At 48.2% G+C, this 141,374-nt stretch overlaps 5 protein-coding genes and 1 long non-coding RNA gene across 17 annotated transcripts in view; 1 reads left to right on the plus strand and 5 right to left on the minus strand.

Moving 5' to 3' along the window:
- CDC6 (cell division cycle 6) lies at positions 15,085–32,245 on the minus strand. Of its 2 annotated transcripts, none has more exons than XM_003131471.4 (13): positions 29,821–32,245; positions 29,358–29,449; positions 28,907–29,097; positions 27,243–27,524; positions 26,919–27,118; positions 26,490–26,665; positions 25,733–25,839; positions 24,240–24,379; positions 23,028–23,128; positions 21,547–21,611; positions 17,559–17,761; positions 16,963–17,103; positions 15,085–15,906 (listed from the first exon to the last, which is right to left on the minus strand). In XM_003131471.4, the coding sequence occupies exons 3-13, from the start codon at positions 29,082–29,084 to the stop codon at positions 15,817–15,819; spliced, it is 1,683 nt and encodes a 560-aa protein (XP_003131519.1). In that variant the 5' UTR covers positions 29,085–29,097; positions 29,358–29,449; positions 29,821–32,245; the 3' UTR covers positions 15,085–15,816. The 2 variants fall into 2 exon arrangements, with proteins under 2 accessions (XP_003131519.1, XP_020922681.1); XM_021067022.1 differs by having other exon boundaries at positions 15,594–15,906; positions 29,892–32,245.
- On the minus strand, positions 32,938–78,445 carry WIPF2 (WAS/WASL interacting protein family member 2). 5 transcript variants are annotated; one of them, XM_005653907.3, is made up of 9 exons: positions 78,275–78,445; positions 64,730–64,773; positions 57,117–57,248; positions 49,281–49,413; positions 48,469–48,585; positions 47,475–48,131; positions 39,624–39,833; positions 38,264–38,365; positions 32,938–37,820 (listed from the first exon to the last, which is right to left on the minus strand). In XM_005653907.3, the coding sequence occupies exons 3-9, from the start codon at positions 57,177–57,179 to the stop codon at positions 37,780–37,782; spliced, it is 1,323 nt and encodes a 440-aa protein (XP_005653964.1). In that variant the 5' UTR covers positions 57,180–57,248; positions 64,730–64,773; positions 78,275–78,445; the 3' UTR covers positions 32,938–37,779.
- Positions 94,732–109,645, minus strand: RAPGEFL1 (Rap guanine nucleotide exchange factor like 1). 4 transcript variants are annotated; one of them, XM_003131487.5, is made up of 15 exons: positions 108,731–109,645; positions 105,691–105,769; positions 104,635–104,770; positions 104,312–104,409; positions 101,794–101,906; positions 101,366–101,533; positions 100,294–100,391; positions 100,050–100,172; positions 99,351–99,529; positions 99,181–99,271; positions 98,559–98,609; positions 98,153–98,240; positions 97,627–97,691; positions 97,190–97,244; positions 94,732–96,919 (listed from the first exon to the last, which is right to left on the minus strand). In XM_003131487.5, exons 1-15 carry the CDS (start codon positions 109,248–109,250, stop codon positions 96,795–96,797), a joined length of 1,989 nt encoding a protein of 662 aa, XP_003131535.2. In that variant the 5' UTR covers positions 109,251–109,645; the 3' UTR covers positions 94,732–96,794. The 4 variants fall into 4 exon arrangements, 2 of the variants coding, with proteins under 2 accessions (XP_003131535.2, XP_013834960.1); XM_013979506.2 differs by having other exon boundaries at positions 100,294–100,406; XR_002337116.1 differs by having other exon boundaries at positions 97,190–99,271.
- LOC102163646 lies at positions 99,046–104,155 on the plus strand. 3 transcript variants are annotated; one of them, XR_002337118.1, is made up of 4 exons: positions 99,046–99,132; positions 99,930–100,086; positions 102,214–102,280; positions 103,910–104,155. It is a non-coding gene; the product is annotated as an uncharacterized LOC102163646 (long non-coding RNA). The 3 variants fall into 3 exon arrangements; XR_002337117.1 differs by having other exon boundaries at positions 99,063–99,187; XR_297648.3 differs by lacking the exon at positions 99,046–99,132 and adding an exon at positions 99,157–99,286.
- CASC3 (cancer susceptibility 3) lies at positions 113,031–135,377 on the minus strand. Its single transcript, XM_021067024.1, is given in 15 exon segments — positions 113,031–114,756; positions 115,729–115,792; positions 115,979–116,101; positions 116,721–116,935; positions 117,191–117,289; positions 117,532–117,646; positions 118,184–118,248; positions 120,343–121,028; positions 121,198–121,374; positions 121,913–122,064; positions 122,154–122,312; positions 133,616–133,653; positions 134,670–134,697; positions 135,074–135,099; positions 135,102–135,377. Coding segments are annotated over 14 exon segments (2,109 nt in total). The 5' UTR covers positions 135,304–135,377; the 3' UTR covers positions 113,031–114,756; positions 115,729–115,768.
- The window catches only part of MSL1 (male specific lethal 1 homolog), a 12,947-nt gene continuing 9,987 nt past the window's right edge, over positions 138,415–141,374 (minus strand). For both annotated transcript variants that reach the window (XM_003358056.4, XM_005653908.3), the window contains one exon: positions 138,415–141,016. In XM_003358056.4, the coding sequence (XP_003358104.2) occupies positions 140,926–141,016 (91 nt within the window). In that variant the 3' untranslated portion in view covers positions 138,415–140,925. The remainder of the gene's footprint in view (positions 141,017–141,374) is intronic.

Raw genomic sequence — 141,374 nt, forward strand, 5'->3', positions numbered from 1 at the left:
TAGAGAGGCGGCAACGTAATATGGAAGTGAATACAGTGACTCCGCCCCTAGCTGTCAAGCCCCTAGACTCCCATAATTATAATCTTCCTCGAGGAACCCCTTGGAACTGAGAGCTGTGTGACCTTGAACAAGTCTCTTTCTTTTCTCTGAATCTTAATTTTCTTACCGGCAAAAAAAGGAGTGCCAGAGCAGGTAGACGGCCCTCAGGCACACCTCCTCGCCTCTCCCGCCAAATAACCTCTCCGGCTCGAGTGGGTCGGAGGACCTTCGGCCCAACCGTACCCCTCAGCGATCCCTAGTTCCCTTACCCCCAATGGACAGCGGCTCGTGGATCTTTCAAGAGCCGAGTAGGGGGCGCCCAGGAGCACTCGTACATGCAAGGGACTCAGTCTCCAGCTTCTTTTTCCTGGCCCAGGCTGAGGAGCCAGGAAAGCTCGCGTTCTTGTTCTAGCGGGGCAGGATCTGAATCATTCTCTCTGCGGAGACCTCAACCCCCAGCAGAGCCACAATTCCCCTCCCAGCCTGTGGCTCCATTTGGAAGGACCATCTCCCCATCTACTGGGGTGGGGGGCGGGGAGGAGGAAGAGGAATCAGTAGGGAACACCCCTCCCCTTTCCTGGTCGGAGAAGTGGCCACAAGTGCCCCCCACAGGACTTCCCACTGGAAGGGGAAGTGCCACACTCTCAGGCGTCCACCCCAGTGAGGAGGCTCTCAGCCTGACCCGACTGGCAGAGCTCTCAAACCCATCGGCCCGACGGCCCCTGCTTTACAGACAAGGGACCCGAGGCTGGGAGTGGACACGGGTGTAGCCCACGATCGCACCGGCACCGGCTGCACGGCCCTGCCTAGGATTGAGGTATCTGACTGTCTCTCTCCAGCTTTAGGCCCTCGGCCTTGGTTAGGTAGGACAAGCAGTGTCGGCGAGACGCTCTGCCCTGAGGTCCCGGCGCAGAAGAGCGCCCCAGGGCGGCGCTTCCCCAGGCCTCTTCCCGCCTGCTGGGCCCGGCCGTCTCCCGCTCCCGTCTGGATTTCCATCCGCCGGTGCGAACCGCCCGCCCAGCCCCGCCCGCCCTGTCCCGTCCAGATCCATCCGCAAACATGCGCTCAGCGGGCAGGAATGCGCCAATGGCTCCCAGATGTGGACTCCGATGCTTAACCCCTTCCCCCCCAACACCCCCCTCCCCCGGCCTTCTAGCTTGAGTCCAGCCAGCAGCAGGGGGCGCCAGCCAGATGAGGGACCAGCCTGGGAGGGGACTCAGTGTCAGCTCCCGCCCCCCCAACCCCACCCCGCACAGGCTCCTCCTGGCCTAGATTCTACCTGTCTTCTTTCCAGCGGAGGCTAGAGGGGAAGGATCACCACGGCCACAAAAATGCAAGTGTGCATAAACACGTCTACTGCCTCGCACGAAGAAGGGTGGCCTTCACATACACCTGCCACACGGGGTCAGGTACACTCGTGCACACGGAGACGCAGGTGTACACATGCACTCCCAGGACACCCAGCTGTGCTGGGCCCACTACAGAGTCCCCACCCCCCACCCTCCAGAGACCCTCATGCAGGAGGGGAGAAGAGTGCAGGAGGCAGCCTCCTGCCTGGCAGAGGGAGAAAAGCCACTCACTCTTTGGAAAAGACACTCCTTCCTGGGGCCTCCTGCAGGCAGAAGGAGATGGGCCGGGGGAGGAGCCTGAGCTGCTGGTTTCCCAAGGCAGGGATCCCTCTCCAAACCAGAGGAAATCTGAGAAAGCCCTGATAGGTGCAGGGCGAGGACAGCCCCCAGCAGACAAAGAAGATACAAAATAGCTGTGACACACATACACACACACACACACACACACACACACACACACCCCAGGAGGGCCCACACTTCCAGCAAAACAAGGCCTCCCTTTCACAGCCGGTGGGGAACTCCTGCAGAATAGCATCCTTGGTAACCAGTACAGCGGATGACAAACTTTGCCCCTCTGCGACCACCTGCACGCAGGTGGGGTGTGGAGATGTCTGCCGGAACCTGAACCAATCCCAGCTGACTCCTCTCCTCCTCTCCAGTGGCCCAGCTCATCCCCAAAGGAGCGCCTCCCATAAGCCCCCTGATGGCCCCACTCATCTGATTCTCACAGTCCTGAAGGGTTATCCGGGGCAGGGCTCCTGCTTCCCTTGTACAAACGAGGAAACTGAGGCTCCAAAACTGAGGCTTGCTCAAGGTCATACAATCTTGTTGATGGCAGAGCTAAGATTCGAACCCACAATCCTGGGAGTTCCCTGGTGGCTAGGCAGGTTAAGGATCTGGTGTTGTCACGGCTGTGGCTTGGGTCACTGTTCTGGCTCAGGTTCAGTCCCTGGCCCAGGAACTTCTGCCTGCCGGGGGCGGGGCCAAAAACAAAAACAAACCCAAACCACAATCCCCGCCCTCCTCACCCCTCCCCAGTTACTCTAAACCAAATGTATTTCCATGCGGCACCCTGCTCCCTCATCCTTTCCCCTCTCAACAGAGCATATGGAAGAAACACCAGCCTTGCCCAGCTCCGCAGAGTTGTAGGCGGTGGGTGCCAGGGCATGCCAGAGAGAGATCAGAGAAGAGACACTGGGGGCTACACACAGAGCCCCCTAACCCCACCCCTAAGCACGGTGCCCACCTGCCCAACAGGCACAGCCAGTGACTCAGCTGCATCCGGGGGAGATGCCAGGGCAGTGACTCACCTACCGAGAAGAGCTGAGCCTGGCACCTTGCCAGCCCCAGGACAGAAGTGACTTAGTCACCGAGACTGTGATACCCAGCAGGCACAGCCCAGGGACTGGGGACAGAGGCAGGCTGTGTCCTCCATGATTCTAGGCATCCAGGCCAAGAACAGGCATCCTGGGGCAAGCCGTTGGTGTACCCACCCCCACCCCCTCCCCCCTGCCTACCCCCACCTGGCTAGTTCCTGCTCCAGAGCAGACAAGTTCAGCGAGAGACCCCTGGGCTGCCCTGCCCCCACCCCCACAGCCTGCCCCTTGCCGATCATTCACCACCCACTCTCCCACCGGCCCCGCCTCCTGCTGCCACCCAAGTTGTACCCAGGCTGAGTCTCCTCTAACATGTCTTGGCAGCACCTCCTGCCCCCACAGCCCCTCTCACCGTCCCCCACAGACACACAGGCACTCATACACACTTCTGCCAGCCCTGCTTCTGCCAGCAGCTGCTGAAGTTGTTGAGCGGGAGGGGGATTGGGAGGGTGGGGTGCTGGGATTGAGTTACCAGAGGCTGATGGGGTGGGCTGTCACCCAATCCCTTCCTCAGCCAGTGCCCCTGGGGCGGGGGAGACAACCTCCCTCACCCACCTGCTCCACTCCCACCTCGGGCTCACAGTGCCCTTTAAACCCCTCCACCCCCACTCCACCCGAGCTAGAAAATGAATGTCCTCGGGTATTTGTCAGGCTAAGACCAGCCCAGTATATGAGAGAGAGAGACTGAGAGAAAAGACAAGAGACAGACAGGAAGAATCATCCCCTGTGCCCAGGTGACAACCACTAGGTGTGTACGTCTCTGTTGAGTAACTTCCCAAGTCCTCGGAGAGTTGATGGGGCTCAAAGGGAGCCGCCAGGCTGAACGACCTCAATCCATTTGCACTATTGATTTCTCATACACTGCAGCCGGCCCGATGGGGGGGTAATAAATCAGCCCCCCAGAGACAGAGCAACTGAGTGCAGAGAGGGGGAGGGGCCCCACGCCACAAATTGTGGCACTGAAACGGGCTGGGTGCGGGGGTGGGAGGTGGGCAGGCAGCAGAGCATTAGGAGGCGCTGAGTGGCAGAGACAGGGTGGTGGGGAGCCGGGGCTGGAGTAAAGCCTGTCTGGGACCCCTCCTTCCAGCTGGATCTGAAACCAATCCGAAGAAAGAAGGTGGTGGACAGAAGCGCCATGTTTGGCTACACAGGCAGGGCCCTGAACAACTCCCAGGGATGCCATTCACAGCTCGGTCTATGGAGTGGCACCCACTGTGGCTGTGCCACATGGTGGCCTTGGGGATGAGGCTGGATTCTGAGGGACCACATTTCTCCACTGAGCCTTCTCCCCACCCATATCTCAACCAGCTGCCCCTGCTTCCAGGCCTCAGAAAGGCTCTCTGCTGTGATCAGAAGCCAAAGGTGGAGCTCCCGTTATGGCTCAGCAGTAACGAACCTGACTAGTATCCATGAGGCCTCGCTCAGTGGGTTAAGGGTCAGGTGTTGCCACAAGCTGTGGCTCAGATCCGGTGTTGCTGTGGCTATGGTGTAGGCCGGCAGCTGTAGCTCCGATTTGACCCCTAGCCAGGGAACCTCCATATGCTGCGGGTGCAACCCTAAAAAGACCAAAAAAAAAAAAAAAAAGAAGCCAGAGGTAATCTCCCAGCTCCTCTGCCCTCCCCCCTTCCTTTGTTGAGGGGGGTTGGCACATAACCACCATGACCTTGGCATGCCAGGCCAGGGGCTTGGAGTGGGCTCTGGAGAGTCTGGACACTTGCCTCCTAGTCCTGGGTCTGTCCCTCACTCCTCCTGGGGCTGCAGGCACATCCCTGGCCCCCTCTGGGTCTCTGAAATGGAGTTAGACTGGATGCCCCTTCTGGAAGCAGTCTCCAAGCGCCTCGCTCGCCAGCCTGGGACACAGTTGGAACCTGCCCAGCACCTCGATTCACACCAGTGGCCACAGGCCACCTAAACAAACCCCAACCCTGACCTCCTTCCAGGCGGGACACAGACTCTCTCCACATGGTGGAGACTCGTAAACAAACCAAGCTGGGGTTTACCGGAGACCCAGCGCAAACAAGCCTCGAGGGAAACAGAGCAGGAGCCCAGGTCCTTCTTGCTGCTGGAGGGGAGGGGCACAACCAGGTCGGGGAAGGAGGTGATGAGAGAAAAAATGGTGCCAGGGCCTGGGCTGAGCACCCTCAATGACTGAGGGTCCTAGAGCAAGTCGCATGCTCGGTCGCCCCCCTCTGTAAGGGAGAGGGACTGTCCAGCTGCCTGTCAAGCCCCCTCTGGTTCTGAGTCTCGTTGGACAGAAAGAGCCCCAAGGGGTCCCTAGGATGCCCCCTGCTGAGCCCAGGCATCTATCTGGCCCAGGACCCTCTCGGCAAGGCTGGCCCTCTGCCCACCACACCTCTGCCTCCTCGCTCTGTCTGCGGCCCCTCTGGCCCCTGCTCACGCCCCTGCTGGCCTGCTTACCCTCACCTTGGCCAGCCCCTCTGCCTGCCCCGTGCTTTTCTGCACGTCCCTCCTGCCAGGGGACAGACCAACTAAAAATAGTCCCTGCAGCCTTTCTCGCCCACAGCTGCCCAAAGAGCAGGAAATGAGGGGGGCAGGGAGGCCCACGGCCTGCTCTCCCCCCAGACTCCCAGCTCCAAGCCATGTCCAGCACTCCAGCCCGGGGCCTGTGCCAACTTGGCCACCTCAGGGGCATCCCACACCCCTTCCCTTAGGTGGAGGCCTTGCCCATAAGCGCCTACAATCAGAGAGCTGTCCTTACCCCACGGGACGAGGAGAGAGGAGGCAAGCGGTCTAGAGGGAAACCTTCCCAATTTCTGACAAATCAGTGCCAACCACACTGTGGGCACCGAAGGGCAGGGCCTGGCTCTGCTGACTGGTCTTTTGAGGGCAGAGGGAATTGGTGTGGGGAAGTCTGCGCTGGTTTTCTTCATCCTGGCCCCACTGGAGGGAAGGCGAAATAGTACCCTAGCCTCGAGGATGCTAATTCCCCTCCCTGCTCCCCAAAATGTGTGGGTGCAGACAGAGGGGTTTCGGGAGCCACTCCCCAGATACCCTGGGGCGGGGGGAGCTGAAGAGGATAGGAGATCTTGGCTCCGGAGTTCCCGTCATGGTGCAGTGGAAATGTATCTGACTAGGAACCATGAGGTTGTGGGTTCGATCCCTGGCCTTGCTCAGTGGGTTAAGGATCTGGCGTTGCCATGAGCTGTGGTGTAGATCGCAGACATGGCTTGGATCTGGTGTGGCTGTGGCTGTGGCTGTAGTGTAGGCCAGCAGCTGGAGCTCCAATTGGACCCTTAGCCTGCCTGGGAATCTCCATATGCCTCGGGTGCGGCCCTAAAAAGAAAAAAAAAAAAAAAAAAAATCTCAGCTCCCACATGGAAAGACAGAAACCTGGAGGCAAGAACAACGGGCCATGCCTGCCAGGCTGGGCATATGTCCCCCTAATCTGAGTCAGAGGCTGGGAGGGAGGAGCTGGGGTGCTGGGGTGTCAGGGCTAGGGTGCCCCCACCCCTCTCCCACCTGGGATTCCTGACCCCTCCCAGCCCTGGGAGCAGGAGGCAGGAAACCAGCTTAGCGACTCTCTCACTCTCGACTCTCCTGGAGGCCTGCAGGGCGGCCCGGCACCACAAGGCAGGCGGGAAACCCAGGCGTCCTGGCGCCCGGCCCAGAGAGTGAATGAGAGAAATACTTTGGAGGGAAGGCCATGGCCCAGAGTGAGGCAGACACGGGGTGCCCCCAGCAGCTCCCAGATGTGACCCTTCTGGAGGAACTGGCCAGAGGGGCTGGACAGGGAAAAGTGAACCTGTTTCTGAACAAGAAGAGAGCTGTGGAGCCCTGGATGGGGAGGGGGCCGGCCAGCCTGGCCCTCACCTGCCATCCTGGCCTCCCTCCCAGGCAGAGTCGGAAATGCTGAAGGGAAGGGCACACAACGTATGAAAGGGGTCCTGGGGTTCCCCCCTCCCTTCTCTCCAGACCCCAGCCTGTTCGTTCCGGAGCTTTCCTCTGGCACCCCTTCCCTGGGGCTGAGCCAAGCCAGGAGTCAGCAGGCCCAAGGTGGTGCCTGGGAGGCCTGAGCCGTGCCAGGGGCAGCCCTCATACCATCCTCCCACTGGCTTCCCGCCCGCCTGCTCTCAGCCGCCGCACATATCTCAGCTGTCGAATCCGATTAGGGCTCCAGTCCAGTGAGCCGGACAAGGAGGCCACTGGGCAGGGGAGAGACAGGGACAAGGACGCTGAGCAGGAATGGCAGGAGGAGGGTGGAGACAGGGCTCAGGGGAGAAGGTGTGGAGCCCCAGAGGAAGAAAAGCCTGGTGGCCCGCTCTCTGGCAATAGTTCCACCCCGGCATTAGGGGAATTCTGCAGCCCCTGGGGCAAAAGCCCTGCTTGGTTCTTCCATCCCTCAGATGGGCAAGGATGGGGGAAGGAAACCAAAGGCGGAGAGATGACCTAGATTAGAAAGAGAATCCCATCCCAGAACCTCCCCCCACCCCCACCATTACTCCTGTTTGCACTGGGCTGCAGGCTACAGGGTCCCATGGCTGCATGCCTAGCAGGCAAGCGGGGCTTCTTTCTGAGAGTCATTTTTATAAATGAGGAACCTGGAGGCTCAGAGACCCGGATAAATGCACAGAGTTAAGTGACTGAGCTGAATCTCAGATTCAGGCCTCTGCTTCTCAGTCCACCATTCACACTCAGGATTCACTCCCTCCCCTGGGTCCAGAGCAAAGTCTGCCGTCATTCCACTATCCACCCTCTCCTCCAAAACCAACCCTTAGGGGATCTGGGGCGTCATGGGGACATACAGAGCACACCCCATACCTAGCCAGAGTTACCGGATGGGGACGTGCCACCCAGCCACCACACAGAGGGTTAGGGGGGTTCCCTTAAAGCGGGACCTCTGTCTTCCATCATGCTCCTCCTCTACTACGCCTAGAGGCAACACACACACGCACACACGGGGTTACTCAGACAAGTCATACCCCCCTCCTGCACACCCACCAGACCAGAACGAGATGCCTTAGATCTTCAGAGAACAGGGCGCCTGTCAGCCCCCAACTAGAGGGACAAACAAGTCCCTGTAAACAAGGTTGTAGGTACCATGCAACCCCCTCCCCCTGAGAGAGCCTGCAGGAGGGCAGACGCTTGGGGTAACACCAGGAGCCCGAGGCTCTGAAAGCCAAGGAGCCCAGGGAGCTGGCACGGCTGGCGGTCTCCCTGATCTGGTCCACACCCCCTTCCCCAGCCATCTGGACTGAGTCTGTTCTGGCCTGGGCCACACTCTGCAATCACCCCGCTTCAACCTACACAGCCACCTCTACCCTAAGCTTATAGATCATACAACCATATGGTGTACACACACACACACACACACACACACACCACACACACGGTGAATATGGGGAGCTGCTTTTCAGTAGGTATTAAGGTGTTGGCAGGGATGGGGGCTCTAACTCAAAGAACTTTCCCCAGAGGAAAAGGTCACCAAAAAACACTCACAACCTCTACTCCCCTCCCGCAAAGCCTTTGGCCCCTCAAATGTGCCATGAGCCTGGAAGGGGACTCTGGTTCCACAAGGTGAGTGGGAGTGGGGGGCAAAGTCCTGAGCGCTTAGGCTGCGGGGGGCGGTGCAGAGAGGAAGCAAGAGAGAAACCCCCCAGGGAGTCTGGGGTGCCGGCCGGCTCCCTCCGCTGTCACCCCAGCGCTGCCAGTTCTCCCTTCGAGGTGAGGTGGGGGAAGGGGCAGCAGGCAATACTGCAAAGGAGGGTGCAGGGGCTGGGGCCTGGGCAGATCCCCCCCCCACTTTCCATTCTTAGCCAGAGAATGGGGGGTGCCTCGAGGGGAGGGCAGCAGGGGCGCCGGAGGCTCTAAGCTTTCAGACACCCCACTGTTCCCAGGCTCCCACCTCCCAGGACTACGGCGAGCGGTGGGGGAGGAGGGATGGGGAAAGCCTGAACTGCCGGGAGGGAACCGACCAGATCAGAAGCGGGGAAGCCGGGCAGAAGGCAGCCGAGGGAGAATCGGGCAGGGGTGTTTGTGGTCCTACCTGCTCAGGTGCGTGCCGGCGGGGGGCGATGGGGTTCCCAGGAGAACCGGGGAAGCCCTCTCAGCTCGATTCAGGATTCCCCCTGCTTCTGGGTTAGGCTGCTGCAAGAGGCACGGGTTCCCGTTGGGTCCTAAAGCCCACTCTCCAAACAGTAGGCTCTCCCCACCCTCTTCCACCAGCCCTTGACTGGGTCAGCGGGTGCAGAGCTGAACTGATGGGGCAGAAAGAACTTACTGGAAGAAAGACAGGGTCTGAGTCATGGGATGGGGACAGCACGGGTCCCCAGGTTCAAATACACAGCACATAGATGATTATAGCTGATGATATTATGGGGGGTGGGGAGAGAGGACATTTCTTCTGCCTGCCCTGAACAGATGGATTTGGGTTTTGGTACTGAAGGTGGGTTTAAGATCACTTTTCTTTCTTTCTTTTTTTTTAGGGCTGTACCCACAGCATATGGCAGTTCCTAGGCTAGGGGTCAAATTGGAGCTGCAGCTGCTGGCCTACACCACAGGCACAGCAACACCAGATCTGAGCTGAGTCTGTGACCTACACCACAGCTCATGGCAACACAGGATCCTTAACCCACTGAGCAGAGCCAGGGATCAAACCTGTATCCTCAAGGATACTAGTTGGGTCTGTAACTCCTGAGCCACAATGGGAACTCCCACATTGCTTTCCTAACCACTCCTAAGTAGCCTAACTGCTGAGAATTTGAGGAAGGGGGCATCCTTGTGGACAGGAGCTCACTTCTACCCTCCTGCTTATACATGGAACGCAGTCTCCCCATCTCTCCCGACTCTCCCTAAAGGCCTGGGAGGCCACACCAGGAAGGAAAAACCTCATCACCAGCAAGTAAGAAGGGCAACATGGCTTGGATGGCAGTTGGAAACTGGTAGGTTTTTGTTTGTTTGGCTGCACCAGGCGGGATGCAGAAGTTCCCAGGCCAGGGATCAAACCCAAACCACAGCTGCGACCCAAGCCACAGCAGTAACAATGCCAGATCCTTAACTCACTGAGCCACAAGAGAGCTCCAGTAGTTTTATATCCTTAGACTGAGGCCTGGGTATCTGGGAGTGGACAGAGATGCACAGGTGAGCATAAGCAGGTGAGGCTGGGCGACTCTGGGGGATTCGTCCATTTGCAGAAATGGCAAGTGTCAGTGGAAGAACCTCGGGGTCAGCCAGCCCCTAAGAGGATCCTGAAACTTTACCAGGATGAATAAGTTAAAGAAAGAGAATATTTTCTGAGGTGCCATTTAGGATAAATGTAGGGGGGCGGAGGGTCACTGGGCACAATTTGATCCGCTTCGAGGTCACAGACCCAGTTGAGGATGGCCCACCTTCTAGAAAGAAAGGGAGAACTCGGGGCTGGTGGGCCAGGTGGGCCCCGGGAGAGGTGGCCAGGAAGGCTGCAGAGGGCTGGGTGGAGAGTATTTTGCAAGGAAAGTTGCACATATCTCCGGCAGCAGAGCAGGGAAAATGTCACGGGGTGAAGGGCCAGGGAAGTCAGAGACAGGATGGAGGCAGCTCTGCCTCCACCTCACCCCCTGTCTGGCAGGAACTGGGGGAAGGAGTTGGGTGGTGGGTGAGTGCAGAGGGCCCCAGGGTGGAGTCCCCGGGGTGAACTCGGGTCAAGCCTTTCACCCTAACGTGCCTGGGTTCTCTCCCAGCTGTTAAACAGGGCCCTCCGTTCTTCCCAGGCAGTTAATGAATGTTTACAGAAGAGCTTGGAGATCTTCAGATCTCAGCTGGGCCCCCACTACAGTTAGCTGCATAAGGGCTGAGTGTCATCTGGGGAGGGGAGGAGCAGGGGAAGAGGGAAACACGCCACCCTCCTACAACCTCGGGATGAAGCCGCGCTCAGAGAGCGGCGCAAGCCTCGGCTGCCACAGGATATCCTCGTGCGCAGGGATGGAGGTCAAGCACCCCCGTCCCTCTACCCACTGCCAAGGGCTGGCCCGCAGCTCGCTGTGGGCAGAACCCAGACTCCAGCTGGTCTTCATTAAATCCAGCTTTCTTCACCCCCCACCAGGAACCCACAGCTTCTCCGGTGGTGGCGGTGGCGGGGACCAGGCTAGAGGGGACGCCCTAGCCCCACCTTGCAGCTGACTCTGGGGTGGGGGGCACCGCCACCACAGGCCAAATTACCAGCTGAAACTAAGGTTGATGCAAGAGTCCTTTTTCCCACCGGGAGCAAGAAGAGAGGAAAGAAAGGAGTGTGGGGGTGAGAGGGTGGAGGTGGGGGAATTTAGGGCAAACAGCAGGCGGTGAAGTCAACTGGATCCAGGCCCAGAAACCCCCACACCCTGGGGCCACGTCTTACTCTAGCTTTGCTTTCGGCTTGAGTCTAGGCTGGGCCCCAAACTAGGGAAGGCCCTGGCTGCCCCTTTCCCCCGCCTCCCTACCCCCACCCTTATTAAATACACATTTTATCTCTCAGCATCTTCATTATCTTAACTGAAGGAGACAAGCGGTGGATGGCGGCAGCTGAGAGCGTCAGGAGAGGGGGGCGGGTGTGGGGAGCAGGCGCACCCTTGTTAGAAAGTGCTGATCTGGCTCTTTCAGGCAGTGTGGGAAACAGAGGAGGGATCAAAGGAGCGAGGCTGATTCAGAACTCAATTAGAGCTTTTTAAAAAAGGAGCTGGCTCTGTCCTTTCGCCAGTCTTCAGACAGCCTTTAGCCAGGCTCCTTGCACCCAATTAGCTTCTACTGCCAGCGCCTTGGGGCTGGGGTTGAAAATCAAGGGGAGGCCAGAGGGCATATGCCTTCTCCCCCTACAGAACCACCTCTTCTGAGAAGAGGGAGACCTGCCGCTCTTGGAGCTGAAAGGAGGGCCTTTAGCGAGCGAGCACCTGATCCTTTGGGGAGGAGGAACCCGAGATCACTTCTTTCCCCCCAAAGTTAAAAAAGTGGGGCATCCAAGGTGGGTCCTCCCTAATCCCTTGCCCACCAGAGGCAGAGCTTCTGGCCCATCTCTAGGGGTACCAGGGTACCAACTCCAGACAGGTGCCCTCTCCCCAGCCCCTAGGTGGGACTCTCTCCCCAGAGCCAAGGCTTCCTGGGAGCGCCGTGGGCCGTGGACGTGGCCTCAAGGGAACCGCATCCGAGGGAGCCGTTGGAATGCCTCTGTGAGGCCGATAAACACTGTGCCGACACATGTTGTGGGACTGAGCACCCATCTTTCACAGGGGCCCACTCCTCCTCGATACAAAAGCACCAGCGGTGTCCACTTCCAGATTAGAACTGTCTGAAAGAGGGAGGGAGAGGTGGCCTCTTACTCGGTCATATGTCTGATACTTAACAACTGTTTCTTGACTACCTCCCAGGTTCCAGGCACTGTCCTAAGTGCTGGGGACAGATACAAAGGTAAAAAACTCTCCATCTGGCAGGGAGTTCCCATTGTGGCTCAGCGGTAGGAACCCGACTGGTATCCATGGGGACGCAGGTTTGATCCCTGGCCTCGCTCAGTGGGTTAAGGATCCAGTGTTGCCGTGAGCTGTGGTGTAGTTCGCAGATTTGGCTCAGATCCTGAGTTGCTGTGGCTGTGGTGTAGGCTGGCGGCTGCTGCTCTGATGTAACCCTTAGCCTGGGAACTTCCATGTGCTGCGGGTGCAGCCCTAAAAAGCAAAACAACAACAACAACAAAAAACACAAAAAATACAAAGCTCGGAGTTCCCATCGTGGCGCAGTGGTTAACGAATCCGACCAGGAACCATGAGGTTGCGGGTTCGGTCCCTGCCCTTGCTCAGTGGGTTAACGATCCGGCGTTGCCGTGAGCTGTAGGTTGCAGACGCGGCTCGGATCCCGCGTTGCTGTGGCTCTGGCGTAAGCCGGTGGCTAGGTGGCTACAGCTCCGATTCCACCCCTAGCCTGGGGACCTCTATATGCCGCGGGAGCGGCCCAAGAAATAGCAAAAAGACAAAAAAAAAAAAAAAAATACAAAGCTCCACCTTGGCGGTCTCTTTTGGTCTCCCTCAGCAGTCAAGGTAACACCTCCCCACGGCCGGGCCCACCGCAAGAAGTTCCGGGGCCAGGGATAGAACCTGTGCCACAGCAGTGACAACACTGGTCTACAGATATTTTTAAAAAGCCCCAGGTCATGTATCTCCTTCCTACTTCCCAGTTCTTATGGGTGTCTCTTAAAAAGGCACTTAATAAAGGCAGGGAGCAATGAAGGGGCAGGAAGACCTCTGCACACTGACTTTCTATGTCTCCGGGTAGCTTGCCAGTTATCCAGCCACAGGAAGGTCTTCACTGAGCCAGAAATGGCAGGAGCAGCTCTGGGGTTGAAACTCACACCGATTTTATTGTGTCTATGTGCCTTCCGTGGCAATACCCACCAACACCCTATGCAAGCTTAATCTGTTTCTTCTGTGAAGAAAAGTAAATAAATAAACCAGGTTAAAGACACACACACACACACACACACACACACATACACACACACCACCTTCAAGAGGAATGTAGGTCAGCATCTCTGCCACTACTCCATGTGAAACAGCCTATGCTTCTGGCAAAAACGAGTAACCACAAGCCCAGCCCAGCCCCCTTAAAAAAAAAAAAAAAAAATCCCACCACCTTCCCAGAGCTCTCAGCTTCAGCAGGAAGAGAACTTTCTTCCTTCTCTCAGTCTGCTCCCTGGCTGTCTGGTTACACTTAAGACTTCACTGACAAACATACATCAGCTTTTGCTCCCACAAGGGCAGCGGAAGCCAAGCAGGGACTCTAAGTCTGCTTCACGCATCATTGACAGAACCAAGCCTGTTCCAATTGCTGAAGTCTTAAGAGCAGCAATGACCTAGAAATTGACAGTGGGGGGAGAACTGAAGGAAGGGAAACTAACAAACCAGTGGAAAACCCTATTTCCAAATACCAGGGGAGAGGGAGAGAAAGGAGGTAGAGGGGAAAGAAATTTGGCCCCTTTGCATCTGCAAATGCGATCTTGGCTCAGAGCCATGGAGGATACATAGCAGCCCCACTGCGAGTCAAGCCATGTTCCTGACTCCAGCCCTACAGTTAAGAGGAAGGCGCCAAGCCTCAAATACAGCGAGGTGGGGAGGCCGCTCCTTTTTGGGCTGGATCCTACTGTGGACACAGAACAGACAGCAGCTGCCCACAGTGTGGAAACAAACTGTAAAGCAGTCACGTCTCTTAAGGCTGCAGCATCCAATAAAATGTAATTTAAATCAAGTCTCGCATCTGTTCTCAATCCCATTCAGTCTCTGCTTTCCATCAGCCTTCGGACAATCTCTGCAATTATGCTTGTTAACTCTTAGAGCCCCAGACACTTTCCAAGCTTCTAGGTATTGAGCTGTGTTCTCTGCTCGCAAATTACTCTCAGAGGGAACGATGCTCTAATAAAGGAAGGTGAGGGTGAGACACGCAGACTCCTGTCTCTGGACTACGCTCTGCTATGCACCCACCAGTGGGTGGTGTTCATTTCAGAGGCTCTCCCCATGTGCCCTTCTATCCCATACCACCTGCTGCAGCCCAGATCACATTGCAAGGACACCGTGGGCAGCATGAATGAAACAGTGGCCAACAGATCACTTGTGCACGTATCAAGTTCTTAAACTCCAGCCATGTCAGAAGGGCTCAGAGAACAGCACAGACCTGGTCACTGGCTCTCAGACCATTCCTATCGCACATGGTTTGCATTCCAAGCGTTTGCTTGAGTTATAAAAGCACAGCAATCTCCCAAACGAATCAAACATAAGCCTTTTCCCCCTTCCTTCAAAACTACCCCGGCCCCAAGGCTGCACTTCCGAGGCAGTCAGTGTTATAATAGCGCCCTCTGGCGTCCCCGCCACAAACTGCCATTCGATGCCACTGGACATTGAATGCGGCAAACCCAGAAAAGGAGGGGAGGCTTGAGTAACCACATGGATTAATTTACCTCATAACACTGGGAAAATGAGGTTTAGATTAAAATCCCACCCCAAACTAAGGTGTCTTGGAATAAGTGGCTTCATCTGAGGGCAGCCAGGACTGTGGGACAGTCAGGGGGTTGAGGAATATTTTCATAGTGTCTTTGTTTTATTTTTTTTCTTTCTTCTTTCTTTTTATAGCTGCACCTAAGGCACAGGGAAGTTTCCAGGATAGGGGTTGAAATGGAGCTGCAGCTACCAGCCCACGCCGCAGCTCAAGGCAAGGCTTGATCCTTAACGCACTGAGCCAGGTCAGGGATAAAACCCACAACCTCACGGACAGTATGTCAGGCCCTTAACCCACTGAGCCACAACGGGAATTCCTCCCATTGCTTTCTGAATGTTCGAGTTCTCTTGAAATGTGATTGCTTAGAAAGACAAAGAACACAACTTGAAAATAAATATATTCACAATCCAAAGAGTCCCACTCTCCTTACCACCCCCACAACCTTGGGAATGCCTGAGAAACTCCATGAGGCTTTAAAATGTCACAATGTGGAAGTATCTGCAACAAGAACACAGTATACTTCAAAAAGAGATACTCTCATCCAAGTGTCCTGCGAATCTCCATGTGGACTTGCTTACTTTCCTGGATCATCCTTCTTCTTCTGGTCCAAAAGTTCTTTAAAATACACCAATGTGTGAGCAAACTAAGAAATAAATATACAAACTTTCCATGACATAAATCTGTATACTGGCAAGTACATTGGTTAGAGACACATTAGAGGTAGTAGTGAATATAGTTAAAAAGGGCCTACTCTGCAGTCTTTTGTTTTGGCCTCGTCCATGGCACGTGGAAGCTGCCAGGCCAGGGATCGAACCCGTGCCTCGGCAGCAACCCGAGCCACTACAGTGACAACGCCAGATATGTAACCGGCTGTGCCACAGGGAACTCCTACATGGTAGTTTTTTTTAATGCACAAACATAATAGTAAGACCCAAAGATAGAATTCTGTGGTAATATTCACAAATCTGTAGATTAAATTTTATCAGTTTTAAATAAAAAGGTCACGTTTGCTTTCAGACCTGAGTGTATAAGGTACTAAATTGAAGATGCCATCTCTCTCTCAGTGCCAGCTGGATACTTTCAGGTTGGGTGTTAGTGTAAAAGAAAAGACGTCAAGGCAATCCAGTAGCTAAGATCTTTCCAACTAAAGCTTTGTCTTTGACGGCATGCTCTATTTCCTTCTCTTCAATCTTCAGGGAAACCTGGAAAGAAGAGAAACAGACTTTCCAAGGTGGAGAACTCACGAAAGCAAAGGTTTTACCCCACAAACTTCTACCATGTTAAACTTTTCTCACAAGAGGCAAGATAAAGGTTTTTTTCAATGGCTTAAAAAAAAAAAAAAATCACATTCATACCATATAGCCCTATCTTCACATACCTTAAACCCTACCTAACCAAACATTTATCTAATTGTGGCCATTTTTAAAAATTGAATCATAGTTGATTTACAATGTTGTGTTAATTCCTGCTGTACCACAAAGAGATTCAGTTATACAAATACGCACCTTCTTTTGTAAAGCCATTCTTTTCCATTATGGTTTGTCATAGGACATTGACTATAGCTCTCTGCGCTATAGAGCAAGGCCTTGCTTATTCCCTCCATGTATAGAGCAGCTTACATCTGCTAACCCCGACCTCCACTCCATCTCTCTCCCTACTCCCTCCCCCTTGGCAAATTGTGGTCATTTTTTTGGCTGCCCCACAGCATATGGAGCTCCTAGGCCAGGGATCAGATTTGTAGCCACCCGCGGGACCTAAGCCACAGCTATGGTAATGCCAGATCCCCAACCCACTCTGCTGGGCCGGGGCTGGGGATCGAACCCATGTCCCAGTGTCTCCCAAGACGTCGTTGATCCCATTGAACCACAGTGGGAGCGCCAAACTGGGGTCATTTTAAAATTTTTACTTTAGCAAAAGATAAGCTCTCCAAAGCAGGATGTTAAAAAAGTAATGTCATAAAGAAGCAGTTCAGGGAGTTCCCACTGTGGTGCAGTGGAAACGAATCCAACTAGTATCCATGAAGATGCAGGTTCGATCCCTGGCCTTGCTCAGTGGGTTTAAGGATCCGGTGTTTTTCAGCGAGCTCTGGTGGAGGTCACAGACGTGGCTTGGATCTGGCGTGGCTGTGGCTGTGGTGTAGGCCAGCAGCTACAGCTCCAATCGGACCCCTAGCTTGGGAACTTCCATATGCCATGGGTGAGGCCCTAAAAAGACAAAAAAAAAAAAAAAAAAAAAGAAGAAGAAGCAGTCTGTTGTACCTTTGTGAAGCGGGTTTCCTTGCTTTTCTTTAATCCAAAAATGCCCCTGGCCTCTAAGAGCCCTGATAGTGACAAACACTCGGACTGGTCCACAGCTGCCACCTGCTGTTTTCGACAGACGTTACTGTAGGCTTCATATAACTGGGAGGAAACAAGGGAGAACAAACATTGCTTAAAAGTTATCTTGTCTTAAAAAAAAAAAGTTATCTTGTAACCTTGTAATCTTAAAAATGTGGGGCTGGGCTGCAAAACCGTTAACTGAATAGCCAAATTCTCCCCCTTCTCAATAAAATCCTTGAAAAGGCCTTCTGGAGAGATACTGCCAAAAACCTATACGGTAAAGCAGGAAAGGGGCTTTCTAAGTTTCACAGGGAGAGGCAGAAATAAAGGGGAGAAGATTAATGGTAAAGTCCCCACCACGGCCCAAGGGAAATAACGTCAGCTGCCTTTCCTATGATACCGTACTTATTCTTACTGCTAAAAATCCATTTTTAATTCACATCAGCTGGAGTCTGATAGGTCTTTTGGAAAATAGCTGCTCTGCAAGCAGAGTGTCACCTCCACCCCGGCTCCATCTGCTGAGATGCCCAACTAACCTTCCCCAGAGTGACCTCTTTAGTTTTCAAATGCCTGGTCAAGAGCAGCAAGGAGCAGACCAAGATCTTCTGCTGAAGCGGGAAGCAATCTTGCGCTCCTTCTTGGCTCAAGGCCATTCTGTTTCCATCGACTTCCGAAAGGACTTGTGATATGTGAATAACACCAACCCGCTTGGGAACCAGTGACTCAGAGGGTGATTTACCTACGAAGCAAATAAATCAAGCTTCCTTAGATTTTTCAAACATCGTGGGTACTGAGTTTTAGGGGAAGGAAATTCAAGAGCAGTCACATGGCAGCAAAGCAGAGGTTCCAATTCTGTAAGTGGAAGCTGAAGGATGAGAGTCAGGGCAATCCTCAGAAAGATGCCAAGATGTAACATGCCTTGGAAAGCAGTGTTATCCTGTATCTGGGCACAATGGGGAGCTCTTTTATCCTGCGGAATGCAATTTCATGTCGGAGAGACAAGATCCACCTCCTGAGAGAATAAGGACCAGGCGTGCTCGGGATGGCGCAGTGGAAACGAATCTGACTAGGAACCATGGGGTTGTGGGTCAGATCCCTGGCCTCGCTCAGTGGGTCAAGGATCCAGCGTTGCCGTGAGCTGTGGCATAGGTCGCAGACACAGCTTGGAGCTGGCTGTGGCTGAGGTGTAGGCCAGCAGCCGTAGCTCCAATTCAACCCCTTGCCTGGGAACCTCCACATGCCATGGGTGCAGCCCTGGAAAAAAAACAAAAAACAAAAAAACAGACAGAGAACTACTGCGCCCTGCCTTGGAAGGGTCCTAGTTTCGCAAAAGCACAGAAGGAGAGACCCTTGAAGCAGAGATGAATGGACCTGGTAGTTTTAAAAGGCTGGAAAAATAACCTCATCTTTTGAATCGAAGGAGTGGTGAAATGTGGGACAATCCTAAGTCCTGCGAGATAGCCTCCTCTCAATGACCTTTGAGGTTTGGTTCATTTGCTCGAGCTGATCTACAGAAGAGCCACACTCGAGAAAATGTCATTGGACACCTCAGGAGATAGCATCATCTCAGAGGCCGGAGGCTGGGAAACTGCCAACAAGCTGTGGAGGACAGTGGCCTCATTGTTTGGAGACGCAGGAATTGCAAGACGGAGGAGGGACATGCTCTGTAACAACCTTTGCCTAAAGTTACTTCCTGAAACCAAGTCAGTTGTCCCACAGCAGTTCGCTTTGATCTCATTATCACAAGCGGCTGCAGAGGACAAACCGCAGGGAGAAACTGAAGTTCAGTGATCAAGAAGCAGAATCTTAAAAGGAATTGGGAGGGAGTCCCCACTGCGGGTCCACAGGTTAAGAACCCGATTAGTATCCATGAGGATGTGGGTTGAATCCCTGGCCTCCCTCAGTGGGTTAAGGACTCAACACAGCCTCAAGGTAAGGTGTAGACCGCAGCTATGTCTTGGATCCCGAGTTGCTATGGCTGTGGTGTGGGCCGGCGGCTGCAGCTCTGATGCAACCTCTAGCCTAGGAATTGGGAAGTCTGTTCTTCTCGCCCTGTACCCTTTGGCTGAGTCACTTCTCTCTCTCCTTTTTTTTTTTTCCCAAGAGCTGCACCCATGGCATATGGAGGTTCCCAGCCTGGCAGATGAATCAGAGCTCTAGCTGCTGGCCTACACCACAGCCACACCAAAGCCAGATCCAAGCCATGTCTGCAACCTACACCCACTGAACGAGGCCAGGGATCGAACTGCGTCCTCATGGATGCTAGGCAAATTCATTTCTGCTGAGCTATGACGGACGGGAACTCCAGCTGAGTCCCTTCTAAAATGATCCCAACAAGTGGGTACCTATTCGGTTTTGAGTACTTTCAACACGGGGGAACCCACTCTGTGTCAAAGCCTAGTTAATGCTATTTATTGGGAAGTGTCTTCCTCCTGTTTTTTTTTTTTGGTTTTTTTGGGCCACACCCACCTCATGTGGCTGTTTCTGGGCCAGGGATTGAACCCTCCCCGTAGTAGTGACAACACTGGATCCTTAACTTGATGAGCTACCAGGGAACTCCAGAAAGCATCTATTTATTTATTTATTCATTTATGTATTTCTTTTTTTTTTTTTTAAGGCCACACCCACAGCATGTGGAGGTTCCCAGGCTAGGGGTCTAATCGCAGCTACAGCTGCTGGCCTACACCGCAGCCATAGCCATGCGGGATCCAAGCCGCATCTGCAACCTACACCACAGCTCGGGGCAACGCTGGATTCTTAACCCACTGAGCTAGGCCAGGCATCGAACACGCAATCTTTTGGTTCCTAGCTGGATTCAGTTCCTTTGTGCCACGACGGGAACTCCGAAAAGTGTCTTTTTAGATTTAGTGGAAGTCAGTCTCCTTTTACCGTTCTAGAGCCATTAAACGCTAACCACACCTACCAGAGGTCAAAAGACAGCCTAACAATTAGGGCCTGAATGCACAACCTCTTTTAGCTCTATGTATGCCCGCCACGCCCACAGAGGTGACCGACAAGCCTAAATGTTTTTTTTTTAAGTTTTTAAATTACTCAATGAGTTTATTACATTTATAGTTGTACAAAGATCATCACAATCCAATTTTATAGGATTTCCATCCCACAACCCCAGAGCATCCCCCTATCCCCTGAACCATAAGTTTTTCAAACTCTGTGAGTCAGTACTGATAAGCCTAAATGTTATTGGGAGGGGACAAAAGGAAATGATGTGAAAAGTTGAAGAGAAACCAGTTATCTGGTCTGTGTAATGGCAAATATTACTTACCATCAGCCTAAGCACTAAGTTTGGCTACTTACGAAACATTTTTATTAAATTAAAAAAAGAGGAGTTCCGGTCCTGGCCCAGTGGTTAACAAATCCAACTAGGAACCATGAGGTTGCGGGTTCGGTCCCTGCCCTTGCTCAGTGGGTTGAGGATCTGGCATTGCCGTGAGCTGTGGTGTAGGTTGCAGACGCGGCTCGGATCCCGTGTTGCTGTGGCTCTGGCGTAGGCCGGCGGCTACAGCCTCGATTCGACCCCTGGCCTGGGAACCTCCATGTGCCGCGGGAGCGGTCCAAGAAATGGCAAAAAGACAAAAAAAAAAAGAAAGTGTTTTCTGTGGAACTGTAATGCTAGAAACAATTTTAGTAACCCTCAAGCAGTGCAGGAGTGAAAGAAGGAACCATCAAATCAGACCGTCCTGTTTGTAAAGATTAACAGTGAATGTTAACCACAAGCTATGGAGTTCATGGCTGTCTGACATCTGCTGTAGCTAAGATGAGGGAAAGGAAAATCAACATTGTCATTTTTGTCAAAGGCTGCAGTTTACTGTAGCAATACCATCTTTGAACCTCTACCCTCTTAGGCTTCTTTTTTAATCTTTTTTTTTTTTAAGGGCCACACCTACGGCAATGTGGAGGTTCCCAGGCTATGGGTCGAATCCGCGCTATAGCTGCCAGCCTACACCATAACCACAGCAACGCAGGATCCAAGCTGCATCTGTGACCTGCACCACAGCTCACGGCAATGCCGGATCCTTAACTCATTGAGCGAGACCAGGGATCAAACCTGCATCTTCATGGATGCTAGTCTGCTAGCCTGGATTCATTTCCACTGCACCACGAGAACTCCTTAGATTTATTTAAGGGCTTGAGCTACCCCAGGGTGAACTCAATTCTGGCCCCATCTAACTCTTATCATGTACTGGGCTTTGCTTTCACGTACATTGAGACCTAACGTGAACTTGACAGAGGTACCCAGAGAGGGTAGTTTTCATTCCTAGAGTTTGGAAAGAAAACCGACTCTGTCCCAGCCCTTCACGTACTCGTTTCCAGTAATGATGGATTATAGCTCTGGCAGGCAAGACTGAAATGAAGTAGACGAGGCTGATGAAAAACACAGACACATGTACACAAATCTGCTGTGAGCGTGGACTGAACTCTGCTCATTGCATCGTTCTGCCTCTTTACACAGCAAAGTTAAGCTTCCAGTCATGAAGGAAGACGGAAAGGAGATAAACTACTTACATTCAGACAGTGGTTTGAGGAGAGTCTGGCTTTTGACATCTGACTCTACAATTTCAATAGCTCTCCTAGAAACAAAAATTCTAAAATTAATTTAGGCTGAGCCAAACCAAACACCAAACCAGTCACCAAGCTCAAAAACAGGCACGTTAACAAAAACATGTTTTATATAAATATATATAATATATAAACATATATGTGTGTGTAAAAAATATATATATATTTCCCCTCCCATTTTTGGCCACCCCCGACAGCAGGTGGGAGTTCCCAGGCCAGGGATCAGATCTGAGCTGCAGTTGCAACCTATGCTGCAACTGTAGCAATACTGGCTCCTTTCACCCACTGTGCCAGGCCGGGGATCAAACCTGTATCCTGGCACTACGGAGACACCAGAGACGCTGCCGATCTTCTTGCACCACAGTGGGAACTCCCGTTTTATGTTTTTAGAGCCCCCAAAGAAAAATGGGTTATGTCTCAGCTCAAGGGGACTTCATCGCCTTGAAATAATTCATGGACCAGGGAATCCGAGAAACTTGAAACTACACAGGTTCCTCTTACAGGGGCCAATAACATTTTGGTCAAGGACGTAATGTCACGGGTAGGAGAGGATTGGTAGTGGGTGATTGACTCAAGTGAGCCAGAACCACCCATACACACCAGACCTAAAAGGAGAGCCCTCAGTTCTATATACATGGCTGTGCGCAGGCAAGAGCACACCAGCCTACACGACTATTGCTCGTAGCTGCAGTCTTTAGCCAAGGAGTTTGCTGACTAGGGGAAACTTTCAAATCCAGGATGACACCATCGAGCAATAGCAAGAGCTCACTCTCCCACTGCTCTCTCCAAAGTACTTTGCCCACAGGAAGCCATAAGCCAGACCTGGATCTTCTGCCTGGCAGTAGGGGGAGGTTGGACCAGCGGGCCAGCACAGCAAGTATCATTTTAATGGACCCAGTGTCCCTACTGGGAGGGAAGAAATTTCATCAGTCAGCACAGAGGCTTTCCCCAGCAGGAGGGGCAGGGGGATGGGGAGGGAGGGAGAGGTCTGGAGAACAAGTGTGGGGGACCACCAACTGTGGGGGACCACCAACTGGAGGAAGGGGTGCTCACACAAGCCAAGGAAGGAGGGGGAAAAAGTCTAAAGGCAAAGATGGTTCAGGTCCATAAATAAACCTGCTTGAGACCGGCTAATGGAAAAGTAAACTGGAGTCTTTTTTAATACAAATGTAATTAACCAATCTATAATCACCACAGGGAGTGCCAGCAACATCTCATTTGTTTCTCCCTCTGTAGGTAATGGACTGATAATGTTTCAGACATTAACACGGTGGAAATGCAGAGCTCCCCACTGAGAAACAAGTCCTCCTTTCTGGGCGTAAAAAGTGGCAGAATGGAGCCTCTTAAGCCACATTCACTTGAGTTACATGAGACAATTAGCAGCACTTCTTTTTTTAATAAAGGCGGCCCAAAGCGCCATAACTCACCTGCAAACATCTAGCGCTTTGCGAACATCTCCCGAAACAGCGGAGACCTTGCGGGCACAGAACTGAACGGCGGCGCTGTCTAGGACCTGATCTTTAGACGCCTTTGGACGAGATAGAGAAGCTGACAGTTTGAACTATAAGAGTCCCCCCTCTACAGTTTAGGTCCCAGACATTAAGTATTTTCACACTTAGGTCTAAACGTCATTGACCAGCCTTTAGGGTCTAAGAGATGACTTTTCTGCTTAGCAGTAAATGAAGATTTTGTATATTTAAACATTGTGTAGCAATGTGGTAGAGGTTCGCGAAGGGGAAAAAAAAGGCAACTGAAACCTAAATTAGCAAAACTAAACTAAAATCCTATCTATGTGGGCATTTCCGAAAGAGAAAGTGTTTTCATGGGCCCTGTTTTTAAAGGCCCATGGAGAAATATTTGGGTGATTCCTCTAACCCTAATTTTTATTCCAACACTGACGCATCCAATAAATGGAGCCTTGGGTGGAAATTCACATAAAAATGTTCTCACTAAAGTTCCCACTGTGGCTCAGTGAGTTAAGAACTTGACATAGTGTCCATAAGGATGCAGGTTCCATCCCTGGCCTTGCTCAGTGGGTTAAGGACCTGGCATTGCTGTGGCTGTGGTGTAGGCCGGCAGCTGCAGCTCCAATTCCACTCCTAGCCTGGGAACTTCCATATGCCGTAGGTGTGGCCCTAAAAAGATAATGGGTGTGTATATATGTATAACTGAATCGCTTTGTTGTAAAGCAGAAATTATCACAAACATGAATCAATAAAGCTTTATTTATTTATTTATTTATTTATTTGCTTCTTAGGGCCACACCCACAGCATATGGAAGTTCCCAGGGGTCAAATCGGAGCTATGGCTGCCAGCCTAGGCCACAGCCACAGCAACGCGGGATCCGAGCCGCATCTGCAACCTACACCATAGCTCAAGGCAATGCCAGATCCCTAACCTACTGAGTGAGTCCAGGGATGGAACCTGCATCCTCATGAATTCTAGTCGGGTTTGTTCACTACTGAGCCAAGAAGGGAACTCCCTCAACAAAGCTTTAAAAAAAAAAAGGTCTCACTACAGCCAATAGGAATCCCCTGTTTAGTAATGCAATCAAAGCCAAATATTTTGGAAGCACTGTTGGGTTTCCCCTTCACAGGTGAGCCAAGGACACGGGATTTGGTACAAAGGTTGGCACTCACCTGATTAAGTCGATCTTGCAAGATAGTGGCTATCTGATTTTTGGTGTAAGGTGGGAAGTTCAACAGCCGTGGCTTACACTTTTCTCTAGCTTGAAGCCTCGGCAGAATTCTGTCTGTGAGATCTAGAGTATTAGCAATACCTGAGGAGGAGATAAATAACACTAATTATCGCTAGTCAAATCATCCCCAAAGGAAAACTAAACCCTCGGAAACCTGAATAAAATTTCCAGTTACAATCCAGCATTCCAGTGGTTGCTTCCCACCTGCTAATTCTCCCCTGGCCACCATCCCACACACGCTCACTATATAAGATGTACATAATCACCATAAAATGTCCTCTTTTTTTGTCTTTTTAGGGCCACGCCCATGGCATATGGAGATTCCCAGGCTAGGGGTTGAATCGGAGCTATAGTTGCCAGCCTATACCACAGCCACAGCAACGTGGGATCTGAGCCACGTCTTCGACCTACACCACAGCTCACGGCAACGAGGATCCTTAACCCACTGAGCGAGGCCAGGGATAGAACCTGCGTCCTCATGGATGCTAGACAGATTCGTTTCTGCTGAGTCAGACAGGAACTCCCTAACATGTTCTTTTTGAGTTAGGTTTAAAATTGTTCACTGATAAGCAGGGACCAGAGGGAGTTCCCGTCGTGGTGCAGTGGTTAACGAATCCGACTGGGAACCATGAGGTTGGGGGTTCGGTCCCTGCCCTTGCTCAGTGGGTTAACGATCCGGCGTTGCCGTGAGCTGTGGCGTAGGTTGCAGACGTGGCTCGGATCCTGCGTTGCTGTGGCTCTGGCGTAGGCCAGTTGATACAGCTCCAATTCAACCTTTAGCCTGGGAACCTCCATATGCCGCGGGAGCAGCCCAAGAAATAGCAAAAAAAAAAAAAGCAGGACCAGATACTCCGAAGACTGGTTGTCTCTGAAATGCAGTATTATGTCATCTCTATTCAGAGCTAGCAAAACTGATTTGCCTTAGAGTAAGGTTTCTATTATTTGATAGTAGCTTTATTTTGATAAGATATTTTGATATCTTAAGCTGGTTTAAGATAAAATCATAGGTGATAAATAAACCAAAGAGATTTAAAAAAAGGGAAGTTCCCCTTTGGGCTCAGCAGTAACAAATCTGACTAGTAAAATCAGAGGTGATAAATAAACCGAAGAGATTTAAAAAAAGGGAAGTCTTCCTGGAGTTCCCCTTGTGGCTCGGGGTTAACGAACCTGACTAGTATCCATGAGGACATGGGTTCAATCTCTGGCCTCGATCAGTGGGTTAAAAGATCCAGCATTGCCGGGAGCTATGACATAGGTCACAGACGCGGCTTGGATCCCACATTGCTGTGGCTGTGGCGTAGGCTGGAGGCTACAGCTCCGATTCAACCCCGAGCCTGGGAACCTTCATATGCTGCAGGTGCGGCCCTAAAACAAACTAAATAAATAAGGAAGTCTTCCGATCCATCCGTGTAACATTAACAACAGGGCACTCACCAATTAGCACCAATCGAGAACTGCTCAGCCATGGCCATTCAAACAGTGTGTACAATACATCCTGCCCTTTGCTGTCCAGCTGATCCATCTCGTCCAACACCAACACACTACAGAGAAAGAGAAACAATAGTATCCACGTTCCCCTTCTCAGCTCTCCCATCTGTCTGATCCGGACGGATTCCAGGCCACATCCCTGCAGTCGTAATCTGCCCTCCCTCCCGTCCCTGTTATGATGATACCTTCACCACTGCCAAAAAGCAACAGCTTGGCATTTCTTTTTTTTGGTCTTTTTAGGGCTGCACACGAGGCATATGGAGGTTCCCAGGCTAGGGGTTGAATCGGAGCTTTAGCCACTGGCCTATGCCACAGCCACGCCAGACCCAAGCCGTGTCTGAAACCTACGCCACAGCTCATGGAACCGCCGGAGCCTTAACCCACTGATCGAGGCTAGGGATCGAACCTGCATCCTCATGGATGCTAGTCAGATCCGCTTCCTCGGAACCACAGCAGGAACTCCAGACTGGCTTTTCAAGCAATTAGTTTAAAACCCCTTTTTCCCCAATTTAAATTTAGGAAGGTTTTGTTTTTTCCTTGTCTTCTTTCCCTGGAAGCTTATATAACTACCTCTCATAAAGCAAATCTAGGAAAGGTACTTTTTACGAGCAACCTGATAAAATGCAAGAGACGAGAATGTGAGCTGGGGGACAAGAGACCCTGTAGACTGTCACAGAGTGACATGCGGCAGAGCAGTGCTTACATCATGGGGCCCTTCTCTGCAGTCATATGGTTTTCCAGTTTCCTCATCAGGTCCTTCCCAGCTGGCCTGGATACTTCTTCCTGACAAATCTCCTGAGCAATGGCTGGGAATACAGCCTGGGCACTCCTCAAGGACATGCAATTCAGCATGACGGTTTTAAAGCCTTTCAGTTCCTTCTACAAAAATGCAAACATGAGTTATTTTAGACTCAGATAAAGATCTGACGGAACCTAAAGTGTCTTAGAGGAGTGAATAGCATACAAGAGCGTAAGCTCCACTTCCATTTGGAAAGATTTAGACAGTGAAATGAAAGACATCCTATTTTGGGGAACACGTCGATCCCCTAGGGTCCGTCTCCTCTTTCTTTCTTAACCCTTAAGAACCAAGTGTCATTTTGCAAGAGCACCGTAATTCGGGCTCTCAATATACCTTGAGGTCTTGCAGAATTCGGCTTAAGCAGGCAGTTTTTCCAGTTCCAGGAGCACCAGAAAGATAAAGACTTCCAGCTTTTTCCCCACAGATGTGCTCCCTCAGGAAATTCCTGAGGACATCCATCTCCTTTTCCCTGGCAGGCAGCTGATCCGGGACAGCTGTCGTCAGGACCTGCTTGGCTTGCTGGTAGCAAGTGCCTGTGCCAGACATGAAAGGACAATTAGACACAACGGAGGTGACTGAGACGACCCACTGGGCCTCCTTTGGAATCCCCAGCCTTGTTTACAAGGCTGCACCAACAGCTGCCAGGCGAGAACGAACCTTCTTGCTTGAACAATCGCATACGAGCAGACTCCTTCTCCAGCGGACATCTCTGCTCAGAACTTGTTGTGACCTCTGCATCTTTTCGAATTGAGGAACGTGTTTTGCTTTGGTGAACTCCGGCTTGTTCCCTTTTGCTGGGAGACTTAATTGTCGGCTGATTGTCAAATACCAATCTGCGCCCCTTAGGTGTGCGTGAGCGAGGGGGACCATTCTCTTTCTTGCCTTGCTTTGGGGGTGAACAGGGAGGTAAACGGGGAGTGTTGCACAGGTTGTCGTCACCTGAAACATATTAAAATCAAAACGTGGTCATTCGGAGCAGTGGGTGGTAAAAGGGCTTGGCGTGCTCTTTGCATCTCCCCCTCCCCCCAAAGAAATGAATTTCTGCCCCTCAGAACCGCCAAAATAAAATGCCTTGCAGCCAGAGCAAATATTGGCCACCAGATGGCAGCCCTGAATTTACTACCTTTTGGTAGAAACCAAAAGGGTTTTTAGTTTAGGATGAAATTCTAGGATTGCTCTAAAGCAGGGCACTATGTCCGTAGAACCCCCTCAGTTATGACAACTAAAAACGTCTCCAGATACTGCCAAATCACCCCTCATTAAAAACAAGGAAGGATCACCACCGTTCTAAAACAAGAATTGTCACCTGTTTCTCAGTTTTATTTTTTTGGCTGTGCATGCAGCGTGCAGAAATTGGACCTGGAAAGAAACCCACAGCCACAGCAGTGACAAGGCTGGATCCTTAACCCACTGAGCCGCCAGGGAACTCTGTCACCTGTTTCTCTTAATTTCATAACTATTGAGCCAAGTTTCAAAATACTATAGAGGAGTTCCCGTCGTGGCGCAGTGGTTAATGAATCCGACTAGGAACCATGAGGTTGCGGGTTCGGTTCCTGCCCTTGCTCAGTGGGTTAACGATCCGGCGTTGCCGTGAGCTGTGGTGTAGGTTGCAGACACGGCTCGGATCCCGCGTTGCTGTGGCTCTGGTGTGGGCCGGTGGCTACAGCTCCAATTGGACCCCTAGCCTGGGAATCTCCATATGCCGCGGGAGTGGCCCAAAGAAATAGCAAAAAGACAAAAAAAAAAAAAAAAAATACTATATAACCAACTGAAAGGTAACCTGAAACACTGACAGAACAAAGTTCAGTGTTAAGAACTGAAGATTATATCTATTAAGTAGTTTAGAAAATGATCTCAACAAGTAGCTTAACTTTGAAGTGCTAAGCACTTAGCAACCATTCTGAAAATAACCAAAGGGAATAGAGTGGTCATAGCTGAACTCTGAAAGCTGTTTCAAAGGCATCTTATTATTATTATTTTGTTTTTTAGGGCTGCACCTGTGGCACATGGAAGTTCCTAGGCTAGGGGTCAGATCGGAGCTGCAGATGCCAGCCTACAGCACAGCCACAGCCACAGCCACGCTAGGTCCAAGCCTAGTCTTCGACCTACACCACGGCTCACGGCAATGCCAGATCTTTAACCCATTGAGTGAGGCCAGGGACTGAACCCACATCCTCATGGATACTTCTAGTATCATGGATACTAGTCAGGTTCATAACCAGCTGAGCTACAACTGGAACTCCCCCCAAGGCATCTTGTTGAGAAAAGAGAGGTTGAGAGATACCAGTCAAAAACTTGTACTTAAGTAATAGATAACTTACCCAGACGTTTTCTGGGGCTAAGAGGCAGAATTTTTTCACAAGGTGAACGGGGTATGGCCTTGACATTTGTCAGTTCTAGTTTGGTGTCACTGGAGTTTTTTGCTTTGCCCAATGTCTGAGACAGTTTCTTTTTTGGAAAATTGATTGTAGCCTGTGACTGGGAGCGGGTTTGAGGCATGACGGCAACACAGCTGGGTACAAAAAAGAGAACAAGACAGCCAGTCCATATGCAAAAGTGAAGGAAAAATAACTAACATGGAACTCACATCGATAATCAACACTTGTTTCATAAATGTTCTAGCAATAGTTTAGCATTTAGTTCTGCTTCACATCCAAATCCACATCTAATAGCGAACACCTTGTCTTCCTACTACGTGCAAAAGGCTGTCATAAGCATTTTAGGCATTAACTCATTTTAAGTTTTTCAGTTACCTTAGAGATAAGTACTTACTTATCTTACAGACAAGAAAACTGAGAAGCAGAGAAGCCCAGTGTCACAGCAAAGCAGGATAGCTCCAGAGCCCGTTTTTAACCACTTGAGCCCTGCAATAAGAAGTTGATCTTAATTGGCTTCTGTAGTACTTCTAATTCTTTCACTCCAGGCAACGGGGTCGATCATAAACCCCGCTTAGCCCAGCAACCTCCCACATGTACAGTCTTCCCCAAGCCCTCACTGCACATTCAGTCCCCACGCTACTCAACCTCAGCCCCGAACCAGAACATCTCCCTCCAGCAGTAAGCAGAACTGCCGAACTACTCCGAGGGCGCTCGTCTCCTGGCCCTATCGCGACCTCCTCACCTTCCCGCGATCTGAGCTATCTTCCTCTCGTTTCACCTCGGGCTGCATCCCCCACCCAACTCCGCCCCCCAGGACCTGGGCCTCCTCTCCTTTCCAACTCTCACGGTTGTGTCACCTCAGAGCCGGCTCTCTCTCACGTCTCCCGCAGACAACTTCCACGGGCAAGTTCCTGAACAAACCCCACACCTGCAGCAGGAGAGCCAAGCTGCGCTCGCGCCAAATCTGCACAGCCCCAGCTTTCCCGCCTCCCGCCAAAGCCGGGTTGCGTTTCTGATTGGGTATCGCCAGAGAGCCGCGCGCCTCGGCCTCTGCCTCCTCCTCCATATCCAATCAAGTCGGAAAGCGCACAACCAATAAGAGCGCCCCAGGTCTCAGCGCCACCGCGAGGCCACGCCCACTGAGCCACGGGGGTGGGGGGGGCGTCTACATCCGGGGCCTCCGCGGAAAGAGGTGCGGTTGCGTCGGGAGGGGACGGAGTTAAGGCGGCCTGCCTCGCTGCAAAGCCCGGCGGGAGGTGTAGTCTTTACAGCTCGCGACTGTATCGCCACGCCCTTATTTTAAGGCCCCTTCTCACTGCTGCACGTACCCGTTTTCATTATCCTAAGGGGCTAGATTTTCAAAGAGCAACTGCATAATACCTACTATTATTTGGGCGACTCTGGGTGCCAGGCAGGTCTAATGTTAGGCGCCTTACTTATCTAACGCTCAACGCTGCAAGGCACACAGCAGATGTGTAGAGGGTTAATTAGAGGTCACAGAATTTTGGTGGCCGCGAAGAGTGTAAGACCCAGATTTCCTGAAACCAAAACCAGTGTTTCTATGTCAAGTTCTATACTTCATCACAGTATCTCCCTGATTTGTGTTTCAAAGATGAGAAATAGCCTTTGCTATTATATTGTTAAAAGACTATGATATTCTGTGCAACTTACTATCACTAATTCCACTAATCCTCATGACATAGGGAGTGAATTATGGCCTCTTAAATTTTTTTTTTTATAGCTAAACACAAGGGTTTCAGGGCAGAGAAGACCTCTATAGAAGAAGTAGCAAGCTGAGCTTTTAATGAAAAATATAAATTAGGGTGGTAATTTACAGGTCAACTTCCAAAGCTAATAACGTAGCTAAGCCTCAGCTTTCATTAAAAGCCAGAACCCAATACTAGAAGATGGTAAGCATTTATCTGTCATCCTTCAGCATCGAATGAAAGACAGCAGTAAAACCAAGAAATAGGAAAAAAACAAAAAAACCCAAAAACACAACCAAGTTAATTGCAGTTAGTTCATATAGGAGAAAAGAGCCAATACTGAGTGCTTCTGTGCATGCCAGGGACTGAGCTCCAGTATTTTACCTATTTCACCTCATTAATTCTCACAGGCACCCCATGAAGTTGGAGTAATTTCCATTTTACAAATGAGGAGACTGAAATAGAGAGGTTGAGTAAACTTGCTGAAGGTCAAACAACTCGTAAGTGGAAGAACTGGAATTCAATCTCAGGAAGCCTGATAGGAGAACAAGCTCCTGAGCATTTAAACATTCAAGGAGGAATAGGCAGATGCAGGTTCTAGAGGAGGGGGAGAGATGACACGGAGCACGTTTGGGGGAGCCTTTCTAGGAGCTGAAAACTCCAAGAGTGAAGACCATAAGCTGCCCTGGAGAAAGTGTTATCACAGAACGGAAGCTCTTCCACCAGATGGTATTTCTGGTCTCTTAATAGGGCAAGAGAACCTAGAAAGCAAATTTCACTGTTCCTATTTATTTTTATAACCTGGCCCCCTAAAACTTGTCCTTCATAACTAGAAATGGTAACAAGTGCCCAGCCAGCTTTTAAGGGATGATAGTGAACAAGCTACCTACCTCAGGTGCAGTGGGACAGAGGGGGCAGGGGAAGCTATGAGTGCTTAACATGCATGTCACAACCTTTGAAAACATTCACCAGGAAATACAGCACTGGTCCAAGACAAGCCTACAAGAGTAAATGACTATTATGGAAGCCGGCAGAGACTCGCAGAAGGTTCAGATCAAAACGTCTCTAAGAGGTCACCTACTGGATGCTTTCTCTTTCCACTACTCCACTAACACGATGAGCATCCCTTCATACTGTTTCTTGATTCTCTGCCTTTGCTGTTTGCTATGCCCAGAATGCCTCTCACCATCCTTCTTCCCTGGCTAATTATCACAAAGCCTTTTAGTGCTCCACAAAGGTTTCTCCTGGTGGCTATCATGAAGTTTCCTGCTAGACTCTGAGCTCCTTGGAGGCAAGGACCACATCGTTTTCATCTTCATATTGTTAGTGCCTTCCACAGAATAAAGTATGCAATAAATGCTTGCTGAAAAAATGGAAATGTTTCTGCCAAGTGGACATCTATCTTTTGCATGAATATTTTTGGCGGTTGGAGAACATACAGTCCTTTAAATCTCACATCCCTAAACCCAGGATTGGAGAGGGAATTTGATTCATGTGTAAAAAATGATCCTTGGGGTTCTCGTCATGGTGCAACAGAAACGAATCTGACTAGCATCCATGAGGACACTGGTTCCATCCCTGGCCTTGCTCGGTGGGTTAAGGATCCAGTGTTGCAGTGACCTATGGTGGTGTAGGTCACAGACGCAGTTCGGTTCCGGCACTGCTGTGGCTATGGTGTAGGCCAGCAGCTGTAGCTCTGATTTGACCCCTAGCCTGGGAACCTCCATATGCCCTAAACAAAAACAAAAACAAAACAAAACAAAAAAAAGACAAAAAAAGATCCAGACTAGGCTCTAACATCAAAAACGAAGCATCTCCCCAGTTATCCTCTGGGGGGGTTAGGATCCTGAGGTTGACATTTTAGTTCTCTTACCCCTGTCTGCAGCGTAATAGGAAGTCAGAGGCAGGCAGCTTCCTTGCAGTAAGTTGTAGTTTGTGGCTGGGTTGGGCCAGGAAATATTTAAGAGGCACATTCACCACCATAAGCGACTTACATCTCAGTAATAACTACAGTGGGCAGACTCATGTCCTTATCACCTGCTAATTTATATACAGTATCGTGGGGGAAGGAATCAAATCACACCGGAAGGACCTGTCCAGCATCTTTTGCATGTCTGTGCGCATGTGCGCTGGCAGGTACGTGCACGCATACACAGACAAGCAATACCATCCCAACAGGACAGAGAATACCCGCAGGGTTAGGAAGTCGAGGGTCATTTAGGCAAGCTCCATTTGAGGGCTGAATATTCAAAGGCACAGGAGGAACAATTAAATCAATAAATATAGTTTATTAATCATATTAATAACAACGCTGGGTCAAATAATCAGGGATTCAGCCAATCTGGCAAGTATGGATGAAAATGAAAGGAGGCCTGTGTCCCCTCCCCTTCCCTCCCCCTCATAGGTTTTTTTTTTTTTTTTAATCTAAATTATGTGAGAGTGACTCATACACACACCCATTATGAATCAGTACAGGAAATGATTCCAAGACCTTTGCTAGTGATGAAAGTGCACGTTAAGCTCATTAAGTCTTAGTGGTGATTCTGTCAGCTGACTACAGTCAGCAGAGACTGTCGGGTTCAATTTTTACACCTAAAGTCAAAGTTCAAGAAAGCCAGCTTAAGATTTCCATTTAAAAAGCAGTGAAGAAAAAAAAAAAAAAAAGGCAACACCCACATAAAAATACACGCCTGCTCTGTATGCTCTGCCTTCACCTTTTCTTCACATCTCAGTGTGAGAATCTACCACGCACACAGGAGGAGAGAACCCTTAGGAAAAGACACGAGGCCAGGGGGTCTCCTGGGTTCCCCGAAATCACGGGCAAAGGGGAGTTGGTGGCAAAGAGAAATCACGACCAGCTCTTTCAGAATTAGCCAGTCCGCATGGCTAACTACAACTGTGATTCTTCAAAGCAGCTGGAGGGGAGGAGAGAAGACGCTCAGGAAGCTGCAGATGCTTCTGCCCAAGTTAGTACATCTACTTTCTCAGGGAACCTGGGGTCAAACCACTACCCTAACCCGAAGCAGCAGATTTTCTCCTCTCTATGCCACCACTTGCAGTGGGAGTCCAGACAAGAGTACACAGTTTTCAGGTTTTTTTGTTTTTGTTTTTAAGCAAGGTTTAATTGAACTGCACGGCATCCAGAAGAAAGACATGTACCAGAGAATCCAACCTGAGACTGGATTATACATTGTAGAAAGGGGAGGGAAAATCAATACTAATTGGGAGAGGGAACACGGTAATCAGAAACAACTCCAAAATAAATCATACAATAAATTATTTTTTAAAAGAAACTGATCTACATGCAGGATGGACACGCACGCGTGCACACACACACACACACACACACACTCTTCACACATGTCAATCTAGTCTTTTATTCAGTGTTGACTATGGCTCCCGTGCTGGTCGCCGTGGGAAAGGACAAAGGTCAGACACGAGAAAAGAAGGCTCGGCCCCCTCTGCCACCAGTGGAATGAGATTTAAGACAATTAGAGAGGGAACCCACTAAGTTGTCAGAAACAGGAGTAAAAAGAAGGAAACAGCAGTTATCAAGGAAGATTTTAATTGCTTCAAAGAGGGAGCAAGGAAGACAGCACAGAAATCTAACACAAGTAAAGGCACAATGAACGTGGAGTTGAATGGAACCAAACCCTTCCTTCGGTCAAACTGTTATCCTTTTTTTTTTTTTAATATGTGTTTTGAAGGTGGTTGTAGTTTTGCTTCATTTTGCTTTTAGGGGATGAGTTGTAACGCCTCCCATTCCCTAAACTGGGGTGGCTCACAGAAAGCCACCTTGACCACATACGGCCAGGGACTGAGATTCAATAGATAAAGAAAGACTACAACTGGCATGTGAAGAATTTGATTTGCAGCTGATGGTAGGTTGGGTTTCCAGAAGAACAGACAGCTCAGTGTAGTGCCATCAAAGGGCCTCAGCTGCCCTACACTCCGCCCCCAGCGCTCTGCAGAAGGGAAGGACCCTGGAGTCACACTTCTCCCCCACTCCCATAAGCACTCGGCCTACAGATTATTTCAAGTGATCAGGAGAATTAAAATACACCCCAACCCTGAGTTGCTCTGTGGTAAGTCTATTTACAAATTTATCTCACCTCTCCCTGGAGGTAAATCTGGGTTTCCAGTCGGGAAGCTAGGGGGCGAGGGGGTGGCCCCAGGGCCAAGGCCAGTGGCTAGTCTCCTTGCCTTTGCCAGTTGGGATGGGATGAATTTCTGGAGACGGGAGCCTCATATCCGAGGGGGGACAGCCCTTAGTGCTCTCACTCTGCGGGCCCAGGCCGAGAAAATGCTGGGCCTCTGCAGCTGGAGGAAGTCCCCACGACAGAGAAGACCACCCCTGGAATCTCCAAGTGCTGTGATCCAGGTTTGGGGACAAGAGAAGAGGGGCGAGGGGCATCTAGCTCATTTAAAAACCTGGGGGCCACGGCCCTGTTTCCCAGAAAGGGCGGTAAGAAACAATTAAGTTTTTCCCACTGGAGAAAAACATCATAAAACCAAACCCATACAAGGGCTTCTAACACAGTTTTCCTGATGCTCAGCTGGGCAATGTCTCTTCCTTCTTGGTGGTGGTGGTGGGGGGGGGTGGGTAAGGGGGTTAATGGGACTGGGCGACAGCCTCAACATGAGGCCACCCAATCTTCCACCGAAGAGACGACAATCCCACAAGCAGATAAAAAGAACAGTTTAAAAGGTGAGAAGTTTTAGTGCTCTTGTAGCCAGCCCACCTTAAACCTATATTACAAGCTTTTTACAGCATACAAAATAGATCAGTAACTATGAGGATCACATTCCCATTCTTCGACAGTGAATATACATAATAAATCTGTTATTAACAGAGGGACCAAATTATGCATAAGGCAAAGACATTTAAATAGGTACTGTGTCATCAACATGCTCTGAAAAAGAAGATCCATCTGACTCGATCTACTCCCAGGCCTTTTCTCATGAGGCCAAGAAAATGAAAATATAATCAAACACCCACATGACACAGTCCAAACGCTGGGGAATACGAGGGGCAGCAGGTCATAGGGGAAGAAGATATCAGCCCCAATGAAAAGCTGAGGTTTGGCTTTCACATATGATGCTTATTTTGACGCTCTGTGTTTCAGTAAAGGGGGAAAAAAGATCCGCTTTGATAACATTGTACAAAAGGCATCAACTCCCATTTCAAAAATAAATGGGAAGACTTCACAGTCCGAGTTCAGTAACCTGTCAGCATCTACCCTGGAACCTGCTGCAGTCTCAGGTCTTGTACTTTCTTTTCCCTCCACCTGCATCCCCCCTCTCAGCTCTCCTGGCTTCGGGATGCTGGGGATACTGCTGGGAGGCAACTGCTAACAGATTTGAAAATAAGAATGCTAAATAAAGAATGATTAGAACGAGTGTGGTGACAGACCTAATCCTGGTTTGCCCGAGGAGCCAACGTGGTCCAGGGGATGGCAAAGGATAGCAGACCCATATACCCCAAGTTGAGAACTCTCTCCTCTAGCACGGGGAAGACCTGGGTTTCACTGGGCACCATGTACAGATCCTTAGTCCAAGATCCCATAGATTGGAAAGGCTCCTAGGGCAGTCTAAGCCTGCGATATATCTGAGGAAAAGTTCTCACTGACTTTCCCCATGCATTCTAAGCGACAGCCACGGCTCCTTTACTCTCCCTCGAGCTTTGAGCAGCCTCTGCACTGGGCAAGAGCTTTGGCAAATCAAACCATCTTCTGCGTGGAGCCCAGGCGCTCCAGCGCGCTCTCAGACAAGGGGAAGTCCCTGTACCGTGAGCCGAGCTCGGTTCCTACGCAGATTGGGAACCTCCGTTTTCTCTGGGCTCTTTAACCAGGACCTGGAAGACGGAAACAAACATATTGCTGGCTGCCAGGGAAGGGCAACTGGACTGAGGCTCACCTCACCAAAGTCTTTGTGCTTCTTGACACAGAGGAATCTCTGACTATCCCATAAGCTGCCTTGACTTTCTCTGCTCTGCTGTGTTAACCCCTGCAGTCCTGGGGCTGAGTGGCAGAGGAAGGAATGGGAAGAGTCTGCTCAGTCAGATGGGCTACAGACCCACAGAGCTGGTCCCTTCACCCTTCCCTTCTCTGTCATGCTGGAGCATCCATCTGGGGCTAAAGTTTCTGATCAGGACTGAAAGGGCCCATGGCCTTCGGGGTCATTCAGGAAAGAGTGAGGCAGCCTCAAGATCAAGGTCAAGGTCAAGGTTAAGGCCAAGGCCAAGGTCCTAGTTTCCTATCTCTCACTAGAGGTTTCTGGGGTGTGTGACTCCATGATGAGTGAATGAAAGGGACAGGTGGTGAGAGGAAGAAAAACATCCCTCAGCCTCAGCACCTGAGGAAATGGAGCAGGGAGCCCCAGAGGGCTCAAATGGCTCCTGGTCCCTGTGCTGCGGAGGAAATGACTAGCTCTAAAAGGATCCCCGGGTTATTCTACCCTCTCCTTTTATTAGATGTTTAGTTCAATTGATTAGTATTTAGTGTTTACATCCAACTTACTTCTGGGTAGGGGCGTGGGGTGGGGTGAGAGCAAAATCAAATTACCCCTAAAAATAAACAGATCCATTTCCCTGCCCATTCGCTAAACCTGACCTTTAAAACAGATCACTTCTCCGCAAACTCCTTTTCCATTTCACTAAAAATGCCCACCCCAGAGGTCCTGGCCACGCCAGCCTCCTAGAATGATGAAATACAATATATACCCACCAAGCTCCCCCCACAGTGGGTAGGAGAAAGCAGGAGTATCATTCTCCACCCTGCCCCAACAACGAGTTAATTCATCACAAGGCACCTTTCCCCAAAGGAAAGCAGAAGACACGGAAGCTTTTTCCTCATCTGGCCAGCAGGGCTTGCTAGAGGAGGGATGGACGCAGGGTTTGAGACCCCACTGTCAATACAAAGAGTCCGGTCACCAAGTCCAGAGTCAAGATGCATAGATGGAAGTGAGCTGGGAGGACGCTTGGAGTCTAGAGGTTGGTTGCACTGGAAAAACACGTTAGGAGCTGTCATGCAGGTTTCAGGGGAATGGAAGGGACCATCTGAGAAGAGGAGAGGGTCATTCTTTTCCTGAGGAACAGGACCAAGCCAGGCTTCACCTGAGAATGGGTGGCAGAGGTGGGGCTCCACGGGCAGCTGGAAAATAAATAAATAAATAAATCCCACAGACACAAGGTCACCCATCACACTGAATAACATCCCTAAAACGAGAGGCTATTTAAGCTTATCTAAAGAAAATGCAGGCAATAAGAACTCCCCCCCACACACACAATGGCCACACCCACGGCATATGAAAGTCTCCAGGCTAGGATTGAATCAGACCTGAGGCCGGCGACCGACACCACAGTCACAGCAATGCCAGATCCAAGCCTCGTCTGTGACCTACATCGCAGCTTGTGGCAACGCCAGATCCTTAACCCACTGAGTAAGGCCAGGGATCGAACCCACATCTTCACGGATACTAGTCAGGTTCTTAACCTGCTGAGCTACGACAGGAACTCTGAGAAGCAGATTTTAACTGGAGCAAAGGTTCTACGGCGTACGCAACTAGAGAAGACCTCCATGACCGTACTTCTCACCTCGGTTGGTTTTGCTGGGATATACTCTCTGAAAGTGTTTATATTCTTCTGGAGCAGGAAAGTCTTCTACTGGATGGAAAGAATACTTTGATTCAAAATCATCTGCAAAAGGAACAGAGTATTAATTCATATCACCCTTCCTGTGCTCCCACATGCTCCTCTGCCACCTCTGTTCCTCCCAGCACTTCTGCCCTTCCTGCCTCGCCCAGTGAAGCTGGGTTCATGAAGACGGCAACAGCATTACTCTCTTCACCTCGTATGCACAGAGGATGCGTTCAAAGGCTCTTTACGTTAAGGAACGAGTCTTTGAACTGGGTCTTTAAATCTTTCCACAAAAAAAAACCAGGCACATACTAGGGAGAGAGCCCAGCTGTTTGCATGGCAGGAGAAGGAAATACAGTTTTTTGCTTCAGTATGTTAGTCATCTTAGAGACTATCGCCATGGGAAACTGAACTGAATCCACAAATTCAGAGAAATTAACCTAAAATAGGAACATCTGCCACCAGCTCTAGTGAGAGATCTGACCAGATAATTCCCTTTCGGCCCAGGCTACCCTCGTTTAGCTCTGCAACGGTCAGGAGAGCCATGCCAGGGCCCCTACTCCCACTCTCATGGCCCCGCCACGAGAAGGTCAATGATCACACTGCAAAGGGCATATCTTCAAAGCAAAAATACTAATAGGAACAGTCCACTTAATGGGAACAGACTAGAGCAGGAGCAGAGAAGCGTCAACCAGTGAAGACACTACAGTGACCAGGCTAAAAGGGACTGTTCAGATCTTTCCAGACTTCCTCAACAGAGGGTCTAACACCACCCTCTGGGAAATCTTTACCTGGTGCTCCGTCCCAGACCTACAAGCTGGAATCTTTTAGGTGGGACCTAAGATTCATTTATAACCTTGGAAAAGTTAATCTGATACACTGCTGATCTAGTCAATCTCCTTGCTTCACACACAAGGGAAGCGAGGTCCAGAAAAATGAAGTGACTTCTTCTAAGCAGCACAGCTAGTCAGCGGCTTTGGACTGTTAGATAAATGTTGTGCACAGTGTTCTGTTCTGCTTTTAAAGGTCCAGGGAGGAGCTCTTCTTCCTGGGAGGATATGTAACTCCTGTCTCAAGAATCCCAAAGAGCAGAGTAACTTTCCAGTTAGCACCTGCTGATTTCAGTTCAGTCTATTCCAAAGTAACCTTGCCTAGAAGTCCCCCAAGGGAAGGGATGTTCATGGATGAGACCTAGAAGTCTGAGGTTAAAGTCAGCAGAGAGCAGAGGACACCGCGTCACCATTCCCACCCTGCAGTTGCCAGTGGACACAGCGAAGTCACCAGAGGAACTGTGGGACTAAAACAGCTGGCTACTCACCCAAGAAAGATCGGACAGTGGTAATGGAATCTCTGTGGCCATTCCTCAGAGGCGGTGGAGGAGGAGGGGGTGGCCCAGCCGGCGTCCTTGAGGGCGGAGGTGGGGGCTTGCCTCGGCTCAGGGGTTCTGAGCCGTGCATCCGGTACGGCGGTGGGGGAGGGGGAGCATCCCTGGCACCATTTCGGATCATGGGTGGCGGGGGTGGAGGAGCTGCCATTAGAACCAAAAGCAGTTAGGTCTGGATGTGGAGATGGTGAGGGGCAGAAGGACTGGAGGGACAGGGGCCAAAAGAGTTGCCTCGGTGCTTTCCCGAAGGACCAGGCTCTGTGAGCCTCTGGGCTGCACGTTAAACATATTCACCACCCCTCATCCCTACTCCTCCAGACACTAAAGTTCAGAACCAATATATGACCCTTTTCCAGTTCCCATGACAAGTCAGTCAAGAACTCGACTTATTCTGGATGATTTTTTCTCTGCTTTTCCATCCCTTCCTCCTCAATTCTAAGTTAGGGCTTTCTGATATTGAGCCTGTTCTACTTCAAAAAGCCTCTCAAATGTTTTCCTTGCTTCTCCTCTCTTAGCGTTCCAATCCATTCTGCACCCGTCAACTCACTCATCGCCCCCCAATACTAGCTCAAACTTTTTCAAGGGCTTTGCATCTCCTGCCCTGTCAAGTTTCAAATCCTTAGCTTCCACGTCAATTTGCTCTCACCCAATTACGCTCCTTTCATGTCAGTAGACAGTAACCTGCCACGTCAGTCAGCCTGATCTCACCTTCTCTTCCTCCCCTAAGTCCTACGTGGGATTACGTACCACTTTTCTGCACTCCCACTGTCTCTCTGTATCTCTTTACCACTCTCCTATATTGTAATATAACTATCCATTACACATGCTTCTTCCTCATACTGTGTGTTTCTTTCTTTTCTTTTTGTCTTTTTGTCTTTTAGGGCTGCACCTGCAGCATAAGGAGGTTCCCAGGCTAGGGGTCTAATAGGAGCTGTAGCTGCCAGCCTATGCCACAGCAACGCCAGATCCGAGCCAGGTCTGTGACCTACACTACAGCTCACGGCAACGCCAGATCCTTAACGTGAGGCCAGGGATCGAACCTGCAACCGCATGGTTCCTAGTCGGATTCGTTTGTACTGTGCCACGACTGGAACTCCAATACACTGTGTTTCTTAACATCAGAGTTCACTCATCTGAGTCCCCAAGCTCAGCCAGATATACAGCACATGGTAGGTATTCATTCAATATACGCTAAATAAGCTGAATTACACATGCTTTGCTCTTGTGACTCCCCAACAATACTCAGAAATGCCAGACTACCAAATCCTATCTATCCTTTAAGGTTCAACTCAAGTCCCATCTTCTCAAGGCTTTCCCGAAGCAATCCACTTTATCCTAATTCCCTCCTTTGCTCTCCTGCAGCATTTACAGGCTGTGTCATTTATTCTAGCACTTAGAAGTACAGACGAGAATGGGTGATTTTCAAATTATGCATGATAGGTTCATTTGCAGAAGTTACATATTTTCAATGATAGAATCGCTGGTCAAAAAATTTGGAAAGACCTTTTCTGGAACTGCCTCCAAAACTAGTCTGTCAGACAGGTCCATAAATAGCATATGACAGTTGCATCTCATTTCTTTCCCTTTTTTGGGGGGGGGCATGCCCACACCATGTGGAAGTTCCTGGGCCAGGGATTGAAGCCTCCCCACAGCAGTGATGTCAGAGCCTTAACCCACAGAGCCACCATGGAACTCTTCAGACATCCCATTTCTAAGGGTGAACCATCAACAAAAATATCTGTACCCATGTCTGACTCTGATTTTTGGTCTTTTTGTCTTTTCAGGGCCACTCTCGCTGCATATGGAGGTTCCCAGCTAGGGGTCAAATTGGAGCTGTAGCCACTGGCCGACACCACAGCCACAGCAATGTGGGATCTGAGTTGCGTCTACGACCTACACCACAGCTCATGTCAATGCCAGATCCTTAACCCACTGAGCGAGGCCAGGGATCAAACCCACATCCTCATCAGTGCCAGCTGGGTTCGCCAACCACTGAGCCACAATGGGAACTCCAATTTTTGGCCATTTTCAAAAATCAAATTCAAAAAGAAAAAAGTAAGCAAAAATAAAATCAAATTTACCCTTAAAAGACAAAAATTGCAGAGTTTCCACCATGGCACGACAGGTTAAGAATCCGACAACAGAGGCTTGGTCACAATGGAGATGTGGGTTCGATCCCCAGCCCAGTGTGGTGGGAGCCAGCGTTGCCACAGCTTTGATGTAGGTCGTGGCTGTGCCTCAGATTCAATCCCTGGCTCAGGAACTTCCATATGTTACAGGTGTGGCCATAAAATTAAAAAAAAAAAATGCCACCAAATACAAGGTAATGTGAAAAGCATGCTGGACATCACTGGAATAGTTTCTTTCGGGGGCGAGGGGGGTGCACCTGAAGCACGTGGAAGTTTCCCAGCCAGGGATCAAAACCTCACTACAACAGCAACCTGAGCCACAGCAGTGAGAACACCAGATCCTTAACCTGCTGCGCCACCAGGGAACACCTGGAATGGGTTCTCATGCACCTAAGTTATAGTATTCCCACACTTTGCATTAACTAACAGCTACAGCAGCTACCATTTATTTGGTATCCATCATGTTCCAGGCACTTTCCTGGGCACTTTATATGCATTCAATCTTTATCTTATAGCCACCCCTGCAGAAGTATTTGGTATTATAACCATGTCACAAATGAGGAAACTGAGACTCAAGTTTTCTGGCTAAGGTCACAGATCTAACACATCCAGCACACATCTGCTCCTTCACAGGAAGAAAACTGCTATACACAGCTTTTCCTAATTACTACAACTATGAATTACCTCCCCAAGAAAGGTATAACCCAATGAGATGGAAGCATGACTTCTGGGACCTAGGCCATGTCCAATAAGTAGTTGTTACCTAAACAGCACATGGAGAGACTACTCAGCTTAATAGACAGCACTGTCTTAGAGTGTGTATTATTATTCCTCCTGAATCACTGTCAGAATTTCTCTAGTTAAGCAGGACACGGTAATGGGATGATATATACAGACAAGGAGGCTGGCACTGTAGGCCCAGTAGTTTACGTTTAGCTTCCCATAAAACACAACTCTCCTTCACTCTTCGAGGTCTGTTTAAGGATGGACAGAGGCCATTAGAGTCAATAATTACAGAGAAAGCTCCTTAACACCTTCCAGCAGACCCTTGAACCCTGTTTTCATTCCAAATCTACCCAAACCGAAGCTCTTTCAGGTCATCCTCAAAGTATTTCTCTAAGACTCAGATTTCTCAGGGCCCCGAAAATCTGCATCTACTTGCCAGGGTGGGGCCGGGGGGGTAGGGCAGACAGGCTTTGCCAGGCTCTGAAGGACACCAGCGAGACCCTGAGCAGGTGGCAGTGATTAGAGCCAACCTGGGCAGGCAGAATGGAGCAGGACCAAGAACAACCTGTTGGCTCCTTTAGCACCATCCCTCAAGGGGCGGTCACCTCAACCAGGTTCTGCCATCTCTAAGAAGTTTCTGAGCACTTTGTCCATTCAGGTTTAAGGCTACTTCAAGTGACAGAGCCAGAACCCAAGGGCCCCAAGAAACAAGCAGTGTGCAAAGGACAACTCTGGGGTGAAAAGATCAACTTCTGTAAGCCAAGATAAACCCAATTTTGAGGAAAGCTGGATGGTACCGATTCTTTTAAAAAGAAAAAAAAAAAAAATCCCTTAAAAATAGACGGTGTTTTACTCTGCAAGGGAAAAGTTCAGCCAACAGACTCTATGGACCAATAATGAGGACTCCACAAAGGCAAAAGGCTCTATCCACCCCCCCTTTTTTTTAAGCCACATATGTGGCATAGGGAAGTTCCCAGGCAAGGGATCAAACTGGAGTAGCAGCTGAGGCCTATGCACAGCCATAGCAACACTGGATCCGAGCTGCATCTGCAACCCATGCTGTAGCTTGTGGCAACACCAGATCCTTAACCCACTGAGCAAGGCCAGGAATTGAACCTGCATCTTCACAAAGACAATGTTGGACCCTTACCTATTGAGTCACAATGGGAACTCCTTCATATTCTGTCAAATGTAAATATTAATAAAGAAACAAAAGTATATCATCACATAATGTTGTCACAATATGATTTATTAATAGAAATAAGTCTACGAAAACTACCTGGAAGTCTTTTGCTTAAAACCACTGACATTCGGGAGTTCCTGTCATGGCTCAGCAGTAACGAACCTGACTAGTATCCATGAGGATGCAGGTTTGAGCCCTGGCCTCATTCAAGTGGGTTAAGGATCCGGTGTGGCCGTGAGCTATGGTGTAGGTCACAGACATGGATCAGATCTGGTGTGGATGTGGTGTAGGCCGGCAGCTGTAGCTCTGATTTGACCCCTAGCCTGGGAACTTCATGTGCCCCGAGTGCAGCACTAAAAACAATAAAAAAAACCCACTAACATTCAGGATTTATATAGCACTTTCAGACATTCTTTTATTTACAACAACCTCTGAAAGTACTGTGAACACCATTTTATGGCTAGGGAAAACAAACTCAGAGAATCAAAGTGATCTGACCAATGTCACAAAACAAATGGAGCCAAAACTCGAAAGATCTCTGGGCACTGCCATTGTGGCTCAGTGGGTTAAGAGCCCAACAAAGAGTCCATGAGGATGTGAGTTTGATTCCTGGCCTCGATCAGTGGGTTAAGGATCCGATGCTGCCACAGGCTGCAGCATGGCTTGCAGACATAGCACGGATCCTGCATTGCTGTGGCTGTGGTGTAGGCCAGCAGCTGCAGCTCCAAGGTGACCCCTAGCCTGGGAACTTCCACATGCCAAGCTCACAGCCAAAAAAAAAAAAAAATTTTGTAGAATCAAGGACCTTGTTAGGGCTATATCCTCACAGCTAAAGCCAGGGAGATATAGGGTCGGCCATGTACCAGGTGCCTGTGTGACTGCCTGGTGCTGGCCTGGTGCTGGCCTGTGTGACTGCCTGGTGCTGGCCTAGAGTACAAATCCACACCTAGTCAAGGGGCAGCACAGGTCAATGTGCTTTCCATACATGCTTCCTGATGACACCCTCCTTAGTCAACAAATGACTTTACCTATACCTGCGGGGACTGGGTGTTTAAAATCAAAGCTCAGAAGCCGTGTGTGGACGGTGCGCCTCAAAGCCCAAAGATACAAGAGTAGACGGGAGACAAAATTCCTGGATCTAAGAAGGCTCAAGAGTTGTCATGGTCTCATTCACACTCTACTTTCAGTCAGGCTATTCTTCTTCTTATTATTTGTCTTTTTAGGACTGCACTCACAGTGTATGGGGTTCCCAGGCTAGGGGCTGAATCAGAGCTATAGCTGCCGGCCTACACCACAGCAACACCAGATCCGAGCAACATCTGTGACCTGCACCACAGCTCAGGGCACCACCAGATCCTTAACTCACTGAGCGAGGCCAGGATTGAACCTGCATCTTCATGGATACTAGTCAGACCTGTTTCTGTTGCGCCATGACGGGAACTCCCAGGCTATTTTGTAAGATTATACAACCTCTTCCACCTTTTCAAGGGTTCCTTAATCCCGTTCTTACCCAGGCTTGGACCATGGTCCCTTGTTACAATCACCCCCCCTACACACACCCTTAACTTCCTTGCCCTACATTCCCTTAGAGTCACACATACCTAAAAACAAAAAGCTCACTGGGTTAGATACAGCTCTGCCCTGACCCGGTGCCTGCAGGTGCACAGCCGAACACACGCTGAGCTGAGGAACCTCCCTTTAGATGTGCGGCCCCTGAGCACGAGCGGGCCTTCCGTGTTGCTGGTCATCCCAGCACAGCTCCCTCCTCCATTCACCCTCCCCCATGGCCACTGCCTGCTATCTTTTTCCCTCAAATCTCCCTCATTCTCATTCACAGATGTCCTTGCTTTTGATTTCACCAGGAAAACAGAAGCAAAAAAGAAAGTAAAAGAAATTTTCCACACGCTCCTACCACTGCACCCACTCACCCACCTGCTTCTTTGCGTATGCGCTCTGCTTCCCTGCTGTTCCCATGGAAGAACTATCTGTGTTCTTATCGAAGGCCAACCCCTGCCCTTCGGATCAGATTCTATTCCTTCTTGCCTCCCCAAGGACACTACTCAGACAACTTCCACCCCTTCACTGCATCATTCCATCACCATACAGATGCGGAAATATCTCTTATCTCAGCGGTGTGTGTGGGGGGGAACATACACAAGTCCCACCCCCGCCCTTTTTTTTTGGTTTTTAGGGCTGCACTGGTGGCATATGGAGGTTCCCAGGCTATGTGTTGAATCAGAGCTATAGCTGCTGGCCTATGCCGCAGCCATAGCAGTGCCAGATCCAAGCTGTGTCTGTGACCTACACCAGAGCTCATGGCAACGCCAGATCCTTAACCCACTGAGCGAGGCCAGGGATCGAAACTGCATCCTCATGGATACTAGTCGGGTTGGTTTCCACTGAGCCACGATGAGAATGCCACAGGACCCAACCCCTAATCTCACATCTTCCTCCAGTAACCATTCCATGTAGCTGCGCTCCTGACTGCCTGAGAGCAAACTCCGTAAGAGATTTCTCTATCGCTATCTTCATTGCTCCCTCTCCTATTCCTCCAGTCTGCAACCCACCCCAATTAGACTTTCACGTTCACTCTCCCTCCACCACTCCACTAAACCCACTTACAAGGGCCACATGTTGTTGTGGGGGGGGGGTCCCCAAAACGACTTCCACGTTGCCAAGGCCAATCTCAGTCTTCAACTTACCTGACTCACCTGCAGCACAGGACACGGCTGCTGGCTCTGTCTTGGCGTCCTTCCCCCTTCCTCACTAGCGGCCCCTTCTGTTTGCTCTGCTTATGCTCTTATTGCTCTGACCTCTCCAGTGGAAGGCCTCACACCTCAGACTTCTTCTCTAGCTATACTCACTCCCCAGGTGATCTCACCCCAGCACGTGGTTCTCAATATCCTTAAACCTCTCTCTCTAGCCTACACCTCACCCCAATAGGCAATTCATTATTTCCTCCCGGCCAGCTAACAAGCATCTCACACTTGACACCCAAAACTGAACACCTATCTTCCCCCAAACCTGCTGTGATCCTACCCATCTACCCAGTTTATTGAACTTGCCTTCTAAGCATTTCCTATGGCCCTTTTGTCCCCCTGCGGCTCCTTTGTCCTCCTGCGGTCTGTTCTCAACAGAGCAGCCAGTGACCTTTTTCAAAGGTAAATCAATTCTACTTTTTCATGCTCCAACCCTCCCCATGGCTCCCCATCTCACAGAGTAAAACACAGTCTCCAAAGTTCTCTTGTGGAATCTCGCTCTCTGACCTCCGCGTCCTGCAGTGAGGGTCTCTTTGCTATCGCCAGTCTCAGGGCCTTTGCATTTGCTGCTCTCAATGCCTGCTTAGCTTACTTACTCCCTCACTTTCTCTAGTTCTTCGCCAAACTGTCATGTTACCGTAAGGCCTTCCTTGACCCCACGCCCAGCCCCACTCCTGCAATATAAAATATTTCCTCATCCCCACCTCAGTATAGCCCACTCCCCTTCTCTATCTTTCTCTAAAGCATCCATATACTTTGAATTTTTACTAATTTATTTGCTTGAATGTCCAGCAGAATAGGATTTTTTGGTCTTTTCTAATGATTGCCGGTTTCCCTAACAAGAGAGTCTAACACATAAAAAGGCACTCAATGAACCTGCTGAACACGTAGGTTCCATCACTGGAGAGCTCTGGGGGAAAGGATACACTCGCTCTCAGCAGGACGGGGGCGGGTGAGGCGGGGGGAAGAGGCGCTTCCAGGCACTTACCTGCTCCCCGACTGGGCGGGTCTCGAGCGGGCGGAGGTGGCCTGTTACTCTGTAAAGACGGGGAGGCTGAGGTGGGTGGAGGAGGCGCTAGGCCTCTGACAGGCCCTGGTGTCTTCCTATGCAAAGAATTGTGTCTCTGTGGCAGCTCAGGGGCGGACTCATTAGTGGGACTGGAGGGTCCATTGGGGACCCCAGGAGGCTGGCGGTAAGGCGGCGGAGGAGGAGCCAGAGACTGGCCACTTGGTCCCGTTCTGATATTCACAGGGGAAGGAGGCGGCTTGACCGGGGGCGGGGCAGGAGGTCCCTCTCGACCCGGGTGAAGCCTCTGTCCAGGTGTGGGCGGCAGGGGTTTCTCTCGGTTGTAGGCCGGGGCTTTGTTGCTGTGCATAGGCAGAGGTGTGGGGGGCGCGTTGGCACGCCGCCCCGGGGGAGGCGGAGGAGGGGCGGAGGAGCTGTGCTTCATGCCCGTACTGCTGGTGGCGTGAGGCCGAGAGAGGTCCGGTAGCGAGGGTCTCTGCGTCCGGGGCAGTTCTGGGAGTGAGGCTCGGTTGCTGTCTGTGTCATCTTGAGGGCGCCCGCTGGCTGTAGACACCGGAGGCCTTGGGGCAGCAGCTCGAGAACTGGGGACTTGGAGGGCTGGCTTACCAGCTAGGTTCTCTACAAACACACCAGACAGCACCGGGTCAGTACAGCCAGACATGCCAGTGAGTGGCTCCGCATCACCCGCATCCTTAGTGCAACCTGCACGGCAGCAGGCAAAGTGCCTGTTCAGTTCTGGGTTTTAAGGTGGTTTCAGGCACAGGGCCCATTCACAAACAGTACTGATACAAGGTGAAGGCATTCTGATTTACTCCCTCAGCTTCTGCTTTCTTCTACTCTTAACTCCTCCCCTGCTCCCACTCCTCCTTCCTCCCGGCTCTACCACAGCCCGCAATCCCAGCGGGCCCACTCGCGACCAGTTGGAAACAAATGGGCTTGGGTGCTTTTCAGATACCTGAACCGTCCTTGGCTCCCACAGGGCGGAGCTTGGGCACTCCTCCTTGGAAGAGACCTCCCTTGGGCTGCAGGGCAGCTGCTCCAGGGCCATAACCACCACTGCTTCCTTTGGGTTCTGGAAAGTATACCATTAGGTTTTTCATTTCACATGCTCTGAAGCTGGTGACCAAGCCAATCCTGAGGAGAAACCCCTCCTCTACCCGGCCTTTAATTTGCAGACAAACCCATATTGCTTTTGCCTTTCCACTGCACTAGAAAGCTGGGTCTCCCTCCTTCACAGCTTCATGTGGGGTGGGGATGGAACTGCTGTGATGAAAGAGAACAAAAAGAAGGAGCCAGTCTTCTTTTGTTTAGGGCAGAGGGGTAACCAGGATGAAGACGTGTCCAACAGAGCTGTCCAGGCTCTCCTCTCAAGCCCCAGATGGTAACAGGGCTAATGGCTCCGGGACCCAGGTGTGAGCAAACTTCCCAGGGGCCTTTCAGAATGAACACTTGTAGCAATTATAAAATCATTGCTGTCGCTGAGCGTTAAGACTGTGGTGGTCTCCATACAGATCAGCCAAGGATGTGCCCCACTACCAAGCACTAGTTACATAGGAGATGGGAGGCTTAAGACCCTAAGAACGCTTCTCAAAGGTCGAATTGAAATTCCTAAGGTATTCCAACGAACAGCGGGAAGACAGTCAAAGACCACCCCAAGACAAACCTCTCCCTCTCAAGACCCCAGCACGAAAAAAGGACAGCCCGGCCCAGTCTCCAGGTCAATCTTGGAACGCTGGTGATTCAGGAGGAAACGAAGCTTGGACTCACTCTCAAGGATGGGAGCACTCCGATCATTAATGTTGGTCACCTTCTTCAGTTTGGTCCCTTTGCAGATGTCCTGTAAGAGAGCACCTCGACCCCGCTGCTCATCTCTACTCAGCTTGGGCAGCTCAGTGTTTGCCTGAAGGAAAAGGGAAATATACGTTCACCTGAAAGAGTCCCCAGCATCACAAGCCTGGGACAAATGTCTTAAGCCAAACTGAATTCCATGAGATACACGTGCCAGACAACATTATTAATGTCCATTATCATCCTTTTTAGAACTTTTTCTCATTTTTCTCACATTGTACCTTCTGTGCAGGGTATAGGTCTCCCTCTTATTCAGAAGCTTTTGCCAGGAGGCCAGCACTAAAACTTCCTGAGTTCCTATGTGCTAGGCTCACATGTTGGGTGTTTTATGTGCATCATCACCATCAAAGCAAACATTTTATTAAACCCTAATGTATATACCTCAGACACTGTACACATTAATTTCATTCTCTCTCTCTTTTTTTTTTTTTTTGCTTTTTTAGAACTGCACCCGTGGCATATGGGACTTCCCAGGCCAGAGGTCAAATCAGAGCTGCAGCTGCTGGCCTACACCACAGCCACAGCAACACAGGATCCAAGCTGAGTCTGCAACCTACGCCACAGCTCACAGCAACACCAGATCCTTAACCCACTGAGCAAAGCCAGGGATCGAAGCTGTGTTCCCATGGATACTAGTCAGATTCGTTCCCACTGAGACATGAAGGGAACACCTCATTATCTCATTTAAATATTGAAATATTCCTATGACCAACTACAACAGGAACATAGGGACAGACAGCTAGATAAATGGAATAAAAGTCCATAAGCATGCCTAGGTCAATATAAAAAAATAATAAAAGTGCATTTCATCAGTGCAGAAAGGATAGTTTATTAAACACAAGGTGTTAATAACAACTGGTTAATTTTAGAAAAAAATAATAAAGTAAAATACCGACATCACAGCTTTACTCTCAAATGCTAAGTTGAATTATAAAATTTTAAGCATAAAAGAAAAAAATAAAACCAAAGAAATATCATATACAAAAAAAAACAGAAAAAGGACCCTCTAAGCAAGACAACCAAAATAAAGGAAAAGATCAACAAACTTGCTTATTACAAATTATTTACTTAGGAATTTAAGTAAGTAAGCAGATGACATTATGAGAGGAAAAATCATTGGTGACAAATGTGACAGGTGATAGAAACAAACATAGTGTCCTAAATCTATACAGCAATAATATATAAAGATGACTTTGAAATCAAGAGGATAATAAGCAATATATTTGAAAAACATTGAGTAAAAGAAATCAAGAGAGCCAGCAAATGTGAAAAATCAATTTCAACTAAAATAAAAAATGCAAGGTTAAAAAAAAAAAAAAGAACTAGGAGTTCCCATTGTGGCTCTGGAAATGAATCTAACTAGGATCCATGAGAACACAGATTCAATCCCTGGACCTGCTCAGCAGGGTAAGGATCTGGTGTTGCCATAAGCTGTGGTATAGGTTGCAGACACAATTCAGATCTGGTGTTGCTGTGGCTGTAGCATAGGCTGGCAGCTGTAGCTCCGACTGGACCTCTAGCCTGGGAACCTCCTTATGCCATGGGTGTGGCCCTAAAAAGACAAAAAAAAGGGGGGGGGTAAACTGTATCATTATTTACCCATGAAATTGGTAAAGGTTAAAATATAAAATTGCTAGATTCAGAGTTCCTGTTGCGGTGAAGCAGAAACAAATCCAATTAATATCCCTGAGGATACAGGATGGATCCTTGGCCTTGATCAGTGGGTCAGGTGTAGGCTGGCAGCTGTATCTCCAATTCAAACTCTAGCCTGGGAACATCCATATGCCTTGGGTGCAGCCCTAAAAAGCAAATTAAAAAAAAAAACACTAAAATTGCCAGCTTTGTGAAGACAGGAACCACCACCTTGCACAGTGCCTGGCACACTGAAGATGCTCAAAAAACCCACCAAATAAACACCACCCTATGGTGGGCACAAGGATCCAAGAAAACAGGTACTCTTTCCTACTACCCAGGAAAAGATAAATTGGTATGCTTTTTCTAGATAGTAATTTACATATCAGACATCTCTTAAAAGTCACCACAAGAATTCTACTTCCAGGAATTAACTTTAAGAAAATAATCAGATAAATCCAAAGTACATAAATAGGGAAAAAAAAAGAAAATAATTGGAGAAGTGCACAAAGATGTTAATAATAGCAAAAATGGTGTATAACAGCATAACATAACGTGAAAGTAATAAAGTTCAACTGAAAAGAACAATGATGGTATAACCATACAATGGAATGCCAGGACAGCTCTTTTAAAATCATTTATTTGGGGAGTTCCCATCGTGGCGCAGTGGTTAACGAATCCGACTAGGAACCATGAGGTTGAGGGTTCGGTCCCTGCCCTTGCTCAGTGGGTTAACGATCCTGCATTGCCGTGAGCTGTGGTGTAGATTGCAGACGCAGCTCGGATCCTGCGTTGCTGTGGCTCTGGCGTAGGCTGGTGGCTACGGCTCCGATTCGACCCCTAGCCTGGGAACCTCCATATGCCGAGGGAGCGGCCCAAGAAATAGCAAAAAAAGACAAAAAAAATAAATAAATAAAATAAAATAAAATCATTTATTTATTTATACATTCTTTTTTTTTTTGGCCAGTTAAGCTCTTAAAGGTATAGAAGTAAATGTCTTTTCATGGAAGTAATGTCTGACACAATCAAGCAAAAAATACTATAAAACAATACATATAGCATGATTCCAGTTTCCTCTTCTACAGAATAAGAGTAATAATAGAACCTATCTCAAAAGGTAAGTTTGAGAATTAAATGATGACACTTTTTAAGAGCTTAGTACAGTGTCTGGCATATCGAGCTCAGTAAAGTATAGAAATTGTTTCAAGCATCTTCTCTGACCACAAAGGCATGAAACTAGATATCAATCACAGGAAAAGAAATGAGAAAAAACTGACTACATGGAAACTAAACAACATTTTACTAAAAGACCAACTGGGTCAATGAGGAAATCAAAAAGGAAACTAAAAAAACCCTTAAGACAAATAATAATGAAAACACAACCACACAAAATCTATGGGGGAGCTCCCATTGTGGTTTAGTGGTAACAAACCTGACTAGCATCCATGAGAATGCAGGTTCGATCCCTGGCCTTGCTCAGTGGGTTAAGGATCACATGTTGCCATAAGCTGTGGTGTAGGTTGCAGATGTGGCTCCGATCTGGCATCACTGTATCCGTGGTATTCAACCCCTAGCCTGGGAACGTCCATATGCTGTGGGTGTGGTCCTAAAAAGCAAAACGAAGAGACAAACAACAACAACAAAAAAAAGCAAAACAAAATCTATGGGATGCTGAAAAAGTAGTTCTTAGTGGGAGGTTCACAGTGATACAGGCCTTCCTCAAAAAAAACAAGAAAAATTTTAAATCAACAATCTAACCTACCATCTAAAAGAATCAGAAAAAGAAGCACAAACGAAACTTAAAGTAGGCAGAAGGAAGGAAATAATAAAGATCAGAGAGGAAAGAGATTAAAAAAACAATAGAAAAAGTCAATGAAATCAAGAGCTAGTTCTTTGAAAGGGTAAACAAAATTGACAAACCTCTGTTCAGGTTCACCAAGAAAAGAGAGCTAACCCAAATAAACAAAGTAAGAAATCAAAAAGGAGAAATCATGGAGTTCCCGTTGTGGCTCAGCAGTTAACAAATCTGACTAAGAACCATGAGGTTGCGGGTTTGATCCCTGGCCTTGCTCAGTGGGTTAAGGATCCAGCATTGCCATGAACTGTGGTGTAGGTCGCAGACGCGGCTTGGATCTGGTGTTATTGCTGTGGCTGTGGCGTAGGCCGGCAGCAGCTCCAATTAGACCCCTAGCCTGGGAACTTCCTTATGCTTTGGGTGCAGCCCTAAAAAGACAAAAAAAAAAAAAAAAGACAAAAAGGGAGAAATCTCAACTGATACTGCAGAAATACAAAAAACCATAAGGGAGTACTATGAACAATTACATGCCAACAAATGTGACAACCTCAAAGAAGTGGACATCTTTCTAGGAACATACAGCCCACTAAAACTGAATCAAGAAGAAATACAATCCAAATGTCCATCGACAGATGATTGGATTCGGAAGATGTGGTATATATACACAATGGAATACTACTCAGCCATAAAAAAGGATGACATCATGCCATTTGCAGCAACATGGATGGAACTAGAGAATCTCATACTGAGTGAAATGAGCCAGAAAGACAAAGACAAATACCATATGATATCACTTATAACTGGAATCTAATATCCAGCACAAATGAACATCTCCTCAGAAGAGAAAATCATGGACTTGGAGAATAGACTTGTGGTTGCCTGATGGGAGGGGGAGGGAGTGGGAGGGATCGGGAGCTTGGGCTTATCAGACACAACCTAGAATAGATTTACAAGGAGATCCCGCTGAATAGCATTGAGAACTATGTCTAGATACTCATGTTGCAACAGAAGAAATAGTGGGGGAAAAACTGTAATTGTAATGTATACATGTAAGGATAACCTGACCCCCTTGCTGTACAGTGGGAAAATAAAATTAAAAAAAAAAAAAAAAGAAGAAATAGATGATTTAAACAGACCTAGCACTAGATGTGAAATTGAATATGTAATTAAAAAAAAAAAAAAACAAACTCAGTACAAAAGTCCAGGACCAGATGGCTTTGCAGGCAAATTCTACCAAACATACAAAGAAAAACTTGCACTGATCCTTAAACTCTTTCAAAAGATTGAAGAGAAGGGAACACTCCAAAAGATATTCTATGAAGCCACCATTACACTAATATCAAAATCAGACAAAGATATCACCAAAAAAGAAAATTATAGGTCCATGTCTTTAATGAATATAGATGAAAAATTTCTCAACAAAATTTTAGCAAACCAAACCAAACAACACATTAAAAAAAAAGATCATACACCATGACCCAGTGTGATTCATCCCAGGTTCACAAAAATGGTTTCAACATACACAAGTCAATGTAGTAAACTACATTAACAAGAGAAAAATCAAAAAACCACATGATCATCTCAAAAGATGCAGAAGGAGCATTTGACAAAATTCAACATCTATTCATTAAAAACTCTTACCAAAGTGGGAATAGAGAGAACATATATCAACATAACTTAAGCCATTTATGACAAACCCACAGCCATATACAATACTCAACAGAGAAAAGCTGAAAGCCTTCCCACTAAAATCTGAAGCAAGACAAGAATGCCCACTCTCATCACTTTTACTTAACATAGTATTGGAAGTCCTAGCCACAGCAATCAGACAAGAAAAAGAAACAAGAAAGAGTTCCTGCCATGGTACAACTGGATCAGTGGTGTCTTGGGAGCGCTGGGACACAGGTTCGATCCCTGGCCCAGCACAGTGGATTAAGGATCCAGTGTTGCTCCACCTGTGGCTTGGGTTGCAACTGTGCCTCAGATCTGATCCCTGGCCTGGGAATTCCACGTGCTGCCAGGCAGCCAAAAAAGAAAAAAAAGGTATCCAAAGTGGAAGGGAAGAGGTAAAATTGTCACTATATGCAGATGATATGATACTATATATAGAAAACTCCACACACAAAAACTTCTTGATCTAATAAACAAATTCATCAAAGTAGCAGGAAATTAACACTCAGAAGATGTGGAGTTCCCGTCGTGGCGCAGTGGTTAACGAATCCGACTAGGAACCATGAGGTTGCGGGTTCGGTCCCTGCGCTTGCTCAGTGGGTTAATGATCCGGCGTTGCCGTGAGCTGTGGTGTAGGTTGCAGACGCGGCTTGGATCCCACGTTGCTGTGGCTCTGGCGTAGGCCAGTGGCTACAGCTCCGATTCAACCCCTAGCCTGGGAACCTCCATATGCCACGGGAGCGGCCCAAGAAATAGCAACAACAACAACAACAACAAAAAGACAAAAGACAAAAAAAAAAAAAAAAAAAAAGATGTGGTACATATATGCGATGGAATACTACTCAGCCATAAAAAAGAATTAAACAATCCCATCTGCAGCAACATGGATGTAATTAGAGATTATCATGGAAACTGAAGAAGTCAGAAGGAGGAAAGGCAAATACCACATGAAATCACTTATATGTGGAATCTAAAACATGGCCCAAGTGAACCTATCTACAAAACAGAAACAGATTCACAGATGTAGAGAACAGACTTGGGTTGCCAAGGGAGAGTGGGGAGGGAGTGGGATGGACAGGGAGTTTGGGGTTAGTAGGACCAACTATTACATTTAGAATGGATAAACAAGATCCTACTGTATAGCACAGGGGACTATACCCAATTTCCTGGGATAGACTATGATGGAAAAGAATACAAAAAAGAATGTACATACACTTATGACTGAGTTACTTTGCTGTACAGCAGAAATTGCCACAACACTGTAAGTTGACTATATTTTAATTTTAAAAATAAAAATTAAAAAAATTAAAAATGAGTAGCTTATACTTATACTTGAAAGAAAAAAGGTACACACAATAATATATACTGATACTAGTGCATTTCGAGTAATAAATATTTGTTTTTCTGTATTTTCTAGTTTTCCCACAATAAATATACAAAATGTTAATAAAGGTTTTAGAAAGTTTAACACTTTCTATGTTTATTAGTATTCTCTAATTTTTTCACATTTTCAGTACAGTAAAAAAAAAAAATGTTAATGCTATCACTAACCATTTTTTTTTTTTGTCTTTTTGCCATTTCTTAGGCCGCTCTCATGGCATATGGAGGTTCCCAGGCTAGGGGTCCAATCGGAGCTGTAGCCACCGGCCTACGCCAAAGCCACAGCAACGCGGGACCCGAGCCGCGTCTGCGACCTACACCACAGCTCGCGGCAACGCCGGATCGTTAACCCACTCACTGAGCAAGGGCAAGGACCGAACCCGCAACCTCATGGTTCCTAGTCGGATTCGTTAACCACTGCGCCACGACGGGAACTCCCATTCACGATGTTGTAATGAATAAAAACAGATCAGAAATCGGTATGTACGTAAAGCACAAGCTCTCTCTCTCTTTTAAAGTAAACACAAAGAGAGAGAGGGGAAGATATACACAAAACTGCTATAAATGGTTGGAGTATAGGTAATTGCTCCTTTATGCTTATCCACAGTTCATACATTTCTTAGCATATTCCTTTTGTAAAGAGAAAGATTTTTACTTAACATGTCCTAAATTGAGTTCATATCCTCCTCCACAAACTGGCTTCTCTTGTAAATAGCATCATCATTTAATCAATCCCCCAACTAGAGTCATTCAAACCTCCCTCCTCTTCCTCACTCTTCCATGTGTCATCACGCTCCAGATTTCGCTTTTTCAGTATCCCTTGTTTCCACTCTCCGTACTCATTGCTTTAGTCTAGATTTTCAATTTTCAATTGCCAGAGGCTTCTGTCTCCAGTTTCAACCTATCACTAGTCTCAACTCCCAATCTACCATCCACACTGTTAAGCAAGATCTTTCTAATACAGACCCAAGCAGGTCTGAGCCACGTCTGTGACCTACAACACAGCTCATGGCAATGCCAGATCCCTGACCCGGTGAGCAAGCTCAGGGATTGAACCCACATCCTCATGGATACTAGTTGGATTTGTTTCCGCTGACTGGCCATTATGGTCCTGAGAGAACCTCTCAGGGTTCAGACAACTAGTTGATGGAAACGGACTTTACTTATTTATCCCCCAGCTTCTAACACCGCATGTCTTTGAGCATGCTACGTCTTATACCAGGAAGTTCTAAGTATCCATCAAGGTTGTGAGAGAGCCGGGTGGAAGGACCACCTACCTGATTAAAAGTGGGAGGTGGAGGAGGACCGGGGGGTGGTGGAGGGGGAGGAGGAATTGGCATCCTTGCCCTGCTTGCAGTTGGCACTGCTCTCTCTCCGTTTTAATTTGCAGCTTTAGGTCACTCATATACCTGCAAGTGAAACAGAAATAAATTCATGAGAACAACTCTGCTCTTAAGAGACAGTGAATAGCAGGAGAACCAGAGGACTGGGTATGACATCAGAGAGAAACTAGACACCTCATCTCCTAGTTGTACTGTGATATAGGCCAGGGCTTTGTGAATCTTTCCTATAAAAGGCCAGATTATGTTGTACATTATTCTTTTGTTTTGACAACCTTTTATTTATTTATTTTAGGACTGAACCTGCAGCATATGGAAGCTCCCAGGCTAGGGGGCAAATCAGAGCTATAGCTGCCAGCCTACTCCACAGCCACAGCAACACCAAATCCGAGCTGCATCTGTGACCTACACCACAGCTCATGGCAACACTGGATCTTTGACCCACCGAGTGAGGCCAGGGATCGAACCCGAGTCTTCATGGATACTAGTTGGGTTCGTTACTGCTGAGCCACAATGGGAACTCCCTTGACAACCTTTTATTTTTTATTTTTTTGCTTTTTAGGGCCGCACTTGTGGCACATGGAGGCTTCCAGGCTAAGGGTCAAATTAGAGCTACAGCTGCTGGCCTACACCACAGCTCACGGCAACACCGGATCCTTAACCCACTGAGCAAGGCCAGGGAGCAAACCAGCAACCTCATGGTTCCCAGTCGGATTTGTTTCTGCTGCACCAGGACGGGAACTCCGACAACTTCTTTAAATTAATAAACTTTACCTTTTATAACAGTTTTAGGTTCACAGCAAAACTGAGCAGAAAGTACAGAGCTCCCCTATAACTGCTGTCCCCATGCACATACAGCATCACCCACTATCAACACCCTGCAGTGGTACATTTGCTATAACTGATGAACTGAGACCTCATTATCACCCAAAGTCCACAGTTTGCATTAGGGTTCACTCTTGGTGTTGTACATTTCATAGGTTTGGACAAATGTATAATGACAACTATCCACTAACGCAGTATCATACAGAACAGTTTCACTGTCCTGAAAATTCTCTTAGGCTTTGCCTATTTATCCCTCCCTCCCCACCCAGAAGCCCTGGCAACCACTAAGCTTTTTAATGTCTTCATAGTTCTGCCTTTTCCAGAATATTATATATAGTTGGAATCATCCAGTATGTACCCTTCTCAGATTGGCCTCTTTCACTTAGTAATATGCATGGAAGTTTCCTCCAATTCTTTCCGTGGCTTGATAGCTCCTTTCTTTTAGTGTTGAATAACATTCCATTGTCTGGATGTACCATAGTCTGTTTATCCATTCACCTACTTAAAGATATCTCGGATGCTTCCAAGTTTTAGCAATTACGAACAATGCTGATAATAAACATTCTTGTGCAGGTTTCTGTGAGGACCTAAATTTTCACCTCATTTGGATAAATATCAAGGAGTATGACTACTGGATTATATAAGAGTATGTTTTGCAATAAACTGCCAAGATATCTTCCAAAGCGGCTGCATCATTTTGCATTCTCACCCGCAATGAATGAGGGGTTCTCTTGCTCCACTTCCTTGTCAGTGTTTTGGATCTTGGTCATTCTAATAGGTGTGCAGTGGTAGCCTACTGTTTTAATTTGCAGTTCTCAAAGGACATATTGTGTTGGAATCTTTTCATATGCTGACTTGCCATCTATATATCTTCTTTGATGAGATGCCTGTTCAGGTCTTTTGTCGACTTTTTAATTGGGTTGTTCATTTTCTTATTGTTGAGTTTTAAGAGTTCTTTGTATATTTTAGATAACAGTCCTTTATCAGATTATATCTTTTGCAAATATGTCTCTCTGTGGCTTGTCTTCTCTTGATTTTTACAATGTATTTATTTATTTATTTAAAGTTCCCAGGCCAGAGATCAAATTTGCGTCACAGCAGTAACCAGAACCATAGCAGTGACAATGCTAAATCCTTAACTTGCTGCGCTACCAGGGAACTCCTCTGCAACATTTTAAAAATGCAAAAACCATTCTCAGTCATTGGGCCATACAAAACAGACCATGGACCAGATCTGACTCATGGGCCATAGTTTACTGACCCCTGGTATAGTCATATCACTAGAATCTGATCAGATCATTAAAAAACCACGTGACAACTTAGTCAGTTATGACTGGCTTAATATTTAACATTCAAAAACTACACAACTATCTCCTTATTACAGTTTGTAAGTGATCCTCATTTCACAAATGAGACTAAAGCCAGGAACTCTTACCCTAAAACCTTAAAGTAAGAGGCAAAGATAAAACCAAAACTCAAGAACATAACTATCCCCCAAAAGTCACCCCAAGGAAATCCCATTTCTTGAATCTCTCCCAAATCAAAGAGCAAGAAAACTGCAGAGGTTTGATTCTGAACTCTTTACAGAAGTGGACAAAAATCTCTCTGTAAACTGGGAGTTAGCCACTTAAACACTTCTCTCAATGTCCTGGGAGTGACGAGAGGAAAGAGTAAATATTCCAAAGCTTCTATGAAACCAAGAACCTTTGTCAGTGAGTAGAATTTGATCAAAAACATGACTGTGAATGTTTTCAAAATCTAAACTCCTTCCAGTGTAATGCCACTACAGTCTGGGTGCGGCCCTGAAAAAAAAAAGTTTTTCCGGAGTTCCCGTCGTGGCTCAGTGGTTAATGAATCCGTCTAAGAACCATGAGGTTTGAGGTTCGATCCCTGGCCTCGGTCAGTGGGTTAAAGATCCGGCGTTGCTGTGAGCTGTGGTGTAGGTTGCAGACACGGCTCGGATCCCATGTTTCTGTGGCTCTGGCATAGGCCAGCAGCTACAGCTCCTATTAGACCCTTAGCCTGGGAACCTCCAATATGCCGCGGGTGCAGCCCTAGAAAAGGCAAAAAGACAAAAAAAAAAAGTGCTTCCTTCTATTCCTCCAAAGACAAAACCTATTTTTCTATTCAATATCCAAATATTCCTATATTTTAAAAGCACAAAACCTCCTGAGGACAAAGACACTGACTACTACTGCCTTTCATACTTGATAAATGTAGAATCCAATTTAGTTGTTGCTTTTTTCATATGTTTAAAATGATCTAAGAGGTATCCTAGAGTTACCACTACAATTTGAGGCCTTTATTCAAATGGCATTCTGCTGTTATAAAACTCAGGTTTCAATTGCAAGTTATTTTACAATGAGAAAAAATTTATTTTAAACCTAAATCTTAATGCCATCCATTTTCATGCTGAGAGACCTCAGGTAACAGCACTTTCCTTTGATTACAGAGTAAATTACAGTTTTTGTACCAAAGTACCCACAAAATCCCACAGGGGGAAAAAACTGACCTTGAACTTTTTTTTTTTAAAGTGGCCTGCGTCCCTCAACAAAGTGTCAGGGGCCTTAGTTCCTTATAAAGTGGCTTATAAAAATCAGTCATATGAATAGGAATTTGGGATGTCAACAAGAAAATTATCTCTCCTTTCTTAAATAAATGTTTAATTCTTTAAGGTCCTAGTAAATCTCTTCCCAATGAAAAGAAACAGAAAGACAGGTAAAAGAGACATTTGAAGATCCTCTCTGAAAGACCCTTAGCTCTATCTACTCTGTCTCCAGATAATCCAAAGAGAAGACAGTGGTGTCTTCAATAGGAAAAGGTTCGAAATGTTCCCCCGAATGGAATTCTTCTGATCTCATAGTTCAAATCAAAAAAAAAAAAAAAAAAAAAAAAACCTAACAGTATCAGAGATGGAATATAAATGTTCAGCAGAAAGAGAAAAATCAGTTGCTCTGGGACAAAGAAAGTCACAAAACAGACAATGGGGTTTTTGTTCGGTGTATTTTCATCCCAGCCAGAAGCCTTGCCGAATGTGGCTTCAAAAACCCAGGTAGGTAGAGTGGCAAGACCTTCCAAGCGAGGACGTTAAAAACCCATTGATGAATCAGCTATTCACAACCATTCAATAAAACCAACCCTAGAAACATTCCCATCAAACAAGTTCAAAATGAGCCAGGCCACCGTGTATTCCTCAACCATGCTGCAGGCAGACTTAATAGCAAGAAACCAAGGGTAACTGTAACAAATGAAGACAGGTAAAAAAACGAATAGGTAGGTTTTTGTTCAAACTGGATTTCAAATTCAAAAGCAATCACCCCATTCCGATAAGCACCTAACAACTGCTTCTCAACTCTAAAGGGGCCCATTAGTACCAGTTTAGATACTACCCTGAACTAAGAAACTTTACAGGAACCTTTCATGGATCTATGTCCATTTTATCCAACAAGCTCCTAAGCACAGACAGCAGAGTATCCTTCTATAGTTCTTTCCTACTATTTTACAGCATAGAGTAGAGGCTCAGCAGTCACTTGTTGAACTGAACACAAGTAAATTTAAGAGTAGCACTCTCTGGGAGGTCCCTTGGTGGCACAGCGGAAACGAATCCAACTAGGAACCATGAGATTGCAGGTTCGATCCCTGGCCTTGCTCAGTGGGTTAAAGGAACTGGCATTGCCATGAGCTATGGTGTAGGTCACAGATGTGGCTCGGATCTGGCGTTGCCGTGGCTGTGGCGTAGGGCGGCAGCTATAGCTTCAATTCGACCTCTAGCCTGGGAACCTCCATATGCTGTGGGTGCAGCCCTAAAAATACAAAAAAAAAAAAAAAGAAAAAAAAAAAAAACAAAAAGAGTAGCACTCTCTGGGGAGTTCCCTGTGGCCTAGTGGTGAAAGGATTCAGCATTGTCATTGCTGTGGCACAAGTTCAATCCCTAGCCTGGGAACTTTTGCATGTCGTGGGCATGGCAAAAAAAAAAAAAAAAAAAAAAAAAAAAGAGTGGCATTGTTTGAAAGAGCTAGCAAGTGTGAATGGAGGGGAAAAATAATGAAGGACAGATCAATGTGCCAGAAATGGAAAAGATTGACACACAGAGACAGCTACAAAAAGAGGTAAGGAAGAAACATAAGGCTATATACACATGTGTATTTCAGTGTTCCAAACAATTTGAACTTGCTGAACTTATTCATTCAAGAATTCATACAGGAGTTCCCGTCGTGGCGCGGAACTCCATATGCCGCGGGAGCGGCCCAAGAAATAGCAACAACAACAACAAAAGACAAAAGACAAAAAGACAAAAAGACAAAAAAAAAAGAATTCATACAATAAATATTTACTGAGCACCCACTAGGTGCCAAAGCACTGTTCTACAACAATGGATCACAGCCAGGGTGACCCCTTGTCCCCTGAGGGACAGTTAGCAATGTCTGGAGACACTTCTTTTCTTTTCTTTTTTTTTTTTTTTTTGGTCTTTTTGCCATTTCTAGGGCCGCTTCCTACGGCATATGGAGGTTCCCAGGCTAGGGGTCGAATCGAGCTGTAGCCACCAGCCTACGCCAGAGCCACAGCAACGCGGGATCCGAGCCGCGTCTGCAACCTATACCACAGCTCACGGCAACGCCAGATCGTTAACCTGCTGAGCAAGGGCAGGGACCGAACCTGCAACCTCATGGTTCCCAGTCAGATTCGTTAACCACTGCGCCACGACGGGAACTCCTCTTTTTTTTTTTTTTTGGTTTCGCTTTTTAGGGCCACACCTGTGGCACATGCAAATTCCCAGGCCCGGGGTTGAATCAGAGCTGCAGCTGCCGGCCTAGGCCACAGCCACAGCAGCACGGGATCCGAGCTATGTCTTCGACCTACACCATAGCTCACAGCAATGCTGAATCCTTAACCCACTGAGCAAGGCCAGGGATCGAACCTGTGTCCTTATGGTTGCCAGTTGGATTTGTTACTGCTGAGCCACGATGGGAACTCCTTCTGGACTCATTTCTGACTGTCATGACCAGAGGGTGCAACCAGCATCCAGTGGACAGAAAAAAAAGATGCTGCTAAACATTCTATAGTGCACGGGGCGGCCCCGCACAACAGAATTATCTGGTCCCAAACTGTCAATAATGAGGAGGCTGATAGATCCAGTTCCAGTGGCTGAACAAGACAACCTTCTCCCATCTTGGAGCTTACATTCTAGTGGAAGAGATCAACAAGGAAACAAATATAATCCAATTATCTCCACTACCGATAAAAAGAATGAAATCATAAAAAGGGAATCATAAAGGGAGAGTATAGGGTAGAGGGTAGGGTTCTTTTAGATAGAGAGAGGGCCGGGGACTGGGGGGCTGGCCCGCCAACAAAGTCTCTCCGTGAGCAGACTAAGCCCTACAAACATCTGGGGAAAGAGCATTCCAAAAATAATTAACATAAAGGTGAAAACCCCCCTGAGATGGGAGTGAGCTTGATGTGTTTTGAGAACTAGCTAAAAAAAAGCCAGGGGAGTTAAAACAAGGTGAGCAGAGGAGCGGTAGATGAAATCTGGGGCATTTTTAGGCCATCCTTCTCCATCTAATGTGCCTATAAAGCCAAAGACGTCGAAACAAGCCAGCTTCGCACCCAAAGTAAACACGCTCCATCAATGATCTCATTCATTAATCCACAGACTGTACCTGATATCTTGCTGGCTTGAGCACAGCTAGGGACCTCAGTACTACCTGGAACCCTTCCAGGGTTAAAAGTCACCTGATGGTAATCTGAATACCTGTCTACCTGCCCTTCAACCTTGCTCCTCAAAAGCAGTACAGTAGGGGAGTTCCCTGGTGGCACAGCAGGTTATGGACCCGGTATTTTCACTACTGTGCCTAGGGTTTGATCTCTGGCCTGAGAACTTCCACATGTCTCAGGTGCCGTAAAAAAAAAAAAAAGAAAGAAAGAAAGAAAGAAAAGAAAAAGAGAAAAGGCAGCACAGCATGGGGAAGCAGGATTTCATTACCACAGTGGCATAATGGCATCCAGTTCTTATGCCACAGAACCCCAACGTGGCAGAAGAGCCAGGAGCTACCTAAGAGTATTCACATGTCTCTGCAGGAGCCAAACAAGTTCCTATAATTACGTGGGAACTGATGTCAATGCAGAATTATGAACACACCTTAATGAGTTCTGGGACAGAACATAGTAGAGAGTTTCTACTAAAGCATTTTTGGTTTCTCTAAATACAGTGAAACATGGCGTGTTCCTGTGGTGTAGCCAGTTAAGAATCTAGCACTGTCACTGCAGTGGCTTAGGTCTTTGCTGTGGCACAGGTTCGATCCCTGGCCTGGGAACTTCCACATGCCACAGGCACAGCCAAATACAAAAAAACGACAAACAGGCTAAATAACTTTCTTGTTACACATATTTTACTGCCCTCCTGCCAACAAAGGCTTTATATAGTCTGAAAATAATCTACAGCCCTCTTCTCTCAATGGAGAAGGTGCTACCTCCCTCTTGAAATTAAATTGTCAAACCTCTGGTGAAACAGACTTCTATCGTGTGGAAATGGAATTAATTAAAATTCCAAGGCTATTCCATAAGGGAAAAAAATCATTTTCCAACTGCAGACATTTTCTATCATGGAAGCTCAACTATGCAGCAAATCTTACTGATCCAACAAGTAATTTAAAAAATCACAGGCACACCACAATTATTTAAACTGAAAATCCTAGAACGTCTACAACTAAACCTGAATGTTTTACCTTTTACATCAATGACCTTTCACTGCTATAAGCAGCACACAACCCTGAAAGAGAAAATGATGGAAACAGAAGAAAGATATTTAACTATATGATGAAATCCTTTCAAACGTAATTTTTCTAATAAGAACATAAGTATGCATCCCCAAATTCAGCTTTTACACCTAATCTTTCTTGTCCCAGATTATTTTTCAAAAGCCATACAAACATAAACTCAGAAGCCTATGTATTCTTTGACTACCTGATGTGATAAATATTAGGTACCACAGCTTATGATTCCCAGATACAGGGCAACCCAGCAGCCCAGTCCTTACATCTAAAATGATGACAAATCAATGAGAAGTCTATTCTTGTGTTCAGTTAAAGGGCCATAGCTGTGAAGAGTAGCTTCATTAAAAAGATGACTAGAGGGAGTTCTCATTGTGGCTCAGTGGTTAACGAACCCAACTAGAGGACGTGGGTTCAGTCCCTGGCCCCACTCGGTAGGTTAAGGATCTGGCGTTGCCTCAAGCATTGTGTAGGTCACAAACACAGCTTGATCTCAAGTTGCTGTGGCTGTGGCGTAGGCTACAGCTCTGGTTCAACCCCTAGCCTGGGAACCTCCATATGCCACAAGCGCGGCCCTAAAAAGACCAAAAAAAAAAAAAAAAAAAAAAGATGACTAGAGATAACTAATGCGAGAGAGCAAATGTAAATAGAACGTTGAAAATTCATCCTAAACAGAGATCAAGGAATGACCACTCCTGCCTTCAAAGCACAGAGAAAATCCTGAAGGTACTGAAATTGGGAGGTGGAGAAACACATACAGAAAATAGTCAACTGCAGTAAATCAGTAATAATTCAAAGTGCTGGAGTTCCTGTTGAGCTCAGCCGGTTAAGAACCTGACTAGTATCCATGAGCAGGCGGATGTGATCCCCGGCCTCACTCAGTGGGCTAAGGATCTGGTGTTGTGGCTGTGGCTGTGGCAGGCCAGCAGCTCCAGCTCCAATTCGACCCCTAGCCTGGGAACTTCCACATGCCTCAGGTGTGGCCCTAAAAAGCAAAAAAACAAAACCAAAAACAACCCCAAGGTGCTGTAATGCTTGAAAGCACAGCCAGTGATCAATAATCAATGAGACAATAACACTTTAGATTTAGCACTGTTTCTGTGCTCTCATTCACCAAAACTGTTTCAATGAAACTTGCAAAAATCTATTCGAGCTGTTTCCACAGAACTGTTCGTCATAAAATGTAAATTTATGCCAGAGCCAACATGGCTTCCTCAGGCTGCATTTTAGCTAATAAAAGCCACAGGATTCCTAACAACTAATAACTAGGACATTGCCCTTGGCCTCTACAACATGACCAAGACAGGTACTATTTTGCGTCTGATCTCCAAGCGATTCACAGCAACCAAGGAGCAGCTGCACACACCTCATTTCCAGAAGTTTTACATACTGAGAATACAAGTTCCAACCATTTTTCCTCCCAAGGCCTAGGGATCTATAACACAAAAAGAAGCAAATGTGCCCTCTCATGCTGTCAAAGGTAAAAACAAATTTCAAATCATGGGGCTTTAACATCTCCAAAAATGATGCTGCAAAAATCTAAGGCAGATAGTAAACTTGTTTTTAAAGCCTGAGTCAATGCTCCACCTCGAAAACAAAAACAAACAAACAAACAACAGATTCCTGGATTTGGACAGTGAAATGATGCTGAAAGTAGCTCAATGTTCATAACTAATATTTCCTCCCCACCCACACATCCCAGGAACCAGTGGGTTTAGAAATGTTGGCTAAAAAAAATGGAGTCACTCAAGGCCAAAGTTATTACCATTAGGCAGCACTTAACGAGAAAAAAGAGGAGTTCATCAGATGAAGGACACACATTCTAATTTAGAAACCCAGACCAAAGCCAGACAGACTAAAACACAGTCTGAATACAAAAGCAATATTAGGGGAAGCCTAAGGAGTCTGCCTTGGAGACTTAGGATAGCAATAAATGGTTTAGATGCTCCTAAAGCAGAGCTTCCAGGGAGTTCTCTCGTGGCACTGTGGGTTGAGGATCTGGCGTTGTCACTGCAAGCAGCTTGGGTTGTTGCTGTGGCGCAGGTTTGATCCCTAGCCCCACAACTTCCACATGCCATTGGCGCAGTCAAGAAAGGGGGAAGAAAAAAAAAAAAAGACCCTAAAATCTTTCAGAAAAAAACAGATTCCGCACGAAGACTCCAAAATCGGAATGGCATCAAACTTCATAACACCATTATTGAAAGTTAGAAGACCACAAAGCAAGGCTTAAAATTTCCAAATAAATATGATCCCCAACATAATATCTCACACCTAGTCAAACAACTAACCAGCATGAGGGTAGAAAAGAGATGATGCAGACACACAAGCCCTCAAAACAAAAGGCCCCCCGCCTATGAACATTTTTCCATAAGGCCTTTGGAAGAGGCTCCACTGATGTGTCTGAACACACTGAAAAGAGATACGTCTCTCTGAGTTTTGGGATGAATGATTGATACTGAATAAATTAAGCAAAAAATAAAAAAAAAGAAAAGGCAATTATTATATTTGGGGGGAAAAGTAAAAGGAAGGAAATATAATCACAGTACACAGCCATTTGTTACTTCTTTGTCTTCTTACTGCTCCCTTCTGGACTCATGGGAGAGGAGGAAGGCTGGACGCCTGGAAACTACCCTTCTCAGAATCCCGTCAATGGGGCTGCAGTTTTTTTTCTATTTAGGGCCACACTTTTGACATATGGAAGTTCTTGGGCTAGGGGTTGTAGGCTGCAAGCTTACGCCACAGCCACAGCAACGCCAGATCTGAGCCACATCTCCCATCTACACCACAGCTCATCACAACACCAGATCCCCAACCTGCTGAGCGAGGCCAGAGATCGAACCTGCATCCTCAGGGTTACTTAGTTGGGTTCATTACCACTGAGCCACAATGGGAATTCCAATGGGGCTGCAGCTTAAATTCCACCAGCACAAGCCGTTTGCTCAAGATCTGGAAGATGGGGAGTTTCCATTGTGGCTCAGCAGGTTAAGAACCTGACTAGTACCCATGAGGATATGGGTTCAGTCCCTGGCCTTGCTCAGTGGGTTAAGGAGCTGGTGTTGCCACAAGCTGCACCGTGGGCTGGAAATGCAGCTCGGATCCAGCACTGCTGTGGTTGTGACATAGGCTGGTAGCTGCAGTTCTGATTTGAACCCTAGCTTAGGAACTTTCATACGCTGTGGGTGTGGCCCTAAAAAGACAAAAAAAAAAAAGGAAGATGGAAGGAAAGCAGATGTTATTATTATCTTCCAATAGCAAGTATGTGGCCTCCAACAGATGACAGACAAGTGGTTTGTAGCAGTTTTCAATATTCTGCAAATTGCCTGCTTTGGCGTTTACAGCAGCCAAGATTAATGGCTACAGTTTCTTACAATCCCTGCAAGTGGTTTTCCCTAACCTATGTGCCCATGGCCTTCCAATGGTTTGGTAATCTTTGAGATATCAAGAATGGCTTGTTTTTGGAGTTTCCATCATGGCGCAGTGGAAATGAATCTGACTAGCATCCATGAAGATGCAGGTTCAATCCCTGCCCTCGCTCAGTGGGCTAAGGATCCGACGTTGCGTGAGCTGTGGTGTAGGTCGCATACGTGGCTTGGATCCTGCATTGCTGTGGCTCTGGCGAAGGCCAGAGGCTACAGCTCCAATTAGACCCCTAGCCTGGGAACCTCCATATGACGCAGGGAGCAGCCCTAGAAAAGGCGAAAAAAAAAGTGATGGAGGGCAAACAAGGAGAAATGGAGCAGCTTTTTACATTATAAGACTTACAGTACTATTTAACTCCTTAAACTATATATTTTCACTATTTTGATTTTTGAAAAAATTACTAAAAGCCAAAAAAAAACTAACACTGTATAAGCAAAACCAAACTTCAGATTGACCAAAACCGCAAAAAATAAAGTCAATACTGTATCTGTTCCCAAGGCAGGTGGTAAAATCCCAAACAAACCAAAGTAATCTGTGTCTCAGGCTGAACTCTGATGGAAACAGGCTGCCTAATGTGACCTTAATCTCCGCCACAGCCTGGGTGTAACCAAACATTCACCACCCCAGAGCTTACTCTACCACAGGTCAAGGATGTGAGGAACTTCTAGGCCACCACGAGCATTCATGACCAAAATTTAATTGCAAAGGTAAACACAAAAAGAGAGGGGTAAAATCTTAAAATTAAGTTATCTTGGCCCCTTTTTAGGTCCTGGGTTTGTTTGTTTTTTTGGCTGCATCCGAGACATATGGAAGTTCCCGAGCTACATCTGGGACCTACGCCAGAGCTGCAGCCACACCATATACTTAACCCACTGTGCCGGGCCGGGGATCGAACCCGTGCCGCTGCAAAGACAACACTTAACCTGCTGTGCCACAGTGGGAACCCCTTGTTTTCAATTTAATGCAACTAACTGAAAGACAAAAATAACCAACATCTGCAGTCAGAATTGCTTTAGAAGTTTTAAGAAACTGCTAATGAGATTAAAAGACTTGTTACCAGGTAGGCTAAAACCTAGTCACTGACGACAGAAAACAGCTCTTCTGGCTGGCCATCTCACAGCACTCACCCTCAACCTCCAGGTGCCTCCCTTCATTTGCACACCCCCCAAATAAAGCAGAAAGCAGAGAACAGTCGGAAGTAAGGAAAATCAGTGATGACCGTCTCCATTAAGAAAAGGCCTGAAAGAAAACTCAAGCAAATGTTCCATAAAGTGTTGATCCAGACTTCACATGGAGAGACGTGTCATGCCTCATTTCAAAGATAATAAATTAAGTCCCAACTCACCACAGATAATCTAATAACAAAGCTGTGACTTTGACTGTGGAGGCATCTCTTCTCACTCTAATACCCTTAAGCCATCAGATACACAGAGGCTCCTTGCTGAAACGCTAGAAAAATCCCCCCATCTTCATTCCTTGATCACTAGTGATGATCAACAATCCAAACCAAGAGTCCGCTTTAAGTTGCGAAAACGGGGCAAGCTGATTCAATTACACAAGAAAAGTACTAAATCAAAAAGGACCGTGTGGGCTTTGAGAAAGAGTACTATAATTTCTGAACAAAAGTCAATATAAAACATACTGCAAATATAGCAGATAAAAATGTTTTCATATATTCAGACTTATAATGTCCCCTGGCCTGATTCATCTGCATGTCCAATAATACTTACGCGTCATGTTAAGATATATGGCCTCAGAAGTTCCCCTGTGGCACGGCAGGTTAAGGATCCCATGCTGCCACAGCTGTGGCACAGGTTGCAACTGCAGGTTCGATCCCTCACACAGGAACTTCCACATGCTACGGGTGTGACCAAAAAAAGAGAAAAAAAGACATATGGCCTCGATGATGGGTATGACAGAATATCACATTCACTCATTCACAATAAGAACATCTATGTTCTCTCTCCAGCCCCATGAGGCTTACAATATCCCAGTCAATATTCCCTAGAAGTGACTAGGTTTTTCTGCTTCCCAAACAGCAAGTCTGGCAAACTAACAATCCCATCATCCTCCATAATCTAAGAATTGCTCCCCAGTGGTCTCCAAACCAATTCCCAAGAGCCTACAATGTTAAGACCTAATCCAGTTATGCGAATTTAATTTGCAGGACGTAAAATCGAGACTAAAAGAATAGGCTTCATCCAGGAAAGTTCCCGTGAAAACATGTTCCACTGTACAAGCATCAGATCTCTTTATGATACTGACGGTTTCAGCATCAACTCTAGTAAACTACTATCTGTGGAGAGAACTGACAGAAAAAAGTCTCTACTGGAAAGGTTGAGCTCCAAATTCACCACGGTATTTATCTGTATTTTTGGAGAGCTCACCCTCCGAAGCCTTGCTTCCTGCCCCTCTGCTTCTCAATCCCTAAGCTCCAGACACTGGAGCTTCCTTCCACTCTTCAAAACAGCCTCGCTCTTTACCTCTCAGGCTCTTCGCCTATGCCATTTCCTTCTCCTAGAATGTCAGAACAGTCTTTTGTCCTCCCCTCATCCTTTAGGTTGCAGCCTTAAAAGTCAATTCCTCAGGGACTCCCCTGACTGCTCCGCCTTCCCAATGAACCGGGGTTAGGCTTCCCATTAGCTTTCTGCACAGCACTTATGGCAAGAGTAATTAATTACCTGTTTAATGGATGTTTTCCCCACTAGACCTGACCACATGAGTGCAAGGACTGAGTCAGTTTTGTTCACTGCTGTTTATCTCCAGCACCTACCACAGTGCTTGGCACACCATGGGAGCTCAAAAACTCCTGTCAAATAAATGTGTAACAGGGCTCTCAAAAATCAGCTTCACCCTACAGATATAATCACAAATGCAAAAGGCCAAATCTATATGGTTATTCACTGGGGCATAACTTTTAACAGCAAAAGACTGGAATCATTTGCTTTACTAATTTTTTTTTTTTTTTTTTGTCTTTTGTCTTTTGTTGTTGTTGCTATTTCTTGGGCCGCTCCCGCGGCATGTGGAGGTTCCCAGGCTAGGGGTTGAATCGGAGCTGTAGCCACTGGCCTACGCCAGAGCCACAGCAACACGGGATCCGAGCCGCGTCTGCAACCTACACCACAGCTCGCGGCAACGCCGGATCGTTAACCCACTGAGCAAGGGCAGGGACCGAACCCGCAACCTCATGGTTCCTAGTCGGATTCGTTAACCACTGCGCTACGACGGGAACTCCAGCTTTACTAATTTTTGTTTTGCTTTCAGCCACACCTGCAACATGTGGAAGTTCCCAGGCCAGGGAATCATTTAAAATGTCCGCCAGGAAGTTCCTGTCATGGTGCAGCAGAAACGAATCCAACTAGGAACCATGAGGTTGTGGGTTCAATCCCTGGCCTTGCTCAATGGGTTAAGGATCCGGCATTGCCGGGAGCTGTTGTGTAGGTCACAGACGCAGCTCAGATCCCGAGTTTCTGTGGCTGTGGTGCAGGTGGACAGTTGTAGCTCCGATTCGACCCCTAGCCTGGGAACCTCCACATGCTGCTAGTGTGGCCCTAAAAAGCAAAAAAATAGGAGTTCCCGTCGTGGCGCAGTGGTTAACGAATCCGACTAGGAACCATGAGGTTGCGGGTTCGGTCCCTGCCCTTGCTCAGTGGGTTAACGATCCGGCGTTGCCGTGAGCTGTGGTGTAGGTTGCAGACGCGGCTCGGATCCCGCGTTGCTGTGGCTACAGCTCCGATTCAACCCCTAGCCTGGGAACCTCCATATGCCGTGGGAGCGGCCCAAGAAATAGCAAAAAGACAAAAAAAAAAAAAGCAAAAAAATTAAAAAATAAAAAAAATGTCTGCCAGTATACTGCAGGTGTCAACTCTCTTCATTGCTTATATAGAATGCTAATCTAAGTCTTTTTAAAAATGCAGATTAAGTATTACTAGTGTGCTACACGTTTTAAAAAATGTAAGAAATATATACATATATATATATTTGCTTTATATGTACATGTTGTCTCTGGAAGGGATCTCAAGAAACTGACAATACTAGTTGACTCTAGGAGGACAAATTGGATGAGTAAACAAGGGCTGAGGACAGACTATTCACCATATACCCTTTTTAACCCTTCAAATTTTGGCCATGTGAATGTATTATCTTTTTTTAAAAATAAAATTTGTTAAAGACAATCCTGTCCTGAAGTTCCTGCTGTGGCACAGTGGATAAAGGATTCAGCTTCGCCACAGCTGTGGCATAGGTCACAGATGTGGCTCAGATTCAACACCTGGCCTGGGAACTTCCATATACCATGAGTGCAGCCGAAAAAGCAAAAAAAAAAAAGAAAAAGAAAGACAGTTCTGTCCTTAAAGGACAGAGATAAAGCAGTCCCCTGGTGGTTCACTGAGTTAAGGATCTGGCATTGCCACTGGAATGGCTCTGGTTACTGCTCTGGCACAGGTTTGACCCCCTGGCCCAGGAATTCCCACATGCCACAGGTACAGCCAAAAATTTTTTTTAAAAAGACAGTGATAGAAAGAGTTTAAGTATCTCATACCTGGATCTTTGATGACAAACATGCTGCCTACATCTGAGCACTGGGAAGGTGGAAGTGGAAAGAAAGAAAACTCATTTACAAATCTTGGACAGCTCGAACCACAGCAGACTGGACCATTTAAGAATTTTTTTTTTTTTTTTTTTAGCGTTCCCCTTGTGGCACAGAAGAAACTAATCCAACTAGTATCCACGAGGATGTGGGTTCTATCCCTGGCCTCACTCAGTGGGTCAGGGATCCGGCATTGCTGTGAGCTGTGGTGTAGGTCAAAGACAAGGCTCAGATCCCATGTTGCTGGGGCTGTGGCATAAGCCAGCAGTTTCAGCTCCAATTCGACCCCTAGCCTGGGAACTTCCACGTGCTGAGGGTGCAGCTCTAAAAAGCAAAAAAAAAAAAAAAAAAAATTGGGGGGGTAGTTCCTGTTATGGCTCAGTGGTAATGAACCCAACTAGCATCCATGAGAATGAGAGTTCGATCCCTGGCCTCACTCAATACGCTAAGGATCCTGCATTGCCAGGAGCTGTGGTGTAGGTCATAGCTTGGATCTGGCGTGGCTGTGGCTGTGGTGTAGGCCAGCAGCTGCAGCTCTGATTCAACCCCTAGCGTGGGAATTTCCATATGCCATACCTGAGGCTCTAAAAAGACCCAAAAAGAAAAACAAAAGTTTTTTTGTTTTTTTTTTAAACCAGTTATCCCAATCTGGACATATACAAACTATTTCACAGAGGGATTACTGGGAGGAAAAAAAGGGTGAGGGAATTATTGGATTCTGCATTTCTATAAGCACAGAGATTGATGAATTTGCATTGAAGAACTGTCATAAATAGCAACTGAAAACAAATTACTTTCACTCAGGGCCTCAATGTAAATGGAACTTAATTTGAATCCATGAAGTTTAAGAAACCAAAAATGTTTAAAAAACCAACTATTAGAACGGGAAGGAAATCTACACACATTCTTTATATACACAGATCTGCCAAACTTCAAGACACTCTTCAGGAGACTAGATTAAACACAACTTCAACAATATATTTGTTACCACAATCAAAGCCCCAGACGCCCTTTGATTGTGAACCTGCAGATCAACAACAGAACACTCGGGATTGATGATGGCAGGTGAATCCAGGGCTACCAAGAAGAGAGTTTGTTTGGGGGTTATCTTCAATATTACAAGAGCCACTGTCATATACTGCAAGAAATGACTGCCATAATCCACTGAAGACCTAATGGAGACAGTTATCTTCAAATAATTAGCCCCTGGAAAAAAAAAAGGGTATTCACTAAGTAGAATATATTCAAAAAAGCATTTACTAAGTAGAATTAAGTATTTAGTATAGCCTATGTTGTTTCTCTCCATGAAGTTCTATTCGGTACTTTTTTTTAAGGGCCGTGCTGCAGCACATGGAAGTTCCCAGGCTAGGGGTCGAAAAGGAACTGCAGCCACTGGCCTACGCCACAGCAACACCAGATCCAAGCCAAATCTGTGACCTACACCGCAGCTTGTGGCAACATCAGATCCTTAACCCACTGAGTGAGGCCAGAGATCAAACCCACACCCTCATGGATACTGGTCGGGTTCTTAATCTGCTGAACCACAACCGGAACCCCTCTACTCAGTATTTTTAAATATTCCTCTATGATAATACTAAGAAATGCTGGTCAATTTTGCCGATGGCTCCCCAGGCTCAAAGGCTTGGGAGTGAGAGTGAGGCAAAAAAAAAAAGTCAGAAACACTCTTTCTCTCTTCCTCAATGCCTTGGACTTTCAAAGCTAGGCAAAGGCAATGATTCTGCATTTAATCACCAGATGAATAAGAAATAGCTTTGAATTTAGAAGAAACATAAAGGAGTTTAAGAACATTCAGTAAAGAGCACCGCCTCTATTTCCTTGCAGAGTAGCTCTCGGGAACTGCCAACGAACCTCATTCTGACATGGAACACCCCATCTACTCTAATCCGGGCCATATCACTCAAGAGACAGTCAACCGGAACTCTGCCAACTTCTGCTCCGGGGCTGTGTGAAGAACAGCAGCAACAAGAGCCTACTTTGAGAAGGAGATCAACAATCACACTCAAGAAGAAAAGAAGTTATTTGGCAAAGGGAAGCATGTTGCCAAAATGTTAGTCACAGCTTCAAGGTCCTGGTTTGTGTTTCTGCAACTATTCTTTGCTTTGACAGAGTCCATTCTCTGGCCAGGAAACCCAGCTCAGCTTCTGTCACCCTTCCCATTTGAAGCAGCCAGGAATCCTTTCAATTTGGTGGTATCAAACTGTGACACAGACAAGATGCCCACCAGAGACTAAAAAGGAAGAAAAAAATGTGTAATTTGCCGTTCTCCACTGAGGACTGGCCCCAGAAGAGCAATGGAAACACAGGACAGGATAGGAAAAATGGAAAATCATTATGTGAAAGAAGCAGGCTATACCAAGTCTGCCTAGAGCTCTGGGCCTCCACAACTTATTTCAAAACTTTCTTGAAAACAAACCAGAATAACATAATGTAGGTTGAAATGACAGCAAAATATTAAGGAAGTTTCTACCCCCAAATAAGTGTATAGACGGGTCACATCCTGATAAGCCCATCGTAAACTAAGAATACCCTCAGTCAAAATACATTTAATAGGGAGTTCCCATTGTGGCTCAGTGGTATCAAATCTGACTAGTATCCATAAGGATGCAGGTTTGCCCCCAGCCTCGCTCAGTAGGTTAAGGATCTGGTGTGGCCATGAGCTGTGGTGTAGGTCGCAGATGCAGCTCCGATTCAACCCCTAGCCCGGGAACTTGCACATGAGGCCCTAAAGAAGAAAATACATTTAATACATCTAATCTACTTTAAACATGCTCAGAATACTTACACGAGCTTACAGTTGGGCAAAATCATCTAACACAAAGCCTGTTTATCATAAAGTATTGATATCTCATGTAATTCATGTAATTTATTGAATAGTGTACTAAAAGTGAAAAACAACAGTTGTATGGGCACAGATGGTGATAAGCATATCAGTTGTTTACCCTTGTGATGGTTGGCTGACTGCAAGCTTCTGTTATCTGCTGCCTCTCAGCATCACAAAAGAGTATTGTACCAAATACCAATATCCCAGGAAAAGATCAAAATTAATTCAGGGAGCTCCCTGGTGGCACCCTGGGTTAAGGATCCAGTGTTCTCACACTGTGGCTTGGGTCGCTGCTGTGGCCCAGGTGCGATCCCTGGCCCCAGAACTCCAGCATGCCACAGGTGTGTGTGTGGGGGGGGTTCAGAGTACCAAAGAAATTCCAGAAACACATAAAACTGAAGTACACTTTCTACCGAAGGCACATCACCTATAATTTACTGTGAAGTTGGAACCACGGCAATCAGGGACTTTCTGTATATATGTGCAGCTCTCCCTGGGGTTCGTACGAAGACCTTGGTTTGCTGAAACAGCCTGAACCAGCAGCCCATGATTTTCAGAATTACTTCAGAGCCATAGGAATACAGATTCAAGAACACCAGGCTCCTCTCCCCAGTCGAAGAGCCCAAGAAGTCAAGAAAGAACATCTGACAATTCTCTCTTCGAAGGAACAGAACTCCTCTATTCTCGTCATAAAAGCCATCGAGGGAAGCTGAAAATTCCGCACTTCTCAACACCTTCCACCATCCCCTCATTTCACCTTTGTGCTGACATCACCTAACTAATCAGTACTGACGAAGGTAAACAGTACTCTGATATCAAGTGAGAGGGAGCATTAGAGACTGCCCCCTCTCGAGCAAATGCACATCAGACTTCAGAAATGCCAAGACTTTCAGGCACACTTCGAAGCTAAACAAGTTCACCTGCGGGCAAAGGGTTTAGAGTATTCTTTGCCTTTTTTTTTTTTTTTGTCTTTTTTGCTATTTCTTTGAGCCGCTCCCGCGGCACAGGGAGGTTCCCAGGCTAGGGGTCGAATCGGAGCTGCAGCCCCTGGCCTACACCAGAGCCACAGCAACGCAGGATCCGAGCCGTGTCTGCAACCTACACCACAGCTCACGGCAACGCCGGATCGTTAACCCACTGAGCAAGGGCAGGGATCGAACCCGCGACCTCATGGTTCCTAGTCGGATTCGTTAACCACTGCACCACGACGGGAACTCCCGAGTATTCTTTCCAAAGAAAAAACGAGAACAATCAAGATGTTAAAGGATTAACAATAAAGTCCACAGGCAGTCCCTACCGACTGGCAATGGGGCCAAAATGACTGGACCAAAACAAAAGGCTCAACTGTCTAAAACATTATTTTTCAAAGAGTTCATGAGGAAAGTGTTTGTCAAGAGAAAAATACTCTGGCGGCTAAAAAATAAAATACTGCATTCTCCCCCATTCCCCATTAATTGACCTCATTCATTCCCAATTCTAACTTCCCCATCTCCGTCCTGATGGCAGCCAATACGTGTAACACAACACTATCACATTTTTGGCTACTCAAAGGTGACATTGAGAAAAGTTTAAAAATTGGACATGTATCAAATCAAAACCAACTCTTTCTTGGCACACAAAAATGAGTAAGGCTAAAAGAAGAAACTGAGAAAGACAAGTCTTCTAAATATTACTATCTCAATTTTGTTTTCAGAGATGGCTTCCCTGCAATCACTTTAAAGATCGTTTTTGGTTAACAATCTTTTAGAGGCAGAGAGGTCTCAAACCCACATTCCCAAAGGGAAAAGAATAAGACAGTTGAATGATCTGCCTCAAAGTTACTTAGTAAATCCAAGGTTCCCTGAGGTTCTCTTCTGGTTTGTCAACAAGAGAAGAAAAAAAAGAAAAGAAAAAAAAAGTCACCAAAAACGTGCAGTTAAGTCATTCAGAAACTGAAATGTACGGCAAAAGCAACAGCATGAAAAAGGAGGTGGATCCTGGGGGGAGGGGGCCAGATCTAAGACTTCACACCCCTCCAACCTGAACCCCCAAACTGCCGATTGGTCCTGTGCAAACCCCAACGTTTCCCAATCCCAATCTTTAACTCAGTTCTCATTTCTTCTCAACTAACGCTCTCAAGATTCCCTCTAGGGTAAGCAATCTCCTCAGCTATCCTTTCAACCATAGGTTTTCACTCACCAACGCCCCCCACCCCCAAATGTCTCAGTGGCCTCCTCACCCAGAGTATCCTGTTAATTACCAGTTCCCGACAGGTCCTCCCTCACCATCTCTCTTTTTGCGCACGATTACCTTGTTCCTCACCCTGAGTTGCCGTCTTACTCACCTTACCCAACCCCTCAGGATCCCTCATTTCCTGTCTCTCAATAACCTTCCTCCCCATTTCAGTCAGCACTCGCCCCACACCAATTCCGGACCACTTCTCGAGACTAGACTCCCCCCCGCCCGCTCTCCTCCAGGTTTCTCAGACCCAGCCCACAGCCTCCCTCCCTTCAGGCCCCGCCCCCAGGACCCCTCTCTCCCACAGGCCCCTCCTCCAATGCCCCCCTCGCTCCTCAAGCCCCGCCCCAATCCCCCTCCCCCGGCTCTCCCTCCCATTCAGGTCCGCAGGTCATTTCAGCGATAGATCCAGCCTCCCTGGTGTCTTTCCGACCTGGCCGCAGCGGCTCCAGGAGCGAATCCTCCGCCACCTCCGCTCCGGCCCCGTCCCGTTCTGCTCGCCCCCCGGCAAGCTCCTTTTCTCGCCGCCGCCGCCCCTTTTGCCAACCCGGAAATGGATCTGCTCCCACCGTCCCCAGCGTCCGCGAACAAAATGGAGGAGGGGGAAAAAGGAGGAGGGAGCAGAGCGTGAAAAGATGCAACACGCATGCGCCCCCTGGAAGGCCCGCCCCGTGCCGGCGCACGTAAAGGCGGAAGTGGTCCGGCGGCCACCATCTTGGGAAGGTCGCGAGAATTTCGCTTAGCAGCTGAAAGCACGATTTTCAGCTTTGGCTGCAACTGGAATCACCTGGGAAGACTTAGCTAACTAGAGACGCCCGAGTTCCACCCCGAGAGCTTCTAATCTAATTGATCGTGGGTACACTAGGTTTTGGAACTTTTAAAATTGCGCAGGTGATTCCAACATGTTACTGAGGGGGTGAATCACTGAGCGGAACAGTCTTGAATATCTCTTATCTCTGTTACACGCGCGCACAAACACACCCTGTAAATCTTTTCTAATTTCGAGTTAACGAAGAACCCACTGCAGTCAACCCTGCAAGGGCTCAGTAGTCAAGCTCCAGTTGTCATGGCAACAGATGGGCAGGCCCCGCTAAGCAGTCTTCATTAACGTCATCTTAGCCACCTGACTGAACGCTCTTGAACTTCCATCTCCTAGTTCCCAGGCCGGGGGTTCCTCAGTTTCCACGGATGGCGGTTGGTGCTACGGACCCTCCCAGCTGTTTGGATCAGGAAAAGGAATCGGTACCCTTCCTGGTGGGGCTGCTGTTAACTCCATACCAGCAGACTAATGTTCCCACCCTAGTCCACCCATGGAAGCACTTTTCCATTGGAATCAACCCCATTGCTTTATAGCCTCAAAATGTTCTTGGGGACTCTCCATCATCCTTCTTTAAGCTGAATTCGAAGTAAGGGAACAGAATTGGGACTTAGTTCTTACCACTTGCTAACTGCATGCCCTTGGGACTCAGCTACTCAATCTGTAAAACGGGTCTAATAGTGCCTGTCCCAACCGCTTCATAGGGTTGTTGGAAGGCTCAAATGAAGTAATGAATGGGAAAGCACATGGTAAATCATAAGCTGTTATTATTTTTGTTTTCCTTCTATTCTGCAGTGAGTAGTGCTGGGCACCACCCACTAGTCAAGTAGAGGTCACATCATTCATTGAGTACTTGCTGTGGGCCAGGCTCTGGGCTAGGCATCAGAAGATGGCTACAGAGGTGACTAAACAGAGCCTCTGCCCTTAGGGAACTCACTGGGTCGTGGGCAGATTGGCATGTAAACACCTGGCAGAGATACATGTCAACATGAAAAGTGCCATAGGGACATATGGGCTGTGGGACCTCAGAGGAAGGAGTGATTACTTCCTCCTAAAGAGTTGGAGAAGCTTTCATAAATAGCTTTGAACTTGGCCTTGAAGGATGAGTAGAATTTTATTACTAATCGGAGAAGGCAAGGGACACATTCCAGGCATAGGGGTCAGTAGGTACAAAGATAAAAATTTTCAGGTATGTAGGTCTGTATGTCCTGTATGAAGTCCTGTATGAAGGTGAGATGACTGGGCTAGAAAGATGGTAGGTTTAAACTCCCAGCTCTTTTTTTTTCAAGGGCCGTACCTGCCACATATGGAGGTTCCCAGGCTAAGGGTCAAATCAGAGCTACAGCTGCCGGCCTACGCCACAGCCACAGCAATGCCTTATCCAAGCCACCTCTGCGACCTATACCACAGCTCACGACAACGCCAGATCCTTGACCCACTGAGCGAGGCCAGAGATGGAACCCACAACCTCATGGTTCCTAGTCGGATTCCTTTCTGCTGCACCACGAAGGGAACCCCAAACTCCCAGCTCTTCATCCCCATCTCCATTCTGTCCTCTCTTCACTCACTATACACGTGCAGACCTACTTTCTAGTGCTGCCATGCACCAGGGGGTTCCTCAAGGCTCCGTATTGGTTGTTCTCTGTCCCTTCCTCATATTTCAAACTTCAGCTCCAATGTCACCTCCTCAGAGTGAATTCCCTGCCCACTAGCTCATTGTCTATGACGTCACTCCATGATAAGAGCAATCAGTGGGGTGAGATACAGCAACATTGTGTGTGTGTGTGTGTCTTTTTAGGCCCGCACCTGCGGCATGTGGAAGTACCCAGGCTAGGGGTCTAATCAGAGCTGTGGCCGCCAGCCTACACTACAGCCACAGCAACTTGGGATCTGAGCGGCATCTGCAACCTACACCACAGCTCATGGCAATGCCAGGGATCAAATCTGCATCCTCATGGATGCTAGTCAGATTTGTTTCTGCTGAGCCATGATGTAAACCCCAGGCACATCTTACCTAGACTTGGGGATATAGGTACAGGCTACATAAAGTAGTATCTAAGAAAGCCCAGAATTAAACCCACGCACCTACAGCCAACTAATCTGTGACAAAGGAGGCAAGAATATACAATGTAGGGAGTTCCCCTGGTGGCGCAGTGGTTAACGAATCCGACTAGGAACCATGAGGTTGCGAGTTCGATCCCTGGCCTTGCTCAGTGGGTTAAGGGTCTGGCGTTGCCGCAAGCTGTGGTGTAGGATGCAGACGTGGCTGGGATCCTGCACTGTTGTGGCTCTGGCATAGGCTGGCAGCTACAGCTCCGATTGGGACTCCTAGCCTGGGAACCTCCATATGCCAAAGGAGCAGCCCAAGAAATGGCAAAAAGACAAAAAAAAAAAAAAAAAAAGAATATACAATGGAGAAAGGACAGCTTGTTCAATAAGTGGTGCTGGGAAAACTGGACAGCCACATGGAAAAGAATGAAATTAGAACACTCCCTAACACCATACACAAAAATCAACTCCAAATGGATTAAAGACCTAGATATAAGACCAGACACTATAAAACTCTTAGAGGAAAACATAGGCCAAACACTCTCTGACATAAACGACAGCAACATCTTCTCAGATCCACCTCTCAAAGTATTGACAACAAAAACAAAAATAAACAAATGGGACCTAATCAAAGTTTTTGCACAGCAAAGGAAACCCTAAACAACACAAAAAGAAAACCCACAGAATGGGAGAAAATCTTTGCAAGTGAATCATCTGACAAGGGATTAATCTCCAAAATTTATAAACAACTTCTGCAGCTCCATACCAAAAAAACAAACGAGCCTATCAAAAAATGGGCAGAAGATCTAAACAGACAGTTCTCCAAAGAAAACATACAGATGGCCGAGAAACACATGAAACATCACTCATTATTAGAGAGATGCAAATCAAAACCACTCTGAGGTACCACCTTACACCAGCCAGAATGGCCATCATCAAAAAGTCTACAAACAATAAGTGCTGGAGAGGGTGTGGAGAAAAAGGAACCCTAGTACACTGTTGGTGGGATTGTAAATTGGTGCAACCACTGTGGAAAGCAATATAGAGATTCCTCAGAAAACTAAACAGAACTACCATTTGATCCAGCAATTCCATTCCTGGGCATCTACCCAGAGAAAACCACGACTCGCAAAGACACATGTACTCCAATGTTCATTGTAGCACTATTTACAATAGCTAAAACATGGAAACAACCTAAATGTCCATCGACAGAGGTATGGATTAAGAAAATGTGGTACATATACTCAATGGAATATTACTCAGCCATTAAAAAGGATGAAATACCAGCATTTTTTGCAACATGGATGGACCTAGAAACTATCATGCTAAGTGAAGTCAGCCATACAATGAGCCACCAACATCCAATACTTTCACTGACATGTGGAATCTGAAAAAAGGACAGACGGAACTTCTTTGCAGAACAGATGCTGACTCACAGACATTGAAAAACTTAAGGTCTCTGGAGGAGACAGTTTGGGGGGTGGGGGGATGTGCCTGGGCTGTGGGATAGAAATCCTGTGAAATCAGATTGTGATGATCATTATACAACTATAGATGTGATAAATTCATTTGAGCAATAAAAATAAATATTCTAGTATATTTAGAGCTAAAAAAAAAAAAGAAGAACGTATCTAAGTGGAGATGAATGGGTAAGTAGAAACTGGTAGCTAAGAGCAGAGGGGAGGGAAAAGCATTCCAGGGCAGAGGGAGAATATGTGCAAAATGGGATGAGTGATGGCACATTCCAAAAACTGAGAGCGTTTTGAGGTAGTTAGAGCTAGAACTGATGGGCGAGGCAAGAAATTCGATTGAAGAAGTCATCATAACACTTGATGTTCATTAACACCTACTGTGTGCCAGGCACTGTCATAACTCCCCATGTCACAAGTCCTTTATCCTCAGGATAATTTTCTGAGGTAGGTGTTACTAACTCCATCCATTTTACAGATGAAGAAACTAAGATACAGGAAAGTTAACTATCTTTTTTTCTTGCCCCTTCGGGGCCACACCTGTGGCATATGGAGGTTCCCAGGCTAGGGGTCAAATCAGAGCTACAGTTGCCAGCCTACACCACAGCCACAGCAACACAGGATCCGAGCCGAGTCTGTGATCCACACCACAGCTCACTGTAACACTGGATCCCTAACCCATCAATGAGGCCAGGGATCACCTGCATCCCTAGGGATGCTAGTGGGATTCGTTTCTGCTGCGCCATGATGGCAACTTCCAAAAAGTTAACCATTTTACCCAAAATCATATGCTGCAGGTACAGCCCTTAAAAAAAAAAAAAAAAAGATTAAAAAAAAATCAATATAATGCCCTCACCAAAAAAATAAAAATAAGAGGAAATCATTTCAATATGTCAATGCTCAGGTATCATGACACTGGAAGATGTATAGTGAGGTAGTCAGATGCTTGCAGTCACACCTAGAATCATTAAGAATGTGACAGGGGGAGTTCCCGTCGTGGCGCAGTGGTTAACGAATCCGACTAGGAACCATGAGGTTGCGGGTTCGGTCCCTGGCCTTGCTCAGTGGGTTAATGATCCGGCGTTGCCGTGAGCTGTGGTGTAGGTCAAAGACAAGGCTCAGATCCTGCATTGCTGTGGCTCTGGTGTAGGCCAGCGGCTACAGCTCTGATTTGACCCCTAGCCTGGGAACCTCCATATGCCGCTGGAGTGGCCCAAAGAAATGGCGAAAAGACAAAAAAAAAAAAAAAAAAAAAAAAAGAATGTGACAGGGGACAAATGTAGACTGACCTAAAGTGTTGTATGGGCAGTGTTGTCATTTGTGATACGATTTTTGCAAATGATAAACAACTCTTGTGAAAGTTCTGAACAGCAAAACAACAGAGTGTATTCTTGGAAAAGAAAGATTACATTAAATATGTGGGAAAATATTTTACGTTTGTATTTTTCTGTTCTGACAATATGACAGGCTAAGTACCTTGGAGACCTTCGCTGTAAAAATAACAAAAATCCTAGATAAAAATTTGTTCACTCTTAAATGCTTGATGAAAAAGTGAGGAATTTTCAAGGTAAACCAAATAAGGGAAGGCAGGAGTTCCTAAAGAGAGGTAAGTGGAACCCTGAAGCAGCCTTTTGCTCTGAGGACACCTGCCTAACTAGATGAACTTGAGCTTTTGTCACTGTCTTGTGGGAAAATAAAACATCCCAGGACCTTCTCAACAGGGGAGTTTAATAGGAGATTCTTGGAGTTACCTGGTGGCTCAGCAGGTTAAGGATCTGGTGGTGTCACTGTGGTGGCTCTGGTTATAGGGGTGGCGTGGGTTCAGTCCCTGACCTGAGAACTCCTTCCCTTTTTTCTTTTTTAAGGGCTGTACCTGTGGCATATGGAAGTTCTCAGGCTAGGGGTCCAATCCAAGCTACAGGTGCTGGCCACGGCCACAGGAACTCAAAATCCAAGCCACGTTTGTGACCTACACCACAGCTCACAGCAACACTGGATCCTTAACCCACTGAGTGAGGCCAGGGATCAAACCCTCATCCTCATGTATACTAGTCGGATTTGTTTCTGCTGAACCATGACGGGAACTCCTGACCTGAGAACTATATGCCTTAGGTGCAGCCAAAAACCAACCAAACAAAAAAACCCTGGAGATCCTCCTTTATAGAGATGGGACCCCAAAGGACTGCATCCTCATGGTAAGGATGAATTAGAAATACATATGTCTCTCGAGTCCCCATCGTGGTACAGCGGAAATGAATCCAACTAGGAACCATGAGGTCGCGGGTTTGAGTCGCTGGACTCACTTAGTGGGATAAGGATCCGTCGTTGCCGTGAGCTGTGGTGTAGGTCCCAGACGTGGCTCGGATCTGGCATTGTTGTGGCTGTGGTGTAGACCAGCAGCTGTAGCTCCGACTGGACCCCTAGTCTGGGAACTTCCATATGCTGCGGGTACAGCCCTGAAAAGCAAAAAAGAAAGAAAGAAAGAAAGGGAAAGAAAGAAATACACGTGTTTCCTCCTCCCTAGGAGGTGTAGGTTAATTGAAATAGATTCTAGCCTCAGATGATAATAGATTTGTCACATAGAATGTTCAGTAGGACATTGAAAGTCATGTGGATAATTCTTGGTTGTGTGGAATGGTCCCTTGCATTGCCACAATCTAGCACACTTTACCCCTGCCATCAAATGCCGGTAGCACATCCTTATCGTGATGAACAAAAAAACCTCCACAAATTTCTAAAATGCCCACATGGAAAACCATTAACCCGTTCTATACTGTCCTGTTGCCATGGACCAATCTGTGAAAGACAATTATCCATTGTGAAAAGTTAGATTTTATCTCAAGGACAAGAGGCAAACCATTAGCAGGTTTAAACTAAGAAGTGCCATGACCCACTTTGCCTTCTAGAAAGATCTCTCTGTCTGTACCATGGAGGATGCATTAGAGGGGGGCCAGCTTAAAGCCTCCTCGGGAGGCTGCTGTGGACATCTAAGTGAGAGATGATGGATGCCTACCCTAAGGGGCAGCTGGGCACTGGCTGGGCTCAGAGACTCTGGAGGCAGGGCTGCCTGTGTGCAGAGCCCAAGACCTCAAGTCTTAGTTCTCCCCACTCCTGAATAGGGTGAGCCCATGGGCAAACTACTCAGCCTCTACCAGCCTCAGACTCTCCATCTGTAAAGTAAAGACTAAATGGAATGCTCCTGAACCACGTACACACATGGAAAGCACTCACTGACCTTAGCCGTGATCGCTATGAGGTATCAGAGGCAGAGATGCTGCGTTTTTTCTAGAGATATTTAGGTAGAATGTGAGGGCTGAAGATAGGAGCCATAGACAATTTCCAAGTTACTGGCTTAAACTCTTGGGTGCAAATGATGCCAACCCCGAGTTAGAGAGGGTCAAGGAGGACGAGGAGGCGCCTGGTGGGTGAGGGCGGGAAGAAGGGTTCATTAGGCCACTGGATATTAGGGTCTAGAACTTAGAAGAGCAATCCTAGCAATTTGTGACTCACAAACCATGGTAGCTAGTCTCCAAAGACAGCCCCTAATGACCCGGGCCTCCTGGAATTCATTGAATCTGGGCCAGCTTGTGACTCCCTTTAATGCAGCTGTACCAGGTCTAGAACTAAGCCTTCAGAAGACCTTGTGCTTTTGGGACCCCCCCCCCAAGCTCCCATGTGAGAAATCAGATAGTCCGTTGTAGAGACCCCCTGGGGGAGAGGTTTGACACGCGGAGAGAGAGAGATCCAGCCACCCCAGGCTTCTAGCTCTTCCAACAGGTTTGAGATGAGTAAGCCAATCATCTGGGACACCCAGCTCCAGTCACCTTCTGACTGCAGCCACCTGAGACACCCCAAGGGAGACAGCAGAACCGTCCAGCTAAAGCTCCATGAGCCTGGAGGATGGTAAGAAGTTATAAAAGTGTTGCTGCTTAAAGCCGCTAAGTTTTGGCGTTCCCGCTGTGGCACGGTGGAAACAAATCTGACTAGGAACCATGAGGTTGCAGGTTTGATCCCTGGCCTCGCTCAGTGGGTTCAGGATCTGGCAGTTGCTGTGAGCTGTGGTGTAGGTCGCAGGTGCGGCTCAGATCCTGTGTTGCTGGCGCCTCTGGCATAGGCCCGCAGCTACAGCTCTGATTCAACCCCTCGCCTGGGAACCTCCATGTGCCGTGGGTGCGGCCCTAAAAAGACATAAATAAATAAATAAATAAAGCCACTAAGTTTCGGATCATTTGTTACACAGCAATAGATCCCCAAACAAATATATTGATGAAATAGAAGCCCATGTGTACAGAGGGACAAGAAGAAGGCTTAGGACAGAGCCAAAGAACCCCACCGGCAAGGACCGAGCTGAAGGAGAAGGCCAGCAAGGGAGACTGAGAAAGAGAGGACAGAGGGGAATCCTGAGGGCAACCGAAGTAGCCCTGCGTGTTCAGAAAGGGAGAATGGTCAGAAATAGCAAATGCCAGAGAGGCCAACTGTGAGATAAGTGTCTCTTGGATTTGGTAACCTGGGAATCAGTGACCTTGGCAAGAACAGCTCCAGTGAGTAATGAGAGCAGAATCCAGATGCACTGGGTGGAAGGATGAAAAGGAAACAATGCGACAAAACCAAACAAACTAGAGTTACACCTGTTGACCTAGAAGAATGGTGCAAGCCTAACCTCCAGGAGGAAAGTTGCTAAACTTTATATACAGTAGGACAGTATTTAAATAAAGTTTTAAAAATGTGAATATTAAAACTCTTTTTTTTTTTTTTCGGTCTTTTGCCTTTTCTGAGGCCGCTCCCACGGCATATGGAGGTTCCCAGGCTAGGGGTCGAATCAGAGCTGTAGCCGCTGGCCTACGCCAGAGCCACAGCAACTCGGGATCTGAGCTGCACCTGTAACCCACACCACAGCCCACGGCAACGCCGGATCCTTAACCCACTGAGCGAGGCCAGGGATCGAACCCGCAACCTCATGGTTCCTAGTCGGATCCGTTAACTACTGAGCCACGACAGGAATTCCGAAAAACTCTTTTTTTTTTTTTCAGGGCCGCATCCAAGGCATATGGAACTTTTCCGAGCTAGGAGTCAAATCGGAGCTGTAACCACCAGCGTGCACCACAGCCACAGCAACACCACATGCAAGCCATGTCTGCAACCTACAGCACAGATCATGGAAACAGTGGATCCTTAACCCACTTCATGAGGCCAGGGCTCAAACCTGCATCCTCATGGATATCAGTTGGGTTCGTTATCTCTGAGCCACGACGAGAACTCCCTAAAAACTCTTAAAGCTCACTAATAAGGAGTTCTCTGGTGGCTCAGTGAGTTAAGGATCTGGCATTGTCACAGGTCTGATCCCTGGGCCCAGAACTTCTGCAATGCTGTGGGCAGGGTCAAAAAAAGAAACTAATAAAAAGAAAACCCAATTTAATTTTTTTTTATTTTAATTTTAATTTTTATTAATTTTTTTGCTATTAAGGCCACACCTGAAACATATGGAAGTTCCCAGGCTAGGGGTTGAATTGGAGCTATGGCTGCCAACCTATGCCACGGCCACAGCAACGCAGGATCTGAGCGACATCTGCGACCTACAACATAGCTCCCAGCAATGTCGGATCCTTGACCCACTGAGCAAGGCCAGGGATTGAACCCGCATCCTCAGGGGTACTAGTTGGATTTGGTTCTGCTGCTCCACAATGGGAACTCCAAATAATCCAATTTTTATTTATTTATTTATTTATTTTTGTCTTTTTTGCCATTTCTTGGGCCGCTCCCGCAGCATATGGAGGTTTCCAGGCTAGGGGTCGAATCGGAGCTGTAGCCACTGGCCTACGCCACAGCCACAGCCACACCAGATCTGAGCAGTGTCTGTGACCTACACTACAGCTCAAGGCAACGCCAGATCCTTAACCCACTGAGCAAGGCCAGGGATCGAACTCGAAACCTCATGGTTCCTAGTCGGATTCGCTAACCACTGTGCCACCACGGGAACTCCCAAATAATCCAATTTTTAAATGGGCAAAGGAGCTTGCAGTAGATTGATGAATAATGCCCCCCCAATTCACGTTTACCCAGAACCTCAGAATTTGACTTAATTTGGAAATAAGGTCTTTGCATATGGAATTAGTTAAACTGAGGCCAGGAATCGAACCCATGTCCTCATGGATACTAGTCGGGTTCGTTAACCTCTGAGCCACGATGGGAACTCCCTGCTATATTGTTTTTAGATGTATACATATGTACTGAAAGTTTACAGAAATGCAGGGAGATGATACTACCCTCAGGAGAAAGGAAGAGGATGTGACTGCAGACAGGTACCAGGAAACTCAGCTATAGGGCAATATTTCATTTCTTAAGGTGAGTGGTGGAGACTTGGGTGTTTATTACATGTCTTTAAATTTTTGTGTGATGGAAATATTTCGCAACAGGAGTTCCCATGGTGGCTCAGGGGAAACAAATCGGACCAGTATCCGTGAGGAGGCAGGTTCGATCCCTGGCCTCACTCAGTGGGTTAAGGATCTGGCATTGCTATGAGCTGCAGCGTAGTTCTAAGACATGGCTTGGATCTGGTGTTGCTGTGGCTGTGGTGTAGGCCAGTGGCTATGGCTCTGATTCAACCCCTAGCCTGTGAGTCTCCATATGCCTTGGGTGCTGCCCCAAAAGACAACAACAACAACAACAAAATTAAGTAGCATTTTTAAAAAGAAAGAAATATTTCACAACATATTCAAAACTAAATTTTTGGGAATTCCGTTATGGCACAGCAGGTTAAGTATCTGGTATTGTCACTGCAGTAGCCCAAGTCGCTGCTGTGGCAAAGGTTCAGTCCCTGGCCTAGGAACTTCCACACACCATAGGCTCTGCCAAAAATAAAAAATGAAAATAACTTTTTTAATAAGAGTGAACGGGAGTCTGGGAAATAAAAAAAGATCTGGGGGGGAGTTCCCGTCGTGGCTCAGCAGTTAACGAATCCGACTAGGAACCATGAGGTTTCAGTCTCGATCCCTGGCCTTGCTCAATAGGTTAAGGATCCGGCGTTGCCGTGAGCTGTGGTGTAGGTTGCAGACGCAGCTCGGATCCCGAGTTGCTGTGGCCATGGTGTAGGCGGTCGGCTACAGCTCCAATTAGACCCCTAGCCTGGGAACCTCCATATGCCTCGGAACCTCCATATGCCTCGGGAGTGGCCCTAGAAAAGGCAAAAAGACAAAAAAAAAAAAAAAAAAAAAGGTCTGGGGGCTAAAAAAAAAAAGAGTGAATGGTTGGGATACACACAATAATGCCCAGATGCAAAAAAATCACCTGTCAAGAGAAAAAAAGTGTCTTTTTTTTTTTTTTTTTGGCCACTCAGCATATGGAGTTCCTGGGCCAGGGATCAGATCTTTGCTGCAGCTGCAGCAACGCCGAATCCTTAACCCACTGTGTTGAGCCCGGGATCGAAATTGCTTCCCAGTGCAGCGGAGATGCCGCCAATCCCCATCCCACTTCACCACAGTGGGAACTCCATGTGTCTTTTTTTTTTTTTTTTTTTTTTTTGGTCTTTTCTAGGGCTGCACCCGCAGCATATGGAAATTCCCAGAGTAGGGGTTGAACCGGAGCTGCAGCTGCCTGCTTACACCACAGCCGCATCAACTCCAGATCCCAGCCAGCCTTCCACCTACACCGAAGCTCACGGCAATGCTGGGTGCTTAACCCCACTAAACAAGGCCAGGGATCAAACGCACGTCCTCAGGATACTAGTCAGGTTCTTAATCCGCTGAGCCACAGTGGGAACTCTGGAAAGGGTTTTGTTTTTTGGGTTTTTTTTTTTTTTTTTTTTTTTGGCTTTTTGCCATTTCTAGGGCCGCTCCTGAGGCATATGGAGGTTCCCAGGCTAGGGGTCGAATTGGAGCTACAGCTGCCGGCTTATGCCACAGCCACAGCAACTCGGGATCCAAGCCGCGTCTGCAAACTACACCACAGCTCACAACAACGCCGGATCCTTAACCCACTGAGCGAGGCCGGGGATCGAACCCTCAACTTCATGGTTCCTAGTCGGATTCGCTAACCACTGAGCCACGACGGGAACTCCTGGAAAGGGTTTTTTTAAGTGGAGAGTTCAAAGAGTTAAAATGCTTAATGGGAAAGAGCCTGTAGAAAAGCGGAGAATGAAAGAGATGGGTTATTCTGGTTAATTATCTCATGCCTGGAGAGAACCCTCTGAGAGATTCAATGTATATCCCCCCTCCCCCATGCTGTCCCCGCGCTCTGGGTCCCAGGCCTCCTCCCGATCCCCCAGCGAGGTAAGAAAGTCTTGGTGGTGACACCTAGTGGATACAAAGGGTACTGCTTAAATTCTTTACTATGCTCACCAGATTCAGAGGGCATCTTACTACGCGAGTTCTCTGCCCACGCCAAATTATTTTCATCCTTTTGCCCTTTGCTAACCCAGCCTAGGAGGAGCCAGGTTACTAAGTACACTCATCCTCTTTCGCCATGGCCCAGAGAGCCTTCCATCTCTCCTGTCTTCAGGCGCGGCTCTCAAGGCCCGACAATGCCTCCTAGTGCTTCATCCTTGACTTCTCATTCCCACAGCTGGCGTCAAACACTTTGTCTGCTTCAAGGCCTGGGTCATCTCTTCCAAGAAGTTTTCTCTGATTGTCCCCCGCCCCCCATTCCCAGACCAGTAGACTCTCCTTGGCTTAACTCCTAGAGTACGTATCATCTTGTGTCTTAACCCCCTCTGAGGACTCCTATTTCAAACAACCTACTTTATTCATTCAGCAAATACGTATTCAGTGTCTTTTTGGTGCCAAGTACTGTTCTAGGTACTGAAGAGTGAACAAGACAGACTCATGATGCTTACATTCTAGGGTGAGCAAAGAAGTATAAGAGATGTCTTATAGCAGTGAGTGCCTTGAAGACAATACAGGAGGATTAGGGGAGAGAGGGTGGGGGTGGGTGGAGTCAGAGTAAGAGCAAAGTTAAAATCCCTGAGGGTTTTTTAAGAAAGGCTCAGGGAAGAGCAAAGTTAAAATCTCTGAGACAAGAATGATTGTCATGTGTTTCAGGAACAGTTAAGTCAGCAGTGTGGCAAGTGAGAGAAGGGAGAGGAGGTGAGGTCCAAGGGGGAGGATTTTGATTTTTTTTTTTTGTCTTTTGTCTTTTTGTCTTGTTGTTGTTGTTGCTATTTCTTGGGCCGCTCCCGCGGCATATGGAGGTTCCCAGGCTAGGGGTTGAATCGGAGCTGTAGCCATCAGCCTACGCCAGAGCCACAGCAACACGGGATCCGAGCCACGTCTGCAACCTACACCACAGCTCACGGCAAGGCCGGATCATTAACCCACTGAGCAAGGGCAGGGATCGAACCTGCAACCTCATGGTTCCTAGTCGGATTGTTAACCACTGTGCCACGACGGGAACTCCCCCGGATTTTGATGTTTGATCTAAGTGTTATCAAAAACAAAGAAGTGTTGGAGTTCCTGCTGTGACGCAAAGGGATCTGAAGCATCTTGGGAGCACTGGGATGCAGGTTCAAACCCCAGCCCAGCACAGTGGTTAAGGATACGGCATTGCTACTGATGCGGCTTAGGCTGCAACTGCAGCGTGGATCTGATCCCTGATCCATATAACATAAGGCGGTCAAAGAAAAAAAAATACATGGAGGAATGTTGGAGTTCCCTGGTGGCTCTGTGGGTTAAAGATCCAGTGATGTCACAGCTGTGGCTCGGGTTGAATCCCTGGACATGGCCAAACAAAACAGAGGAGGAATTGTTTTAGTTGAAATGTAATATTACAGTGAAATGTATCAATCTCATGACAATAAACACACACACACAGGTGTAACCACATCCAGGTCAGGATATAGAGCACTGGAGTTCCCGTCATGGCTCAGTGGTTAACAAATCTGACTAGGAACCATGAGGTAGCAGGTTCGATCCCTGGCCTCGTTCAGTGGGTTAAGGATCTGGTGTTGCCGTGAGCTGTGGTGTAGTTTGCAGATGAGGCTTGGATCTGGCGTTGCTGTGGCTGTGGTGTAGGCCGGCAGCTGTAACTCCGATTAGACCCGTAGCCTGGGAATCTCCATAAGCCGCAGATGCAGACCTAAAAAGCAAAAAAAAATATATATATATATGTATATACATACAACAGGAACTCCCTGTTTGTTCCTTTTTATTGCCGTTTAACATTCCACTGTAAGAATACACTACAATTGATTTGTCCATTCAGCTGTTGAAGGACGCTGGTTTTTTTTCCCAACTCTTTATCATGAATGAACCTGCTATGACGGTCATTTGTAAAGTCTTTCGGGGAGTTCCCTCGTGGCACAGAAGGTTAAGGATCTGGCACTGTCTCTGCATCAGCTCTGGTTACAGCTGTGGCATGAGGGTTCGTTTGATCCCTGGCCAGGGCACTTCCACATGCTGCAGGTGTGGCCCCTCCAGAATTAATTAATTAATTTTTAAAAAGTCTTTCTGGAGTTCCCGTCGTGGCGCAGTGGTTAACGAATCCGACTAGGAACCATGAGGTTGCGGGTTCGGTCCCTGCCCTTGCTCAGTGGGTTAACGATCTGGCGTTGCCGTGAGCTGTGGTGTAGGTTGCAGACACGGCTCGGATCCTGCGTTGCTGTGCCTCTGGCGTAGGCTAGTGGCTACAGCTCCGATTCAACCCCTAGCCTGGGAACCTCTATATGCCGCGGGAGCGGCCCAAGAAATAGCAACAACAACAAAAGACAAAAAGACAAAAACACAAAAAAAAATAAAAAATAAAAAAAAAATAAAAAGCCTTTCTGTGAACATAAGCATTCAGTTCTCTTGTATATACACCTAGCAGTGGAAATGCTAGCTCACAAGTGTAGTGTACATTTAGGTTTGGTTTTGTCTTGTTTTTGTTTTTTGTTTTTGGCTGCACTCACATCATGCAGAAATTCCCAGGCCAGGGATTGAAACACACCTCAGCTGTAACCAGAGCCACAGCAGGGACAATGCTGGATCCTTACTCCACTGAGCCACGAGGGAACTCCCCATCTAATTTTAGTAGACACAACCAAAGAGTTTTCCAAACTGTTGTACCAATTTACACTCCCAGCAGTGAAGTGCTATTTGTCCCATATCCTCATTGATTCTTGGTATCTCTGCTCTCTTTTAAGTTTAGCCATGCATTATTTGATTAGGTTTTTAAAAGAGCCCCCTGGGGAGTTCCCTGGTGGCACAGCAGATTAAGGATCCTGAGTTGTCACTGCTGTGGCGCAGGTTTGTTCCTTGGCTGGGGAACTTCTGCGTGCTATAGGAGCAGCAAAAAAAAAAAAAAAAAGGAGCACCCTGGCTGCAGTGTGGAAAAACTGGTGGGATTAAGGGTGCATTAGGAAGAGGAAGCCGAGAGAGCCCAGGTAGGAGGCTAGTGCAGTCGTCCAGGGAAGACATGAAAGTGGTTTGGACTAGGTGGTTATAAAGACGTCATAGCGAAGTGGACCGATTGGGATGTGTTCTGGAATTGCAGCCACCAGGCCCACGAGACGAGCGAGGGATGAAAGGCATTAAGGGTGAGTCCTAGATTCTTGGCTGGAAATCTTGAGTGGCTGAGAGGACCATTTTCCGAGATGCAGAAGACTGAGGGAATAACTGATCAGGACCAGGAAGGTCAAGGGCTCTGGCGTAGCTGTTTCAGTATGCCACGTCTCCTGGGGCTCAGGCTCTCTTTAGAGCCCAACGGTGGGCTCTAGATGCCCCACATGTTAGTATAACTGGTAGACACTGCTTGTGTGCCGAATGCACGCTGTCTGGGTAGCGGCTGGTGAACACACCTGCTGTCTGCAGTGGACAGATCTGGGTTAGGGGCCCCGTTCTGCCCCCTCACTCACCCTGAGATTTGGACATTATGCTGACACTGCTCAGTTTCCAGCTTCCACATGGCAGTGTTAGGATAAAATGTGAGCACATATCCTGGAACATGGAAGAATGAAAACATTCACACTTCCAGGTTCCAGGCACTAGGTGGCACGTTGCACAAGGTCAGCACCTTTTCCTCTCACCCACATTTTCTTTATTTATTTAAAAAAATGGGGAGTTCCTGTCGTGGCGCAGTGGTTAACAAATCCGACTAGGAACCTTAAGGTTGCGGGTTCAATCCTGCCCTTGCTCGGTGGGTTAACGATCCGGCGTTGCCGTGAGCTGTGGTGTAGGTTGCAGACGCGGCTCGGATCCCATGTTGCTGTGGCTCTGGCGTAGGCCGGTGGCTACAGCTCCGATTCGACCCCTAGCCTGGGAACCTCCATATGCCGCGGGAGCAGCCCTAGAAAAGGCAAAAAGACAAAAAATAAAATAAAATTAAAATAAAAAATAAAAAAATGGGGTGGGGTGGGGCACACCAGTAGCATGAGGAATCAAACCCATGCCACAGCAGCAACCAGAGCCACAGCTGTGACAATGCCAGGTCCTTAACCCACTGAGCCACAAGGGAACTCCTCGCCCACATTTTCCAAGTCACTCCAGAACAGCCTGGCTGAGGCAGCCCAGAGCCCTGAGAGGTGATTCGCTCTCCCCTCTCTAGGCCCGGGTACCCCAGCCTCAAAGAAACAGAATGGAGAACAGCAGGTGGGTTGATTCATAGACTTTTATTGGCTTTTACTCCGTCTGGAGGTTTCTGCAATGACAACTGAGCCTGTACAGCACACACGATTCACTCTGGTAAAGCTGTGGGGCACAGGAAGGGGCCCGGGAGGCCCCTGGGAGGCAGCAGGGCAGGCGTCAAGGCTAGGGGCGGGCAGCAGCCAAGAGGGGACCAGTGGGCCCCAGGGCTTGAGGAGGGCTGGGAGAGCTGGAGTGACAAGGCTGCTGAGAGGGGTCGGGAGGAAGGGCACATCCGCAGTAGCAGGGAGGAGGCAGGGAGCAGGAGGGGGCACGGTCACTGTCTGTGAGGGACCGAGGGGGTGGGACACGGCGCCTGTGGATGTGGTGGGGTCGGGGCGTCCACAGACATTTTGTGCAGCAGGAGCAAGACTGCGGTATAAAAGGGACTGTACAACATAACTTCTGATACATCGTGTACATATGATACAAGGCTCTTTCCCTCTTTGAGTTTTAAAAAATAAATTTACAATTCCAGAGCCTTTGGTAAAAAATATATACACCCTCGGAGCAGGAGCAGCAGTCGCTTTGGGGGCCGCTGCCTCTTCAGAAGGGAAAGAGGTGGTGCCAGAAGGAGGGTGAGGCGCCAGGAAACCTCACCCCATAGCTGCCAGAGCCCTGCACCCCTCAGCCCTGGAGGCGCGGGACAGGAGAAGGAGGGAGACAGAGAGGCATTGCCAGAGTCCAGTTCTGCCTTTTTCCTCTCTGCCGTTCCCTCCCCAATTTCAGGGGGCTGCCTGCCCCAGGGTCAGGTCCACCCCAGCCTGGCTCTGATGGGAAGGACCCAGGGGGAGTCAGGACAGGGGGGAAGAGACTGAGTGTTGATACCCCACAGAAGGGAGATCACCACTCCCTTCTCTTTTTTTTTTTTTTTTTTTTTTTCCTTTTTGCTCTTTAGGGCCGCACCCGGGGTTCCAGGGCAGGGGCCCAATCCGGGCTGCAGTTGCTTGCCTTTGCCACAGCCACAGCCACGGGGGATCAGCTCATGGCAACATCGGATCTTTAACCCACTGAGCGAGGCCAGGGATGGAACCCGAAACCTCATGGTTCCTCATCAGATTCCTTTGTGCTGCGCCACGCTGGGAATTCCCACTGCTCTCTTCTCGGCAGTGACACACCCTAAAAGCAGGAGTATGGGTAGCAGGCACCCCTGACTCCTGATATCGCCACACCTCACCCCACTGCAATGCAGAGGGAGGGTCCTGTAGGCGGCTGAGGCCTGTGTTTCCCTGAGCATCTTTTACCCTCTCGTGGGAGCCCACCCAGGGACCTCCGGGAGGCCTGAGTGGGGGGCTCGTGAGGGCTGATGGCCAACCCTCGCACCTGCCGTGCTCCCTGCCCTCCCGTGCAGCTTCACCCACAAGCCTGGGCGTGCAGGGCAGCAGAGGGGCTGGGCAGGGAGGGGTGGGGGTGGGGAAAGAGTCGACAAGGGTAGCACCAAACAGAAGGACCCCCTCCCCAGCCCACACAACCCCCTCCGTCATTATCAAATAGATACACTCCCGCTCCTTCTAAGGGGACACAGGCGCACCCGCGCGCGCGCGCAGGCACACACGGACACAAGGGCAATATGCTATTCCGGGGGTACATGTGAGGAGTCGCAGCCGCGACCAGGGAGAAGCTGGGCTGGGCAGGTGGTGGAGAGGAAGGCTGCCAACCTCTCCCACAATTGGGCTCTGAGAGGCAGGAGCGGGGGCAGCTTTCCTGCCGGCTTGGGAAGGGGAGGCTGGGGACTCCTGTCTCCGGAACAGACCTCGGTGGGAGGGGCCAGCGGAAGGCGCGCTCTGCCCCCCTTCCCCGGACCGCGGGAACCCCCCCGGAGAGGGTGGTTTGGCCTTGAGGGCGCCAGGGGGAGAGGACGTCAGCATGAACAGGCTTATGAGTCCAGGGGTGAGTCCTCCCAGCTCTTCCCCGTGGGGCGGGAAGTGGCTCCAGGGAAAGAGGTCACGATGCAGGTTGGGACGTCGTGCAAAGTGCTTGAGTGCCAGGTGCCCGAGGACCCTGGTAAGGGCCCGGCCAGAACCTCTGTTCTCACTGACTGTTGGCCTCCAGCTTGTAGGAAAGCTCGAAGAGGAGGTTCTGGTTGTCGATGACCTGGAACTGGCGCACATACGCCTTGGTCTGCAGGTGATGCGGGGAGGCTTCCATATCGAGGCCTGAGGGTGTTAAGAAGAGCAGGGCAGTCAGGTGGCCAGCCTCCCTTCCTCCCCTACACACACACCAGCCAGAGGAGAAGGGTGACAAATGGGATGCATGTTGGGCTCCCCCTGCACCCCCGCCCCGGTGAGGTCGAGGAGAGAATGAAGAAAGGACACATTCAAGGAAACAGACATTCGAGCCATGAGTTCTCCCCGGGAGTTCTCCCAGGAACCCTCCCACTGGGTCAAAGCTCTACCTGTAAGGCTCTCAAAAGCCTGGATACTCACACAGGGGCCGGCTGCGGTATTTGCGGACTGTCCTCACCTTTTCAGCCACTGAATGCTGGGAGATGACAAGGAATGAGCCCTGAAAAGGGCAAACAAAGACGCTCCCCCCTTTAACACTCCCCCTCCTCCGATCTCTAATTCTGCTGGTTTTTCTCCTGCCAGTCCCCAACTCTGGAGAGTCTCTGAAGGACCAAAGAACGGGTGGAACAGGGTGCCAGGTGAGGGGGAGGTACAGTAGGCCGGCAACCTGAGCTGTCTCTCAGCTTTGCCACCCGTGGGCAGGTTGCCACAGCAATACCACCAGGGAGACAGTTAGGAGCCTGTCAGGAAAGCTGGGCACCATGAGAAAGGCTGCTGTCTCTAGGGGGATCCGGGAGAAGGGGAGGAGCCCAGCCCGCCCCCCCACTCATGGGACCCGGGTGGGCAGTGTCACTCACCAGCTTCTCAATGTTCACCAAGCCATCTACAAGGGTCTTACTCCCCTCGTGCAGGAAAGTCAGGTCTAGGGATGGGGAGAGAAGCAGGTGGATAAGAGAGCTCGTCCCTTGGAGTTCCCGTTGTGGCGCAGCAGAAATGAATCTGATGTAACTATGAGGTTTCGGGTTCGATCCCTGGCCTCGCTCAGTGGGTTAAGGATCTGGCGTTGCCGTGAGCTGTGGTATAGGTCGCAGATGTGGCTCAGATCCTTTGTTGCTGTGGCTGTAGTGTAGGCTGGCAGCTGTAGCTCTGATTCAACCCCTAGCCTGGGAGCCTCCATATGCTGCAGGTGTGGCCCTAAAAAGCAAAAAAAAAAAAAAAAAGACGCGTCCAAGGGCCCTTCCCCTCCCCCAGAGTGCACCCAGTGTTGGGGGGGTGCTCCTCTCTAGATGGGCACACACAGAGCTGAGTTGAGAGGGAACTGAGGGTCAGAGGGGGGGCCTGGAGAGTGTGGAGAGGAGAACATTGCTTGGAGGTGACCCTCACCTTTGAGGATCAGAGGCACAAAAGGAATCACAGGGGGTTTCATCTTGGAGATCACTTCTCGGTAGCTTTTGTGGTTCCTGCAGGGGTCCTAGCATCCGCAAAAGAGGGATAAAGGACAGATAGACCCAGTGCACGCCAAGTGCTCCCCCATCCCCTGCCCTAGAGATATCTGCAGGCAGACGGGTGTGTTTGGGTGTCTAGCCAGAGGCTTCGCTGCTCTCCCCTCCTGTCCAGCGATAACAAAACAGTAGCCCTCCCATCTTCCCGCCCAGCAGGGTTGGGAGGGAGGGGGGGGTTGCAGGCACTAAAAACCTTGAAAGGGAAGCTTGAGGTGAAAGGTTTATGGGCACATAAAGTCTCTAGTGTGCCAGCCCAGGCGCAGATAAAAAGAGCCAAAGCCACTCACTGTCAGGTTCTCAAATTTGCGGAACAAATTCTTGAATTTCCCCGGCAGCTTCTGCAGTTTGAAGGAAGGGGAAGAAATGTCAGAGTCTGGAGCTCCTTGGGTTCCACGGATCTCCTGACTAATCCCCAGGTGTTAGAGGGGGAAAGGGCCTGAGTGTCTTACGGGGGGCTGGGAAGCTGGCGGGTGGGGAGGTCCAGCCAGCCCTTCCCTAGTCCGAGGAATGAGTTACTCCGGGCAAATGGAGGCCTCTGCTGATGCACGTGCCACATAAAAGGGGCCTCAGCGTGGCGCTGTCTGGACTCCAAGAGCCAAGTCTGCAGCCTGCCCTGGGTTGCCTTTCCCTGCAGTCTCCCACCCACCCAGACGTGGTATCTGCCTCTTCACAAATGTGCACGGACCGGGACAGGTCCCCCAGCCCCGCTGTGTGTCCTGGGGCTGTGTCTGCCAGAAGAGGGCGCCTCTTTCCAATTGGCACAAAGCTCCCTAGAGGCAAGCTTCGGTCCGGTCCCGGAGGGGCCGCTCTGGGGCTGAGCCCGGAATATCGAGACTGAGGCTGGGGGCCAAGATCCCCGAGGTAGGCCAGCGCGGGTGGGAGGCGAGGAAAGCCAAGAGGTCTCATCACCTCCCAGGTGAGCCTCAGGCGGCTGACCGCGGCGTTGTCCAGCCCCATGACCACGGCGTAGAAGGACAGCAGGTCCTGGTTCTGCTTGCAGCTGCGGAGGCGGGAGGTAGGGTCAGTGGGGCGTCGGGTGGCGGTGGCCTCCCCGTCCCCGGCCGGGGCGACGCACTCACATGGCCGCGATCTTGATGAACTTCTTGAGCAGCTGCGCGCGCTTGCCCGGGGCCTCGCAGAGCAGCACCTCGGTGGCCACCCAGTGCGTGACCTCGCTGCAGCGCTGCAGCAGCAGCTCCAGGTTGGCCGTCTCCCTGCGGCCGCGCTCCCCGTGGAACACGTAGTCCACGAACTCCAGCTGCACCCACGGTGGCGGAGGGGCCGCCAGGGCGTGCGGGTGGGGTGGGGGTGGGAAGACGGTAGGGCGAGGTGGTGAGCAGGGAAAGGCAGGAGGGCGGGGGCGGGAGGGGTGGAAAATAGAAAAAACAGGGACAGGACAGGAGGCAACAGAGACGGGGGAGGGGGGAAACCAACCAAGATTAATAAAGCTCTACCATCTACTCAACGGTTACCAGGTGCCAGGCGCTGCAACCATCTGATCGACATTACTGTTGCTGCCTTATTTTATTTCATAGTGAATATTTTACAAATACGAACCCGTGGGTCAGCTTCTGGTGTAAGAAGCACTTAGGCACCGAGGGCGGGGGGTGAGGGGGATAATCTCTCTCTCTCTCTCTCCCTCTCTTTTTTTTTCCAAGATAAGGGGACAAAAGCTGAGAGAGGTTCTAGGTGCATTGCCCCAGGGGGTGCTGCAAGGGAGCATCCGAGCCTACGCCCTCCCTCCATGCCCCCAGTCCAGTTCCAGCCCTCATCCCCACCTCGTGCACACAGCGGAACAGCTCCCAGTGGAAGGCGGTAAGGTGGTTGGCGACGTCCTCAGGCTCCCCTCGGTGGATCTCGGTGTCCCCAGGGGAGACCTGGATCTCCTCGGGGAGGGGCACCTAGTGGCACAAAGGGGCACAGGGGCTGGGCGCCACTCCCGGCTGGCTTGTGAGTTTCTGCTTCCACCCCCCTCTTAGCCTTCCTTCGCTCCCAGCCCAAGCTTTGTGAGGGAGTTCTTACCAGGGCCTCATAGCTGTCCCGGGTACAAGCAAACAGGTGGCTGTTGATGCCCAGCGTGGTGAACACACAGTCTTCCGTCGGCTGGAGAAGGACTTTCTCTGCAGGAGAACGAGCTACTCTGCCTCAACCCCGGCCCCTGCACCCTCACCCCCAGCCCTGCCGCTGTCCCATCCAGGAACTCCTAACCCCACCCAGACATGTTCCAGACTGACAGGACCCATATGATCACCAGTGTACGCCATGTTTATTCCAAAAAATGATTTCTCGGAGTTCCCGTTGTGGTGCAGTGGAAACGAATCCTACTAGGAACCATGAGGTTGCGGGTTCAATCCCTGGCCTCACTCAGTGGGTTAAGGATCTGGCGTTGCCTGAGCCGTGGTGTAGGTTGCAGATGTGGCTCAGATCCTGCGTTGCTATGGCTGTGGTGTAGGCTGGCAGCTGTAGCTCCAATTCGACCCCTAGCCTGGGAACCTCCATATGCTGCAGGTGTGGCCCTAAAAAGCAAAAGAAAAAAAACCCAAAAAAACCTCTTGCATTTATAATCTCCTTTTTGCTCCCAATATTCTTTATAGCTCTTCTCTCATTCTATCATCCCTGTGACACTGGGGAAATAAGAATTTTTTTCTCTGTCTTAAAGGAAAATAAGGCTGTGACTACATTTCAGGATTTTTGCCTTCCTATCAGGACTGGAGACCCACCTTGGGTCTTTAGCCTCAAAAACACATCATCCTTAGATGCTCAAGGAGGGTAAAGGACAGATCCCAAGGCCAGGGAGAGGCAGGCACCCAGATCAGCATCCAAATGTCCTGGTTCAGGGCTTCCCCAGCTTTAATGGGCATAGGCATCAGCTGGGGATCTTGTTAACATGCACATTCTGATCCACCAGGCCTGGAGTGGGGTCTGAGATCCTGTGTTTTTAGCAAGCTCTGGGGGTGATGCTCGTGGGGCTGGTCTCAGGACCACACTTGGAGCTGCCAGGGCCTAGAATTCAGTCTTGACCCACGCCCCAGGGCACTGGGCTTGTGAGTTTCTCCTCCTGTGGCCCCCCAGCCCAACTCTTTCTGACCCTCACCTCCTGAGGAGGCTACAGCTACCAGGATGAGGGAATCCTCACGCCCCGCAGGCTCCTCTGAGTACTGCAGTTTCTCCGTCACAGAGCCCAGGATGTCCTGCACGGATGCTGAGAGGCGGCTGCGTATGGTCACGTAAGAGTGGTCAGGCATGTAGACCCGGCAGAAGACTGGACAGAGACCGGAAGGTGGCTTTTCACCAGTGGGCAGAATGGCAGCAGCGGCCCAGTCCCCTCCTAGGTGCCCCCTGTTCCCTACCCCACCCCACTTCACCCCACCACTCAGTGGGTGGGCCTCTGAAAAAGATGCTGTGAAAAGGACTGGTTCTGTGACACAAGGAGACTCCACCAAGGGTGCCCAAGAACCAGAGACCCCCTGGGGGCCCCAGAGCTGCTCAGGAAGCCGTACCCCGCCTCCTGCCCACACTCACTCTCATCGGAACCCCGGAAGGCCACGCGGGTCTGCAGACAGGAGTCTATCCGACGGAAGTGGCGAAAGAGTGGCTTCACCTGCTTGCTGGGCGGCTGGCTCTCCTCTGGGATCCTGGTGTGGACACAGCTGGGCATCAGGAAGCCCTGCCAGGCATACCGCACACCAGGCAGGCAACATCAACAGGGATTCCTGAACTGGGTCCAGGACGCCCTGGCATCAGATTCAGAGAGTGGTGAAGGGGGTCAGAAGAAAGGACAATAGCCTGTGTAGGACAGTTGTTCCCATGACCCAAATCAAGCGCCACCTCTTCCTCTTCTCTATCCACCCCAGCTACCAGGAAAGATCACTTTTTTTGTCTTAACTGCTATAGCACATGGAGCTAATATTTGCTTATATTCATGTCTTATCTCTTCTGCAGGACTGAATGCTGCTTACTGAATATTATTTTCATCCTGCGGGCCTAGCTGGCACCTGCCTGGCACACGGTAGGTGTAGGTCATCAGCTGTTTGCCTAATTTTGCCAACAAGAACTTCACAGTCTGGGAGGGAGACAGACATGCATACAGCTGCTTCTAACACAAGGCAGGAGGTGCTAGGTGACATAATAAAGGTACAAGAAGCATTATGTTGATACGGGGGAGGGATAGCCACTGCTAAAAAGAGCATCTGGGAAGTCTTCACTGAGAAGATGGCATTTGGAGTTCTTATCAAGGCTCAGTGGTAATGAACCCTACTGGTATCCATGAGGACGTGGGTTCAATTCCTGCCCTCGCTCAGTGGGTTAAGGATCTGGCGTGGCTGTGGCTGTGGTGTAGGCTGGCAGCTGTAGCTCTGATTGACCCCTGGCTTGGGATCCTCCATATGCCGCAGGTGCGGCCCTAAAAAGCAAAAAAACAAAAAACAAACAAACAAAAAGAAGATGGCATTTGACCTGGACCTTGAAGGGCAACAGGAAGAGAAGGGGTGAGAGGAGGGCACTCTGAGGTGGACCTATAAATGACAGCAGGAAGTGGGGACCGCACAGGAGTTCATGGAATGGTGGGGAGTATAGGGAGAGTCATGGGTGAAGGGGATGTAGGAGATGAGATGCGAAGGCCTGGCCGAAAGAGAGGGGCGAGGATGCTGCAGCTCTCTCTTGTAGGCAGTGGGGGGCCGTGGGTACTCTGGGAACAGAAGCAGTGTTGTCAAGTTTGAAAGATTTCTCTGGTGTCAGCCAAAGAAAGACACAAGACCATAAACTGAAGCCCTGGCTGGGAGGCTGTGTTGATAATCCAGGTGAGAGATGATGAGGCCTAAATGAGGGCTGTGATGGTGGGATGGAGCGGAGAGAAGCTGAAAGGGCCAAAGACAAGGAGAGATGGCTGCAGTGGTATCCTGAAGCTGGCTCACATTGGCTCATGAAAGCAGATTGTTCCATTTGGGGGAATTTTGCTAACTGGTGTTAAACACCGCCAATAAAAAATTAATTATAGGGGAGTTGCCAGCGTGACCCAGTGGAAACGAATCTGACTAGCATCTGTGAGGACGCAGGTTTGATCCCTGGCCTCGCTCAGTGGGTTAAGGATCTGGCGTTGCCATGAGCTGTGGTGTAGGTCACAGATGAAGCTCAGGTCTGGTGCTGATGTGGCTGTGGCGTAGGCTAGCAGCTGTAGCTCCGATCCAAACCCTACCCTGGGAACCTCCACATGCCATGGGTATGGCCCTAAAAAGACAAAAGACAAAAAAATGTAAAAAAATTAAAAAATTAAAAATTAATTATAGGAGTTTCCGCTGTGGCACAGTGGGTTAAGAATCCAACTGCAGCAGCTTGGGTCACTGCGGAGGAGTAGGTTCCATCCCTGGCCTGGCACAGGGGGTTAAAGGATCCTGCAAGGTCACAGCTGTGGCTCGGATTCAGTCTGTATGCCAAGGGTGTGGCCATTAAAAAAAACTGTATCTACCTATCTATAGATAGATACACACACACACACACACACACACACACACACATGCTAATGTATATAAATCATTGTATATAAACATATATTTATTATATGAACATATAGCCAAATCATTACCAGAAAAGCAGTTTCCTAATTGTTGCACTACATTTTACTCTTATCCATGCTCTTCAGGTTATTTGTGTCTATTCGATTTGTATGGTGAAAATACTACACAATGGCCTGCACAGCTCTCCTCTCTTCTCAGCGTCACACTCAGTGATGTCATGGTGGCAGCTTGAAATCAACCATGGTGAGAGAATTTACACCATGGGAATCAGCAAAAGCTACATATCAGGGCTGTCTTCCTGAAAGTGCTGGGTTGTTAAATATTAATCAGTACACCACTGCATTGACAAATAAAAGGATGGGAGCTCCCCAGAATGACTGAAGGCAGTGCTTTGTGCTACTGTCCAGTAAGAGGAAGGGACTGAAAATAAAACTATCTTGGAGCCAAAAGGCCAGAGGGACCCAGCCCTGTAATAGAGGCACAAGGGGCACGTCCTTCCTGTCCCCACCCCAGCCCATTCCCCTCACTTTAGCTCCACCGTTTCCACAAGCTGGTGCAACCTCAGTGTGTCCTCTCGGAGGTCCTGGTAAAGGGACTCATCCTTCATAATCAGCAGGTACAGATCCTGCGGAGAGGAGGAGAGAGAGGTCAGGGCGGGGTCTCATCGCATGCCTGACTCCCAGCCAGGGCGAAGCAGGAGCTCCATGCCTTTGAGCACCGGAGAACCATGTAAGCTAAAGCCCGCCGGCAGCTTTTCCAAATAGGTACCGAGCTTGAGAAGTATGGCTCCTTCAGTGGCCCCCTTCCAGAGCAAACAGCCTGCTCACCCGCCTTCTCATTCCAGGCCCACCTTGATGATGCGGCCAGCCCCCTCCTCCTCCTGCAGCAGCCCCTGGTAGGTGTCCAAGAAATGAAGGAGCATGGCTAGACAGGCCTGCTTCCGGCCCAGTCCCTCGGGGCCCTCCATGCCACCGGCCCAGACAAAGCTGACCCCTAAGTTAAGAAAAAGGCCTGGGCAGACGGGCCCGAGGAAACTGGGAAGGGATATGGGAAGCAATGGGAGGCAAGGCCACCCCTAGTAATTCTTTAGGTTCAAGGTCAGGAAGAAAGGAGATCCTGCGGTCCCTGGAACCAAGACCCTCTGGTGCCCCAGACCAGGTTTTTGCTCAGGGTGGGTAAAGATGGCACCCACTTGACCACATCCAGCTCCCGTCTGTGTGAATTTCACTTGAGGAAATTCCCTCGAAGCTACTCTGCCTGGGCCCACCCACCATCTCTGATCAGCCCACAGCCCGGAGCTCACAGCATAGAAGCGGATGGTGCTAACCACAAACCTGACCATGAGTCTCAGTGTAAGACCTGGTGTTTCTAAGAGAGCCTATGACATTCTACTCACTAGCGTGACATTGACGATTAGGTTCTAGAATAACTCAGCTAGAGACCCTAAGAATAGCCCAGCCAGTGGCTTGTCTCTAGTAGCCCCTACTAAAGGATGGCCATCACCTGCTGTTTACATCAGACCCTGTAATAACTGGCTGGGCAGCCAGATGTTTTGTGCAATAATTCAATGAGGAGAGAGGACTCATAAGAGAATAATAACACCTTACATTTGTACAGGGCTCTGCAGGTTCCAGAGCACTCTCACATCTGCTTTCAGAATGGTCTCCACAGCAGCCCCATAGGGAGGCAGGGTGGGAGCTATCTACCCCCACTTTACAGAAGAGGAAACTGAGGCCCCAGGAGGTGAGGTGATCTGCCCAAGGTCACACAGCTGGTGAGTGAAAAACCTGGAATTGAAACACCGGTGTGTTTTCAAGGGAAGAGCTTGGACCCTCACATGGCATGTAGGCTCAGGGGAGTGGCTCCCTCCTGGACTTCCCCTTTTGCAAGCTCCACAAAAGGATATTACTGGTGTAGCTCCTGCAGAAATTTCTCCGTGGGGAGGAAGAGAGAATGGGTGAGAACGATGTCATCCAGCAGGATATCTGCGGAGATCAAACGCCACCACTGATGTCAGGAGGGCACGTTCAGGACCCGACTGGACACTCACCACCCCCAACCCCTCCTGCCTCTGAGGGCAAATTCTCTTGAGCCAGGCTGGGGCCCCAGCCACCTGCCCTGTCTTGGAGCGCGCGTGCGCACACACGTGAAGGTTCTGGGCAGCCGCTGCGGGGGTGGGGTTGGCAGCTGCCAAGGCAGCTGGAGGGAAGGAGGGGGCGCCCTTCCATGGCCACGCCCACTGCTCTCCAATGTGTGTGGGAAGCTGGTCAGATCATACACCAAGCTTGAGATCTGCCCCCTGAAAAGAGGTAGCTCACAGAAGTGTCTCTAGACAAAGAGAACTTTTAAGCACAGAGGTTAGGGTCGGAGGTGTGTGCGTGTGTGTCCCTGCTCCCCTCCGCAATCCCTACCTAACAGCTTTGAGTTCGAACTTGGCAGGTGAGAATCAGCCCCATTGAAAGGGAGATGGCAACTGCCATCCCTTTGGTCCCAAAGCCTTTAAATAGGAAGCCTGTGTCCTCTGGATGCCCAGGCATGGAAGAGTTAATGATGCAAAGGTGAGGGGAGTGGCTCCTTACACCACCCTTTCCCCCTCCACACCCCCATCTGGGTCTGGCTCAGCCAGTCAGCCAGGTTCAAGGTCGCCCTGACTTGCAGCCGGCCCTGGGGTGGGGCAGGGCAGCCTGGCACACACAGACAGGCAGGGTGGGGGGAGGGAGCCAGGTGTCCTCACCCGGACAGGTTAGGGCCAGGTCCCCAGGCACTGCCCCAGGACAAAGCCAAGGCTTCTGACGGCTCTTGGGTCCCTATCCCCTGGCCTATAATTCTAGCCGTGAAAGTGGAGCAGGAGACTCAGCACAAGATCTTCAGCTATGTCAGTTCACAAATGAGACGCTGAGGCCCAGAGCTGGGAGGGACTTGCCTGGAGCTGGAGTAAGGACCCAGACTCCTGAGTCTTTGTTCTTTTCTCAGTATGCCTGAGGCAACCACAGTGGTCAGATGGGGCTACTTGGACATTCGGGAGACTTGGGCTAGCTGGGGGTACCTTCCTCCCACACGCTCTAGAGGGAACCCAGATGGCTCGAGAGCATTGGTTATGTTGAAGAATATCAGAGTGGCAGGTTAAACTGACTCTCATTCACTCTGGAACTGGTTTGCCCCAAACCAGTTAGTCTGGGGATCCAGCCTTCCAGTCCAGATAACACAGCGACAGTCAGTTCGGAAGTCCTTCCCCCGGGGAGACTGAGCAGTGTCTGTGCCACCAGGCCCCTGAGGAAGAGGAAAGACACTCTCTCCCTTTTCCTCTCCGTCCAGCCAGAGGCTGTGTTCTTCAAGCAAGTCTGAGAGCCCCCCAGCTCTGACCCTCAGGTCCAGGGATGGGGGATGGCCAGCATCTGTCCTCTACCTTTTTTTTTTTTTTTTTTTTTTGGTCTTTTTAGGGCCACAGGGGCCGCATATGGAGGTTCCCAGGCTAGGGGTCAAATCGGAGCTATAGCTGCTGGCCTACCCCACAACCACAGCAACGCAGCTCATGGCAACACCCGATCCTTAACCCACTGAGCAAGGCCAGGAATCAAACCTGCGTCCTCATGGATACTAGTTAGGTTTGTTATCCCTGAACCACAACGGGAACTCCCTGTCCTCTACTCTTTATCTCACAAGACAGCCTAACGGAGCAAAGGAAGAGGAACATGGGGCTGAGTCGGAAAGATGCTGCTATGGGGGCTACAGTTTGGCGTCTGTCTCTTCCAAAGCAGGCTCTGGTCCAAAGCACAGCCTCCCCAGGGAATGTGTCATAGAGACATAGGGTGTGTGGTGTAGGCGGGAAGTTATGGTTAGGAAAGCTGTGTGTGTCTGATATTTTTCTAATTAAATCCAAAAGGTGTCAGCTCCCCAGGGCAACTACGGCCTGAGCCAAAGAGAGGACTTGGGTCTTGAGAAGAATCCAGGGGAGTAGAGCCCTATTCCACACACCTGAGTTTGGGGTCCCCGCTAAGGTCTGGGAGCAAAGTGTTAAACCCCCATCCTTAGGCCCACGACCAGGGCTCCCGACCCTCAGCCCCTCAGCTTAGTGAACTGTAAGTCTTCTACCTCAGCCACTAACTAGCAATCTGGGGCCTCAGTTTCCTCAAAATCCCCTTAGTAGGGGTGCTGGTGGGAAGTGGTGAAATAGCATCTTCGTTTAGGGAATAAGCTTCTCAGGGTGTGGTTATTTTTTTTTTCTTAAAGAGTCCATGTGCTGAAGCCTGACGATGGACAGGCAGGAGTTGGAGAGGTTCAGACCACCCCCACCCCCAGATGCTGCAGGGCCCTGATGTCTGCCCGGCCACCTTTCCCCCACCAAATACCTTCTTAGCCCCGAACGAGAACGCAGCCCTCCCCCCAAGCTGCTGAGGACAACGCATCCCTTTGGCTGGGCCCAAAAGGCACCTTGGGCCCCATGCCTGTCTGGCACTGCCCCCCCACCCGCACCCTGAGTGGGCCAGCCCTCTGCTCTGGGGCTTCTAAACAGAACTGGGGACTCCTGGAAGGTCTTTCAGGGCTTGGCCACCTCTAGGGGGCCACACTGACTGGTCTGGGCAGCGTCCATCTTAGCATGTCAGGCCCGAATTTGGGGCCACAGAAGGACGCAGTCAACATCAGGGACCTAGGAAGGGCTGGATAAGATGTCCGGGGGAGAGGAGAGGTGGCTTAAGGAGAGAAAGAGGTTCAGCTTCTTCCCCAGCCACTGGCTGAAGCTGCTACAGGGAGGAAGGTGGCACTGCCACTTCTCCACTGCAGAAGGGTCTGTCCCTCCCGTAGGCCCCTAGCCCACTTCAGCTGACCAGACCACTCAACCCCACACCGAGGCTCCGCGCAGCGCCACCCCCACTCTCCAAGGGCAAGGAAGAGCAACCAGGGGACGACCCCCTACTGGGGGATGGATGAGCTGGCCGACTCCTTACCTGAGGCAGCGCTGTCCCTGGTGGCCCCTCCAGCCAGCCGCTCCAGAACCCGGTTCAGAAGATGCTCCGGCCGCTCGGGGGCGCCCAGGGGGGCCCAGGGTGGGGAAGGCAGGGGCTCGCCCGGGGACAGCTCATCTGAGGAGTACGAGGAAGGGGAGCGCAGGGCCCCCCCTCCCCCGAGCGGTCCGGGCCCTGGCACCTCCTCTAGCTGCAGCCAACAGGGCCCCCTGCTGCTGAGCTCCTCCGCGACCCCCGCCAGCTCGCCCCCGTCCTCCTCAGGGGGCGGCTCCAGCCCCGGCTCGGCGGGGGGCTCCCGGAGGAAAGCTGGGAGCAGCAGGCGAGACACGCTCTGACGCCGCTGCAGTGGCCGCGGTCCCCCGGTTGGACCGCCGCCCCCGCCAGGTCCCCCACCCCCTCCAGGCCCGCCGCAGCTACCCGGACCCCCGCCGGGACCTCCCGCCACCGTTCGCCCCGCCAGCTGCGACGTCTGCTTCTTCAGAAATTTCTCCAGCGGCTTCATGCCCCCCCCCCGCCCCTCTCCTCGGGGCCGCCGGAGGACCCAGGTGTCCCAGGCGCGGGCGGGGGGGGGGCGGGGACACGATGCTCAGAGCCGGAGGGGCAGAGCGGAGGGCCGTGCCAGGCGCCGGACTGGGGGCAGAGGTGCCCGAGGCTCGCTGGCCGGAGTCCAGTGGCCAGGGGCCGGAGGGGGTGCCAGAGGGAAGGAGTGCCTGCTCTTAGTGGCCCCCCATGCCGGCTGCAGCGCACGCGGCCCGAAGGGTGGGTAGGCTGCGGGGCCGGTGCCCCTCGCTCTACGCTCCGGAGCCGGGCTGCGGCGGCAAAGGCAGCGGGTGGTGCGCAACGCTGAGAAGACGCGGCGGTGGCGGCGGCGGCGGCAGCGGCGGCGGCGGCTGTGCTCCTGACCGGGGGGAAGGTGGCAGAACTGAGGCCGCGCCCCCTCCTTCAGTCCCCGCCCAGTCCCCGCCCCCGCCCTTCATGGGCCCGCCCCCTAGGCCGCGCGAGGCTTGAACTTGGGCGCAGGGGCTGACAGCGAGGGAAACAGTAAGGGGCTGAATGGGATTAGACTCGGGGCAGATCCAGACGTTCAGGGCAAAGGGGAGGGAGTAATTTACCCACTGAAAGGGGGTTCCTGGCTTGAGGCCTACGAGGACTCTTGGTATCATTGCAAAGAACCAGGCCACACACTTTGCTTGACTCACCTACCTGTATTCGGGTGGGGCCTCCAAAAATTGCTGATTGGTTGTCCATCACTCTGGATCTTGATAATGTACTCTTGTTGCCATACTCTGAGGAATATGTGGTTTTTATCTTCCTTCTGTTAGAAGGGCTGGAAAGGCCTCGGGTGAACTGGCATTGAAACCTGAGGCAGTACTCATCTGCCCTTTCTGGTAGGGCACAATAGGTGGTGAGGGCCTGGCCTGTGAGAGGCAGGTACTGGCAGGCAGGTAGGAGCCAGGCTGGGAGCCGCAGGTTGTGGCAGGTCTAATTGGGGTGAGGAGAAGAGACAGTAGGCAAAGGGGGAGGAGACCAGGAGCACAAGGGCACCTGAGCCTAGCTGGCAGCAGGAGGAAGCAGAGCCCTAGAGATGGTTGACAAGCTCCAGAACTGCCAACTAACACCATCCAGCATAGAGAGCGAGCCCATCCAGAGATGACATAACCACAGAGTGAGGAAAGTAATACCAAATTTGCTCTCCAAGTAATCTTATTCCTGATGCCTATGCCCAGAGCATTCTGCCCCTAAGGGCACACCGTTCCAGAAGGAGGGTGGTAGAGAGACATGCTCAGTGTAAGCACATCAAGGTTAAGGTAACAAGGTGGGGAGTGGCACCAGGCACCAGATGGGTTGAGGCTCCTTGGCCAATGCCCCACCCCTGTTTACTGTGCACCAACCAGGCAGCAACAGGAATGTTAAAGGCTGGGAGTGGTGGTGGAACTGAACAGGGTGTGTGCCATGCACGTGTGTCACTGTGTGTACCTATCTGGTCCTATGTGTGCAAGAGCATGTCTTCATAGAAATAAAGCTTTGCACACCCATCTGTTTGTGGATTTGCAAAAAAGAACAGTTAAAAAGGAGAAAGCACACTTTTGGCTAAAAAGCTGGACTAGAGAGCCGAGTATTTGTTTCCTGGGTTCTCATTATTGGATACCCCAATATCTTTGGGGCTAAGAGGGGAAACTGGTTGGAGTGGCTCGTAGCTCCCCAGGCATTTTATGAACCAAATAAGAAGAGGGGAGGGCTCCACTCCCAGCACATGCCACAGTTACCAGATTAAGCTGGTTGCCTTGGTAACATCCTCTCTGGGCAGGATTTGGGATTGTCAGGAAGAGGGAAGAATTGGGGAGTATGGAAGGTATGGGGGCTATAAATAAAAGGGTCAAAGAGACTTCTGGAAACTGGAAACTCGGGGAACAGGACCCCAGCATTCTCCAGCTACTCAAAGCTATCAGGCATAGACTAAGTTTAAGACCTTGAATCAGAGAGGAAAGCCAGCATGGCATGACGGTCCTCCTAGGACATCAGTGGTTTTCACCCCAACTGCACTTTGTAATCCAGGAACTTTTCAAAAATATTGTTGTCCAGGCCCCAACTTGTCAATTAAGTCAGATCTCTGAGGTAGGGCCAAGTCTTATAGTATTTTTTAAAAGTTCCCCAAGTGATTCACATAGCCAGAGTTGAAATTCACTGCTCCAGGGAGTTCCCGTTGTGGCTCAGCAGATTAAGAACCTGACAGCGTCCATGAGGATGTGATTTCAATCCCTGGCTTGCTCAGTGGGTTAAGGATCTGGCATTGCTGAGAGGTGCAGTGTAGGTCACAGAAGCGACTCAGATCTGGCATTGCTATGGCTGTGGTGTAGGCTGGCAGCTGCAGCTCCCATTTGACCCCTAGCCTGGGAACTTCCATATGCCGCAGGTGTGGCTATAAAAGGAAGGGAGGGGAGGAAAGAGGAAAGAAATCACTGCCCCAGAGGGACAACCTAACCCAATCCAACCTCCTGATGCTGAGAGACAACTTCAGGATTCTAAATCCTTTGCTGTTCTGTCTCCCACAAGGCCAGTGTGCTGACCCTGTGGGGATGTTTGGTGTGACATCTATACTCTACGACGGAAGAAATGGAGAAAGGGTGGTATGACTAATACCTGTGAGGAGGTGGAGAAAAAAAACTTGGACTTCTGGAAGGGTACCTAATCTGTCTGCCCCTTACACTCCTCTTCTTTCTGCCCACTGAGAGGCAGGCTGGGAGGGCAGAGAACCTGGGGGCTTTGCCGAGCTTGAGTTTCTTCTTGCTGAGCTGGTTACCAGGGCAACAGAGAGAGCAATGGGATCTAACTGCAGGACTGGAGAATCAAGAGGCAGGGGTGAGGGGGAAGTATCCTAACATGTTCATTCTTCTTGCCAGCAACCCACCCCCAAGGCTGGCTGGCATTCTTTGCATGACCCCAGGAGATCAGGCCCATCGTTACCCATCATCCCCTGCAGGGGAGGAGAAAAGAAGCAAACTGACAGGATTCAAAGAGGAATTCGGGATCAGGAGAGTCATGGTCCTCTGGCTATAGCAGCACCAAAGAGAAGAGGAGGGAGTCCCAACTGTCATTTTAAGAGGCACCATGATGCCCACGCCCCCAGGAGACAAATATGTGTGGGACCCAAGGATAGACGATGCCAGCTCCACACTAAATTCAATTGCCCTCTACACCAGGGATAGCCTTTGTAGTCATTGTCCACACCACCCACAATCTGGAGGATCTAAAGGAGGAAAAGCTCAAAGCTCCCAAGCAGCCCAGGTAACCGGCAACACGAGTTGGAGCTGGTCTTTGAACCGCCCCTCTTCACCTGTTCTAAGACTGCTTGGAGCGTCTTAAGACTGTGGTCCCTGATACTTGAGTGCCAGCACAACTTTTCCTTTTTGAGAGCTAGCTATTGGCACCTCTCCCTCTCCCAGGACCTGGCACAGCTGTACTGACATCTGGAGCATCACCTGGCAAAACTTACCAAACACTCAAGGCAGGCATGAGGGATACTGGATCTTCGTGTAGGTAAGCAGCATCTTACTAGTCTTTATGTCCCTGTCACTCCCAATCTAAGGGACCGCATATTCTGGTGGCAATGTGGTTAGGAAAGTTCACTGACAGGGAGTACAGTCACTTGTGGCCTTGTAGGGGTTCATCCCCTCTGGGCCTCCATTTCACAAGTCTGAGTTGTGGCTGTGACTCTAGGGAATCAGGGAGTCTGCTTCCCTTGCTCACAAATTAAGATTCATGCAATACACTGGCGAAGGAGCCAAGTTTACATGTCTAAATTTTATTATCTCCAAAGATACAATGGCAATCACATATGTGCACCCGTTAAAACAGTAACAAACAACAACAATACATGTGGAGAAATTCTTGCAACAAAACACAGTGGACCAACAGAGACAGCTGTCACAGTGTCTTAAGGTCTGGGAATCTGGGCATGCTGCCCATTGGCTTGAGGAGACATCTTCAGGTTTAAGGCAAAGGGAAAAGCCTACAAAAGGCACAACCACCAGCTACCCCTAGAAGAATCTCTCAGTCATTTCATGCTTGGGGGTTACAGCTTGAGTGCCTCTCTCCCCTCCCACCCCACACCTGTGACTCAAGAGTGGTTAAGCCAACTGCTAAAGAGAAGGAACAGAATTAGTGACATTACTTGGGGAGAGACACAGCTGCCACCTTCTCCCTCAGGTTCTGTAGAAGGACAAGGACAGTGGCCAAGTTACCCCTGGCAGACACAAGTGCTGCAGTAACATTCTGCAGAGGGGGCAGGGGAGTGGCTCAGTGCCAGAGAGGGAGGAAAAGAGGGAGGAGCCCTTACCCTGAAAGTGACTGGCTTTCTTAGACTTTAAGTCCAGGTGTGGTATCTTCTGTTTGCAAAGAGAGGAGTAAAACTTAGGGGAAAATAAGGTAGTAACATTTAAAACACTTGTAGCAGGAAAGACATGGAGAAGAGCAATTGCAAAGGACAAGGAAGACTGCCTGCTGGGTAATATTTGCCTCTTGAGAGATGCATTGGTCCACAGCAATGAGGGAGTGATAGAAGGGATGGAAAGAAGAGCAGAGCCCTCTAGTTCCACTTACCTCAGAGGCTGAGCCCCAAGGACTGTGTGAATACATACCCCTAAGGTGCAAAGGCTCCCACTCCACCTTCTTTTTCTCACTAAAGCATCTGGTTTGCCATCTTTCCTCACTGTTGAGACTTTGCCCTCAGCTGAGGACTGAAGCCTACCAGGGTACAGAGACTAATGGAGGCTCAGAGTCCTAAAAACCAAAGTCAAGAACAAGAGCTCCTACCAGACACTTTGAAATTTTCTCCACAATGGGACACTCTGCGCAGACAGCTTTGTTACCATAGGGTTAGAAGAGTTACGAGAGTCCAAGTGTACAATGACAAGGGCCAACCAAAAATGAAAGGCCAGCTCTTTGAACACTTGGTGGGGGAAGACTGGCCAGGAAATAAGTTCTCAATTATCTGGGATGCAAGGAAGAGCCAAAAGGGAAACCAGAGGAGCAAGCAAACCAGAGAATGAATTTGTTTCATTTAAAGGCAGAGACAGAGAAAAAGAGAGAGAGAGAGAGAGGGAAACTAAAAGAACATTAATTTCAGAACAAGAAGCCAGGCTTTAAAAATGAACACCTTAGAAAACAAAATAAACAGGAAGGAGCTTCCCTGGGAGCAGAAGACACGTGAATTTCCCAGCAGAAAGTGAAGATGAGCAAAAAAAACGTGGACTCCTAGATGTAGTCTCAGAAGCTGGGGCTGTCTGGATCCCGGCTCCTCTGAGCATAGCCAACTCAAGGAAAGACCGGAAACGGGAGGAAGTCCACTTGTTTCTCCCTTTCTCCAACAGAGCCTCTCCTCAGAGGAAGGTGGGGTCCTCCTCACTCAGCTGCTGGCTGGTAGGAGCCACCCTATATCCTTGAAGCCTTCCCGGTAGCAAACAGCCAGTTGTATTCTTCTTCTCTCCTGGGTTCTCACCTCTGTTGTCCTGACGGGGGTGGGAAAAGGGAAGAACCACCAAAGTGTTAGTGGGCTTTTTGGACATTTACAAACTACTTTCAAAAAGCCACATTCTTGGAAGTTCCTCAAGCTAGTATCCATGAGGATGAGGGTTTGGCCCCTGGCCCCACTCAGTGGGTTAAGGATCCCGTGTTGCGGTGAGCTGCGGTGTAGGTTGCAGATCCCGCAGTGCTGTGACTATGGCTGGCAGCTGTAGCTCCACTTGGACCCCTAGCCTGGGAACCTTCATACGCTGTGGGTGTGGCCCTAAAAAAAAAAAAAAAGCCACATTTCTAAATAATGTATTTTTTTTTTTTTTTTTGGTCTTTTTGCCTTTACGTGAGCCACTCCCGCGGCATATGGAGGTTCCCAGGCTAGGGGTCGAATCAGAGCTGTAGCTGCCAGCCTACGCCAGAGCCACAACAACTCGGGATCGGAGCCGCATCTGCAATCTACACCACAGCTCACGGCAACGCCAGATTGTTAACCCACTGAGCAAGGGCAGGGACCGAACCCGCCACCTCATGGTTCCTAGTCGGATTCATTAACCACTGCGCCACGACAGGAACTCCTATATAATGTATTTTTAAAGTAAAACCAAACAGCAGAACACAACAAGACCCTCATAGCCCTTCTCCTCCATGATCTTTAGAATTGGCTCTACTGTTAACTCCTCTCACTGAGATTTAGATTTCCCCTTTCTTCAATAAGGAATGCCCTCCTGCATTTCCTCCTTCCAGCTCCCACATGACATGCTGCCAAATTAACAATGGTTTCTACTCAACCCTGCTCACTGCATTCATAAAAGAAAGAAATGGGCAAGTGTGGGGTCTCCTCTAAGCCTCTCCCAACCCAAGCTACCCCATGATTACAACTTAAAGCATTAATTAGGTGATTGTTTGTTAAGCATGAACATTAGTTTTAAGAATGTTCTAAGAGTCACAGTAAGTTGTGCACTTACTTTCATATGATGTTAGATTTAAAATATTCAGACATTCACATTAACTGGAACCCCTGCTTACAACCTGAAATAATAAAGTTGGAATCTGTTATCAGGTGATTATATTAAAAAAAGGAGAGAGAGAGAGACCATTTTTCATAGAAACACACCCAGAAAAGGAGGGAAATCTGAAGGAAAAAAAAAGCCCGCCAATGTCATACGTGGCCTAAGCATCCCTCTTTTAGAGCTCCTTCCCGAGGAGCTCTCATACCTCGGGTGGTGGGGGCTTAATGGTGACCGGCTGGGGAGTCCTCCGGGGTGGGGAGGGCTTTGGCTGCACCTGCTGCTGGGCGGGGTTATAGTAGGTCACTCCTCCATACACCTGCGATGGGGCCTGGGACCCAGTAAGCAAGGAGAAAAAGGAATGAATTCATTCAAACTATGATGAACAGAAAAACATCATTCAGGTGCAAAAATAAGAGCACTGGGAATTTATAATTTTTTAAATCTTTAAGCTGTTCCCCTTTAAAATGAAGCGCTATTCATTTATGCCTTCATTTGTCCTAATACGGTTCCTATTTCTTCAAAGTACAGGCCAGCTTTCTTATCTAATTCCTACCATCAGCTGACAAACAGAAGAGACTGAGTTCAGTGGTGACACTCCAGATACCAGATGGTGTCAACCTGTTGGGAGTTAAACAGTACAGGGAGGGATAGGGCTAGTAAACAGAATACAGCTTTCTTATGCAGTTGACTAAACAGCAGACATGGCCTCCTAAGACATACCAAAACACTTGCATCAAACACCATTAAAAAAATGGAAGCGAATAAACAGATGCTAGCCATTACATAAATTGCATTTCCAGCTCTTGACCACAAAGAGGCATCCTGGTGCCACCTGCAAAGGAGTGGCATTGAAATGTTCTCTCAAATTCCTTGGGCATCCTCCCCATACTATATTCCTGTCTGATTTAAAGGATGTGTACCTAGGAAGATCTCATTAGCCATCTCACCTGTGTGTTGGGATATAGATGAGGAGGCGGTGGGGGAGGCAGTGCCCCTGGAGCATAAGGGTAACTGGGATTACCAAAGTTCATGACGCCTGGAGCAGAAAAGTAAGTAGGAGCAAGCAACTGCTGAGGTGGTGGCTGTCCTGGAGACATGGATACTGGTGGGGGATAGAGGCCTGGATTGGGCAGAGGTGCCGGTGTCTGGTGGGGATGTAAACCTGGACAAGGAGAGGAGAACAAAAATTGAAATGAAAGCTAACACCATTCCCAAGGGCTGGCCTGGCTGGACTGGTCAGCACAGACAAGCTCATGCTGGAAGTCCTCAGGATGGACCCAAGAGGGGCTGCTGCCCAAGCAGCCAAAGTGGCCAGCCTCAGAGCAAGCAGCATAGAGCTCAGGAGGATGAGGTTTGTGAAGCACCCAACACATATCCTCACGTACTGGAAGCATATAAGCAGAGGTGCAGAGCTTACCTGGGTGGGGTAGGTGCATTTCTGGCTGTACAATCATGCCCTGAGGAGGCAGTGGGGCAGGGCTGTCACCATGGGTATAGATTGGTCCCTGGAACTGCACTGTAAGATATCACATTGGGACTCTCATAAACCCTCACTCTTCACATCACATGGATAAGTCTCCTTGTCCCCCAAACTCTTGAAAAGATGTTCTCAACTTTCCATGTGAAGAAAACAGCAACCGGAAAATGTTTGTTAACTACTGTGAGAGGTCAAAGGAGAAATTCGGGAGGCAGGAGGCTGGTCTCTTAGTTCACGTCCCCCTGCCAAAAAAGATACCCCAACAGTAAAAATAAACTCACGGGGATCATAGTAATGTCCCTCCATGATACTGATGTGCACAGGAGGGGCAGGGGGCTCTGGCATAGGTCTTTGCCGTTGAGATGAGTAGCGTTTGGCTCGCCCACCCTGGACACCCTGAAATAAAGAAAGAGGTCTGAGCAAGACTTCCAGAGGGCTGACTCTCATACCAAGTTCCACCCTTCTTTAGGTACCACAAAACCTGACTTGGTACATGGCAGTGTTAAAAAAGTATCTGCAAAATGAACTGAAAAACTAATAAAAAGCATCAAGATCTAAACCCAAACCTTGGACCCTAAATTTCTGGAGACCCAGATTAAAAGAAACATGGCAGGAGTTCCTGCTGTGGTACAAGGGGCACAGGTTTGATCCCCAGCCCAGCACAGTGGGTTAAAGGATCTCTGCAGCGCCAGGACACAGGTTTGATCCCCAGCCCAGCACAGTGGGTTAAAGGATCTGGCAGCTGCAGGATAGATGACAGATGTGGCTTGGATCTGATCCCTGGCCGGGGAACTCCATATGCCATGAGGCAGCCCAAAAAGAAAAAAGAAAAAGAAAAAAAAGAAATAAATATGGGAAACCCGACTTGGTTTAAACAGTGGAGAGGCCTGTGACATGCACCCTCCTCCATCTACCCTTTGCCCCCTTCTGTACCATTTCTTCCATCCGGTTGAACTGAGGCGGAGGTCCTGCTCCCATGTGCATGTGGTTGGGTACACCTGGAACACATCAAAACAGTCACCGCTGCAGAGCAGATAGATGTAAATGGGACTAAAGTTATCTCAAACAAGTGACAGGTTGAAGAACCCAAAAGGGGAATGGCTTTCTTCTTTTAAACTGACAAAATTCCTTTTAAACTATCTCTGCTTCCTGTCACGCCAGCATTGGAAATTTGCCCCCACTGCCTGCCACCTTAACATAGCAATAACAGCCTTTGAACATGAAAACAAAACAAAACAAAAACAAACCTTCAGGGAGAAAATGCAAGTTCAAAATTGTCCCATCAAATACTTCCCTGTACTGAATCCCTGGGAGATTATAATTAGCATATTACGCTATCAAACACAGTGAAAGACCTTAGCCCTAAAGTTTCTGAGTAACAGCTGGAAAGGGGAGGATGTTCTTAATCCTCCTGATTATTCCTGGCCACAGAGGTCTAGGCTAGAAGTATGGGAAGAGATGCTCCTCCGGCCAAAGATGACGCAGAACAAAAAAGCAATGTTTCAGAGACTGTCTTCCAATGATAATGAGGTACTGGTAGGAGCGTGTACTCCTCTGTCCAAAGATCAACTCCGGTCCAATTTTCCCTACCCTGGTTTTTGGTGTTCAAAAATCACATACACCAGAAAAGAATGCTGAAATCCCCAGTCCACATGAGGATTTCCCACCTTTAAGTTCAAGTTAGATTTCAGAAACTAAGGAAAAGATCATCTGATCTAACTGGAGGATAAAAAAGGATAAACGAGAGTAGAAGAGAGAGGCCCTAGTCTCTAGCACTATGCTGTCCAACATGATATCCACTAGCCACATGTGGCTATTTACATTTCAATTAATTAAAATTAAACATTCAGGAGTTCCCATCGTGGCGCAGTGGAAACAATCCGACTAGGAACCATGAGGTTGTGGTTTGATCCCTGGCCTCACTCAGTGGGTTAAGGATCCGGCATTGCTGTGGCTGTGGTATAAGCCGGCAGCTGTAGCTCCAGTTAGACCCCTAGCCTGGGAACCTCTGTATGCCACAGGTGCAGCCCTAAAAAGCAAAAAAAAAAAATTTTGTTTAGATTAAAAATTCAGTTTATCAGTCACTCTGGCCACATTACATGTATTTAAAAGCACGATCAGGAGTTCCCACTGTGGTGCAGCAGAAATGAATCCGACTAGTAACCATGAGGTTGTGGGTTCGATCCCTGGCCTCGCTCAGTGGGTTAAGGATCCAGCGTTGTCATGAGCTGTGGTGTAGGTCGAAGGTGCAGCTCGGATCCTGTGTTGCTGTGACTATGGTGTAGGGCAGCAGCTGTAGCTCTGATCTGACCCCTAGCCTGGGAACCTCCATATGCCGCCAAGTGCGGCCCTAAAAAGCAAAAAAAAAATAAAATAAAATAAAATAAAATAAAAGCATGATCATTACAGAAAATTCTACTGGCATTGAAGACTTAGGAAGTTAGAGATTAAGAGATACTTATCCAGGAGTTCCCATCGTGGCACAGTAGTTAACGAATCCGACTGTGAACCATGAGGTTGGGGGTTCGATCCCGGGCCTTGCTTAGTGGGTTAAGAATCCAGCGTTGCCATGAGCTGTGGTGTAGGTTGCAGACGCGGCTTGGATACCGCATTGCTGTGGCTCTGGCATAGGCTGGTGACTACAGCTCTGATTCGAACCTAGCCTGGAAACCTCCATATGTCACGGGAAGCGGCCTTAGAAAAGGCAAAAAGACAAAAAAGTAAAAAAATAAATAAAAATAAAAAAGAGATACTTATCCAAATTCAAATGCAGTTTCTGCCTTGAACCATTTAAATATTAGCTCAAATAATAACTATCCACTTTTTCTATAGAGAATGGTAAAGGAATCTACACTCAGGAGCTCAATATTGACGACTGATCAGTTAAGAGTAAGCAAAGCAGTGGGACAGCCTTGTGTAATAGCTAAAACTGCTCCAAGGTCTTTAACTGAATATCGCTATGAATCCATTTCTTGCGGTTAATGAAAATGAAGATACTGTCAAACACCACATCCCTGAGAGACATAAGTTTCATGCCCCTAATCTAATGATGCAAAGGGAAAAAAGCTAGTCACTAACCCTAAGGTACCTACCCCGAAGTTCTCGTGACTGCATGAACGAAGGCTGTCCTGGGGTCCAATTCTGTTCTGTTATATTTAGTTGGGCCACGTCTTGTTCAAGTCCACCGGTAGTAGAATCCACTGGAGCCTCCCAGTTTCCAGTCTTAGCAGGTGGTGGTGGTGTGGTTTCTGGGACTGGAGGTGCTGGGGTCAGCCCTTCAGGTGGAGGCGGGACCTCCTCTGCAACCTTGACTGCATCTCCAGCTTTGATTCTGGTTCTTCTTGCCCGGGAATAGGATTTCTTTTCAATAGGCCTGTCAGGGGCCGGAGGTGTAGTGTCAGGAGCAGGATTTGGTATCTCTGGGGCTGCCTCTTCCTTCTCAGGACTGTCAAGCACTTGAGTGTCTGTTTCTGGAGATGGATCCCTTACAGGACTCTGCTCCAGGCGCCGTGACCGGTAACTAGTCTCATGTTTAGCAGTCTCACCAGACCGGCCAGCATGCTGCCCACCAGCTTCCACAGGCCTAAAACCAGCACGACCTTCCTTGAAGCCCCCGGATCGAGAGTAATTCCTGGGAGCAGACATGCGGCCAGTACCTGCAGCATTCCTGTTGATAAATGTCCTTGGTGGCAGGGTGCCCCCAGGACCCTGGTGGCGATGGGGCTTATTTGGCCGCTCACCAATCCAGCCTTGATCTCTCTGTGGAGGACTCCCAAACCTGAACAAATGGAAAAGTGAAATAACGAAAGGGGCCACTGAGGTATAAACTGAGGGTCAGGAGATTCTGCATATTCCTCATCCATTCAATTATGGGCTGGACTGGCACCTTAAAAAGCAGAGCTTTTTTCCTGCAAATATCAATAGTGTAGGTTCCAAAAGTTCCTTACCTGGGTTTCCGAATTCTTCGGGGTTTGATGTCATCAGGATTGTGAGCTGAGCGGATGTCATAGCCATAAAGAGCGATGAGCTCCTGTCGGGACTTTGGAGCCTGCTCATCTTCCCGAAACTTGTCATGCTCCCAGCGACCCTCATCCTTCCAAAGCTTTCGCTGACGTCCCTTGGGTCTGGTTGAAACCAGGGAAAAGTGTCTCAGGTTGGCAGACTCTACCGAGTGAAGATGTTCATGAAATAAACAGGGCTGGGCAGGGAAACAATAGGAACTCAGGTAGTCTCTCCATCTTCCCAGACAAGTTACACAAAACGGACCTTTCAAAAGCAAGAGTGAATCACAGCACCTCAGGGCCTGCTGGGCTCCAACGTAACAGGAATAGAAACGAGCAAAGACTTCACTTCAAACTACTTCAAAGTACTCTGGAAACACCTCTATCCTATAAGGTTGCCTAGCCAGGTATTTCATATCCCAGAAGATTGAGCCTCAGATTAAAGAAGGCGGTGGAGATGTGGGTTTGGATCCCAGCTCCGCCACCAGAGTTCCTAAATATTCTAAGCTTTACTTTCCTCATTTGTACAAGAAGGATAATCACAGTACATACCTCAAAATGTTGTGACTCATAAATGAGATTATACAGGTTAAAACACTTAGCAAAGTGCCTGGCATGCAGTAAGCACTGAACACGTACTAACATACTACAGAGCTGTTACCTGACTTCCTCCTCCTGAGTCTGCCCTCGAAGATCATGCTCAAAAAAGAGCCCTTTCCGGGGTATGTATGCTGGGTTCTTCCGATCTTCGTCATCATCCAAATGTTTAGGGCCCTTTTTACCAACTTTGTTCTCCACAGGCTCTGTGCTTTCCTGTCAGACAGATAAAGGGCTCCTTACTCACTCCAAGGTTAAGAGCGCCTATTCTAGAACCCAAATGAAGGCCTTCGGTGGGTACTAACCTGTCCATCCCCACTCTGCCTCTCTCCAGTCACAGTGCCTTTGGAGTCAGGCTTTTCTTCTCCTTTCTCTTCCTTTGCTGAGGAATTAGCAGCATCATTGGCCTCGGATTTCAGCTCCACTTTGGAGTTTTCCTCTTCACTATAATCTCCTTCATCACCCTGAAAAAAAATTTCCCTGTCAGCTACGGAAACAATATCTGGACAGTGATTTTTTTTTTTTTTTGGCCACACCCACAGCATGGAAAAGTTCCCAGGCCTGGATCGAACTCCAGCCATAGCTGTAACAAAAGCAACAGCAATGACACCACCAGATTGTTAACCTGCTAAGCCATGAGGGAACTCCTGAATACATCTGAAAATTTTCCAAAACAAACAGAACAAAAAAGAAGGAGTTCCCATTGTGGCTCAGCAGATGAAGAACCTGACATAGTGTCTATGAGGATGCAGGTTCAATCGCTGGCCTCACTCAGTGGGTTAAGGATCCAGCATTGCTGCAGCTGTGGCATGGGTTACAACTGAGGCTTGAGAAACTCCATATGCTGCAGGTGTGACCAAAAATAAATAAACAAGAAGTTTTAAAATAAAATTTTCCATTTTTTTTTTTTTTTTAAGGGCTACACCTGCAACACACGGAAGTTCCCAGGCTAGGGGTCGAACTGGAACTGCAGCTGCCAGCCTACGCCACAGCCACAGCAGAGCTATGGGCTAGGAGGTAGGTTTAGAGACCTGTAAAGACACAAAGAAATGGATTCAAGGGAAGATGGTCTGGTCCCCAGTGGTGGGTTAACACATCAGGGGACCAGTGATCCTCTGCCACCTGGTAGACGCATGTGCCGTGGTCTCTCATTCTACCACTGGGTCTGACACTCAATCTGTACCAGACCCTCTCCTAACTCCAAGCCCAGGATGGTTTCAGGAACCTGACCAGAAAGACTCTCTGTGAGATTCCTGATGAAGGGAGAAGCTTTCAAGCTGTTTCTGACCTTTTTTCAAACAGGGTCAAGACTGCCTGACTGGCCCCAGACAAGCCAATTAAGTCCCCTTCCCCTTTATTCCTTGCTTCATATCAGGATATTTCCACCTCTAAGTGTTTTGGGTGAGGATTCTCAAAAAGGTGACACTTATGAAACCCAGAGAATTGAGAGACTGACACCACACTATGAGAATGAGGGCTTTACCTACAGCTTTTTTTCTTTTTTTTTTTTTTTTACTTTTTAGGGCCACACCCTTGGCCACATCCCAGGCTAGAGGTCAAATCAGAGCTACAGCTGCTGGCCTACATCACAGTCACGGCCAATGCAGGATCCGAGCCGCATCTGCGATCGACACCACAGCTCACGGCAACACCGGATCCTTAACCCACCGAGCAAGGCCAGGGATTGAACCCACATCCTTATGGATACTAGTCAGGTTCGTTACCTCTGAGCCACAACGGGAACTCCCACCCACAGCTTTTCTTTCCTTGGGCCTATGTTCCCTGCAGGTTCTATAGCAGAAATTCCAAGAATCTTCACTGGTGTTTCTGAGACCTTAATTTACTATTCCCCTCTCCTGACACTCCCTCCCCACACCAAATTCAGATATCTTAAAATAGTATCAGCATGATTAATGAGAGAACTTTGTTTTATGCGCTATCCCACTAGTCTATGTCAAATGAGGCAACTCTTTTATTCTAAATGAGAAACTAATTTTGTTTCCTGGGCAGGACAGAAAGATACAAGTAACACAGTGCTGAGAAGACTCCAAATTAGAGTCCAAGCTTGGTCTAACTGAAGCCAAGGTACTACCCTAGGAGCAAGCTTCTTTGACTGTGGGCTGGCGTCAAAACCCTTTTCCAGAGACAAACTCCCCTACTGCTGACTCCTGCAGTGAACACCCTTCCCAATTTGAAAGCCTAGCTCTGCTTCCCTGGCAGAATTCCCATGCAGAAGTTTTAGCTCATTTTTCCATTCCCCACACATTTCAAGAGTAAGAGGAGGAGTTGGTATCTTCCTCATCTTCAGTGTCTCTTCCAGGTCTAACTCCTCCACCTCATTTTATTTTTTTTTATTTTTTTAAATTTATTTATTTATTTATTTTTTTGTCTTTTGTCTTTTGTTGTTGTTGTTGCTATTTCTTGGGCCGCTCCCGCGGCATATGGAGGTTCCCAGGCTAGGGGTTGAATTGGAGCTGTAGCCACCGGCCTACACCAGAGGCACAGCAAAGCAGGATCCGAGCCGCGTCTGCAACCTACACCACAGCTCACGGCAACGCCGGATCGTTAACCCACTGAGCAAGGGCAGGGACCGAACCCACAACCTCATGGTTCCTAGTCGGATTCGTTAACCACTGCGCCACGACGGGAACTCCCTCCACCTCATTTTAAATTCATGCTCCTCCGAAGCTCTTATACCTAGCTATACAGGTATCCCCGGCTTCTCAAAAATTTACTTTACACCACTTTGCATTATGAAAGACCTACATTAGTGCCTGTTTTTCAAAAGAAATTTGAGGAGGACTTTTGTTTTAAGAAAAAAGGCAAAAGTGAAAATTGCACTCAGTGTTTGTTTTGCGCTGAGCTGTCATACAGGCAGCTCCGTACCCCAAGTAGAAAGAGTGGTACCACCAAGCTCCAGCCCTGGGAACTATACTCAGCCTCTCAGCATCAAGCTGTCATAGCACTGAACTGTCTGAGCATTCGTGCTTTATCTTGGTGTATTTTGTGCATTCTTTGGCAAGATGTGTCCTAAGGTAATTGCTTCTTTGCTTTAAGCCATTTCAGCCTACTAAAGCTTTCATGGGGGACATTCTACTATCAGACTGAGGGGGAAACCTGTACCCCTCTGCCTGGGCCTATCCTGTCATTGATCTGAAGACTCTGGCAATGAGCTCAGTCTTCACCTCCACTTTAGCCATCCACTTTCACGTACACACTTCAGACTAGTCTGACCTGGAACTGATACATATGTTTTCAAAGTGAACCTGATCCACTTAAAAAAAAAATCTTAAATACCACAGTCTTTGATCAAAGCTGCCACATGCAAAAGAATGAAGTTAGACTCTTACCTCATCTGTTATAGAAAAATTAACTTCAGAATGGATCAAAGACCTAAAATGTAAGAGCTAAAACTCTTAGAAGAAAACCTGACTTTGGCTTTGGCATGGATTAGCAGAAGCTTCTGAAGATATGACATCTAATGCACAAGCAACAAAAGAAAAAATAAATATATTGGACTTCATCAAAATTGAAACCTTGGAGTTCCCATAGTGGCTCAGTGGTAATGAACCTGATTAGTATCCATAAGGATGTGGGTTCAATCCATGGCCTTAATCAATGGGTTAAGGATTTAGCATTGCTGTGAGCTGTGGTGTAGGTCACAGACGCGGCTTGGATCTGGTGTTGCTGTGGGGCTGTGGTGAAGGCTGGCATCTGCAGCTCTGATTCAGCCCCTGGCCTGGGAACTTCCATATGCTGCTCATGTAGCCCCGAAAACCAAAAAAAAAAAGAAAGAAAATAAAAAAAGGACAACCCACAGAATGGGGAAAAAATATTTGCAAATCATATATCTGAGAAGAAACTCGTGTCTAGAATATATAAAGAACTCTTACAATTCAATAATTTTAAAAACCCAATTAAAAAATGGACAAGGTTAAGTGAATAGCTACTTCTCCTAGGAAAACTGACCAAAAATGGCCAAAAAACACAAGAAAAAATGCTCAATATCATTAGTCATTAGCAAATTTGAAACCAAAACAAGATACCATTTCATACCTACTAGGATGGCTAGAATCAAAAAATCAAGACAATAAGTGCTGCTGAGTATGTGGTGAAACCAGAATCCCCATACACGGCTTCTGAGAATGAAAAATGATGCAGCTGCTTTGGAAAACAGTATGGCAATTTTTCAAAAAATTAGAGTTATCACATGACACAGCAACTCCATTTCTAGAGAAATGAAAACATACATGCACACAAAAACTTGTACGTTAATGTTTATAGCAGCATTACTCACAGTAACAGCAGCCCTTCCACCAACAACCATTCTTTTTTTTTTTTTGAGGGCCACACCTGCAGCATATGGAGGTTCCCAGGCTAGGGGTTGAATCGGAGCTGTAGCCGTCAGCCTATACCACAACCACAGCAATGCGGGAGCAGAGCCAAGTCTGCAACCTACACCACAGCTCACGGCAATGCCGGATCCTCAACCCACTGAGTGAGGCCAGGGATCAAACCCACAACCTCATTGTTCCTAGTCAGATTCGTTAACCACTGAGCTATGACAGGAACTCCCCACAATCATTCTTAATATCTCTCCTTCTATTTCACAAGGAAAACAAAACAAAGAAAGAAACACCAGCTTCCTCCCTATACACCTTTCCTTCCCACCTCTCTATAATTACTGTGGAAGATTTTTTGTGTGTGTCTTTTTAGGGCCACACCTGAGACAAATGGAGGTTCCCAGGCTAGGGGTCAAATCAGAGCTGTGGCTGCCAGCCTACACCACAGCCACAGCAACGTGGGATCAAAACTGCATCTGCGACCTACACCACAGCTCACAGCAAGGCCGGATCCTTAACCCGCTGAATGAGGCCAGGGATCGAACCTGCGTCCTCATGGATACTAGTCAGATTTGTTTCTGCTGAGCCATGACGGGAACTCCAGAAGATGTTTTTCCTGTCTGGTTCCTATTGCTTCTCAAGGACACCAGTACACTTACTACCTACCTACCCCCCTCCCTTTTCTTTCTCTTTCTACTCATTTCTTCATTCCTCAACCATATTCGATTTTCCAACTTAAAAAATAACACCAGAGCCAGGACTGTTGGCATCAATCATGCCCCTGCAAGGGAAGAAGCTTCTGGATATCAAATATGGGAGCCCCTAAGGTGGATACTGATGCAGGATTTTACCCCCAAAGGCAATGCAGGAACATTTCAAAGAGGTTATAGCCTGTATTACAACGAATATGTCAATGTGAACAAACAGAGCATTGCTGGGCTTTCTATGGTGATTCTGCCTTATACGCTTCTCAACTACTGTCATTCTGACAAGGAACTCAAACATGAGCGGCTGTGCAAGTACCACCGAAGAGGGCGCACCCTGCATTCCTGACCTGGACCCTTGCCTGGCACCCCTGAGTCCTTTCATATCCTAAGGAGAATTAACATTCAATAAAAGATGACTGGTAAAAAAATAACACCAAACCCTCTCTTGACTTCAGAGCCTTCTTTCTAGCTAGCTTCCCTCTAGCTTCCTTATGGAAGTCCTAGTTTCTTTGAAGAATTTTCTTGGAGGATTCTGGGGAAATGGTAGCAGCATTTTTTTTTTCCTTTCCCTTTTAGGGGCACACCTGCGGCATATGGGAAGCTCCCAGATTAGGGGTCAAATTGGAGCTGTGGTTGCCAGCCTACACCACAGCCACAGCAACGTGGGATCCGAGCCCCCATCTGTGACCTACACCACAGCTCATGATAACACTGATCCCCAACCCACTGAGCGAGGCCAGGGACTGCAATCCGCATCCTCATGGATGTTAGTTGGAGTCATTTCCTCTGTGCCACAACAGGAGCTCCTTCAGCAACCATGGCTCTTTATTTAACCCAGGGATCAAATTTGCATCCTCATGGACACTAGGTTGGGTTCTTAACCCACAGAGCCACAGCGGCACAGTTTTTCATATCTTCAAATCTCCACATGAAATGGAAAAATCAAAATCAAAATCCTCCGGACAGCCGTGAGCTGTGGTGTAGGTCGAAGACTCGGCTTGGAACCCACGTTGCTGTGGCTGTGGCGTAGGCCAGCAGCTACAGCTCCAACTAGACCCTTAGCCTGGGAACCTCCATATGCCTCGGGTGCAGCCCTAAAAAGGACAAAAGACAAAAAAAAAAATTTCCTCTGGACAGCATTTACAACAAAACTAGGTCATGAGGTATCCCCCAGGCGCCAAAATATAAACATATAAGAATGAAGCATCAATAGCCACAAAATCTGCATCAGTGCTGGAGAAAGCAAAGAGCAATAAAAGAACCTAAAAACAGGAAAACCCTGAACTAGACAACAGGTATTCAACAGAAAGCAAAACTAAGAACTACAGTTGAAACCAGAAGGGGTTTTATGGTCTCCAACAGAATGTGAATTTAAAGGTCCTGCAATAAGGTCTGAAAGGGCTAAAGCAGTCTAACCCCTCTGAAATCTTAAAACCAATCTTGATTCCTGGACTCCCTTCCAAGACAGGGTCCAACATATAAAACTGTTGAGAAGAGAATCAAATTTTGTCCAGCTGAAGAGGGACAAAAGGAATGAAGGAAAGAGAAGGTCCAAAACAAATTAGAGAAGGGAATAAAAGTAGGAAATCTCAGAACACAAGCTCTGATTCGACCCTTAGCCTGGGAACTTCCATATGCCGTGGGTGCAGCCCTAAAAAAAATGTTTTAAAAAAAGAATATTACGTAAGGCATGAAAGAACACCAATCAGAATTAGAAAAATTCAAAAATGAAATGAAAAAACTCAGGAAGGTATTAGAAATTTTTTTTTTGTTTGCTTTTTAGGGCCGCACCTGTGGCATATGGAGGTTCCCAGGCTAGGGGTTGAATCAGAGGTACAGCTGCCAGCCTATGCCACAGTCACAGCCACGTGGGATCCGAGCTGCATCTGCAACCTATATACTACAGCTCATGGCAATGCCAGGTCCTTAACCCACTGAGCGAAACCAGGGATCAAACCCGCAACCTCATGGTTCCTAGTCAGATTTGCTTCTGCTGCGCCACAATGGGAACTCCCCAGGTATTAGAAATCTTTAAAAGATCATTTCAAATACAAATTCTGAAACTGGAAAGAACACAAGAGTTAATGAACACAACAATAATGCCTTATGAAAAATAAAAAGTGAAAAGAAAGAAAACATTTAAAAATGAAAAGGAAATGAAGGAACAGAATCAAAGGGTTAAGAGAGAAAGGGTCAAATACTGAAGATAGGAAAATAGTATTTGGACAGAAGTTCATAACATAGTGGAGAGCACATCTCATACCTGTGAGCACTGATCCAGAATGACCAATTCCAAGACAAATTCTAGCAGAATTTTTGGACCTTCAAGAAAATATACTGGAACCATCTATACAAAAATTGCAAGTGAGGAGTTCCTGCCATAGCACAGCAGAAACAAATCCAACTAGGAACCATGAGGTTGTGTGTTTGATCCCTGGCCTTGCTCAGTGGGTTAGGAATCTGGCGTTGCCATGAGCTGTGGAGTAGGTCGCAGACACAGCTTGGATCCCACCTTGCTGTGGCTGTGGCGCAGGCCTGCAGCTACAGCTCCAATTAGACCCCTAGCCTGGGAACCTCCATATGCTGTGGGTACGGCCCCAAAAAGACCAAAAAAAAAAAAATGCAAGTGATCTATAAGGGGAAAAAAATTAGGTGATCTCCAGTCAGTTTTATGTAAATAAAAAGCTCTGGCTCACATCGGTATTTTCCAGGTCCATGGAAAGAATTTGAAAAAAAAAACAAAGGAGAGAGAAGGCATGCTGAGCTGTACCATGAGTGAGCAACCATCAAAATCTTTTCAACTGATACACTGTAAAGAAAAGGAAGGGATGAAAGACTAACCTCTAGACTAAGAGATCAAATTTTAAGAAATAGCCAAGACTGGAGTTCCTGTTGTGGCCCAGTGGGTTAAGGATCTGGTGTTGTCTCTGCAGTGGCTCAGGTAGCTGCTGAGGGGCAGGCTTGATCTCCAGCAGGCACCAGTAGGTTAAGGATCCAGAGTTGCCGAAGCTGTTGCATAGGTTGCAGCTGCAGCTCAGGTTCGATCCCTGACCCTTAGGAACTTTCGCATGGTGTGGGTGCAGCCAAAAAAAAAGACACAGACAAGACTAATGTGCACTGTCTAGATATACACAGTTAGTAACCAAGGAGAAATGCAAGCAAGTAACAGATTTCTATGAAAGGCAAGATATCAAGTGTCTTTTCTAATCTAGACTAGTGTACTGTCCAACAAACTCTTTGGGATGATAGAAATATTTTTATCTGTGCACGTATGGCTACTAAGTACTTAAAAATGTGGCTATTACAACTGAGGAACTGAACTTTTAAGTTTAATTAATTTAAATAGCCACATTTGGATGGTGACTATCTTATGTAACGTGGCAGGATCACACCTCTCTCTTAAATTTCAGGTAATATATACTAGATGTTGCCACTTCAAAGTTCCATATTTTCCTCAATCTCAAAACATCCAAAACTTAACCCAACACTGTCCTTCCTGACATCGCCCTCCTGTGGTCCCACCATTCTCCAACCTGGGCATCCCTTTGACCCCTCAATTCCGGTTCCACATTCAACCAATCGAGAAGTTCTGTTAACACCACCTAGATCTCTCTCAAATCTATGTCTTTTTTTATGTCTTTTTGCCATTTCTAGGGCCGCTCCCAAGGCACATGGAGTTTCCCAGGCTAGAGGTCCAATCGGAGCTGTAGCCGCTGGCCTACTCCAGAGCCACAGCAACGCGGGATCTGAGCCGCGTCTGCAACCCACATCACAGCTCATGGCAACGCCAGATCCTCAACCCACTGAGCAAGACCAGGATCGAACCCACAACCCCATGGTTCCTAGTCAGATTTGTTAACCACTGCGCCATGACGGGAATTCCAAATCTGTGTCTTGTTAGTGCCACTGCCACTTCTTTAGGGCCTCATCACCCTCCTTGGACCATCCTAACATTGTGCTCTGCCTCCGGTCTGGCCTCATCCACAATTCAACCTTCACACTTAAGCCTCCAGCAGCAGCCTTTCTTTCTTTGCTATTAGAGTAACTTCCGAACTCATTTATACACAGAATAGTAAATTGCTACAAATTCCAAAATCACCAAACCTCAGTGATCACTCCATACTGCCTGGCAGTCTTTCTAATGTTTCCGTTCTCTAATGACTACTGTAAACACTCACTCCAAGTCCTCTCATCTCCCTTTTACTCTCTGTAGACAACTTTACTGCTGACTTCAGAGAAAATAAATCATCTCATCAACCACATCCTGCCAATGCCATAGCCTAAATAACTTTCAGTGCTGTCCACCTTTATTTTCACTGCCACCACTCCATGGCGTGCCATACTTACTGCTTTCCTAGACTTCTACAATAGCTTACTTAAGTAGCTTTTCTGTCTCGAATCTTGCTATCAGATCAACTTCCCCACTGCACACAAAATAACTCATAAAAATAGAAACTGTCAAATATTACTGTGAATAAACGGCAACCTGGGATCTCAGCATATAAATCCGAGTCTTCCCTCCCTCTGCAAGATCCTGTTTCAGTAAGATTGTTTCACGTAGGTGTTCCTTGGATCTGAAGTCTAATCCACATCACACTCCTGTTTAAAATCCTGTTATGGGAGTTCCTGCCCTGGCACAATGGGTTTAGAACCCAACTGCAATGGCTCAGGTTGCTGTGGGAGCATAGGTTTGAGTCCCAGCACAGTGCAGTGGGCTAAAGGATCCAGTGTTGCCACAGGTGCGGCTTGGATTCAATCCCTGGCCCAGGAACTTCCATGTAGTGTGTGTGCGGCTGTAAAAAAATAAAATATAACACTGCTGTGCTTTTTTAATTCTGTAGAATAAAATCCAAATGCTTTTTCACCTGGCTTGTAAAGTACTTAAAGATTTTGACTGAGATTCCTCCTTTCCAGCAGTCATACTAAATTTTTCACATCTACTGACCATACGGTCCATCCTTTCTAGACCTTCTCCCATACGGCTCCCTCTGCTTAGACAATTCTACCTGGCTAACTCTGACTCATCCTTTAGGTCTCTGTTTGAACAATGGAACCTGTAAGCGTTTTTCAAACACCCTAAACCCAATCAGTTGCCCCTGCTATGTGCTCTCAAAGCGCCCTATGCTCCTGATACCATGGCATTTACCAAACATTACTGTAATTACTTGCCTGTCTATATTTTCCCCCTCTGACCTGGAATGTAAAGTCCCTGTGTCCATGTCTCTTTTATTCCAGTGCCTAGTAGAGCTCTTGGCACTGAGCAGGCAGTTAATAAAGAGAAAGAACAAGTAAGCCCTGCATGATTTAGTCCCTGCTCACTCATCTGCGTCTACTTCTGGTATCCATCCTGTCCCAACAATGTTCCAGCCACACCAAATTACTTTCAATCTTCTCTCCTGTCTCTGGGCTCCTGCAGCTGTTGTTCCTTCTGCTTAGAACATGGTTTGCCTGGCTAACTCAATTTATTCTTCCCTGACTGCTAAGATGGATTCAGCATCCAGCCATTAACACACTACTTAAGCCTATGCCCTAGCAGTTGTCGCCAAGTGCTATAATTGCCTTTATGTTTGTCTGACTTCCTTACTAACTTGAAAGATTTCTTTTTCCTTTTTCCCTTTTTCGGCTGCACCCAAGGCATACAGAAGTTCCCGGGCCAGGGATCAAATCTGAGTTGCATCTGCGACACACACCATGGCTGCAGCAATGCAGTGAAGCATTAACCCACTGCATCATAGTGGGAACTCCAGCTTTAAGACTTCTGAAGGAAAAATTTTACTATAATGTTCACTGCTACATCTCCAGAGCTTAGTGAAAAGTCTAATATGTAGTAACAGTTCTATAAAATTTGTAGGATGAGGAGTTCCCACTGTGGCACAATGGGATTGGCAGCATCTCTGGAGCACTGGGACGCAGGTTTGAGCCCCAGCCTGGCACAGTGGGTTAATGATCAGGCCACAGCAGCAGTACAGGTTGAAACTGTGATTCAGATCTGATGCCTGGCCCAGGAACTCCATTTGCTGAAGGGCGGCCAAAAATAAAATTAAATATTAAAAAAAGAAAAAAAAAAAAAAAGAAAGAAACATTTGTAGGATGAAACTTTCATGCATAATCCAATTCTTCCTGCATATAAGTCCATGACCAAAGTCTAGAACTTCGGACTCTATTTAACGACCCCAGGAAACAAGTAGTCATTTTGATAGTGTCTCTAGTAGTTTATCCAGTCAAAACAAATTCCTAAAGGTTTGGCTCAGGGAAATTTTCTGTTAAAGACAGAAAACCTCATCGATCAACTGAGAAATATTTCTGACACAAACCACTTAGAATCCTACCCTTTTGAGGTCTCAGATATACTCAGAAAAAATATCCAACTGGCTGGCTTCACTACTTAGGCATCATAAAAAGGGACTGTCAAACATCCTCTGAAGGGCTTCGCTCGGGATGTTCGCATTCTCTTATTTAGAACCTTATTTTCTTTAAATAGGGTGAAAAGCCAACTGCTAACAGTGTAAGACATATAGCCTGAAGAGGCTTACACCAAGCTTCCCTTGATGTAACTAAACAAGACCTTTTATAATAGTTTTTCAGAAGCATAAACGAAGAAAAAATGCACAAGAGGAGGTCCAAGTAGGTCACGGTACTTTTGAACCACAGATGTGCACAGTTTTAAAAATACATTTTCCAACCTACACCATAGAAAAAAGAACCTATCACACTTACTTCTGAGTCTTCTGCACTTTCGTAATCAGAGAGAACAGCTGAAAGAAAACAGAAACAGATTAAAAAAAAAATCAACAGAAATTATTATAATTACATCTCTTGACTGCTTGTTGTGGGTGAAGTTAAAACTCTCATTTAATTCTGACATCAAAATTGGGTTGTGGTGGGGAGTTCCCGTCGTGGCGCAGTGGTTAACGAATCCGACTAGGAACCATGAGGTTGCGGGTTCGGTCCCTGCCCTTGCTCAGCGGGTTAACGATCCGGCGTTGCCGTGAGCTGTGGTGTAGGTTGCAGACGCGGCTCGGATCCTGCGTTGCTGTGGCTCTGGCGTAGGCCGGTGGCTACAGCTCCGATTCGACCCCTAGCCTGGGAACCTCCATATGCCGCGAGAGCGGCCCAAGAAATAGCAACAACAAGAACAACAACAACTAAAGACAAAAAGACAAAAAAAAAAAAAAAAAAAAAAAAAAAAATTGGGTTGTGGTGATCGTTGTCTAACTATAAATGTAACAAGACGTTCCCATAGTGGAGCGTGGAAACAAATCTGACTAGGAACCATGAGGTTGCGGGTTCGATCCCTGGCCTCGCTCAGTGGGTTAAGGATCCAGCGTTGGCGTGAGCTGTGGTGTAGGTCGCAGACACCGCTTGGATCCTGTGTTGCTGCGGCTGTGGCGTAGGCCGACAGCTACAACTCAGATTGGACCCCTCGCTTGGGAACCTCCATATGCAGCAGGTGCAGCCCTAAAAAGACAAAAAAAAGAAAAAAGAAAAAAAAAGCTACGAATGTAATAAAAATCACTGAGTTAAAAAAAATTCTGACATCAACCTATGAGGTAGATAAAATTATACTCCCCCATATGCAGAGACAATAGGTTCAGAGAATGACTTTCTCAAGATTATACTGCTAAAACGTATGCTCTTTAGCACTATGCTACCAAGAGCCTCTTTGTGGAATTCCTCCTCCCGCCCCAAATCCTTAAGTTTAAGAGGATGTCAATTGCTGGAAATAGGTGACCTACGTTTATGAGCAAAAAACTGTCACGATGCTACTTACCATCGCCCTCGATGCCATCTTCACTCTCCTGAAGGAAAAGAGAAGACATGGGTTAGTTCTGTGATTTCCAGAGGATGGAGAGTTGGAGACTGAATACAAAATGATTGCAAAGGGAGCCGAGGAAAGATACATCTTTAACAAACTGCGTCCGAGGAAGGTCCAGTCTATTCCCCTCCAGTCCCGATTACTGAATAAACATCCGCTTTCCATCCACAGCAGCTCTGCCCTCTTTCTAGACATCCCGACCCCTCCTATTCCCTTGGGGCTCCGGATGCAAACCGCACTGGGACAGCTCTCCCCTTCTCGAACACGTTACACCCCACCATCTACCATCAACTCCCAGCCTCCCATCATCACCTACAACCCGCCCCCTTTCCCGGCCCGCCCCGCCCGCGCGCACTCACACATTCCGACTCCTCAGCGCTCTTGGCCCCCCGCTCTCCACCCGCCGCAGATGAAGGGCCCCGACTCGGCCTCCGCGCTGGGAGGGCAGAGAGCCGCTGCCGCCGCCTCCAACACTGCCGCTGCAGCTCCCGCCGCCCCGCGCCAAGGAACTGCCACTGTCTGAGCCGGAAGCACCAGATTCTTCGTCCTCAGTGTCCTGCGAAGCGCGTTGCCGCCGCCGGTCCGCCATCTTACGGAGAACGGCCGCCGCTGGCCAGCTCCTTACGTACCGCGCCCGTCGCAGGGGCTGCCGGGAGGCTCGAGAGTCGGTCCCAGCATGCTTCACTAGTGGGGCTGGTCGCCCCTTTTCAGGGGGTGGGGCTGGAGGCGGGGCTGGCGCCCTGCGGCACGTTGCGGGCGAGTCGAATTGCGTCAAATAGTGCCGTAAGGGGGCGTGGCATGGTCCCAGACTTCCCCTGGGTAGGGCCCCGGGCGAGGGGAGCTGTGCTCCCGCAGCTTCCTCCGGCTCCTTTCCCGGCCATCTTGGGCTTTGCCAATGGATAGCGTTGACCTGTCACAGCTTCAGAGCGGCAATGCTGTTTCATGGTTTTCTTTTTCCATTTCTTGTTTCTGCCTACGTTTGAAGCAGATCGTTTTACTGCATTTGTTTGTAAAATCACGAATCAAGGTAAACCTCTAGAGCCGTAGTGCGGCATCAGATTTGTCAAACCAGTCCATTTTAAGCTAAAGGGTGGAAGAGAAACCAGTTGTCTGCAATGAAGCTTGAGGATTCAGTGTTGCAGCACTGCAATGTTATCCCTGTATTCTCATTTCCTCTTCCCTCGTCATGGGTCTTCCCACCCCAGCCATCACCTCTCCCAAAGTGCAAGCAGGTATAACTGTAATCTTACCAAGATTTTAGAGCCGATTTAAAAAGAGATAATCACAGGAACTGGAGTTGGTAAAACATCCTGATTTCCTTTTTGTTAAGGGTTGCCAGACGGGTAGATGAGGGAATGCTTTGGATTTGGCAAGACATTTTAAAGCAATGAAAAAAGGAGTTCCCTTCGTGGCGCAGTGGTTAACGAATCAGACTAGGAACCATGAGGTTGCGGGTTCGGTCCCTGCCCTCGCTCAGTGGGTTAACGATCCAGCGTTGCCGTGAGCTGTGGTGTAGGTTGCAGACGCGGCTCGGATCCCGCGTTGCTGTGGCTCTGGCGTAGGCCGGCAGCTACAGCTCAGATTAAACCCCTAGACCATGGTAACGTACAAGAATCTCTGGACCATGGTAACGTACAAGAAGCCTCAGCTAAGCTATTAGTGCACCTACAGGAGTGCACATTAATATACACCAGAGGAATTCCTGTTGTGGCTCAGCTGGTTACAAACCCGACTAGCATCCATGAGGATGCCGGTTCAAACCCTGGCCTGGCTCATTGTGTTAAGGATCCAGTGTTGCTGTGGCTGGGGTATAGACTGGCAGCTGCAGCTCCAATTTAACCCTTAGCCTGGGAACTTCCATATGCCACAGTTGCGGTCCTAGAAAGAAAAAAATATATGTGTGTATATATATGCACACACACACACACACCAGAGCAAGGTCCTTATGGGATAGCACAGGAGTCTGTCCTGTGTAATATTTTTACAAATATGGTTAAGGGTCCTGATACCAAATTCATATGCAGTATGAAACTAGAAGTCCTTCTGAATGAATTAAGATATTTAGTCAGTATCCAAACAGATCTCAGTTGGTTAAACAAGTGACCAATATGACAACTTGTAAATACAGCTCCAAAAACCAACTGCCTGTGTTAAAAATGGAGGATGTATGACTTAATTTTTTGTTTTAAGGGAGTTACATGGTGGCAGCATTGTCACTACTGTGGCACATATTTGACAACTGGCCTGGTAACTTTCACATGCTGCAGGCTCAAAAAAGACCTAGAGTGAGTTCCCGTTGTGGTTCAGCAGATTAAGAACCCAGTTGGTATCCATGAGGATGGGGGTTCCATCCCTGGCGTTGCTCAGTGGGTTAAAGGATACAGCGTTACTGCAAGGTGTAGGTTGTGGATGCAGCTGGGATCTAGCGCTGCTGTGGCTGTGGCATAGGCTGGAGGCTATGGCTCTGATTCAGGCCCTAGCCTAGAAACCTCCATGTGCTTTGGGTGCGGCTCTAAAAAGACAAAAAAAAGAGAGACTTAGAGGATCCTATTGATCACAAGGTAAATTTATAAACTTGGCTGCCAAGTTTAGTGTCTAAATATGGAAAGTCTGCCACTTTGCCTTTCAGTTGGTCTGAGTTCAGCTTTTAAATAGACATAAGCAAATTGTTCACTCATCCAGGGAGAACTGAAACATTCAAGTCTTTCTTTTGAGGAACAATTTTAAGATCTCTACCATGAAGATTGGATAGCCACAGCAAACAGTCCCTTTAACTATTCATGGGACTATGAGGAAAGGAGGAATTGATCTTTTTTTAATCACCCTGGAAGGCAAAGCAAGAACTAGTGAGTTCAAGTTATGAGCAGCTAGATTTTGTCAACAAGCAAGATTTCCTAAAATTTACAAAAAAAGTTATAGGAGAAATGTGTTAAAGGAGAAGCTGGACTTCATTTGTCTGGAATGTTGTCAAAGGTAAATCATGTCTAAGTTCTTTCCAACTGAGGTTTTATTAATTTAGACACCAGGCACCAAGTATAATCTCTTGTTTTTAAAGTTGCGCATTATGTGTAAGGAAGAATACAGGACAGAGGGATGAATGCTTCATATAAAAGAGAAAAGGTATGTTTTTCTATTTTGTGAAAGTGGATTTCTTTTTCTAGCCTTTTAAAACTTATGTTTGTTTTTTGTCTTTTTTAGGGCCACACCCTCGGCATATGGAAGTTCCCACACTAGGGGTCCAATCCGACTTGTAGCCACCGGCCTATGCCAGAGCCACAGCAATGCTGGATCCGAGCCACATCTGCGACCTACACCACAGCTCACAGCAACACCAGACCCTTAACCCACTGAGGGAGGCCAGGGATTGAACCTGCAACCTCATGGTTCTTAGTCAGATTCGTTAACCACTGAGCCATGATGGGGACGCCATAGCCTTTTAAAACTTATAAGCAGAGAAACTTATAAGCAGAGGAGTTCCTTGGTGGCACAGTGGGTTAAGGATCTGGCATTGTCACAGGATCAGGGATTGTCACAGGTTCAGTCCCTGGCCTGGGAACTTTTGCATGCTGTGGGATATATGTGTGTTTATATATATATGTGTATAAATGATGTGTGTATGTATATATATGTATATATACACACACACAGCATTATTTAATGCTTCCCAATATGTCTAATAAATTGAAGCAAAATTCAAAAATTAACAGCCACAATAGTTTATTTACAATTGAACTCTTTATAAGATATTTACAAGACAACCAATTTTACACATCAGAAATGGTATCAAAAGTATGAATTACAACACAGACAACAATATGAAATGGGCATAAAACAAAGCTGAAGTGGACAGACAAGCAATTTCTCTTTTTAATTTATTAACACTAGCTTAAACTTTGTTAAAGAAAGAAACAAAGAACTATGTTTTAGGAGAACTGTAGGGCCTTCAGTTGAAGATGGGATTTCACAGTGCTGTATCCCATGTAGGGAAAAAATACGACTGATTTCCCCCCACACTCTAACACACTGTAATTTTGCTCTTGGAACTTTGCTGATCTACTCTCCATCCTCCTTCTCAACAAAACTTCAACATATCCAAATCAAAGGAGAGTTGATCTAGAAGAGGGGACAATAAAACAAGAAGTCCTAGGTCAAAGGAGAACCAAGGAAAGAAAATCCACTTAAGTCTGCCCAGATAGCACCTCATGGATTCCTCTTAGCCTAACTCAAGTTCAGAATCTGGGGAGTCCCCTGGGTAGGCACAAACATAAAGGTTAAATCTGCTAACCCATATCCAAATTAGGAATCTGACAAATGCCGAAAATCAAGAACTGAGAGGAATCAAGGACTAAAATAAAGAGACACTGATTGGTCTTTTTTCTTCTTGGGTACATTATAAAAGAACATAACATAGGTCAGAGTAGGAAAGCCAAACAGCTTGCCGTATTAAAATGATGGAGAACAAAGAAAATCTGGCCCAGTTTTTCTAGAAATCTCCTTCCTCTCCTTAAGGTGTGAGATGAGAGCCCCTAGTGGAATAAGTCCTATTTCTCTCTACATTCTTGCTGCAATGAAGTTCACAGCAGGTTCCCTTGTGGAGAGCCCACTCTCCTAAGCAGATGGAGTTACAAATGAAAACCCATAGACACACACACACACACACACCCACACACACACACCCACACACACACACACACACACGAGAAAGGAAAAATAAGAGCAGCAAGATCATCCAAGAATACTACATGTGCTGCCGGAATAATTCCTTTAAAAGTCAAACTCAGGGAGCACAGATCAACGTCTCACAAAAAGCTTTAGCAGTGGGAGGCCCCTGAGGAACTTTTTTCTTCCCACAATGGTATCCCATTCTCTCATGCTCCACTGATGGGCCGGCCACACACCCTACATACCTTGGCTTCTCCTCTAAAAGTGCTAATAATCTGGGGACATATTCTCTTCAAGGATAAAAGCCCCTACCTTCTAGGAGATTAGACCCCTACTTGTTTTCACACAATAGTCCTGAAGACTAAAGAAAGGCAATTCCTATATATTTAAGACCAGAGGTCTTGGCTCTATTTTCCTTCCAGATAGTTACAGGGATCTTACACTGAGACCAAAGTGGCCTGGAGTGCTGTCCTGAATTTTTTTTTAATAATGGGGAGGGGGAGTGGTTTGGGGGGTGGGAGGGAGCCAAGATGGTACACACACAAATCTATTTTTACAAAGTGAATGGAGAAGCTCATTAGGTACACCTGTTTCCAGATGTAGACATTTGCCAGCCAAAGGAAGCATGGGTTTCCACATACACCCCCACCCTCCCTCAATGTCTGTCCCCCCACCAAGAGCTCAGCTAAAAGGATAAAACCCAACTAAGGAATACTTGAGAAGTGATGTGACACAAGGACATCTATACAGGTTCTGGCATGCCATCTCCAAATGCCAACTCCTTTTGTTTAGAGCCATAACTGGTCCAAAACTAACCATCCTCATTCTCTTTTCCAAAGATTTTATTTTTTGAGGGGTAGGGGAATAAATTCAGTTACCCATTAACTAAGAAAATAATCAGAGCCAAATATCTCTTCCCACATGGCTATATCACAGAAGAGTTTTCAGAGAACAATTGTCTTTTCAGATAGTCATCTACCAACTCTCCAATCTCTCTTCTACCCTGTGAAGATGACTTGCTTTATCACGTCACTTGCTATTCCTCATCTGATCCTTAAGCTCACGGTGATATGGTTTTTTGTTTGTTTGTTTGTTTGCTTAGGGTAAATACCACTCTACTCAAACAATGAGGAAGGGTATACCAGGGCGAGAAGAGTGCCATGTAGGCACAGCTCCAAAGGCAGGGGTTGCTTCATCTTCCACAAGTCTAATGAAGAGAGCCCTTTTGCCCCTTTAAACATAGGCAAATGTAGAGAACCAGACCCCTGAAGCTTCCAAATCTGCCAGCCTGCAGATTGAGCTTGAGAGCTCATTTCCCCAAAAAGGGAAAAGAAATCCCAATCACCCTCCATAATTCACAACTAGCCCAATGAAAGAGTTTTTGTGAAATCAGAGTGATGAAAACAAAACCAAGATCAGGGGAGTATGGAAGGGCATTATCAGCAAATGTAACATACATGAGGACATAGGTCACATATACAGGTCTCTGCCACTCTCTGGGAATGGCATGCTACAACTATCTGAAGACAGAAGGTTCTTGCCAACACAGCTATTTCCTACATGTCCGATGAGGAGTTTGCTTCTTCTGGATCTCCAACCTGCATCGGCTACGCTCATCCAACCAGGGCAGCTCAAAATTCCTGGCAAAAAAGCGGGTAAGAAAGTCAACTTGCAAGACTAGAGAAATTCAGTACGAATGTAAGAGTAGCTCAGAAAAAAGACATTATGCCCTTCACCACTCCTAGCCCTGACTCCCAAGTCCCAAGTTTAGAGTGTCTTTTCCTCCCTCAAAGCCCGAGCAACAGTGTGCTATTAAAATGATTGATCTTTAGTGTTAAGTCTATTTCTAACTCAAAAAACAATCCTCCTAATTCCTGGCTTGGGAATCTTATCACAGAAAAAGTTACTTGTCCAAGCAGCCTCATTCCATCAAAAAACCCACAGATATCCCTAACCCAGCCATTCTACCGTGTACCTAGGCTTCCATGAAGTGGGAGG

Source organism: Sus scrofa, chromosome 12, assembly GCF_000003025.6.
Source record: "Sus scrofa isolate TJ Tabasco breed Duroc chromosome 12, Sscrofa11.1, whole genome shotgun sequence".
Lineage (NCBI taxonomy): Eukaryota > Metazoa > Chordata > Mammalia > Artiodactyla > Suidae > Sus > Sus scrofa.

Bases quoted from the DNA above. Each gene is read 5' to 3' on its own strand.
- CDC6 (XM_003131471.4), bottom strand. From the start codon at position 29,084: ATGCCTCAAACCCGCTCCCAGTCACAGGCTACAATCAATTTTCCAAAA. The intron at 25,840-26,489 runs GTAAGCACTGCT...CTTTCTCTGTAG, and splicing joins GCAGAGAAGGGCCCCATGAT to TGTGTTGGTGTTGGACGAGA. The intron at 21,612-23,027 runs GTGAGTTATGGC...TTTTGTTTCTAG, and splicing joins AAAGCGCTAGATGTTTGCAG to GAGAGCTATTGAAATTGTAG.
- WIPF2 (XM_005653907.3), bottom strand. From the start codon at position 57,179: ATGCCAATTCCTCCTCCCCCTCCACCACCCCCCGGTCCTCCTCCACCT. The intron at 48,132-48,468 runs GTATCTGAAAAG...GTGTGTTTGTAG, and splicing joins GGGAGCCAAGGACGGTTCAG to AGAACCTAGCTGGTAAGCCA. The intron at 38,366-39,623 runs GTGAGTAGCCAG...TTCCTTTTGCAG, and splicing joins CACTGTCCGATCTTTCTTGG to ATGATTTTGAATCAAAGTAT.
- RAPGEFL1 (XM_013979506.2), bottom strand. From the start codon at position 109,250: ATGAAGCCGCTGGAGAAATTTCTGAAGAAGCAGACGTCGCAGCTGGCG. The intron at 104,410-104,634 runs GTGGGCCTGGAA...TCCTCTCCGCAG, and splicing joins GGGCTGGCCGCATCATCAAG to GATCTGTACCTGCTGATTAT. The intron at 96,920-97,189 runs GTGAGTATCCAG...TAACACCCTCAG, and splicing joins ATACCGCAGCCGGCCCCTGT to GCCTCGATATGGAAGCCTCC.